General features: G+C 32.1%; 13 protein-coding genes across 17 annotated transcripts in view; 6 read left to right on the top strand and 7 right to left on the bottom strand.

Moving 5' to 3' along the window:
• Positions 1 to 19292: 19292 nt before the first annotated feature.
• Positions 19293 to 21066, top strand: LOC137820852 (dof zinc finger protein DOF3.6). 3 transcript variants are annotated; one of them, XM_068625262.2, is made up of 3 exons: positions 19295 to 19573; positions 19763 to 20606; positions 20727 to 21066. In XM_068625262.2, the coding sequence occupies exons 1-3, from the start codon at positions 19523 to 19525 to the stop codon at positions 20759 to 20761; spliced, it is 930 nt and encodes a 309-aa protein (XP_068481363.1). In that variant the 5' UTR covers positions 19295 to 19522; the 3' UTR covers positions 20762 to 21066. The 3 variants fall into 3 exon arrangements, with proteins under 3 accessions (XP_068481439.1, XP_068481363.1, XP_068481274.1); XM_068625338.2 differs by having other exon boundaries at positions 19293 to 19573; positions 19769 to 21066; XM_068625173.2 differs by having other exon boundaries at positions 19304 to 19573; positions 19763 to 21066.
• A 5166-nt stretch (positions 21067 to 26232) lies between these two features.
• Positions 26233 to 31138, bottom strand: LOC137820776 (U-box domain-containing protein 13). Of its 2 annotated transcripts, XM_068625054.2 has the most exons (5): positions 30549 to 31138; positions 29015 to 29131; positions 28218 to 28670; positions 26515 to 27659; positions 26233 to 26377 (listed from the first exon to the last, which is right to left on the bottom strand). In XM_068625054.2, exons 1-5 carry the CDS (start codon positions 30840 to 30842, stop codon positions 26332 to 26334), a joined length of 2055 nt encoding a protein of 684 aa, XP_068481155.2. In that variant the 5' UTR covers positions 30843 to 31138; the 3' UTR covers positions 26233 to 26331. The 2 variants fall into 2 exon arrangements, with proteins under 2 accessions (XP_068481155.2, XP_090153135.1); XM_090297009.1 differs by having other exon boundaries at positions 26352 to 27659.
• A 7617-nt stretch (positions 31139 to 38755) lies between these two features.
• On the top strand, positions 38756 to 42518 carry LOC137824493 (putative E3 ubiquitin-protein ligase XBAT31). The gene is made up of 8 exons (XM_068630155.2): positions 38756 to 39824; positions 39972 to 40031; positions 40113 to 40184; positions 40310 to 40431; positions 40533 to 40673; positions 40755 to 40862; positions 41275 to 41530; positions 41696 to 42518. Exons 1-8 carry the CDS (start codon positions 39645 to 39647, stop codon positions 42098 to 42100), a joined length of 1344 nt encoding a protein of 447 aa, XP_068486256.1. The 5' UTR covers positions 38756 to 39644; the 3' UTR covers positions 42101 to 42518.
• A 10414-nt stretch (positions 42519 to 52932) lies between these two features.
• On the top strand, positions 52933 to 55987 carry LOC137810997 (actin). The gene is made up of 5 exons (XM_068612537.2): positions 52933 to 53157; positions 54167 to 54241; positions 54394 to 54787; positions 55030 to 55643; positions 55734 to 55987. The coding sequence occupies exons 2-5, from the start codon at positions 54182 to 54184 to the stop codon at positions 55797 to 55799; spliced, it is 1134 nt and encodes a 377-aa protein (XP_068468638.1). The 5' UTR covers positions 52933 to 53157; positions 54167 to 54181; the 3' UTR covers positions 55800 to 55987.
• Positions 55988 to 57682: 1695 nt separating this feature from the next.
• LOC137819019 (U-box domain-containing protein 33) lies at positions 57683 to 64867 on the top strand. Its single transcript, XM_068622721.2, has 7 exons — positions 57683 to 58123; positions 58343 to 58461; positions 58771 to 58883; positions 59143 to 59653; positions 60142 to 60687; positions 63556 to 64278; positions 64523 to 64867. Exons 1-7 carry the CDS (start codon positions 57916 to 57918, stop codon positions 64703 to 64705), a joined length of 2403 nt encoding a protein of 800 aa, XP_068478822.2. The 5' UTR covers positions 57683 to 57915; the 3' UTR covers positions 64706 to 64867.
• Positions 64868 to 65270: 403 nt separating this feature from the next.
• LOC137819028 (epsin-3) lies at positions 65271 to 67306 on the bottom strand. The gene is made up of 4 exons (XM_068622734.2): positions 66717 to 67306; positions 66441 to 66557; positions 66191 to 66352; positions 65271 to 66075 (listed from the first exon to the last, which is right to left on the bottom strand). Exons 1-4 carry the CDS (start codon positions 66821 to 66823, stop codon positions 65475 to 65477), a joined length of 987 nt encoding a protein of 328 aa, XP_068478835.1. The 5' UTR covers positions 66824 to 67306; the 3' UTR covers positions 65271 to 65474.
• A 3280-nt stretch (positions 67307 to 70586) lies between these two features.
• Positions 70587 to 74104, bottom strand: LOC137810992 (putative protein phosphatase 2C 4). The gene is made up of 4 exons (XM_068612526.2): positions 71967 to 74104; positions 71764 to 71877; positions 71052 to 71316; positions 70587 to 70958 (listed from the first exon to the last, which is right to left on the bottom strand). The coding sequence occupies exons 1-4, from the start codon at positions 73608 to 73610 to the stop codon at positions 70843 to 70845; spliced, it is 2139 nt and encodes a 712-aa protein (XP_068468627.2). The 5' UTR covers positions 73611 to 74104; the 3' UTR covers positions 70587 to 70842.
• An 8723-nt stretch (positions 74105 to 82827) lies between these two features.
• On the bottom strand, positions 82828 to 83781 carry LOC137822894 (uncharacterized). Its single transcript, XM_068627920.2, has one exon. The coding sequence runs from the start codon at positions 83779 to 83781 to the stop codon at positions 82828 to 82830; it is 954 nt and encodes a 317-aa protein (XP_068484021.2).
• A 226-nt stretch (positions 83782 to 84007) lies between these two features.
• Positions 84008 to 85293, bottom strand: LOC137822870 (protein FAR1-RELATED SEQUENCE 5-like). Its single transcript, XM_090297265.1, has 2 exons — positions 85288 to 85293; positions 84008 to 85078 (listed from the first exon to the last, which is right to left on the bottom strand). The coding sequence occupies exons 1-2, from the start codon at positions 85291 to 85293 to the stop codon at positions 84008 to 84010; spliced, it is 1077 nt and encodes a 358-aa protein (XP_090153391.1).
• A 2154-nt stretch (positions 85294 to 87447) lies between these two features.
• On the top strand, positions 87448 to 88918 carry TIM9 (Tim10/DDP family zinc finger protein). The gene is made up of 2 exons (XM_068612514.2): positions 87448 to 87693; positions 88579 to 88918. Exons 1-2 carry the CDS (start codon positions 87599 to 87601, stop codon positions 88763 to 88765), a joined length of 282 nt encoding a protein of 93 aa, XP_068468615.1. The 5' UTR covers positions 87448 to 87598; the 3' UTR covers positions 88766 to 88918.
• A 5193-nt stretch (positions 88919 to 94111) lies between these two features.
• Positions 94112 to 97694, top strand: LOC137810962 (putative serine/threonine-protein kinase PBL9). Of its 2 annotated transcripts, XM_068612482.2 has the most exons (8): positions 94112 to 94563; positions 94705 to 94770; positions 95262 to 95620; positions 95743 to 95778; positions 96113 to 96248; positions 96327 to 96469; positions 96567 to 96690; positions 97031 to 97694. In XM_068612482.2, the coding sequence occupies exons 2-8, from the start codon at positions 94737 to 94739 to the stop codon at positions 97465 to 97467; spliced, it is 1269 nt and encodes a 422-aa protein (XP_068468583.2). In that variant the 5' UTR covers positions 94112 to 94563; positions 94705 to 94736; the 3' UTR covers positions 97468 to 97694. The 2 variants fall into 2 exon arrangements, with proteins under 2 accessions (XP_068468583.2, XP_068468590.2); XM_068612489.2 differs by lacking the exon at positions 95743 to 95778 and having other exon boundaries at positions 94179 to 94563.
• A 4420-nt stretch (positions 97695 to 102114) lies between these two features.
• LOC137823707 (Protein kinase superfamily protein) lies at positions 102115 to 104905 on the bottom strand. Its single transcript, XM_068628941.2, has 3 exons — positions 104082 to 104905; positions 103172 to 103294; positions 102115 to 102903 (listed from the first exon to the last, which is right to left on the bottom strand). Exons 1-3 carry the CDS (start codon positions 104703 to 104705, stop codon positions 102331 to 102333), a joined length of 1320 nt encoding a protein of 439 aa, XP_068485042.1. The 5' UTR covers positions 104706 to 104905; the 3' UTR covers positions 102115 to 102330.
• Positions 104906 to 113496: 8591 nt separating this feature from the next.
• LOC137810976 (expansin-A6) overlaps positions 113497 to 113760 on the bottom strand; it is a 2877-nt gene continuing 2613 nt past the window's right edge. Inside the window, exon 3 of the mRNA XM_068612501.2 lies at positions 113497 to 113760. This exon is cut by the window's right edge and continues 351 nt beyond it. The gene's annotated coding sequence lies outside the window, so the exon portion shown is untranslated.

Here is a 113760-nt window from a genome sequence, read left to right as displayed (position 1 = left end):
GATCAAGCCTAAAGATAAAGAAGTCTACAAACTCTCAAATAATAGGCTTCATATTAAATATCTCTCTTTATAGTTTCTTTTAAATTGTAAATAATATAGAATAATGTTTAGAAAGGTGCTTAGAGGGAAACATGAGACACCTCTTTTGTAAAAGCATCTTTAGGCTTTAGTTTAGCAAATTCTAGGAGCTTGGGGAGTGAGCTTAGTAAGGGGGGTGTGATCTTAGGAGTTTTTTGGGTAGCTTAGGGAATAAGCTATGTAAATGACCAGCCCTTACTCCTATAAAAGGAGGGCTTAGGTCCTTCACAATTCAGATTGGAATTTTATAGTAGAGAGACTATACTCAATTTGGGAGAGAATTTGTGAGTTTTGAGTCTTCCTCTTCTTTGCCTTATCTTGTGAGCTATGGTGAGCTTCAAGTGGTGGCACTCCATCACTTATCTTGGTTCAAGGTTCCAAGTGGCGTGAATGGCTTCTTCCAATTCTCAAAATCCAGCAAGCATCTTATTCTATAAGTGTTCTTCTTCCCTTTTCTTCAATTTTCCATTCGGTAGTTTTGATTCCTAGAGTTTACTTCTTTTTCTACCGTTTATTTTGTGTTTCCAGCATTGTGTTCTTAATTCTGTTTTGGTTCAGTAGCTATCATTTAAATTCTGTCCAGTTTTAATTCTTGTTCTTCTTTCCTTTTGTTTTGATTCAATTTGACAATACATGGACTTCAATATGAGTCTTGGTTGGTGCTTAGTTTTGGTGAGTTCTTGAATTTAGAACATTGATCCAATTCTAAAGTAGAGTGCCTTTTAAATCCAGCTCAAGTTGTTCCTAAGAATGTCAAGAATCAGGTGTTCTTGTAGTTACATTCACATCATGTGGTATCTAGAGTCTAGGCTTGTTTTTGCTTAATTCTTGAGTTGTATTGCACTTTACTTTCAAGAGCTCTTTAATTCAAGTTGTTTACCATTCTGTTTTAGGATTTATTTTGAGTTTTCTTGCTGTTTTCTTTTGTTACACCATGTGTTTGTGAAAAGGACTCTAGCACTCATTGTTCATATGAGTATGGCTGCTCTTTTGGAATGGCATTCTCCTTCCTAGAGCTGACCTTAAGCTTCCTTTCACTTGTGGTTATACCTTGTTATATGTCTTTTAATTTTGTAATCATGTCAAGTTTTGTCTTAGTCATGTTATTCCATAATTGTCATTACTTCTTGTAGTACTTTTATTGCTTTGATTGTTTCTTGCTTTGGTATTACTTTCTGTTTTTTAGTTTATTGCTTGATCCTTTGTGCATTTTCATTTTTAGATTTGAGTTCATGCTTGTATCTTCATTCTATACAAGTTCTTTTACACAAATTCCATTATGTCTTTGCTAGTTCATCTTACTGTTTTTCTTTCCTGAATAGGATACTCTGTTTTCTTACAAACGTGCTACTGTTTTCAATTTACTGCAATTAATTGGCTCACTGAAAATTTGTGAAAATTTGGATTTACATACTTCAAAGTGTTACAAAAGCATAGAAAAAAGAATCACTCAAAAATTCCAAGTACACAAAAAATGATAAATAAAATACGAAAAGTGTACAATACTGCCGAAAAGAATACGGTAATTGGGCAGCAATTTTAAAAAAATTATTTCTCTCAATTGGCTTACTGTTTTTACCTCATTCCAGTGCCATTTTTGAGTTAAGACATTGAAGTTTCTGTGGTTAATTTTTCACAGTCCAGTTCGCTTTCAATCGGTACAGTTAAATCTGTAAACATAGCACAGTTTGCTTTAAAAAAAAAAAACAATACATTTCCAGTAGCTGTTTTCTGTTTTCTTTAATCTACTCTAGCACTTTTCTTTAGGACTCTTTTTGTGTGCCTTCTTTATTCATTGAGTTCCTTATTTTTCTTGATTGTCTTTCATTCATATTCTTTCTAGTTTGTCATACATTACTCTCTGTTTTTGGTTTAGCTTTTATTGTTTACACCTTTTTCTTGCTTGTCTTTTTGTTCTTCTTAAAAGTTGTGTGGAGACTTGTTCTTAAGTAAGTTGGTTTGCTGTAACATATTTCACTTGAAGCTACTCCATTTCACAAGCAAGGCTTGGTTGAGGACAGAATTTTTTCTTGGAGTGGTTTGAGTGCTTTCTTGGGCATTTTTCCAGCAACCTATATCTCACTGTTTTTAATTGTTTAACAAGTTTCTTTCACTGTTTTGTTTTCTGTTTTTGTGTATTTTCTGCTCATGGCTCATTTCTCTAGTGGAGAGTCCTCCAAACCGTGCTCACCACAAAAGGCAGCCCTTTATGAGGACTTAAAGAATGCCAAGCAATCCAATGCTCACTATCTTGAGGTGATAAGGAAGATGGAAGCACGGCTCCAAAGTTTGGAGTTAAACCGAGAGGAAATGCATCAAAACCGTGAGAAAAGAACTCCTCCTCCTAGTCGGCATTCTTCAAGGCACTCCCATGGTTATTATGAAGACAATCCAAGGCCAAGACATCATCACCATGAAGAGAGGCGCCAACATGTGGCTGGCCCTTGTTCTCCAAATGTAAAACTTCCTAGTTTTAGTGGTGATAGTGATCCCAATGTATACTTAGGATGGGAGGCTAAGGTGGACCAAATTTTTGATGTAAATGGGGTTAGGGATGAGCATAGGGTTAAGTTAGCTTCTTTAGAATTTTTGGACTATGCCATGCAATGGTGGCATCAATACCTCATGGACATTGACCTACACAAGAGGCCGCCCGTGGTCTCTTGGAACGATTTGAAAGCATGTTTACGCGCTAGATTCGTACCCCCACACTTTAGGAAAGACCTTATGTTGAAACTCCAACGGTTTCATCAAGGCGCGCTAAGTGTGGATGATTACTTTAAACAACTAGACACGCTTTTAATTCGAGTTAATATGGATGAGAGTGAGGAGGCTAAGATAGCTAGGTTTGTGAGTGGACTTCGAAGGGATATTCAAGACGTGGTAGAGTTACAAGAATATTCTTCTTTGGAAAATGTGGTGCACCTTGCTAGCAAAATTGAAAATCAACTTGCAAGGAAAAATGCTTTCAAAAATTCTTCTAAGGATAACTACTACCACTCTTCTTGGAAAAATAAAAATAACTCTTTTTCAAATATCCCTTCTAAGGACTCTACTTTCAAACCTAGAGAGTCTAAGCCTTCCACTTCCAATTCTAGGCCTAAATCACCACCTAAAACGTCTAGTAAGAAGTGTTTTAAATGTTTAAGCTATGGACATATTGCTTCTAATTGCCCTTCTAAACGAGCTATGTATATGCATGATGGGGTAGATAGTAGTGAGCATAGGTCCGAATCTTCTAGACATTCCTCACCTTCTAGATCCCCAAGTGAGAGTGAAAGTGAAAGCCCACATGAGGGTGACCTATTAGTAATAAGACGCATGCTTGGACAAGTGTTAAAACCTTTTGATGAAACTCAAAGAGAAAATATATTTCATTCAAGGTGTCTTATTAGTGATAGAGTATGCTCTTTGATTGTAGATGGGGGGAGTTGTGCGAATGTGGCAAGCACAAGAGTGGTAGACAAACTTGGATTGCCTACCATCTCTCATGCCAAGCCCTACAAGTTACAATGGTTGAGTGAGGTGGGTGAGATAGTAGTGAACAAACAAGTCCTCATTACATTTTCCATTGGCAAATATAAAGATGAGGTCTTGTGTGATGTTGTTCCAATGGAAGCTACTCATATACTTTTAGGTAGGCCATGGCAATTTGATAGAAAAGTTTTTCATGATGGCTTTACCAACAAAATTTCTTTTCACTTCCATGGGCACAAAGTCACTCTTAAGTCTCTCTCTCCAAAGGAAGTACATGAGGACCAAGTTAAAATGAGAGAAAAAAGAGAGAAAGAAAATGATATAAAAAGTTCCAAGAGAAGCCTTCTCATGTCCACACAACAAGTTAAAAGGGTAATAGTTACTCAAAAGCCTATTTTTTTAGCTATTCCTAGGACTATTGACTGTGAGTCGGCTAAGGATAGTCCCACATGTTTGGACAATTTGGTAAAGGACTATGAAGATGTGATTCAAGATCCTCCTAAAGGCTTACCACCTCTAAGAGGGATTGAACACCAAATAGACTTAATGCCCAGGGTTTCTTTACCACATCGTCTAGCATATAGGACCAATCCCAAAGAAACTCAAAAAGAAAATGAAAAGGAAATTGAAGTACATGATAAACCGAGTCTTAATACCTTCTCAACTCAATCACTTTTGTTGACTCGTGCTACGCCTACAAGGTCGTCTTCTTCTTTGTCATTTTCATTACCTAAGGTTCCTACTTCCACACCATATTGGATAAAGAATGTTAAGGATGGTTTTTTCATATCTCCTATTTTACCAAATAATATCATTCCTAAACAATCTTTTCCAACATGGTCTGTGTATAGACCATCTTTTTTTGAACTCCCACCATTTCAAAGTGCTAAGTCATGTTTGCCCATTTCTTCTTGTCTTCTCTTATATAATAGCAAACTGACTTTGTTTTATGCAGGAGTACTGAATTCGTGGACAAATTCTCTCCAACTCGGGGAGTATGATGAATATCCACTAGGAGAGGATTTTATTAATGAAGGAAGAGGATTTTCACCTACACATTTGAAGTTCTTCCTTCTAGTCTTCTCACAAATTAAAAGAAGTCAAAGAGAAGATCAAGCCTAAAGATAAAGAAGTCTACAAACTCTCAAATAATAGGCTTCATATTAAATATCTCTCTTTATAGTTTCTTTTAAATTGTAAATAATATAGAATAATGTTTAGAAAGGTGCTTAGAGGGAAACATGAGACACCTCTTTTGTAAAAGCATCTTTAGGCTTTAGTTTAGCAAATTCTAGGAGCTTGGGGAGTGAGCTTAGTAAGGGGGGTGTGATCTTAGGAGTTTTTTGGGTAGCTTAGGGAATAAGCTATGTAAATGACCAGCCCTTACTCCTATAAAAGGAGGGCTTAGGTCCTTCACAATTCAGATTGGAATTTTATAGTAGAGAGACTATACTCAATTTGGGAGAGAATTTGTGAGTTTTGAGTCTTCCTCTTCTTTGCCTTATCTTGTGAGCTATGGTGAGCTTCAAGTGGTGGCACTCCATCACTTATCTTGGTTCAAGGTTCCAAGTGGCGTGAATGGCTTCTTCCAATTCTCAAAATCCAGCAAGCATCTTATTCTATAAGTGTTCTTCTTCCCTTTTCTTCAATTTTCCATTCGGTAGTTTTGATTCCTAGAGTTTACTTCTTTTTCTACCGTTTATTTTGTGTTTCCAGCATTGTGTTCTTAATTCTGTTTTGGTTCAGTAGCTATCATTTAAATTCTGTCCAGTTTTAATTCTTGTTCTTCTTTCCTTTTGTTTTGATTCAATTTGACAATACATGGACTTCAATATGAGTCTTGGTTGGTGCTTAGTTTTGGTGAGTTCTTGAATTTAGAACATTGATCCAATTCTAAAGTAGAGTGCCTTTTAAATCCAGCTCAAGTTGTTCCTAAGAATGTCAAGAATCAGGTGTTCTTGTAGTTACATTCACATCAGACAGTCAAGATTTTAAATTGAATTAAGCTAATAAGATAAATCTTATTGTTTATTAGCTTGAATCGAACCAAATTGAAAAAAATAGTTTTTTTATAAAAATTAAGAAATTTCTTCTTAAGTCAGTTCTAACGACTCAATTCATTTGTAACCCTACTAAGAGTTTTATTTGTTTTTATTGGATGGCAAGGGAAAAAATAAAATAGCCCACAAGTGAGAATTAAACATGTATTTTTTAGTAGTCATTCAATATAATAATGGGATAAACCTTTTGCTATTGCATAAAAGTTCTAGAATTTTCAATAGCCTTTTGCCAAGATGCATTCCTTTCACCACCAAAGACTATAGACTGCATGACACCATTCAGCAAATTTAGAACTAAGTTTGAGTGATATTATTATTTATTCTGAAATCCATCTTCATCACATCCTCTCCAATGTTTGTCCTTCTTGATGTTCGAGCCAAAAGGAAGCAGCAGAGAAATTTAATATACATATATACCTTAAGTATAATGATCTTTATGTAGTTCCTAGAAAAATTCTCTTGAATATATTAACGTGAAACTAAGATTTACACCTGGATTGATTAAAGATTTAACATAAAAACTTACATGTAGAAGTGGCGTGAATGAGTAGGAAATGTTGATGATGATAAGGTTATTTTATAATATATAAGTGGGTTGAAATTTTATTTTGTGAGTTGATTTTATAAGATTTAGTTAAATTTAAAAAATTTATTTTTTAATATGATATTAGAATTATTTATAATTTATTATATTGAGAGTTTGTTGAACCGAATCACGTGTTATATATATATATATAATTTTTATCATTCATAAATATATATACATCGACTAGAACACTACAAGAAAATCATGAAATAGAAACCAATTTTTAAAAACAAAAAATAATTAGTTGTTATAGTGACTAAATTAGAGATTAAAAAAATTTTGATTTCTAAATTAGTTTCTATTATTGTTAAATGGTTTCTAAATTGGTGTCTAATTAACAACCAAAGTTTTTGCTACCAAATTTAGAATCTAAATAATTGGTAGCAAAAATCTTGGTTCCTAATTAGACATCAATTTAGAAACCATTTAACAATAATAGAAACTAATTTTGGTGAAAAATTCATCTTATAAGTGAGTTGAAATCTTATTTTGTGAGTTTGTTCTATAAAATTTAATTAAACGGTTCATTTTTTAATATGATCTTAAAAATATTTATAATTATTATATCGGGAGTTTGTTGAGCTGGTCAGGTCACATATTATTCATATATAGTCTCGTGACAAGTTGACATTCATACCACTCTTAAATATATTCTTATGCCTGAGTTGACATATTTAAACATAGAAAGATACATTAAAGATCCTATATAGAGTAGAGATAAGATTTTGATGAAAAATTGATCTTATAAAGATTGTTTGAGGCGATATTATATATATAATTGAAATGATTGAGGGCAGATAGATGGAAGAGGTACGTAGTATAGTTTCCTTTGCAGCGTTTGTGTGGGGAAAGCACGTATGTTTGCTTTTTGACGCCCCCACTTGAGCCCTGATGACTCTGAAGCTAACAAGGTCCCACACTCATCTTCTTTTCTGATCTGTATTTCTCATGCACGTGCATGCCTCACTTTGTAGTTTCTACCATTATTTCTCTTTCTCTTTATGCGTGGCCTCCAGACATACACATATACAAATTTTCTATCAGATGAAGGATTAAGGCTGCAATTTGGTGGCTTTACAACTAAAAATAGGGGAAATTAAGTGGTAAGCTTTTGGCATGAAAATGAGGAAAAAAGCAGGAAGCTGTCAAAACAGATAGGGAATTAGATTCCAACACCACCAACCCTCTCATCCAATCAAACCTTTCTTTAACCCTTCAAAACTTAGATTCATTCGCGTTTAAGATACACATTATTTATACCAATTCACTTTCCCATCTTAAATCTCTCAACCGATAAACATCCACATCACTACCTTTCATCTTTCTTTATATCACATACAATTATATCTATATATTCATTTAAGCCTCAATTTCATAAAACTGGTTCAAAGTAATAATGTTTGTATTCACTTATATACAATGAAATGTCCTAATCTCTAGTTGATATGGAATCTCTAACACTTCCATCAAACTATATCATCTATTTATTTTTCAATTAAAACTTTGCTTTGAATATTTCACATGGCGTATCTAAGATTTTAATTCTTAAAAACAAAAATTACTTAAGAAATTTCAAACATTTTTTCAAGTAATGTTATAGACTTTCTTTTTAAAAAAAGCTACAATTTAAATTTATTATTGTTCCTCAAGAATATGAAATAATTTATTTTGGTATGCTGTATAATAAATTTCTTTTTATTATAAAAATTGACACTTGTAAAAATAATTTTCCTTTTTATTTTTTCCATGTTCCTTTCCTTAGACTAGCCCTACATAAGAGTAGATCTCTAAAGCACAACTCTAATCATGGTGTTTCCCTTAAAAAAAAGTTTTTTTGCCTTTCTTTTCATTGTATTTGTGGCATGTAATAGAGTTGAATCTTCAATAATAATAATAATAATAATAATAAAAATAATATAGATGGATAGATAGTTATGGTCAACATATATATCGTTTTCATTCACATTTTATTTTTAAAATAATGAGCTAAGAGTTTGTTTTCACAGAAAAGTGATAATAAGTTCACCTTTTCAAAAGAAGGACAAGTTGAATGCTTTACGTCTACTGAGCATTTTCGAGGAAAAAAAATTGAGTGGACGTAATTTCAAATCGATGAGGTGCGTCTATTTAAGGGTGTGTGTCGAATTGTAGTATTTTTGGAGTTTTAATATTTAGTACACACTTACTCAAGAACAACAAAAAATGGAACCTTAGTCTCTCGTCACAATCCTACACAAGTCAAATAATATAAAAACTGTCTACTGCATATGGTAAATAATATATATATTTTTTATGAATTGTTACACCTGCTACATTAAAAATAAATTAGCACTTTTTGGTTAGTTAAGAAAATCACTAGTTGAAAATAATTTAAATTCAACGCTAAAGTATTAAAATATCAATATTATGTTTTATTTATTAAATTAATAATTGATAAAGTACATATTAATAATAATAATAATAATAATATATGGTTGATAATAAATGAATCTAATAAATTGATGTTAAATATTAAAAGCTAAATTCGCGTTTTATTGTGCTGATTCTAATAAATATATATAGTTGCAGTTATCCATATTAATTGTTTTGATAAATAATATTTTTATTGCATCTGTTTCTATAGATCGGATATTTACTCTATCCAATATAAAGTATCTTCCAGACATATATATCAATAGGTCAAACGATTCTCCCTCCTTAACAAAGTAGTTGTCGACTGATATATAAATATGGATTAACACTGCATTATCTAGACAAAAATTGTTCATAAAAAAGGGTAAAAGCAAATCAAGATGCTTGATTTTTTTATTTATTTATCAGCATCAAGATGCTTATACGTCAAAACATTTCAAAAAAGTATTTAACTAAGAAGACCACACTTTAATTCATTTAAATAACTTTAATACTTAACAGACTGATTTTGTTGTATAAATCGTAATATATTAAATTTACATTATAAAATTTTTAAATTATATATTTGTTGGTATAAATACTAACTATGTAAGTTTTAAGTTTATATATAGTTTTTTTAAATAATTTAATAAGAGACCTTCTAGTATTTTTATTTTTCTTCTTTTCACTAGCATGATAATAATTTGTGTTAGAGATAAAATATTTTAATAAATATGTAAATTTTATTTTATAAATAAATTATATAAAGTTGAGTTAAAGTTACTTCTTAACCTAATATTAGACCTATTTAAAATCTTTATTAATAAAAATTTGATGAATTTATCTTGTCGTTTGGTGCTTTCTATTCACTACAAGAAAATCATGAAATAGAAACTAATTTTAGTGACAAAAATAATTAGTTGTTATAGTAACTAAATTATAAATTATTTTAGAAACTAAAAAAAAATTAATTTCTAAATTAGTTTATATTATTGTTACATGGTTTTTAAATTGGTATATAATTAGCTATTGAGGTTTTTCTACCAAATTTAGAATATAAATGATTGATAGTTTTTGCTACCAAATTTAGAATATAAATGATTGGTAGTTAAAACCTTGGTAGTTAATTAGATACCAATTTAAAAACTATTTAACAATAATAAAAATTAATTTAAAAATTAAAATTTTTTAGTATTTAAAATAATCTATAATTTAATCATTATAATAACTAATTATTTTTTATCACTAAAATTAATTTTAGAATTTTGTTACAGTCCTAGGTTGTTATACTAAAGATATAGTCAGAATAATCAATGCAAAATGCATCACGAAATTAATGATTGAGTGAATGGTAAGGTAAATTGAGTGGGACCTTTAGATTTAATCTGCTGAGTATTATCAGATTGAGAGTATCCTATGCTAATTAAACTAGCTTTTTGTCACTTCCCCTTAGAAACACTTTATGACATAATGCTTTAAAAGTAAAAGATTCAAGTGAATTTCATATTATAAAACCAAGTGAGCGAGTATTACACAATTCTAAACCAAGCAAACTCTACGAATACCATGAACTTGCCCTAAATATATTCTTCACTTTCTGAAAAACGGAAAGAACTCATCATTACATTATTTTCTTATTTTTATTTTTTTCTAAGAAACATGAATATCAGAAATTCATGACGTTCTTCCCCCCTTTCCTTATTTCGAATGGAACCACAACATCCTTTACCTAATAATGAACATCAGAAAAGCTAAAGAAATATATTTTGGAAGTAGAAAATCATGGAACAAAACATGTTTCATGGTTGATAGGAACGGAAAACAAAGAAAAGAAAAAGAAAAAAGGAACAAGATTGAAGACGAGCTACGTCCATATCGTGGAAGATGCATGGATACGATTTTTTTCTTTTTTTTTCTCTAATTTTTTGATCGCAACACTTTTGATTTTCAATTATCTCTGTTGTTTGTGTCCATGAAATTTGAGGAGGAAGAGCATATATTCCGTAGTAGGGAAATGTAAGGAAAATGGTGTAAGAGTGGGACCCGAGAATGGGTGACGTGGCAATAAGGATTCCCGTGCCGACCGTAAGCATCTCATGATAAAAATGATTGATGTTGATTCCTTACAATAGTGCATTATGGTACACAACAACGCGCCAATTTTGACCCCACCACATATTCCACTTTTTTTTATATAATAAATATATTATTATTTGCTCACTTTTATTAACTCATTTAAGATAATATGGTTAGTAGTGTTTTAGACTATTGACGATTTTCAACCTAGTAGTTAAGAATATCTGAATTCTTAATTAGTATGTAATGTGTTTTTTTTTTAAGTATTCTTTGACATATATACTATTTTTTCAATATTTAATTTTGTTATTGTCTTAATTCAATAATAAAAGTTGTCTCATATTTAAGATTGATTATTCAGAAATTCTTGATTTGTGTTGATACGATATTAATGTCTTAAATATAAATATTGGTGGATGATTGTTTATATGTAATATCAAGTTCGACTCATAGCGCTACACCCTCCTAACTTTATACATAAACCAATGAGATTAAAAAATCAAATTTACTCTAAGATGAGACTCGGACTATGACACTATAGTTAGAATTCTATTTTAAATTTTGTTGATTCCTTTCTAATGATATGATGTAGTAATAAAATGAGGAAGAACAAGGTCAAAGATGATTTTTAATGACTTATTATATTAAAATTCTTAGAATATAACAAGAATTTTTCAGTTGTACAGAGAAGAATTCACGAAATCTCTTTATGTTTAGTATATTGAATCTTCAAAACACAAAATTTTGTTATAAAATGACTTTTTTAACTTTTTATACGTTATCACTATGTTAGAAATGTAACGAATTGGTAACTTCTAAATTGATGGTAGTTGAGGGGGGTAAAATATCCAATTAAATCTATACACTAATATGTACTAGCACTAACATGATCTAAAAACAGACAGAAGATAAATAAATTTGTTAAATACTTTATATATCAGGAGTTTAATTTATGATTTTTTTTTCTAAAAACGAGATGAAATCCAGTATGAAAAGAAATATTAACATGTTATTATTATTAGAAATTATTGTTCATGAAGACCAATATCTATGGGTATGTGAAAGAAATCATAACTGTGTTCTCTTTTGTTTCAATTGTTTTGTTTATAAGGTATAGAATGAGGTTCCTAAAGAAAACTGCAATGAGACAAGAAAAAGTTGAATGTAAGATAAATCTTTATACTTTTGAATAATGATTGTCGTAACTCCCTATGATACGTCACACAATTGGAGCACTTTTCCATATATGATAAAACTTGATGAATATATGAAGTGTGAATTTTTTTATACACACACAAAAACTGAAACATCCTCAAAAAAGGTACAAACTCAAACATTGGTAGCTCTATCCCTCCCTTATTAAATTTTACTCACTTTTACAATTAATGGAATAATTTGCATGCACTAAAAGAGAGAGAAAAATTCCATATTTGTCTGAAAGGGAAATTTGGACTCAGACGAATCATAAGCAAGTCAACGTTTTTGTATTTATGTAATATAGATTCTCTCACATTTACATTCATTTTTTTAGAACAATTCCAAACTTCACTTCAATTTCTCTTTGCTGTGTAACACATGCTTCCTACTCTTACTGTTCATTTTGATTAAACTTACGAAATCGAGTCAATTCTCAACAACGTTCTCACATCAAAATAAAGTATCATTTTCAATGTTGAAAGTTTGAAATCCCACTCATTTTTACCAAATGAGAAAAATATAAGTTCTCTATTACTGTTTTCAATTCAGAGACTCCTTTATATCTTCAATTGTCTCACTAACCATTTTTTTCTTCTATTCATTTTCAGCGATTTTTTCGAAGAATTTTCCTCGGATTTTTACTTTATATTTTGCACAAATACAATTTTTTATGTGATTTTAAATAAAAAATTCAAAACGTATAAAAGTTTGAATAAAAATCATTCATAGAAAACTTATAACTTCTTATTGCATTTGTTTGTACAAAATAGTAATATTTAATTAAAAAATATATTGAATTAACCCTAATTTAAATTTTCTCTAATTAAAAAATATTATTAAAATAACAAAATAATATTATAATTAAAAAATATTCATGACTCGGGATGGAAGAGTTCATGTTTGGGTGATGGGGATTCTGGTTTCGTATGCCAGTGCCGTGAAAACTTCACCTTATAAACCAATTTTATAAGGTTGCGTTAAGCTTAAAGTTCACTTCGAGTAGTTTTGTTGCGCTTCTTTGTTTCCTTCTTTTCTTTCTTTGTTTTGTTTCTTTCTCCTTCCTTTTTTTCCTTGTTTTTTTCCTTCCAACATGTCTGAAGATCATATTCTTTATTTTCCTGCTCATAATTACATGTATCTACACCCTAGTGAGAATCCTGTCACTGCTCTTATATCTCCTCTTCTTGACTCTAATCATTATCATTCATGGAGTAGATCCATGATCACTTCCTTAAGTGCAAAGAATAAGCTTGAGTTTATTGATGGAACAATGATTGAACCAATGAATGATGATGTGTCTTACCATGCTTGGAAGCGGTGCAATAACATGGTGTTGTCTTAGATTTTGCATTTTGTATAGTCGAATATTCGACTGAGCATACTCTGGATGGAGAAAGGTGAAGAAATATGGTATAAGAATAATTTAAACCATATCTTAAAGAGATTTTGTTGGACTTATCAGACCAACTGCTATCGAACCACCCATAAATATATAGTTTCACGCACGAGTTGACAAGTCTTAGCGTGAGGGGAGTGTGCTGGAGATCTCACATCGACTAGAGATAAGGATATTTCTTAGTATATAAGTGGGTGCAAACCTCACCTTATGAACCGATTTAATAAAGTTGAGTTAGACTTAAAGTTCACTTCTTAACAAGTAAAGGTTGAGTGATGCAAAACTTTTGATTAAGACAGCTAAGTTGTGTCATTGGTTTTACAAATTTTTTAGAAGATGTAATATGAGAATACAAAGAAAATTATAATTAGGTATGTGTTGTGTTTAATAGTGTGCAACAAGGGAAAAAATGAAATGAATGAGTCTGGAATATAATATTGTGTTTAATGCATTATGAGTTTTGAGAATTAGTGTGCGATGTTATATCTAAATTTGAAATTATATATGGTTTTCAAAGTTAAGCTATATTGCTACATGAGTGTGGGATTGGTGTCCTAAATCAATAATTGTTAAAAAAACAAGTCAAATACACAAGAAAAAAGAGTTGAATTATGGATTTTTTTTAAATAGTTCACAAGAAGAGTGTATGATATAATGGTCATACAAAGTTTTAATTGACAGATTCACTATCAAGATATTTTTGCAACTATTGTTTAAAAAGAAATTCATTCTTTGTTAGATAATTTTTTGATAATATGTAATTTGTAAGAATTAAAAAGAGGAAGAAAGATTTACACTGTAAATTTTTATATTGGTTAGTCTATAATCGAGATTGCGTCTAGTTCCTCGTTGACATGATAAAGTTTCACTAAGCAAACTAATGTTGCAATATACAAACTAAGTAATTTTTAGATTTTAGTCACTCCTACCTAAACAACCCAATATTGTTTGAAACAACAACTATTTCTTAGTAAGACACTGGAACAATAATCATTATTGGCCAAAATACTTAATTATAAGACAAGTGATCAAAAGATCATAGAGTTGCTAACTAAAAGAGAATTAACGTTCTAAGACAAATACAATGTTTTAAGTTCACTCTTTTAGGTTGCTAAAGAACACTAAAGTGTTATATTTACAGGCTTGATTGCATGATTTTTTACTCAATATTTTTTTATCTTTATAACTTTGTCAGTTCATTCACGAGGGAAAAGAATATTCTATTCTTTAAGGTATCTTCTATTTATAAAGGTCTTGAAAGATATCTATTCTGATTGTGGGTCTTTGAGAAGCTCTCCAATCATCAAGATGCGTTTGATATTGTAGATGACGAGGGTTGCAATAAATGTTTTTCATGCAACATTTAATGCAAAATTCTTCTTAAAGAATATTTTGATACTCAACATATTTTATCAAGCCTATATAGTCCTTTCAGAGAGGTTGTTGACATAAAGCAACTTTAATACATTCTTCAAGAGATCTTTTTATGTTAACATTTCTCGCAAGATCCTCTCAGTGATCGGACAAAAGAGTATTATTTGCAAAATATAGTAAAAATACTATATTTCTTGCCACTCACACCAACAAGGGTGGTCGGATAGACATTCTCGTGAGACCTATGTAAGTTATTACTAATTTTCTAAATTTATTTTTAACATAATTTCCTAACATTTGTAACTCTCAATAATTATGTGGGAAACCTACCATCAATGGTAGAGGGTTATACAATCTGATAATTCTGAAAGTTCTAAAGGACCATCTTCTGTTGTCCACCAAATAAATATAGCAACAAAGCTTCAAAAAATGATGGAAAGATGTTACTGGAGGAAAAAGTAGTGGTAAAATACATGAGACTATGGAATTAGCTACTAACTTCCACCATGGAGTGTCATCCCTCACTCAACCCTCCTTGTTAGCTTCTACGGTTGATTACAGTGATCAATTAGTTAAGAATGAACAACTTCATAAGCAAGTCTAACAAGTAAATAAAAAGGTTAAGGCAACAATTGAAAGAGTTAACTTAGCACATCAAAAGACTATACATTTGGATAACACAATCAAGTTGATGCAACAATAATGAGCTATGATGATGGAACAACAACTTGGTGACACTTCAGCAGGTATGAGTTAGGTCAACTCTCACTATGCTAAAGATTTTGGTGAACAACCCCTCACTTGAAGTTCACCCACACTGTACGTTTAATTACTTGATATTTCTTTTAATGTAATAAGTGTTGTATTTATCCTAATCACTTCCATTTTTTTCACATGTAATTTCAATTTGATATTCAATATGACCATTATGTATAATGAGACGTTTTATTTTCTTAATCTTGTAATTGTGTTATTTTTAGTTTTCAAACATTCTTTATTCCAATTGTTCTATGGCATGTGTATTATACATTTTACTTCATTGTGGTTGATGTTGCTAGATTAGCGTATCTTTAAAATATTTTCTTTAGCTTTGATATTGTAATTAGATTTGATGTTGTAATTGATCCACCACTTTACAATTCATATTGGGTTGTGATATGGATTTACAACTAAATGGATTTTGATGTATGATTATAATTAAAATGATATCTTGGACTTGAATTTTTTTTATTACAAATAGAAGCTTATATTGAATTTGAATTTTTTATTATAATTAGAATAATATATGCAAGTTTTTTGAAATTGAAATCTGGTTAGAAATGCTTTTAATCTTAATTTTTGTTATCACACATAACCTACTTTATTTTCTAATAGTCTTTTTTTTTCTTTATAGCATGGGCTAGATCCAAGCAAAATCTTTAAATTTTTTTCCACTTAATTAGCATCGATTTGATCCTCTCAACATAATGTTTTTTTTTTTCCTTTATAGTGTGAGTTAAACCAACGCAAAAACATTCATATTTTTTCCACTTAAGTAGTGTCAATTTGACCCTCTATATGACTTTTTTTCCTATATAACGAGCACTACATCGATGCAAATGCTTTATTTTATTTTTTTTCTCTTGATTAGCATCAATCTAAACCTCTCTAAAATGTTATTTTTAAATAATAATTTTCCAATTTACGTTCATTTAAGTTGATGTTATTAACATCCTCTACATAAGTCGACACGAATAACTTCATATATAAAACGTGGATTTTTAGTCAATGTTGTCAATAATAACACTTTAGCATTAATTTTCATTTTTGACCGACTCCAAACCTTAATATTGTTGTAGAGTAAGGTGCAACCTTATTTCTTTCCTTCTAGTATTTCTCTAATATAAGAGTTTTGGATATCATCATTTATTTTCTTTGAAAAAATTAAAAGGCTCCAAACAAACGTATATTATGTTCTCCAACAATTTTCAACATTTTAAAAGTTGATTCTTAATTAATTAAATTATAATACATACCATATATATCGGTTTGTCTTTTGTTTGACAATTTTAGATTCTCCTTCCATTTCTTTGCTAACAAATGAATCTATTATTGTTTTTTTTTATGCACCATGAGATCTCAATTTTCTACTTCTTCCAAAATCACCATGATCTTTTTCTTCCCATGACTTTGACAAACATTTGGCTACAACCATATGTGAAAGATTTTGTGCAATCATTCACATTTTATTCCAACAAGATGATGTTTGATTCTCTTTTTTTATCAGCCATATGATGTTTGATTCTTGCAATCTATACAAACAAACTTGAGAACAAAATTTATATTTCATAAGATGTCTACGTTGAGAGAGAATTTTCATATTGTCTTTTATTAACTCTTTTAAAATCATAGAACGCAAATAAATGACAACCAAATAGTACACAGAAAGAATACATGAACCAAAAGTGAGTGATCTATCTTACCAGCAATATGATAACAGCCATCATGACATATTAATTATACTAAAAAAAGTATTATGATTTTTAACATTTTTTACATATTTTATAGATATGTTTATATGAACTCAATTAAAACATTTAAGTATGTCATATAATTTTAATACTTATTTATTTCAATTATATATATATATGAAAATATGGAAAGAAAAAGCTGTGGTTTAAATAGTTAATATTATTCCCGTTTTATAAAATTTTCATAAAATTTGGAGGCGGTTGACTTAAAAAAAAAATCTTTTATACTCTTAGAAATTTAAAACTAACCAAGAAACAAAGTTTCTTATAAAATAGTTTTGGAATTTTTTTAGATAATATCATTATTGTTTCTTTTAAATTTCAAAGTTGACACAATTATTTAAGAATTTAAATGCAGTTTTCCCTATACTCAACTAGAAAAAAAATTAAGAACATATGAATATTTGCGTAAATTTATTACTTTATAGTGAAAAATTACAAAAACGTTTCTTGTGAATTCGCGAATTTTTAAGAAAAAAATGATGTATGAAAAGGTTTATTGTGGATGGAAATGGAAATCCAGTGGGAAAGAAAAATTTGTTTAAGTTTTGCACAGCAGTGGATAGAAAATTGTAGAAGAAAAGGGCATAGGTGTTGGTGATTTGAAAATGGATGAAAATTTAGAAAAGCAGAAGAACAGTGATGTAACTGTGTATGCTAAGTTATCGAAAAAGGGCATGAGTGCATGATGAAGGTTAGTAGCAGAAAGAAAATTTCTTATCGATGAAGAAACGACATTGATATATACATTTCTCATCATGTCATTTTTGCATTTCATTCCCTACTCACTCACCCCAATCTGAGTGCGACTCAGGCCCACTTACAAAAAGAATGTGTTGTTTTTCACTCTAACCAAATTTGGGGTCTCTGCACCCATAAAAAAGGACCTCGTCATAGATAAAGCAAGGGAAAAATAGACAAAAGAAACACGTTAATTAATCAGCACCCCTCAAATCTGAAACTATTAATTATTGAACCATTAAAGCTAAGAGGCAACTAGAAGATTTTCTCTTGCGACTTAAAAAGATTTTCATGATAAAAAAGTTGGATAAACACAGCATTTCATGCATTCAACTCATAATGTTGGTGCTGTGCCCAAAAAGGATCTGACCACAACTTTAAACCTTCATTTTACTCTATTGTGCTCAGCTTATCAAAAAGTAAACCAATTAAAGAATAGCACCAATTATATATAACTAATGCATTATATATGACAATTTTGCAAACTTTCTTTCCCCTTTCATGCTTTCTTTCTCAATTACTTGTCTCATCTTTTCTTTAATTACTCCACTTGCCGCATCCTTTGCAAATTCTCATTCCAAAATATCTGACATATTAGTGGCTGACTCAATGGCTGTGTTTCATTAGCAGACGCAAAATGATGGGATCATGGGAGTGAAAATTCATGTATATCTAAACGCAATGCATTTTTGTTTGACTACTACTGTTTCTAAAACTATTCTTTAATTAAAAACTTATAAAATATCAGTAACTGATATCATAAATGCATACTAAATTTGCTGAAAAACTTCTCACTTCAATTATCTAATAAGTAAAGGTTTTGCTTTACAAATACTACTTTACTCGTTTAATTGCTGCTAGTTTTATGTAATCTGGGATCTTATTTTCAATTGTTTAAGCAAAGAACTCATTTTCAGGAAGCTAAACTTCAGAGAAAAGTGTCCAATGATTGAATGGCCTTCATTTTGTAGCATGCATTTAAAACTGCAAATGTATATTAACAGTGTAGGGTTGGTTTAACTTAACTTTATTAGGAGTAGTTCGTTTTTTATGAAGCATGCAGATGAGTAGAAAGCTTAGGATCTTGAAGCAATTAGGCTTTTTAAGTGTATTTGGTTATTATTCGAGCATTAAATTAAGTGATAAAGGTTTTGGAAGATGTGAATCTGTGAGGTAGATGGTTAAGCTTAAAAATGTGTTTGTTTGATTATGTAAGCGGATTCCACCATGAGGCAGGAATAGACAGTGATTAGCAATGTTGGCACACACACGCATAGGAACAGTATGATGAAAACTTTGTTTTTAAAATTTGCCTTCCATGCATGGGAGCCACTAAGCCCTTTTGATGAAGAAATTTACAGACCAAGCCATTAAAAAAAGAAGCTTATAGGTTAAGAAACTTCGTCCACTAAAAACCCTAAAAATAAATAAAACAAAAAGAGATGAGAATGAGGGAATAAGCGCAAAGTAAAGAAATTAAAGCCTCTTCATGCTTTCCTTCCTCCACCCTCCTCCTCTTTAATGCTCTTTTTCCCTTTCTTTCTCCTCTCTGGTATTCCCTTGGTGTGATTCTCCACCATCTCCCTAAAGAGCCATCAAACTTTATAAAAGAAAAACATAAAAGCATTTGAACACCATGGTTTTCTCCTCTATTCCAGTCTTTGTAGATCCTCCCAATTGGCAGCAGGTAAGGTTTTCCTCAATTTTCAGCCACAGCTTCTGAACCCTAAAAAGAAAGTAAAAAAATAATAATTGCAAAAGATAATTATTCCTATTCCCTGTAATATCTCCCTGAATATACCAGATTTTGTTTTCATCATACTATTTTCCCCTCTCCTCCTCCTTTTTAATTGCTTTTGTTGATCTGTTGTTGCAGCAACAGAACCATCCTCAAGCCAATGGCAGTGATAACACTCAGCTTCTTCCACCTTTGCCACCACAGCAGACTCATGTGGGAGGTTCCGTGGGATCAATCAGACCAGGTTCTATGGCTGATCGAGCTAGGCTAGCTAAGATACCTCCTCCTGAAGCAGCTCTCAAGTGTCCACGTTGTGAATCCACCAACACTAAATTTTGCTATTTCAACAACTATAGCCTCTCTCAACCACGCCACTTCTGCAAGACTTGTAGGCGTTATTGGACAAGAGGGGGTGCTCTAAGAAACGTTCCTGTGGGTGGAGGCTGCCGTAGGAACAAGAAGAACAAAAGGAGTCGCTCTAAGTCTCCGGCATCATCTGAGAAACAAACACTCTCTGCTTCTTCTGGTGCACTCCCTTCTGCTGGAAACACTCACGAGCTTATAAACCAGTTGCCACAACCACCGAACCTTCCCTTCATGGCATCCCTCCAGAACCTCAACCTCAACCGTTATGCTGTTGGAAACATGGGTCTCGGCTTGCGTGAGATTCACGGACAGAACGATCACATGGGGTTTCAAATTGGTGGCAGCGGTAATTCCTCTGCTGGTGGAGGAATGGATCAGTGGCGCTTGCAGCAGATTCCTTTCTTGAATGGTTTTGAATCAGCTTCAGCTGGTTCATACCATTTTCAAAACGAAAGTATTGAAACACCTTCTGGGTTGGTTGGAGATTTAGCAACGAATTCTAGGGTTTCTCAGATTCCATCGGTTAAAATGGAAGAAAGTGGAGCTTTAAATTTGTCAAGAACACCACTGAACGTCTCAGAAAATAACCACTACTATTCATGGACTGATATGTCAGGTCTTTCCTCTTCTTCTGCTAGTCATCTCTTGTAACTTTGACCATATGAGCATATATATATATACACATATATATGGTCAATAACCCCATCATCCCAATTGAACTTCTTTGCTTGAATAGTTAACTACTTCGAAACGATCTCACACCCTCCTTGATGGATCAGAGAAAATCTCAAACGATTTGGATGTTCCACTGAACACCTTGCCTTGACTTCATTCCAAGTTCCACTATCATCAGTTGACAGAAATTAACGCAGACATGGTAGAATTGATATCCTCTTCTTTGTAATTTCAATTCCGGTCATTGATTTATGTTTAAGTTTTTGTTTTGTTTTTCGTCCAGTCGAGTATTTTATGTACTATATACATGGGCTTGCTTTAATTGTATAACTGTGTGTGCATGTAATGTTTTATGTTTCTTTCTGCTATCTGACACGTTGTGACCTCATTTGCGTACAAAACTTTCTCTCAAGTAATTTACTTCACACCTTCTGCCAGCTACACATCGCGCTAGTTAGCTCACCACTTTCTTCTTTTTTATAAGCGCTAGTTAACTCAGCACCACCACACTAGTTTTCACCCACATAAGATTCGGCTAACAGGATCTAGCACACATATCAGAGAAGAAGAAAAGTGATTTTATAGTACTAAAGAATGTGCCACCCGCGTTAGCTTAAGCCAAACTAGTATATCTCGGGATGAATTTATTTAAATTTCATGCTAGAGCATGCTAGAGCTAGCACTTTATTTTGCTATCTTGCAGACTTTATACAAGTTTTTTTATTTTCTCAATTTGTGAAACATTCTTAACGCAAAGCAGTAGCATGCATACATATCCCATCCTGCATGCTAGTGTTTGTGATACGAATGTTCGTCATGCATCTTGGAATGGACATATAGCAGTAGCTTACACAAGTTGGATAATTGAAGGTAAAAGACCTAAGCTTCTGACACTATGTAGAGATGATTTATCGTAGGTAACTCTTTCCTTCTTACTCAGTTTTTTTTTTTCCTTTTCTTTTCTCTTTAGTCAATGAGTGTGAGCACTTTAGCAAGCTTTTGTCAGTGCCCAGAAGCTGGAGTTAAGTTCTACTCACCCTCACTCCTTCCACAGTGTCAAATTCTTGGAAACTTGAGTGCGACAGTTATTTAATGTCCACAGAGCTAGCCTTACTTTTCCTCAATCGTGGTAAATTTTGTTTCCGACAAAGCTCTTTGTGACGTACTTTTAGCATAATAGAATTGGGTAAAAAAATTCACTAAGATCCTTTTCGTGTTAATAATTAACGTGATGATACATGCCGCAAGAGCGAAAGATGTATATACAAGATCATTACAATAGAACTTTTAAGGCATTGTTTAAACAGGTTTTGGTTGATTTAATTTTTGTCTATTTCTTTCTTTATCGTGAGATTGTTATATCAATTACTAACGTGGAAGTGTTTAAGTCTTTTTTTTCCACATACACAACTTCTGTCCATTTCTGTCCTGGGATTCGACACTCTTAAGATAAATTTCTCATGTGTTAATTTTAAATTACAAGACATGAAAATACATAGGAATGAACTCAAACAAGTAATTTGGTTACATATAACAAGATGAACGTTTGTGAAGTGATTTTGTATACACTACACATGCATCAGTGAAGGATCAAACATAAGATGTTGTAATAATGGGATTATATTCATAAGATGGGACGTGCACGTTTGTTTTGATTTGAGGTTGAAAGTGGAAGCCAAATGTAAGGATTGTAAGAAGACGCCAAAATCTCACTCAAAATCATGCAATTCTATATTCGACCAAACTGGCCTGGGTGACTGTTCTAGAACTTCTTCGGCAGAATAATGCAAGATACATAACATTGATTGTTAATTATGAAACTCCTTTTGGGTCATGTTAATTATGCACTTGAATACGAAAGGAAAAGGAAAGAGATTGTTATGGTCAAAATAAGTGTGACCTTTTTCTACGTGTTGGGGTCACACTTCTCATTATCCTACATGACTCTTTGGAATTAAGTTGAACAAACACAGTCCATTCCAACAAAGATCTCCCTCCACTAATAATTACAAACTTTATTGTTCTTATCCCACCATGAATTAAATGAATTATCTACTAATAATAATAAAAAAGTGGCATCATTGTGGTGATGATAGCTTTTGTAAGGACCAATGCATGGTACCTTTCAAGAACCAAAAAAGCAACAAAAGACTAACACAGACAAAAGCTCTCACCGTGTCTTTGGACGTAGGCAGCAAATGGTCACCCAGATTCCAAAAATGTCGGTGCGTGTTGGTCTCAAAGAAGAAACATTTCGCGAGAGTTAAAGGGAAAGAAGGTAAGGGCAGTGTGGGCTAAATCTGCAGAGTTTCTCTGCTATGGTACGAATGAGGGGCTCAGAAATTGATGCATGCTTCATGAATGGTGTGGGAACTGCATGCCCCTCTGTGACTTTGTCTTTCAACAGTGTTTACAACCATAATTGCTCAAACTTTCAACCTTGATCCTTCGTAAACATACCTTATCTATATGTGTGCCAATCCTTCCTAATCATGCTTCCTTTGTCTTACTTTACTTTCCCTCTCTCTTCATTACCTTCTATCATTTGCATCTTCTTATTCCTTTTCCTCTTCGCCTTCGCCTTCTTCTGTTTCTGTGTTTTCTTCCCTTCCTTTTTCTTTTTACTCATGCGTGGGGACCTCTCCACTTATCCATGCCAGAGACCGTTACCAACTTTACTGAGTATATAAATATATATATATATATATATAATCAGCTCCTAAGTAAGAAAGAATTCAAAACTGAAGTGAAAGTTTATATACCATGTCTGCATCAATCTTGCAAACTTACCTAAATACCATATATAGTACGAAGGTATATCATATTTAAATATCTTGATGCATGCATTATTGAAATGTCGGTGTCAGAGGGAACAATGGAAGTAAATATGTTAGAATAAATTAATATTTTCTAATTGTTTTCTGAATAGAACATTTATGCTAGAAACACCAATGTTAATTCAAGATGTGCTTTTGCAGAGGTAAAATTTGTTTGTGAATACTTTCTTTTTTGGTTTAATATTGCAAAATACTTAGACCTTTGATCTTCTTAAGAAATATTTTGCGGATGCAGAGATGTGAATGAAAGTATTTTGATATATAATTAACATGGAAAACCATAAGATGTGAATGAAATGCAGAAGCATGCAGGAAGCAGCACTTTTGAGAGAAACAAAATGGGAGAGCATCAAATTTTATTCCTGAAGACGAATCCCTCAAAAGCCGAAAGCTGCACCAAACCTAAGGAAAACGACATGGAAATAATTGGGAAAGTAGAAGGTTCAATTTGGTGGATTTCAGAACTAAATTCATGGCTGCAAATGGTCAAAATGAAGCGTGACATTTTTATTACAAAAATTATCCATGGGAGTGAAGAATCAATTGGGGCAGTTGTAGTAATCCAAGTAAATCTAAGTGCTTGAATTGCGGAAATATATAAATATATATGAAAAATCCACACCTATTACTTCATTTTACATCCCACTAAATATTAATATTTTAATCATTTTCAATTTTTTTAATTTTAAAAATTATTTTAACATTTTATATTTTGTCTAATATTTTATTAAAGACATTTTTTATTTTTTATTTTTTAGTATGGATCTTCTCCTATGTGGGTAAGAAGTTATGAAAAAAAAATGTATGCGGAAGCAACTAATCAACTCCAAAAAATAATTTAAAGTGATTTGATCTCCAATATATAACTTATGTCCACGGACAACTAAATATATTTTCATTCTTTTTATTATAATTTTATTATACACACAAAGATCTCTTAGATACAAATTATAAAAGAAACACAATAATTAAGCTCACACACTAAAACATAGTGTCTAATCAGTCAAATATATCTAGTCAACCCAACCTAATTGGTCTTGACTTCACATTTAATAAGAAAGTTCTTGTAGATAAAATCAGGACCATACATTGGATTCTCTTTTCATCTTATAATTATACGACAAACATTAATGGACTGAGATTTTCCATGAGATAACAGTATGGTAACTTGGCTGAAGAATCCAAATTCAAAAAATATTGTGGTCTTGCCCATCACTAATCAAATATCAGAATCTGTTTGGGTGAGTATGGATTGGATTTTAAAGGTCCAAACCAAATCCAGCTCAAAAGGATTGGATTTTAAATCCAAATTTATATTAAAAAAAACAATTTAATCTTTTAAATAAGTTTTAGAAACCGGTTTTAAAATTGGTATTCTTATTATATAGTGAAATTTATGTAAGAATATTAAGCTGTCTAAATCATACATCAGGTTTGATTTAAGGAAAAGTGTGGGAAAATTTAATTAGATGCCTTCGAATGATAAGAAAAGAGAGAAGGAATACTAATATCGTGGCATCAGTAAATATAGATTATTTTAAAATATTTGAAAAATAAAAATCTAGAATATTAACAATTTTAATGGTTTGAAGCAGTCACATGATGTTATGAAATTGAAAATCGCAGCAGCTCACATAGACAACGTGTCAAAATGTGGTTGATAGTAAGTCCAATTCATACACTATGGATTTTTTTTGTAGAGCCTAACGATTTGCTTAGAATCTTATAACATTAGAATAATATTTAACAAGGAATGTGATATTTTATAATTGTTCTTTTCAGTTAACTTAAATATTATCTTAGTTCCCTTTATAAAATATTATTGGGTTAAATATGTATTTCATGAAATTAGTTTTGTCTGCATTCAAATACTTATAGTAGGAAAATAATTAACATACATCCTTTTTTTATGTGAAGTAATTATTAGTTTGATTACATACTTATAACTACTTCCAATCCAATGCGTTGATAAATAAAATCTCAAATTGAAACAATTTCATGTACCAAATAACATATTTCAAATATTTTCATACTACAAACATTTAAATAGTCTAAAATTGTTCTAAAATTTGGACCTGAAAAAAAAAACCAATTTCTGGTTAAACATATACCCTTAAGAGTATGTTCTTCCAAACACTAAAGATTTAAAACCTAACTTGTGCCAAAATTCAAACTACTTTATTATTAGCGATTATTTTATCCCAAACAAAAGATTGAATCCGATACATGACAAAGAAACATGTGCCCTTCAGGCTTTACCATATGGACAAGACATGCACGTGTCTGAGGGAACTTGCCACTTCCTGTTCATTAAAATTAGCATCTAAAATGTTTCGATGTCAGTAGCTAGGATGCCTGTGATAGGAACTAAAAAGAACCATTTTCATGGCAGGGGAAAAGCCTAATCGATGAAACCCTTCCTTTTAGAAGGCCCTTCCACAGGCCTCAAGGCCTCAACTGAATCCTCATGTCTAACCTGTCCCGATTCATATATATATATAATCTTACTTTTCTAATAAACAAAAAATACTCATAATTTAAATGTCTCATGAACACGTTCTGGTATCTTTTATTTCAACTTTTTTATTTAAAAGGAGTTGGAATGACAAGAATTCAATTTCAAAAGCACTTGGTCATAGTGACTACCATTTTCAAAAGCTTACATTGCTAGATAAAAAAAATACATGAATGACTTTGAGACTTTTATAACATCATTTGATGCAGTAGGAATAAACAAAACATCTCTTCATTAAAATCTGAGGATGATTAGAATATAGTACATGTTACAATTATACACTTTCCATGTCAGGCGCACCTTGCCCATTTGCTTCAATTTCTTCTTACGCCGCTTTCATAATCCTTTTGCATTACATCTCTGAATATCACACAAACAAACAAATAACTTATGGAGTAGGAAGTGATCTTCCACCCTTTCCTCCAAGCAGATGCTTTTTTCAACACTTTAAACAGAACAAAGGGACAAAATGAACGGAGTATAACAAGGCATCTTACGAATCATCTGGGTTAGTAATCAAAGGAAGTTGGGTTTCCTCGTTCAGAGCTTGAGTTTCAGTTTGTGTTGGAACTTCCTGCTGTTGCTCAAGTAACCTGCTCATACGCTCTAGTAATTGTGCAGCCTTTCTTTTGCCTCTGTCTGTACCATTTTGAGCCAACTCCAACAGTGGACCCATCACCCCCAGCTCTTGAGCCTGTGCAAGATATTGTTGATCTCCAGAACAAAGATGAACTAAAACAGCAGCTGCATTCTCTTTGTTCCTTGGGGAACCATTCCCAATAAACTCTACTAAAACTGGCACTGCCTCTGCAGCTCTAATGGTAGCCTTCCCGTCAGGATGGCTAGCCAGTATTGCCAAAATAGCTAATGCTTCATCTACCATTCCCCCACTAGGTTCAGTCAGCAGTCGCATCAGTGTGGGGATAACCCCAGCCCGCACTGCCTTCCCCTTGTTGCCCTGGTAAATGCACAAATTGAAGAGAGCTGTTGCAGCATCTTTCTTACCCCTTTGGGTACCCTCACTCAGCAGTATCACTAGTGGAGGTATGGCTCCTGAAGATCCAATAGTAACCTTGTTTTCATCTATAACTGAAAGGCTGAAAAGTGTTGCTGCAGCATTTTCCCGTGCTTCCATGCTTCCCTTCTTCAGCACATGAACTATACCTGGAACTGCTCCTGAAGAGACGATGCTTCCTTTGTTATTTTCATATATGGAAAGATTCAGAAGCGCTGTCACAGCATGTTCTTGAGTGCGAGAGTCAGGCACAGACAAGAGACCAACGAGGAGAGGAATTGCACCAGCTTCAGCAATGGCAACACGGTTATCTGCATTACGCTTTGCAAGAAGGCGGATCTCACCAGCAGCTGATCTCTGGTCTTCAGGACTGCCAGATGTGAGCTTTTGCAGAAGCCCGTCGATCTTACTTCGCTCAGCAGGTGAGTAGGCTGATGCTGATTTACTAGGTTGTGAACTGCTGGGTCGTTTTGGTGGCTCTATGCCATTGGCTTCACACCATTGTGCTATGAGACTTCGTAAGACATAGTTGGGTGTGAGAACGGTGCTAGTGAGAGTCTGCCGTGTTTTGGGGCATGTCCTATGCCCTGCTTGCAACCATTTCTCAATACAAGAACGCTCATAAGTCTGCAAATGAGAACTGGAATGTATGAGTGGGTAATGTAACATTATAAGTGAAACAACTCAATCGCAGGGGTAAAATGTCAATAGAGTTTAACAGGAATCAGCGTGTGGCAAATGTATTTCATGGATCAAGTAGAAGTGTGTGATCAAGAAAAGCTTTCAGTTTCTATAGCAAGTTTCGAAATTCAATCAAGATGCATTTTAAAAAAAAATCCATGAACATGTAAAACAATTGTACATGTTGCAATATGTCTGAAGCTCGATAGCCTCACAGAATTTTAAAATAACGTAGGGACAATGAATTTTTCTTTTCCGTCTTTCTTTCTCATAACATGACCCTCTCATGTTAGTGAACAAAATTAGACGACCCTCCTCCAGAAATAAATAGATATCTTAATAAAATTGTACTAGAACACGATTCCTTTTGTGACATTTTTACATTCAAGCACACCTAAAAGGATGATCCGATATTTTAGTTTGCCAAGTCAAGCAAGTATGATGATGGCCAACTATACAATATTTGCAACTTAGCTTCCACGGAGCATCATATAGTGCACATACCTGTCCGGTTGAAACGATGACAGGATCCTTCATTAATTCCAGGGAAATTGGACATCGAAAATCTTCAGGGATAACAGGAGCCTGATGACTCTTTTCATTTGTCCCGACTCCATAGACCTTTGCAAAAATGCCTTTTCCTCCTAAATTATCATCCTTAACTATATTTTCTGTTTGCACGTAATCCTTTATCTTCTTCAGTAACATCGCTATTTTCTCGATGCGTGCCCCAGGATCTCCACCGCTTGATACCATCTCATGCAAAGCAAGTGATTCTTGCGTAAGATCAGCTATTCCCATCAGTTGCAATTTTTCAGCTAATCGACTTAGAACAGATGGATCTGTAGCTGCATCACTGCTGTTGTCGTAGAGGGACAACATATCCTCATACAACCTAACATCTGGTTCGTCAACCCTCCCTTTAGCTCTTCTGAACTGGGCAAGAACCAGCTCAACCTGAAAGTATTGGGAAAATTAAACAAGAATGTGTAAATAGCAAAAGAAATATACATAAAGAAGCTCCACAGTGGTGCAGTATACATTCTAATCTCAAAAGCTAACTAGAAGAAAGGTTCAATAGATCAAATTTATCTTCTTGAAAAATGATAATGGTTGAGTAAGATCACTGTCAGGACTTTAGCACAAGAGGAGGGTCAAACCCAAAGACTAGTTCTTTAAGTGGAAGAGTCTCAAAGTTTAAGTATCACATCAAGTACCTTATCCTACTCAACGTGGGACTCCTAACAATCACTGTGTTGCATACATACAATAGATTATATATATTATTGAAATATTTATACCTGCTCTTTAACTTCATCTGATATATCAAGTTCATCATAGGAAATACCACCCAATGATTGTTCCAACCGAGCTGTCACCTCGTAGAATTTATTCATAATACCATCCCGCTCAAGGACCTGCAAAATAGGAGTAAAGACAACTGAATAAACATCTAAGGAGCCGAAGTCATTTCAATGGAAGCATGTTTCCATAATGCTTTCTTTCTCCAATCATATCATTCAACCCAAAAGTGTAGGAGGTCCCATTTACAAGAGAAGCAGGGCTGCCAGAGCAACCACAGGTAGCAACAAGAATACACAAATGCCTCCTATAAAACTGTAAGTGAACTACGGTGATCATTTAAACACAAAATTAATACAATACTAACAAATATTAAGTAAACATTATTATTTAGAATTTTAGATTTTTAAATAGAACTAATATTGTAAGTTGCTAATTTTTTTTCCTGTCGCATATAACCAAATTAGTTTGACTACTTCAAAGTCTCACAAACACAATATATAATAAAATCAGAAGCACGGAAAGTGTTTTTATGATAATTTATCTAAGAATTTTGTACAGTATAAAAAAAATACCCTTTGCCTACCACAGCCTTTTAACTTTTTTCTGTAAAGCTCAGCACAACAGATATAGGTTATCCAAACAAAATGGTCCAAATATTCGGATCATGTAGTAGTATTACCAAACGCTACAAACAAACCAAAGTAAAAGTCCGACTTCGAAATCCATGGTAATTTCAATAAAGAGGTTTTAAAGTATAAGTGCCTGCCGTACATAATCCGCAGTATATATTAGCTTCTTGTCTTGTCAGCCATAGAAATCAAACATCACCATTCAAATGTGTGGCACACTAAATCAACAAGTACAGCCGGCTCAAAAGAGGAATGCTCAAAGTTTGTGCAACCCTATATCTTTAAATTTCCCATGTAAGCTAGGAAAGTATCTCAACCATACGAAGAAAACGCATAAAAAAGTTATTCAAATTCATATTGAAAGCTTGTTTAACAATCGGAAATAAAAGGAATGGGATTCTTGTCGTTGACATCCACATCAAGGTGCAGCCACAAATCGAAAAACCTATCAGGAAACCAGCACTAAAAATTATCCAAGGTCTTGAACAGTTGTAGCCAAGATCCATCCGCCACAGCGATTTTAGCCGCATTAATCCGCAATTTCCAGCAATATCAAGAATCTCAAACCACGACCATGAATTAAAACCTTTGTTACAGGCTTGCAGTTTCAGGAAACAAAAAAAAAACAGTATACCAGCTATGAGCTTTCTTTGCTTAATTTTCACATACCATAGAATCAAACATCCTCAAAACTCAATTCACACAGAACCAGCACAATAGTGCGATAAAAAAAACATCACATAAAAGAGACACGATTAAAAAAAAGATTAAAAAACCAAAAAAAAATCAGACAAACTTAACATGAACTCAGTGTAGCTTGAAAATCGCTACTGCCAATACTACTCAACAGAAAGCAGAAACAGAAGAGTAATGAAACAACAATATAGAGCAAGAAACAAACCAAGTAAAGCTTGCTGCCTTCGCTTCCAAATCTGAGAAGTTCCCTGGCGGATTCAAGAGCTTCCTTGAAGGCGAGGACGGCTTTGGAAGTGTCCTTGGGGATCGGGTCTTTCATGTCCCTAATTTCCTCGAACATCGGGATCAGCAGCTTCAACCTCCGCGCCAAGTTGCAGTACTCCTTCTTCACCGGAGGCCTGTACTCCGAGATGCTCGCTACCTCGTTCACCAACTCAATCACCTTGCTCGCTACCTCGCTCACCAACTCAATCACCTTGCTCACGTTCTCGCCCTCCATGGCCGCGCGTCTCGGAGACAAGCAGATCCCGCTCTTCACCGCCGTTTAGTGGAAAACCCTCGCCGATTGCCGGAGATCGAAGTCGCAACTCATAGTCCCTCGTCAACGACACGAATTTCCCAGACACTGCAGTTTTAAGAGATAGAGAGAAAAACGCGTCATGACGCTCTTCTTCTTATCTCTCGCGGCGCGGCTCCAGCTGAGTGGACTGAATGACCATGTTCGGTATGGTAGTGGCTCGGCTCGGCTTGGGTAGTGCGCGCTGAACAAAACTTAAGGTTCTGTTAATTCAGTTTATCAAATTACGGTGTAACAGTGATTCTAAAATACCAGGATTTATACAACTACGACACCAGAACTAGTCTTTGACTGCGACGGTTGGTGACTGCTGGGTCAATTCTATGTTTTTACTCTCATTTCATTACACAAGTTGTACTTTTTTTAACTAAATAATAATGTAACTGTACCAAAATTATAATTTTTATTTTCATTTCGTTTTAATCTATTTTCTGGTATGGACGGGATCAAGATGACTGAGACTCGGTCTTTCTGACTGAGACTCCACGAACGGCTTGATCACACTTAACCATTAATGTTCAAATTAAGGTAAGTGAAACTAAATTATCATAAGTGTGATTCATTTCACTAATCAGACTTAATAAGGTAAGACTATTAAAATAATATAAATAGCGCACATTTTAAGAAGAAAGGTAGTACACACCCAAGTGTCGAAACCCTCTTTATGAAGTGTCGGAGTGTCTTTTGCAGGTATCTCCCCATTTGACATTCACTCGAGACTGGGAGCCGAAGGAGCAGCACAAAGACTAGAAGGATCACAGTGAAACCTTAGCAACCTATTCGAAAAAAGAAAGAATAAAAAGTCTTCAACCGTTCTCTATATCTCATATCCCTAACAGAAACAATCTATAATTCTTATTATTATTTAAAAAAATAACTTTGCTTACCCTAATTTTTATAATATTAGTTTTCAAATTTTAGAAGAGGTACAATTTTACTAATAAATTATGTTTATATATGTGAGAAATATTTATTTTGTGTGTCTTTAAAATGTCCTACTATTTTAATTGATGGCTCTCTTAACATGAGGTGCAGCTGCAGGAACAGCTAGCGTGATGGCTTAATGCGGCGCTTCTGAATGAGTAGCAGTCCAAGGATGAGGCTGTGACACTTAAACAACCCAATGTCAATGTCATCATCTATTTAGCTTAATTACATGCTATTTGTTAACAAATGTACACATTCTAAAACTAACATCTTACAGTCATTTCCAATTTCTACACTTTTATAGAAATTTTCCATCTCTGTTATATAATTTGTAACTTCCAAAAAAGCACAACCTTTTTATATTTTTTCCAATGATCTTTTTAATGTAAGATCCCATAATATTTAATTTTAAAATGATAAAGCACACAAACTTCATATTATTCATTTACTCTCATTTAATAAATATTACAATATATAACTGAGTATATATAAACAAAACATTATGACATAATAATTCCACAAGTTCTCTCTTAATACATGTGTTTTCTACAGTCATATTTATTATTGTGTGAAAATACAATTATAATATAAACAAAATAGAGAAGTGAGTTAACTTTTAATTAAACGTGTAAAAAATAATACTTTTTATGTAAAATCATATTTTAATGATAACAAAAGCATGTTCATCTCATCAAATAAATATATATATGTCTACATTATGATTAACTGTTTTTATAATATTAGTATTAAATTTGAATTCAGATACTGACTTTTATTATAATATTTGATTAGCTTAACAGTTTATTATATTCAAAATAGATTTTATAAAATATTCTACTAAATTATGATAATTTCTTACACATTAATTACTCTCACTCTTAATTTGATATCAAAATTTTATAGTAACTCTCGTTAATAAATATCTTTGGTGCATTAGATCCTCAAATTTAATATTCACATTATACATTATCAATTCAATAATATTTTTCTGGTTATTACATATATAGGTTACAATTCAATAATATTCACTACTCTAATTATTAATAAAATATCAAAGCATCTTACATCCAATACATGTTAAATTAGATGCATTATTCATCAATCACACAATCTAATATCAAGATTCTTTAATTAAATTATATCATAATTATGAACAACTCACTTAGATTTGTACAATTTTGAACATCGTCTTTATGTCTAAGCCATACAAATATGAAAAGATTAAATTAACTGATTTATTCCTTACTTTCAATGTTTAAATAGAATGTTATTCTATATTACTTAAACAATAAGATTAACGGTAGAGTAGGATTCTTACTAATATCATAAGCATCGAACAATTATTTAACATCACTAATTCTTCATTGCTTTAACAATAAAAGTATAGTTACAAAAATAATTATTTTAATATTTCTATGACTCAAATTTCAAACTATATTTTAAATAACAAATTTTATCATTTAAGTGATAACTACACTCAAGAATAATATTACTTTACACTCAAAAAAAATATTATTTTTGACACTGTTCCAGCAACTAACTCAATACTTAAATAATATTTATAAGATAAACAATAAAGTTAACTTTTATAAATAATTTCCAACTTTCATTCAACAATTCTATAATTGCAGCACCAATTTTATCAACTAAATCATTATATTGTTAACATCTAAGTCAAATCAAAGTAATACAGTTTGTCTGTTTTAAATAATTTTCAATTTTAACAATCTATAATCAACCTCAAATTTAATAAATTATGATTTTTTTTTTTAAAAATAATACCCCAATTTTTAAAAGAGAGAATATGGAGATAGTTGCTTTGAAAGAGTCTATCTACAATGTGATTAACATTAAACACGATAAAATAACATATTGCACAATTCACGAATTTGTAAGAGTGTTACTTTGTCAAATCCGACAAAACTCAGAGAGAAAAAAACATCCTAAGTCATTAGCAATAGTTTTTTACTAGCGGGCTTGTGAATGAACAGGTACAGAATGATGAAAAGTAGGAGAAAAGTCTTTCAAAGACGTGCTATATTTTTTATAATACTTTTATTATTTAATAAGTAAACCATCATTTTATTTTCTTAAATTATAAAAACTTCTTCAAATTGATCATTGTCATTTTATTTATTTTAAAAATGAATTTGAGTGATTCACGTAATTTCAAAAATTAATTTATTAATTAAATTTTTTTGTTTCTTATATATTATTATAATTTATTCTAACTTCAAATTTATTCAATTCGAAATTCTACATCAATTAAAAGTAACAATATTTTATATTATATATATAAATGCAAATTTCATCTTAAAAATTAATTTTATAAAGTTACGCAGGTTATTTATTATTATATTATTTATAAATATATAATGTAAATTTCATTTTAAAAATTAATTTTATATATTTATTATTATATTATTTATAAATATATAATTTTAAATAAAGAAATTTAAGAATAAAATTTACTTTATAAATTAATTTTATTAAATTATATTTAAAATTTATTTTTTAATAAATTTAAATTATACTTGAAGTATTGTACATTTCAAATCTAAAAAAAAAAAAATCGATTACAATTTTCTTATTAAAAATATGTTTCTTGCTAGCACTTCTCTTTATTGAAACTGTTTTAGATAAGAATGGGTTATAATTAATGGAAGGTAGCACATGGGGAAGGAAATTTGGTAGGGCGGCCAAACTCTGTGGGACCCAATAGAGGATGATTGAGTTAAGCTACAGAGAAAAAAAAAAAGTCAAAGTAGTTATTTGAATGAACTGTCAAAGATTTTGTGATTCCTTCTCAGACAATGTGGTACTCAAAATCACATTTAAACTTCTAACACCTTCACCAAACCACAATATCTAAATAATTACAAAAAATCAATCAATATTTTACATCGAAATTAGTAAATATATTAACTTTATATTTTTATTTTATGTGTATTTTTTAAGTTTTGACTGCTGATGTGGTGCTTATACATTAAAATAATATATAAATTTAATTATTTTCTCAATTTTGTTGTGGTAAAAAAACACTAAATATCAAATTTGAACATAAAATTAAAATTACAATCATTTACTCTTCGAAACCAAAGGACTAGTTTATCAAAATCAATTTTCTCTCTTAGTTTTTTAAAATGAATGATTAAGGATTAATTTCTTAGTAAACAAACATTATTGAATGTGACCATGCTTATTTTAGTTAAAAAAAATAGTATTGGATTTTGAATAGAAGGATATTTTTAATATAATTAAAATAAATAAAAATAAATAAGTTTGGTAAAATAAATTGGGGTCCACTTGACTTAAGGAGGGGATGAAATTGAGAGGTACTATAGTACAATACCTAATAATGCCAGGTACACTTCAAGGGTCTCTCCAAATTTTAAACACAATAAATAAATCACTTTTTTTTCATCAAATCAAATAATAACTTATTGATTTAATGATTTTTTTATATAAAATTTAATTTTATTAATGTTATATCAGTTGAAGCTGAAGTTCACATGAGATAAATCAAGTTTTCAAAGACTGATCCAAATGAATTAATTAATATATCACAGTTAAATATTTTATATACTATTTATAACATAAGAAAATAACTATTATTAATAGTTGGTTTGATAGAAGAATAATAAAAAGTATTTGAAGTTCCCTTTTAATATGTATCTATACATAATATGTTGATTCAATTTCATAAACTTTTCCATTGTTATTAACATTTTAGGAAAATATTTTTCATTTAAACTATAATTGGGTATAGTCTTATCTATCTATCTCATACATTTTTAAACTTTAACGAGAAAGGTGTTAAAATATAATTTTAACACTTTTTTAACTCTGCTTCTAATTATTTTTATTTATTTATTTATTTATTTTAATTGGCATGGACATTTCATTTTTATTTAATTATAATATTCTTATTTTTAACTTAATTTTTAATTATCTTTTATATGTTATAACAAGATAAAAGTTGTTTATATAAACTTAATTCAACCTAATTAGATTGATTTGACTTTTTTTCATATTAAAATTTAAAAACTCTTTCTAACATTGTACTAAATCCATTGTTTCCTGTGGAAAAAAGTGCTTAAGGGTTGAATAATTCAAAAACTAAATTCTTAAAAACAAACATCGTTTATGTAGTTGACGATTACTGGGCCGAAAGGGTTTCAAAATTTAAAACTCATGGGATACTTTTTTTTAATTAACCTTTTGTTTAAAAATGAAAATTTAACAAAACGAAATTTAAAATAGGAAAAAGACTAAAAAATGTAAAATTGAAAAAAAAGTCAGAAACTTCAAGGTAAAAGTATAATGTATCTAACTTAATTACGGAAAATTCATTACTAATATCTAAACCTGACTAACCCAACATTAACTCAGATAGTGGATTCAAACTATGACCACTACTATTCCTACCACCTCGTTTAATTGAGGTGCACCTAAATGCTATTTTTTATTTATTAAACCAACCCTAATGCTTTTGGTGAATTAAAGGTATAATATTGAATATAATATACTGCTGGTTAAGGTAAAAAGGAGAGGAAGGAAAAATTTCATATTATGCTGGGAGACATTGATTTTGCTAATTCGAAGTGAAAGGTGTTCTTGCCGGTTGAACTGGGTATTTCTTTCTGTACAAACTTACCCGTCTGCTAGGTCACCCCTTTCTGGTAATCTGCGAACACCTGCAAAAAAGTAAATAAATGGGCGCCCTAGCGGCCGTTTGCACTCCGACGCTCAAGTCAGCTAACAAGAAACACCAAAACTCTGCACCTTCGTATCGAAGCACCGTGAAAGACACTTCTGAAGGTGGTAAAGAACTGTATATTGTGTGTTGTTTTCTGGTCCTGGCAAACAATCCTTCTCTAGTCCCTCGTGCGTAGCCTTAGGGCTCGAGCAAACACCTAGAGTGTGTTCTGGGAAAAATTTGCCAAAGGTCCGATCAAAAACTCTGTTAATGCCACCCTGCATTAAACACGTCTTAAAGTGCATTTAAGGCGCTTTAAGGCGCATTCAACACGTTTCCTTAAAACTTTTAATGGAGACATTTAAAGTGTTTTTAAAGCGTTTGAAACGTTAACTGGAATAAAAACATACCTGATGGGGAATCATTAATGTCCCCTCATTTACTGCCTTTGCTAACTTCTCGCTGACTTGATTACTATCACACGTGGAGGGCCTCACGGCGCCGTATCCCAATCTTAGGGACATTCTGTCGCGTGAGTTCCCCCCTTCTCGAAGTGCCGCTGGCGCAGGGGGTGACATTCTGGGTGCCAACTCATGCTCCTCAGGTTTCAGCCACTCACCCTGGGAGTGTATCTACCTTCCTCTCGCACCATGCACCTGGTTCATCCCTGGGCATGACCCTCTCTTGGGTCGTAACTATCCCAAGTCAGGATACTCCCCACTGGTATTGGAACTATGGCCTTGAAGCCATCTTTCTCTCCCCTCTAACTTAGCTTCTGGCGATTTCGTCCCCTCCACAGTCTTTCCTACCCGTGGATATCGGGGGCGACGCCATCAGTGCCTTATATTGGCGACGCCATCAACGCCTTATCCTGGCGACACCCTTCTACTGTCGACGCCTCATCTTGGCGACGCCACATCCTCCTTCTTCGGGTCCCTCACAGGGTCCTGCCGTATCTTTGACTTTGACTTTAGTCAACGTCCGGGGACGGGACGGTACAAAAGGTGATATAAAATCGATCTATTTCTGGCATCATATCCATAGTTAGTCTCTTCATCATATTTAGAAGCTCCAACTCTATATCAAAATCACGGTCGATATCGTCATTATCATCAATATGGTCATTATCATAAATAAGAAAATCCTTAGGTTTGTTATCCAATAACTTGTTCAGAAATACTATAATGAAAGGAACATATGAGTTTTTCGCAATCTCTTATCAACGATAGAATAAGATCCATTTTGAATCCTATTTAAGGGATTCCTTGATTTGGACTGAAGAAGCAATGCCACTCGATCCTTATCAAACTGACTGCAATCTTTTTTTGTATGTGAGGATCCCACTAGAACGCCTTCTACTTCTAATAGGCTATGAACCTAAACTCTATTAAAAATTATTTTTGGAATCTTACATTATTAGACATACTTTTAATTATAATTAGATGATTAGACAAAAAAAAAAGTTTTCTGAATTGCTTTTTTTTATAAAAAAAGAAGAAGACTGAAACATCCTTATTTTACTGTATCTATTTTTTATTTATGAATTATTTATGTCATTCATATATATATATATATAATACTTGTTATATGATCAAACAATTTACAAAATTATGTTGAGAGAAAACTATTCGTACTGCGTGTGATTATATGCTCCTTGACAATGTTATTCATTGTTTTTATTTAAATAATCAGCATTAATACTATATTTAAAAAAAAAAGCAAAAGTATCTCATTTTCTATTATCATTTTACTCTTTTTTTTTAAATTTTCTTTTCCAAACCTGACATACCATAAATTTATTAAAGTGAGCACGTGGCTATATAGTTCAAGCTCGTGGATATTTTAAATGTTTCACATTCAATTTTGGGCCTCGATTATCATTATGTTTATACAAGGATTAGGGTTTTTCCCCCAATGCACCAATATCTTTTCAGTTAAGGATTAAATCTTTATTAATAGTGTATTCAAGAGAAAAACAAAATTATCTATTATTCATATAAGCATTTTTGTTTTGTTTTAAGAGAGAAAGACAGAAGACATTTGTTTTAGACTATTAGTCAGATTCGGTGCTGCCCATGTTTTTTTATCGTGGGCCTCCGTATTGGGCTTTTTATGGACCCCATAAGGCCCATACTTAAACACTATGTTCGTGCTTTATTTCGTGCAAAAAGATTAAAAAGCAAAACACTCTCCCCTTCTTTTCAAATTTGATTTTGGTAGCTTGATTTTGCCACCACTAAACTAAGAATGTTGTAGAAAAGTGTTCTTTTTCTTCTAAAAAATAAAGTGAAATTTGCTTTAGTTTCATTGTTGACGATAATTCGTTTGAAGAGTATTTGTTACTTCAAGCAATGTCTTTGTTGTAACGTGAAATCTCAGTTCAAACGAATTATTATAATTATTCTTAGCAGTTTAATTGAAAGAGATTTGACAATAAATATAGATTGAACGTGAGTATATGAATGTAAAAGAAGAAAGTAGAATGATTTACAGAAAGAGAAAGTAAAAAAAATGGTTGTAGATGAAATTGAAAGATTTACCGCAAACAGAGTAAGGAGTAATGATGGAGGAAAGAAGGTTACGGTTTTGACTGAAAGTAGATGATGGGATGAAGAATTTTGCCATTAGGAGCGAAGCATGGAATAGGAGTTGCAGTAAAAATAAAAATGGAGACTCGAAGTTCAAGGTGAGGTGTTTAGTGGTGAATAATAGTAAAGGAGAGTTACATTAGATTGAAAGAGATGAGTTATTAAGGAGTTTGTTTGTGAGAGTGTGTTTGAAGTTTGAACGTGAAGCGTTGGATTGGAGGAACAAAAGGTGGATATTGGTTTGAGAGTTTGGAGATGCTGGAGCCTACCCTTTTGCGGGAATCTGTCTGATGCCACAGCCAAGTCAGTCTCAGTAACTGCTCATCACTGACACACATAGCTACCCTTCTCTATCTCTTTCTCTTTCATTGTTTCACTACCTAGCCATTTTGCAAACTCCAACTCAATAAATGTGGGAACAAAGGTGGAATTGAAAACGTGGAGGAATCAATCAAGGTGGCGCAGTCAGGAAAGGGAGGAGAGGTGAGGTGAGGTGGTAGAGAGAAAGTGATGGGTCAGGGGCTGAGTTGCAGAGGGAGCCATGAGCATGGCCTATTTCGTGCTGTGCAGCATGGGGACCTAGACACTGTAGCAGCTTTGTTACACACACACCCTTCTCTCATGAACCACACCACTGTCTATGATCACCACTCCCCTCTTCATATTGCCGCTGCTAATGGCCAGATCCAGGTGCCCCTTTCTCCTTTTTCCATTTCTTCACACGCAATTTCCCAATTGGGTATTCGCTCAAAATTCCCTCCCCGTCTCCTCACCTAAAATACATCTCTCTATGCTTATCTTCTTTTCCTTTTTCTGCTTTTCTGCCAATTGCTGCAGGTTTTATCTTGGCTTTTGGATGGATCTGTGAATCCGGATGCGTTGAATCGCCAAAAGCAGGTAACTTGGCTTCTATTGAATCTGGGATTTTGTTTTTTAAATGCTGCTGTACTAATGTTCATTGGGTTTTGAACGATTCAGACACCGCTTATGTTGGCTGCAATGCACGGGAAGATCGCCTGTGTGGAAAAGCTCCTCGAAGCTGGTGCTAATGTATGGGAAGTTTCAAATTTGAAAAATTTCTTGTGATGCTTTTGTTTTGCCAATAGAATCCCGAGTACTTGTTCTATGACTAGAATGGATATATTTTATTGAAAACGAGTTTAAAAAAATTTCAGGTATTAATGTTTGATGCGTGTTATGGAAGGACCTGCTTGCACTATGCAGCTTACTATGGCCATTCTTCTTGCCTTAAGGCAATTCTCTCTGCTGCTCAATCTAGTCCTGTGGCTGCTTCTTGGTTGGTTCTTTTTTTCCTGATTTGGCACCCCTCCTGATTGATTGATTGATTATGTTGGTTTTTACAAATTTAAAAGAAGAAAGTAATAGAATTGATTGCAGGGGGTTTGCTCGGTTTGTGAATATTAGAGATGGAAGGGGTGCAACACCTTTGCACTTGGCAGCCCGTCAAAGACGGCCTGAATGTGTACATATTCTATTGTACAGTGGAGCTCTTGTTTCTGCTTCAACAGGGAGATATGGGTAAGTGGGGTTTGTGACAGGCTTCAATTTGATGTATTAATTATTCATTTGTTCTGTGGAATAATAAATTGCTATATGCAGCTGTCCTGGGAGCACTCCTCTTCATCTTGCAGCCAAAGGGGGGTCCTTGGATTGCATCAGGGAACTGTTGGCATGGGGTGCAGATCGCCTTCAACGTGATGCCTCTGGGTAAACTACTACTTTTAATCACTGCAATACAAACAAATTGATTCATCTTTCTCTTAATTTCACACTTGTCTTGGTGGGCCCTCGTCTTGTATTAATCCAATTTATTGTTTGAGTTTTCTCTTGATAACCATCCACCAATAATATAACACCAAAAGTAATTATGCAAAAGTCAACGATTCCTAATGCCATGGTATATTGGACTAGTTGGTAGTGGAAAAAACCTTTACTTACTAACTGTGTGTTTCAATTGAGTTCTTCTTCTTATGCCTATGATCCTGGGGAACTTTTCAGTTTAAACTACTTACCCCTCATCTTGCAACATGAGTTATTGATAAAAAATTTATTAGTGATATTTTAGATTATCGTATTAATTTCTGAATTTGCCTTAACACTCTATGTTGTGTTTAAGCAGGCGTATACCTTATGTAGTTGCTCTTAAACATAGACACAACGCATGTGCAGCATTGCTGAATCTTTCGTCTGCTGAGCCTCTTGTATGGCCATCATCTTTGAAGGTGATCAGTGAGCTTAATCCAGACGCCAAAGAATTATTAGAGCAGGCCCTGATGAACGCAAACAGGGAAAGGGAGAAAAACATATTGAAAGGGAGTGATTACTCTCTTCCATCTCCAGCACACTCTGATGGGACAGATGACAACATTTCTGAGGTAATTAGACACCCTTTGAATTCACACTAACTTTTTTGAGTTTGCTATTATTTTTTTACATGCGTCATTGGATTGATTTAGGGAAACATACGTATAGAAGTCTAATTATTTGGATTTTAGTTTTGTAAAATGTAGCAGCATTCTAAATTAATTTTGATATTTCAGGTTAGCGAGACGGAATTATGTTGCATCTGCTTTGAGCAAGTGTGCACAATTGAGGTGCAAGACTGTGGTCACCAGATGTGTGCACAATGCACACTAGCCCTGTGTTGTCACAACAAGCCTAACCCTTCTACTTCTCGTATTGTCCCACCAGTTTGTCCATTCTGCAGAAGCAGCATAGCAAGATTAGTGGTTGTGAAAAAAGAAAGCCTTCATGACATTGATCAAGATGGTGTTGACATTACTTTTTCCAAGCCTAGCAAGTCAAGGAAAACCCGAACCATGAACGAGGGTGGCAGCAGCAGCATCAAGGGATTATCAAGTGTGAACTCATTTGGAAAGATGGGTGGCCGCAGCTCCGGAAAAATTGCTGCTGAAAATGAGTGGGAAGATGATAAACAACAGTGATATGATGCTGTTCTTGGTATGATGTTTGTGCTTATCAAACAAAGAATCATTACTCCTTGGGAAGATATGGTAACAAGTTGCTTGACCAGCAAGGCAAAATAAAAAATATAAATAGTAAAGGAGAAAGGTTTCATTTTATTATCGGAAACTAAGTAAAGTGATTATGATTGAAGTTGAGGTTGGTTGGGTGAAGAAAAGCTGCATGTCATGTTGTAAATTGTAATATTATCATTGTTGTTACTTGAGAAAGAAGAAGCATCGCCAGCATCGATGGTTTTGGGCGTCGTGATTGAAATGAGATTTTTTTTTCTCAAAAAATAGGAGTCTAAGATCATATGAAAATGTAATGTGTATTTGCTTCTGATTTGTTTCTTTTATACCGAAATGGACAATAAAATACAGAAGGGCTTGGTGTTAATTGGTTGGCATGTGATTGTGTCTGCGGAGGCTGAATAATTTAATTGTGCACTCACTGCACAAGAGGAACCTTACATTTAATATAACACAATCCGGACAAGTTCATGTGTCAGGATCACTTGCACCTCATTGGCCTTTTAGATAACAAGTTGAGGGGCAGAATTAGCATCATTGGTGCAATAACTCTGAGCACTGATTAGCATCAACAACTGTGTTCTTCTAATAATTTTTGGACTGAAATAGACACGTACTGGCAGTTAGCAGAAAAGTAGGATGAGAAGTCCTGTCATGCATTCCCTTCACCATAATCAACATCTCAATCCCACCCCAGAGAAAATTATGTGATTGATGAAGAACTATTGGACAAAACTGTTTTAATACCAGTTCAGATCTTAAATACTGGAAGATACTTTTGTGTATGGAGTAAAAATTGATGAGTATATTTGAGTATTAACAAACTTTATATGCCAAATATATGAAACTAAGCTGAATTTAGTATCTTTTCATAATTATGTTACTTCATAGAATAAAGTACAAATAGTTTAATTTAACTGGATACGTCAGATTTTAGCACAGTTATTTTTATGTCTTAAACCTGTGTTATTGATTTGTTCTGAATATACGATGTGTTTTTAAACAATAATTATGTAAGAGTGGTATACTGTAATGTAGACATAAGCATTGGTTTCTGCTAAACTTGCACGAATAACTACAGTAATGGGTGACGATCACATGCACCATTGTTGTTTGGTTGCTTACAATAAGAAAAAGAAATAATTAAGAATCTCGTAATCTTCCCATTTGGATCGAAATCGACGGGGTTGCAAATTCACATGAATGTGAGTGGTGGAAACGTGACAGGTATGACATGAAAACCAATAATACTCAAAAGGGGAGCTGCGATGCGTTGATCGTATACAGCAATCAATATCCAAATTTCCAAAAAGTACGTTCAGCCATCACAAAAGCATAATAATCTAGACTTTTTCAATTTTCACTGTTTTGGAAATTTCTTATAGGATCACTTATTGGAGACAAATATACCTGCTCTTACTTATTGTTTCGTTACATTTATATCAGAAAAAGAAAATTTAATTTTTTAAAACAGTAAGATTTATTTGGTTGTTTTTTTTAATATTTTTCTTGATTTTATTTAGATCTATTATCTTTTGGGTGGATTGGTCCCAGCCTTCAACAGTACGTCATCGTACCAGTAATGACGTCTTACGTAACATATAAATGTTCCAAAATGATGTGATATACTAGGTCATTTGAATTTGTCTTTCTGTCACGGCACATCACACATCGACTTAAAATGTTATGATATTTTATGATATTAATTTTATAAAATTATATTACACTTAAAATTCATTTTTAATAATATTAATATTCAGCATTCTTAACAATATTATTAGTATCCAAGCAACTTTTTTCTATATTCTTTTGGTTTTAAGCTTTTTATCAAAGCAATAAAATTTCTAATATTCTTTCTGCATTAATTGAAACCTTGCCTATCAATGATATATTTATTTTTATTTAAAACAGATATACTTTGAGATCCCTAAAGTCTATACAATGTGATGGTTTTAGGAAAAAATATATATAATAAAAGAAAATTGTAATTAAATAATATAAAAAAGTTATTAAAATAATAGTAGTGTTGATGGTTAAGTGAATCTGGAAAAAAAAGTTGGATAGAAAAGTATAAGATCCGATTATTATATTTGATTCAGAATTTAAATAAGAAGTCTCGTGATTTAAGTAACAATAGAGTGTCAAGTAATAAAATATTTATTTATAAATTATTCTAACAATAGAGTGTCAAGTTTGATTCATTTTTTTCCAATCCATTTTGTTCTATTGTTCTATTACATTTCAATTTTATCACTAATCTAAATAGAGTCTAGGAAAAATTATCAAAAAGTCATGTTTAATACTTAAAACAACTTTAAAACGATGCCAAATTAGAAAAAAAAAATCACTTTAAAGATATTGGTGTTCCAACCTTTAACTTGAAAACTAAAAAGAGAATATTAAAATTTTGGATTTTCCGTTATATTCTTGGCGTTGTTACTTTACTATATTTTTGTTGTTGAATACTATACATCAATTAAAATTAAAATATAATTCACACCTTATAATAAAGTCAGCTAATCTGAAGTGAAACATTAATGTTACTTGTTAATGAAATACTGTAAAAAAGTAAAATATGTATAAAACTAATATTTGAAAAGACTTTATCTTTCCAATTCCTTGATGATAAAAAATAAGGAAAGCCTGTATCATGAACTAGTATGAGAAGAGTGAACGAAAGGAGGGTCATTGTCTTAGATTCTGTAAGATCCCAGAACATTGAACAGCAAACATTAAAAGTCGAAACCTCAGAACTGAGAACTCAGAACTGAGAACCAAACATGGCCTGAGTGAAGCACAAGAAGCTTGTCCACACAAACACATACATTTGCAAGGGAGTCAAACCATGTGTAGCCGTACCCTGATGCCTTGTATTCTCTGCCTGGAAGTGATGGACTGGTGAAATAGTGTCATTCACAACTCATCACTGTTGTTTCTTAATGGTTTCAGCTAATCAATGCAAGCTCATTAACTTGGCAGATAAGGGGGGGTTTTGTTCTTTCTATTTTCATTATAATCTATTCTTTCTAGTGCATCAAATTGACCAATGGATGGAGGATTGTTTCCAGCATCAGGAATACTACTACTACTATTTCAGTACAGAGATAATATGAATCATAATTAAGTGTCCTACACAATTCACTCCATTAAAATGCTAAAGCATGTAAAATCTGAGCTTCTTTGTTTTGTTTGTTAATCATAATATCTAGGAGTAGGTTGGAATTTTTCTAATTTGACTTAAGCTTGTTGTTTTTCTTCTAGCTAGGAAGCAACAAAGATTCATATATAGATAAGAGGAGTACTAAGTTTGATGAATTTCAATTATCATGGTTTTTAAATATGATGTTAGATTTTGTGTGCAATTGAAAGATGATGTTAATTTCAATTATTGTGGTTTTTAAATATGATGTTAGATTTTGTGTGGAATTGAAAGATAATGTTAAGATTTAGTTTTGATCGATATAGAATGTTGATTTAAGTTTAAAAGTTTTAAAATAGAAATAATGATTTTGGTTGAATTAGATTGAAACTATTGAATTGAAATGTATAACTCTAGTTGATAAAGTATGAGATATTTAATGGTAACTCTTTTGAATTTCTTCTTAAAGAATATGTCACTTAAGTGATATTATTTATTGAAATTTATGAGAAAAATTATGTTTATAGGACAAATTTTACGTGCATTAGATATGTATGGAGAAAAGATAAAAAATATATTGTTTTTTTATGATCTTTATGGGTGTGGTTGATGGTGAGATATCTTTGAAGATATTGGTCTATTGAGTGTTGATTATTAAGTATTAGATTTATTAAGAAAAAAAATCTTAAATTCATTGTTAATTTCATCAAGTTGATTAAAAAATTATGAGATAACGAGAAAATATATTTATAAAAAGTGAAGTGCTAATCTGTGTTGGAAGGTCCTTAAAATCATTATTTCAAAAATCAAAAGCATGAGTGTTAAAAAAAACATTAATGTTTGAAATTTTAGATGTGATTGCAAATTTGATTAATTTGAGTAATATATTAATATACATGTAATTAATATTGTTTAATTTTATAATATTAGTTAATCCTTAATTATATATATATATATATATATATATATATATATATATATACACGGAAGTATAAAATAATGCAGGTGTTAAGAGAAACACTAAAAACGTTTAGAAGATAATTATGTATATAAAAATAATTTATATGTGTAAATGTTTCCTTAGTACAATACATATGATTTTGTAGATATACATATTTTAAAATTTTAGAATGTTATAATAGTAGGGTGTTACAACTATCTTAATATATATTTTTAATTTCAATAATATTATATTAATGGAATAATTTTCATATTATGTTTTTTATTTAACTATGGTGAATACAAAAATTATTTTTATTTTTTTATCAGTTTAACATCGTTTTATTGCATTTTTTTTTTTCAAAGTGTTCATATTTGAAATTAAAAAATCATCAATGTTTTTTACTAAAAATATATTACATGTACTAATTGATAAGTATATAGGACGGATAAGGCGTGAGGTGAAAAAGGAAGGAAAGAAGGAGAAATAAATTGAAAATTTTTATTTGAATATATTTTCTAAAAACTTATTTCGTTCAATTGATATTTTAAAAGTTGTAGGTTAAATTTCTTAACCTTTTGACAACAGTCCGTTGCTAACCCATAAACTAAAAGTTGATAAATTGAAGAAAAGAAGTAAAATATGAAAGAAATATATCCTTTGTTGTATGTGTGAGATATAAGTAAATATCATTTATTTATTTATTATTTTAACTTTAAGAAAATATCAACTATTTTACTCCACTTTTAATTCATTTATATGTGATTTTCTTCATTTCAAAATAAGAAGAGTTAATAAAAAACACTTAATACTTATTTATTAAATTAAAGTTATATATTTATATATTTATTTATTTTATAATTGTTACATAAAAAGTTTACTAAGTAAAAAAAACTAATAATGAGTAAACAAGAGTGGCCAAAATTTATGCCAATGAAAATTAGAGTGGTTTCGCGAGCAATTAAGTTTTTAGACAATTAAATTGGTATATAAACAATTTAATTATATAATTTAAATTCTAGTAATTATTATGATTGAAAATTAATTACATTAAATAATAAGATTGTATCCTTTTGTGAAGAGAGTGATGTAAAAGGGTGAATAAACTATAATACATCTGGACATAATTAATTATGTAGATAACGTAATCAATTATACACCTGCGTCATTAATATAATTTCTTTTCACAATAAATGGAACAATCTTATTACCTTTAATATAAAATCATAAATAAACATTCAGATAATTTAGTTCTTGGATAAGGATTCGAACTCCGTGTCCTTTAATTTTTTATTTTTTTTTTGAGAAAAAAATAGAAAAATTTAGATAATTAAAATCTGTTTTTTCTTATATTCTTATTTAATATTTTCTTGAATTGAGAAAAAGAATATATTTTAAAACTTGTCTAAATTGGACAAATTGTACTTATTATATTCTACTTCAGTTTATAAACTGTTAGACTCAAATCGTACTTAAATTATATTTTACATGCATGATTTATTTAATTTTAAAATAAAATAAAAAATTACTCATTTCAATAAATATCAAATGAAAGTATACTATTTAAGAAAAAACCTTAAAATTTATTTTTACACCTTTAAAGGCAAAATTATAATCTACAAACTTTGATCTCTTTCCTCTTCATGAGTGAGGCCACAAGAAACACCTACCTTCTCTTACTTTTCTTCCACTCAACAATCATAGCAAATTTATACATTCAAACATCCACTTTCCATGCATCACCTTCCTCATTAACTTTGAATGTATTTCAAAAATATGTAATTAAAAAACAAGAATCTACACAAGAGATAGAAGATTTTCTTTTCTCCTTAAAGATCCATTTGGCTGAAAATTTTACATTAGAAAAAAAATAAATCCATTAAAGCTTGCCTCATATTTGGGTGGTTGTAACTTATTTTAAAATGTATTATTATTCATTTAAGGACTTCATATTTCTCAACAGATCTTTTTTTCTTGATCACATGTGTAAATATCAAGATTTTTATCCAATATAACAAACACACTACGTTATACTTTAACATTACATTCCATATTTCTTTCTCTCTTTTTATAAATTTGGGGCAAATTACTTTTTATTTATTTTAGTTATATGGTCCAAAACTTTTAAGACCACCTTCCTATTTTTTTTCCACTTTTGATGAGGAAATAAAGAAGAAATTGTTGTGGTAGTACTTGTTGAGAAGAGAGATTAAGTAAGAACTTTTAAAAATATTTGTTCTCCTGAAACATAATTATTAGCATCAAACATGCACTAGAGCTTTGTTACAGTAGATTCCTCCAGAAAATAATTAATTGGAAACTCTATTGTATGTCCTAAGAAGATGTTAAATGAATCACAGAAGCATAAAAGCATAAATTTGCGTTAATGGTCAAATTAAAAAGACGAAAAATGAAGGCATATTCTGTTCTAGTCATGTCAGTGTATCACATGACTTTTCTGAGTAATCGCTGCGTGCGGAGACAGAAAACAGGATCATTGGTACTGCTGTTCTGAAACCACAGACGCAGGCGCAGGTATATACCAAAACCTCAAAACAAAACAATAAAATAAATAAAAAAGTAGTGATCCTTTTCACCGACCTGTGTGTGTCTAGTTTGATGAATAATCAAATGGAAGATGTTGTTGGGGAACCAGAAAGTAACGTGATGAGTGATGTTGACCACAATCTCTGTTCCATTTTCTTCTCAATCCTCACATTCAGTGGCTCTAACCCCAGAGCACATCATCCATCCTTCAACCCATAACATCAATCAATAGATTGATTGAAGAAAACGAAAAAGGGTTTCAGAAAGCTCCAACCTTGTAGCGGACACCAGATGAAATGAATTGTATTTGTAAGAAACAATGGATATAGTGATTCACGCAGACCAGACCCACAACCTTTTCAATTATTGTGGGTGAAATAGAAAGGGGAAAAAAAATGGATATGATATAATAGAGCGATGACTTGAGGTGAAAATCCCAAAATTGAAGGCAGGTAAAAGAGTACCTGCGGATCCATGTTTGGCTCTGTTTTTCTCATATTGCTTTTCAAAATTATGTTCGAGTGAGAAGGGCACCTCAGTGTCAGATTCCATCATAGGAATCGTCATTTTCTCTTATATTTCTGCAGGGGACCCAAAGTTTGATTATCACAGCGGTCAAAAGGGTGACTTCATTTTATATTCACTGGTCTGGGAAAGAAACTATACCAAGAAGAAAGAGGATCTGTTAAAATAAGTTTCATAATTCAGAAAATGTCAAGCGAAGGAAGAAAGATGGTGACCGATTAAGAATTAAGAACCATGATTGTTGTATTTCTATGAAGTTTGATCATGACTACAATATATGAATCATTGTACTTTTTTAAGTTATTTTCAGAGCCTTACATTACATGTGACCTATGATTTTGTATAAGGTAGATAAAAAATATTGTGTTGTGTATAAATTAATTATAAAATATATAAGATTATATTATAACAATTATATAAATAAGTGATATATATTTTTTAATTTCTAAACTACTTTTTATAAACAAAATTATATTAATATGTTATCTCGAGGAATTTAAAGTTAGACTAATAAAAAAAATAATAATAATATATGAACAAAATTTATCTTATATAATAGTAATTATAAATTCTAGATAAAATTTGAATTCGAGCTTCCACAATTTTATTAATAACATTAATAAAAATAATAATATTATTTATAAAATATTGATTTATAGTTAGTTTGAATTACTTATACTCGTATGCATATGATTCATTTATAAATTTAATTCGTTATTTATACTTTATACATAAACAAATGTATATGCAAATAATTGGCTGAACTTAAAGAGTGCAACAGTAGTTCATTTTATCATCTTTCAGGATAAATGTGTATAGGTAATGTATATATTCATTTCTTTTTACAATACTAGCAGTCTTAATAGTAGGGTGAGAATGGGGGTAGTCTACTTCACATATGTCCGATCTGCATTTAGTTTACAAAATGTGATTTAGTTTACAAAATGTGAGTTAAAGTAGTCCATCTCACGTAAACACATAAAAAAGATGTGGGTTGATTTTATTAGTTTAAATATATATATATATATAATATTTTTTTAAATTAATAAAAAATAAATTTTTAAATTTAAATTTTGAATATTTTTTTATTAAATTATTTTTTTTTCTTATTTAGATGAATTAAATAAATTGTCTTACAATATTATTTTCACGATACATATCTAATATGTTATGATTTTCAATGAATCGTATTAATAAATTGATTAATAAATTATTTCATTAAATATATATACATTTTTATGATAATACATGTACACACATGATTATTATTCTAATTTGAAAAAAAATAAAATATATATATATATATATATATATATATATATAAAATAATAATACTATATTTACATTTTATTATAAAAAAATAAAGGTCTAACTAGTGCATTTAGCATCTGATGACTATTGAAATCTAAACAATTTATGCATTTCAAAAAAACCAAAAAACATTATTAAATATGAAAAATCCATTATCGAATTTTGTAGATGTGTTATGAATTAGGGATTGATGGTAGTTTCTTCCTACACTTTCATGTCTTTCTTCTTGCACCCGGTACTTCAAAAAATACTCAAACTACCCTTTGACATTTTTCAGTGAATGTTTTTTCTTTAATTCCAAAATATAGAATTCATATACTTTTCGGATTATAGATTATGGAAGTTAAAATTTGTGTTTTGAACTATACACTATTTCAGATGGTACAATCTTGAATTCAAATTTGTATTCCATATTGTAAAATTTAAAATGAATAATTTTAGAATTTTTTAGAATATAAGACTGCAAGAAGAAATTATGGAGGTGCAAAAATAAATTTCTAAATTATATAAATTTTACAGGCTGCAGGAACAAGCTAGTGAATTAAAACCGACCCTGTGTTTTTTCTTAGTGGACCATGAGATCCCACTTTATCAACCCTACTTTTTAACCATTTGTTAGTAATAGTATATATATAATTATTATTTAAGTGGGTGTTATAAACATATTGATAATCAATATTATTAAGCAATTAATTGATAATTATTCATTTAATTTATTAAAATATTATTAACTATTATATTATAAATGAATTGTCATTTAGTTATACATGTAACAATAGTTGTAAAAATATAAATATTCTATATATATATATATATATATAGAATTCAGCATGAATAAAACACAAGCAAAACCGAGAGGTGTTTGTTGGGTTCGTTTGAAAGAGTCCATCTCTATCAATCACCAAACATTGATCTTGGGCATTGGGCCGAAGAAATTTGGGCTTCTCTGAGTTGCGTGCTGTCTCTTTCTTCCTACACCTCCATACGTGTTCTTCTGTCACCCCATATAAAACGTGAAAATACATTTTTATTCTTCTTGTACCACTTTTATAGAGTAAATTCCGGATTATGTAATCTGAATATGTATTTGAAAAAAGACTTTCGGATTACATAATCTAGAAGCTAAAAAAGACATCCGGATTATGTAATCCAGAAACTAATCATCTATCTAAAAAAGACTTTTGGATTATGTAATTTGGAAGCTAATTACGAATTTAAAAAAAGTCTTTTGAATTACGTAATCCAGAATATTATGGAGGAATATTTTTGAAAATACGAAAATTTATGAAGATGGAAGAAGAAGAAATGGAGGTAAAAGAAGAAACATTCTTGTGTGCAATATACAGTTGTATTAGTTTTTGGCAGTAAACTTCTTAACAAATGTTGAGAAAAAATTGTATTTCATTAAATAATTTTATTTTATTTATGAAAAGTAATTTTGAATATTATAAAAGTATTCATATTAGGCTACGCATTAGTAAAAAAATCTCATGCTATATTTGTATCAAGATTCAAAAAGTGAGTTATATATAATTTATATGCATTTAATTACTATCAAAGTTAGAAAAAATTGATTTTATTAGAGTGGTTGAAAAGTACAATTAATAATCAGTACCTAATTTTTTTACCCGGTTCAATCTTTATGGTTCAAATCAAGCTTAGAATAAACACATTTTTGTAATAAAAAAAACTTATATAACTTTTTCTTATCCCAATTTCTGTTTTCAATGGACATAGTGTGACCACGACAATTTTCATTTTTTGTTATTTCGCAGTTAAAGATAAGTCTGTTTCTTGCACAGTTTCGTTAAACATGGTCGGAAAATAATAATAGATTAGGCACTTTAATTAAATATGAAAAGGTAATGAATTAAAAAAAGATACAAAGGTATAAATTAAATTAGGAACTCCATGCGACATACTTTAATTGAGGTTTTAGCGAAAAATTGTTCTATTTTAACTGTCAATTAAAAATATCAGTAAAATATTATGGCTATCCTTCTATATTTTTTTTTCTTTATCTCCTTCACAAATATGGTTATTGTGTAATACCCACACAAAAAAGATGTGATGATGAATATGAAACACAATTTAGGTTTTCTATTTTTTCGGTTCTAAAATAGGTTTGAGAGGTAAGGAACATTTAATCGAAAATTGATGCCCATAAAAAGAGTGTGTGACTGTGAAGAATGGAATTAAAGCCAAATTTGGGGCATGCGATGAAAAGCAGGGGAAGAGTGGGCCACATATGAAGTGTCACCGCATGTTTGATTTGGCGAAGAGGCAATAAAACAAAAGCTTTATAGACGGAGGAGCCACAGATCGAAGTGGACACGTGTCGTGTGGCAATTGAGTTGCGGAAATGGAAGGGACGGTGGTGATGCGTTACGGGTTTGTGGTGTGGGAGGGTGAAATCCGGGCTTTAAAAGCGCAAGTTCTCAGAGGGCATTACTTCCCTTCATAATTCAGTTTTGAACCCAAAGAGCGGGTCGCTGAGATCGGAGAATCCTTTCTTCCAAACGCCATCTCCATCTCCGTCTTCAGGTCACTCTCTCTTCTCTTTCATTCGCCGTTTACATTTGACTATCATCGTTATCTCGCATTATGCTTCTGTTTGCCTTGTTCACCGTTTCTGATGCTAGTTATTGTGGAATTCTGACTCGTATGCTCTTAGGATTATGCAATCTGTGTTCCGATTATGGAATTATTAGGATTTGTTGAGTTTCTTAGAGTAAGACCGCGTAACATAACCTGTTTGATAAGATCGCAATCTGCAAGTGTCAGAAATGGTTGTCTGATTGTGTTTAGGCAAGTTTCGTTAAAATCAGATCGAAAAATTAGCTGCTGATGAAGTTGCGGATTCTTGTAATCCGCTGGAAATTGCAGACAAATACAGCTGATGTTGCTGCATTGTCATGCACACTCGCAAGTTGATTTTAAAAATCTTGAATCTAATATGAAGATTCGAGTATTATGTTCTCTTCTTTGAATAAAATTAAATAAAATATTTAATAGTATTTGTAGAGAATTTAATTGTGATATGCAGTTAATGTGTATATTTTTAGTGTGAATAAGTAAAGTATTATTTACCATAAAAATGATTGTAATGATTCTCAACTCTGTTGAACTCTAGTTAAATTGAATATGGAAAAAAGTTATTTAAAGTATAAGGTCTAGTTTTTTAAGGAAACTTCTCATTAAACATTTTCAGAAAAGAATGGAATTAGTTTCTGTTTAAAAAATAATCTGACATATTTAGAACTGCACCTCTTGCAATTCAATCACCAACCGTAGGGTGTATCTAGATTCTTGGGAGATTTAAATATAAAAAATTTCGGATCACCCTGTGAAGTAAAGATATCAAACAAGAGAATGATTCCCGTGATTTAGGCCTCTTTAGGTTATATCATAAATTCTGCAAACGTTTTGTTGTAGCTAAGAGCTCAGGATCATCGTAGCCGATATTGCATGTGTAACATTTGTTTAGATTGTGTATGTGAAATGCCCTTGTTCTCAACGTGCTGAGCGGCTTTTTTTTTTTTTTTTTTCTCAGATCTTAAAATAGAAAATGGCAGATGGTGAGGATATTCAGCCACTCGTCTGCGATAATGGGACAGGAATGGTCAAAGTAAGATTCCTTGATGGTTATATTTCCAATTTTTTTTTCCTAAAGTGATTGGATTTACTAGTATTTTTGCTTTCTGTTTTTTGCATAAATGAGAATGGTACCTTTCACTCTCTATTGATTTACTGTGAGTCTACTGTATTCCAATGTTCTAGGCTGGATTTGCTGGGGATGATGCTCCAAGGGCCGTGTTTCCCAGCATTGTTGGTCGTCCCCGTCACACTGGAGTGATGGTTGGCATGGGCCAAAAAGATGCATATGTTGGGGATGAAGCTCAGTCCAAGAGAGGTATATTAACTCTTAAATATCCCATTGAGCACGGTATTGTGAGTAACTGGGATGACATGGAGAAGATCTGGCATCACACCTTCTACAATGAACTCCGTGTTGCTCCCGAGGAGCACCCAGTTCTGCTCACCGAGGCACCTCTCAACCCAAAAGCTAACCGTGAGAAAATGACCCAAATTATGTTTGAGACCTTCAATACCCCTGCCATGTATGTTGCCATCCAGGCTGTTCTATCCTTGTATGCCAGTGGCCGTACAACTGGTTAGTCACTTCTTCAAGAAAAATATTCTGTTCCATGTTTTAGCTATTCTCTAAAATTGTTAAGCTGGTTATTTTAAACCTTCAATGCTCTGAGAAGGCCCTTTTTGTTCTCCCTGTGACAATGTCATGCTTATGTTGTGGTGGAAGACTCTTTCTTCCTAAGCTGACTAGAAGTAGTAGAGCTGATTTATGAGGTTGTCTAACTTGGCTGTTCTTCATGCTTGTTGAATAAACTTGTGCAGGTATCGTTCTAGACTCTGGAGATGGTGTCAGCCATACTGTCCCCATTTATGAGGGCTATGCTCTTCCACATGCCATCCTCCGTCTTGACTTGGCAGGACGCGATCTCACTGATGCCTTGATGAAAATCCTTACAGAAAGAGGTTATTCCTTCACTACCACCGCTGAGCGTGAAATCGTAAGGGATGTAAAGGAAAAGCTGGCTTATATTGCCCTTGATTATGAGCAAGAGCTTGAAACATCAAAAACTAGCTCTTCTGTTGAGAAGAGCTATGAGTTGCCTGATGGACAGGTTATCACCATTGGGGCTGAGCGTTTCCGATGCCCAGAAGTTCTCTTCCAACCATCCATGATTGGAATGGAAGCTGCTGGCATTCATGAGACCACTTACAATTCGATCATGAAATGTGACGTTGATATTAGGAAGGACTTGTATGGCAACATCGTTCTCAGTGGTGGTTCTACCATGTTCCCTGGTATTGCGGACAGAATGAGCAAGGAAATCTCAGCTTTGGCCCCTAGTAGCATGAAGATTAAGGTGGTTGCTCCACCTGAGAGAAAGTACAGTGTCTGGATTGGTGGCTCTATCTTGGCTTCTCTCAGCACTTTCCAACAGGTAAAGAATTATTTAAAGACTACCAGTTATTTTAATTGAAATTGCGTAATGTGGCGATACTAATATAATGACATGATGTTTGAAATGCAGATGTGGATTGCAAAGTCTGAGTATGATGAGGCTGGTCCTTCAATTGTACACAGGAAATGCTTCTAGATGCTCCTTGGTGGGGTCGGCGATAGAAAATACGGCCTCCTCGTTTTATATTATAAAATTTTGGGTTGTTAAATCAGTTTACTGGGTTGATGGCGGAGTAAATTCTTTGATTTGATATTTTTTTATCATTGGCAGTTGTTGAACGGTTCATCTTTTTTCAAACGCCTCTCACCTTATACTTTGTTCTACATGATAAGGAATGGGTCCCTCAATATAACCGTTACTTTCATACCTTAATTATTATATGGGCTAACAAACTAAAACCTACAAATATGAATATGGCCTAAGACAATTTACACCACAACATACATTTTTTATCATTCAAATTTATCCAACGCATTAAATTCGAGGATGAAATATTTTTTATTTATTTTTAGAGAATTTATTATATTGGTTTTTGCACGCTTTTAATAAGAATTTAAAACACTTTACTCAATTCAATATATAAATATCTTTATTAAAAAAATATAAGAATTTCAAGTAAAAGATAAATTAATTGTAAAATTAAAATTGTTTAATTTAAAAGTTGAGTCACTTATAATCGAAAAAAAAAATACTTAGATCATTAGGGCTCGTTCATTGGACGCATAAGATAAAAGCATATGTGATATGCTAAAATAAGAATATGGTATGATAAAAATAAGATAATATAAAATCATATCAAATATGTCATACACAAAAAATTAAGTTTAAATGCTAGTTTTTTTAATTAACATTTCATATAATTTTTTAAAAGTTGACTTTTACTTCAACTTTATTTTTATGAATTATGAAAATTATTATAAATAAATAAAACTTAACCAACTTATAGAAATTTATATTTTATTTATCTAAATAGTTTTAATGTTATAAAGAAGTTATATAAGATTTAAAATTATAATTAGTATCTTAAAAATATTTAAATTAATATTTTAATAAAAAATATATTTTAAATTTATGTATCACAATAATTATAAATATAAATCCATATAAGATAATATGTTAAATAAAAAAATATGATATATTATCATATAAATTAATATTAAAAAAATTATATAAATTTTATTTTGTTTATATAGTTAACTTAAAACTATAAATAAGTTATATATTTTTGTAAAATTAATATTATAATATAAATATATTTTAAAATAAATTTGAATAATTAAAAATTTATTTTAATTATTAATATAAGTTAAATTTATGTATGAAAACTCACGTTTGACGTCCATTTCTGCCCCTATGAGTTATCCAGTCATATGTTTCGTAATAAAGACTGAAGTCAAAAGAAGAAAGGAGGAATTGGTGGTGCGATTTTGTATGATAAAATATATTAGCTTATAAAATATTAAGTAAAAATATAATGTTCTGAATTTTCCAAAAATGTGAAAAATCACATTCCTTTTAGATTCTGTTGACAAATGGTAGAAAATCACATTTCTTTTGTTAAACATAAAACTTAATAGAAACAAATATGATCTAAAATAAAAACAAATATAATGTAAAATAAAAATATATGTTTTTAGATAAATATTACCTACGTATATTTCATTGGATTGAAATCAATCTCAAATATGAACAATTCTCTAAGTAAGAAAACGATGAACCCGATTTTTTTAATGGTAAAGAACCAGTTCCCTAAAGTGCTTTGTAAAATACATTGCGATTCAACTTTGTTAGAACTGATTAGTTTATAATTAACATCTATAAGGAAATTAAAACTTTATAATAAATTATTATGCAAATTTTGTTCCTACTTATAAAGCTAAACAATTTTCTAGTCGTCGTCATTATAAATTGACATATTTATTTACTGAAGAAATAACTTTTATTGTAAGGTTACTTTTTCACAAGTCTTTAATAAAAAAGATTGATCTACCAAAAAGCTACCTAAGTTTTGTTTCCTTGAGACCACACAACACAAGCAAAAACGCACACACACGGCACACATTGAAGACAGAAGTGACATACCACGCGGCATCATGAAGTCAGTGCAAAAGTCAAGCCTTCCTCTTTGTAGTTTCAAGAGAAAATGATCACTGAAAAATAAATAAATCTCCATCAAACTCGCCCTTCATTTTTCCTTTTCCCATTGCCACTCTAACTTTCTCTTAAACTATGGAGCTTCATCTTCCTCTCCATGCCTTCTAACGCTCTACACTTCTCAACTCAACCACCCCACCTCATGGCCATGGATGACTATGAATGTGATGAGAAGGTCCACGTGGCAGTTGGGAAGTCCCTTAAGAAAGACACCACTTTGATTCAATGGTGTTTCACCCATTTCAGCAGTGCACATATATGCTTACTTCATGTTTATCGACCTTCTATTATGATCCCCACACTATGTAAGTCTTGGTCTTTCATATTCATGTTTCCGCACTTCTTTTGAATTTGGATTTTGGTTTTCCCCCTTTAAATTCTGCTGTCAATTTAGCTCCTTTTTTGTATTTTGGCACTTTGGCAGGCTCAAGGTTGATAATTGAAGTATATATAGTATATTGGTTATTGAGAATTTTTCATCATATCCCATGATTTGATTCGTGTAAAGTTGAAATCTTGTGCAGTAGGAAAATTGCCAGCATCCCAAGCTAGTCCTGAAGTCGTGTCTGCTTATAGAATAGAGGAAAGAGAAGACAGCAAGAGGCTTATGGAGAAGTACTTGAGCCTTTGCCGTGCAGCTAAGGTATGCAGGCATCTCTTTGCGTATTTATAGTCACAACAAATAGGAGATTATAGGCTATAATTTTAATGCTGATTTCCGCTTGTTCATCTGCACTATGGTTAAATTTTTGTTATATTCATTTATGATGGAAGAAGTTACTTATTTTTTAATTTTATTTTATGGCCTTTGGAAATGTTTACTGGTAAAGCTCTGAGTCGTTATAACTGAAATTTTGATTTTTTTAAACTATCTCATTATGTACTATATGTAATGCAAGTTGTGGGAAGACCGCAATTATTAATGGTCTTTGTTAAAGTAATTTGTTTTCAGGTTAAGGTAACTAGTATCATTGGTGAAGCTGATCAAGTTCAGAAAGGGATTGTAGATTTGGTTACTGTGCATAATATCAGGAAGCTTGTTATTGGAGCAATAACCCCAGAAAAGTAAGTAATGCATTGATCACCAACAAATTCTGTCAGACAGAGGGAATTTTTCTAGCTTGCAATAAACAGCTTATTCACTTCTTTAACCCCTTCTAGTTCAGAAATGTTAATGTTATTCTCTTATCTCTCCATGTTTATCTTTTCTGTAGACTGAGACTGACATATCTATGACTTCCTCTGCTTTTATAACTTGAACCATTAAATATACTCCAGTCATTTTCTTACCTTTCCTTTTTACAAAAATAATGGAAAAATGCAGTTGCATGAAACTCAAAAGGAATTCCAGTAAAGCAAACTTTGCTGTTAAAAATGTTCCTCCATTCTGTGAAATATGGTTTGTCTATAAAGGTAAACACATTTGGACAAGAGAAGCTTCTGAAACTCCTTGTTTTGTGTCTTCCCATGCTCAACCTGAGACTACAACGGCAGAGAGCTTGAGTTGTAGATCATTTCAATATGGTACAAATGAATTATTCCATTCAGAATGTCTTCAATCAAATTCTACAAGGACTACACGAAGTACAGTTCCCAATGAAATCATTGAAGCAGAAGCCACTTTTTCATCCAAATCATCCAGTTGCAATAGTTATTGTTCTCCCCAACATTCAGCTAGTCCGCATATAGATACTCATTCAGAGCCTGAGGAAGAAAAAATAGATAGTCAACTTATTGAAGCCAAAGCAGAAGCTAATGCTGCAACAGACAAGGCCCTTGTGGAGCTGTTCAAGTGCAAAAGGTTGGAATTCAAAGCCATTGAGGCCATTAATAAGGTAAGCATGACCTAATCTAGAAGTTTTGAAGTGTCCTTGTAAAGAAGCCTTTGCACCTTGTTCCTTATAAGGAATGCTGCCAGGCAAATTATTACTTGCGATGAGGGATCAAGTATACTTTCTTGCATAACTAAGTAACAATGATATAGTATTAATGCATGAAGATTCAAGAAAAAGGCCATCTGAAAGATACTAGGATTCTGTAAATAAATTTTCTGAAACATAGATGTTTAGTAAAAATTGTAGAACAGACCAGGAAGTAGTAGCAAGAGCCGGTTTTCCCAAATTCATTGAAGTGCCCAAGTTTATTGTTGAGAAATTTCATGGATGCAACGCAATGCAATTTCACTACATATCTCCAAATTAATGACTTGTGGTGATATTTAGTATATATATATATATATATATATATATATATATATATATATAGTTTTTTCTGATATTTCACAGGGCTTCTGTTCCAACACGAGTTATTAATCTTTCATCAGGTGAACTTTTTTGAATCTGCCCATGCACATGAAGTAAAGCTCAGAAAAGAGGTTGGGGATGCAGTGAGCGCTACAATACAGGAGCAACGGATGTTCTTGGAGGAGAAAGAAGAAATTTCTAGAGAACTGGAAAGGACCACAAGAAGTATTTCCCTTCTAGAAAATTGTGCACATGAAATCAACAGTAAGCTAGATGAAGCTACAAATGAACTATCACTAATTCAAGCATCCTCCTCAAACCTGCAGCATGAAAAGCAGGAAATCAGACGACAGAAAATGGAAGCCCTACACTGGCTTGAGCGGTGGAAAAGTTGTGGACATGTTGGAGCAGATCACTGCATCATTGGGTTTTCCGAAGAATTTCCGGAATTGGCAGAATTTTCATTATCAGATCTTCAAAACGCAACGTGCAATTTTTCTGAGAGTTTCAAAGCTATGGAGGGTGGATATGGTTCTATTTATAAGGGAGAAATGTTGGGTAGAACAGTTGCTATAAGGAAGCTCCATTCACACAACATGCAAGGATCAGCAGAGTTTCATCAAGAGGTCAGTTTTCCCAGCCTTTCTGCTTTGAGATATTTATCTTTTAGAGCATGAGAGGATCATTGGAAAAATGTTATGCTTCAGAAATTGGCAAGTTTCACTCAACTGAACACACTAACTTTCAATTCTTATGAAATTGTAGAGGATATAGAAAACTAGAAGACTTCTCATTATCTTCTAAAAAACAAAACAAAGGTTCTATAAATAATTCTGGCTCCCAACAAAATTTGTTTTCCTAAGCCAGAATTAGATAAGCGTCAACTAATAGAATTTTAATTCTGTTCACAAATTGTTATTACAAATTCCCCCCTACAAAACAGGACTTGTCCCCAAGTCCTTTACACTGCTCTCCACTCAAAATCTGGATATTGAGTTTGCAATTCAGGTAATTCTTTCCATGTTGCATCCTCGGATTGGTCTGTTCCCATTGAACTAATACTTCAATAATGGGCCTGTTGTTCTTTTTCATCCTTCTATCCAAAATCGCCATAGGTTTGACGACTAAGTCTCCATCTTCATTGAATGTGGACAGTTGTTGTGAAACGACATGGCTGCCATGATACTTCTTCAATAGGAACACATGAATGCATTATGAATTCTGGTGTCCTCTGGAAGATCCAATCTGTATGCCACTTTCCCAATTCTTTCAATAATTTTGTAGGGTCCATATACCTTGCTGATAACTTATGAAAAGATGTGTTTGCCAAAGAATGTTGCTTGTATGGTTGAATCTTTAGATACACAAAATCACCACAATTAAATTCTTTGTCTATCCACTTTCTGTCAGCATACATCTGCATCCTTTCATGAGCTTTACAAAGGTTCTCCTTCAACATTCTTCCAATCTGATCCCTTGTCTGCATAGTGTAGTCTAATGCCTCAATTAAAATTTCTCCATTATCTACCAAACTAGGAATTGTAGGAGCATATCCATATAAAGCTTCAAACGGTGTCATTTATGTGGTGGTATGAAACTTTGTATTATGTATTATACGAGAGTTCTCCTTTAGCTAAATGATTTGTTCCTCTTTAGGCATTCTCCCTGTAGCACATCTCAAATAAACCTCTATGGACTTGTTGAGGTTCTCCGTTTGTGGTCCATCGGTCTGAGGACTGAAAGTTATGAATCTTAACAATCTAACACCATGTGATTGCATTAATCCATTCCAGAAAGTACTCATGACAAATTCTATCTCGGTCATGAATGATTTCCTCTAGCCAACTATGGAACCGGACCACTGTATTCATGAATAATTCTGCTACTTTTGCTGCACTAAAAGGGTGAGCTAAGGCTATGAAATGAGCATATTTAGTGAGTCTATCAATGTCTATAATATTGCGCTCATCAAGTGTGGGATTTAGGCAAACCTGTGATGAAGTCCATAGAAATATACTTCCATGCTCTATTAGGAATCGACAGAGGTTGAAGAAGCCTGCAGGTAGTTGATTTACAGATTTGAACCGGTGACAGATGACACATTCCCTAATCCATCTCTTCACATCCCTTTGTAGTCCCTTCCCATAAAACTGCTCCTTATCTTCTATAAGTGAGACAGAACCAAAATGACCACCAATGAAAGAAAGACTCATGAAAATGACTCAGAACTTATGTCTTATGTCTTGTTGATCACTAATGACAACCTTGCCTTTTCTTTTCAATACAATATCATCAAAAGTGTAGTGCTTATAAGGCTGTTGTGCAAGTCTGATCTTGTCCACCAATTTCTGTATATCCTCATCAATTTTATGTATATCCTCATCATGTGTAGTTTTTCCATTTTAAGCATACTGTTTATATCATGTGTAGTTTTTCCATTTTAAGCATACTGTTTATATCATGTGTAGTCTTTCTATTTTAAGCATACTGTTTATATCATGTGTAGTCCCTTAACAAGCCCTCGAGCCTCCTTTGAGCCGCCTTCTTAATAGAAGCCGTTGGGTGACCTCGAAAAGAAGAAAAGAAAGATCGAAATAGAGTAGAGGTAATGGTGGAACGAATGGTAGTCAAAAGCAGCTGAACTCAATCCCAATGGCTACCAGTGTCAGCTTCTAGGGATAGTAGGAGCTCCAGTTGCTCTAACCATTCTAGTGAACCGGTCAAGACCAGCAACTATGAATACCCCAGTAACTAAGCTTTGAATATGCGTTGGTTCCAATCCAGATCTCGTTGTTTGGGTCTCGAGATGATATTTAGTATGACGTCTTCATCAATTTTTCATCGTTTTGTAATATTGATATGAACTCCATGTATGGTAGCATAGCCGCTCCCAGGTAGAGGAGGGATGTGTTAGGCCATCGACATCCCAAGTAAACCAATTGATATTCCAAACATGCAACACTAACAGAAATTATAAGATGACTTTAAACACTTCCAAAGCATTGAGGATTTCCTCAAGTACTTTTCCCTTTTCAAACTGCAAGAACACACATTAATACATGGGAACAAGACCCTGACCATGTCTTAGGCTTTTTCTTATCCTTTAATTTTAGCTGAGAAAGTGTCATATATTAATTTCAAGTTTCTCCAACAAAACCATCAGAATATTATTGTTCTTTATTTCAGCATTTAGAATTGTTATATGAATGAAAACAAATCAATGGATTCTCCTTCTCAAACACCATTATAATGTGTTAAAACATTGTCATTTTTCGTAATTGGTTTTAGTTACAAAAATACATGAATTCTATGATCTGTGAAAATGGAATTTCTGTCTTCTTATGTTATCCTAACCTGTAATTTCCCCTAGCATAGATATTGAGTTTTTAAGAAGAAAATACGTATAGCATCTATTTCTTTCTTGGCTTGACTGTCTACCGTATGGATTTAGCATGCGTGTTTGATGCAACCAATGTTTATGCTTGTGTGACCAGGTTCGAGTTCTTGGTAGTATCCAGCACCCTAATCTGGTTACTTTGCTTGGTGTATGCCCTGAAGCCTGGTCATTTGTATATGAATACTATCCCAATGGAAGTCTTCAAGATTATCTATCCCGAAAAGGAAGTCTTCTCCCTTTGACATGGACTATCCGAGTACGATGGATTTCTGAAATTGCTAGAGCTCTCTGCTTCCTACATTCTTCCAGACCTGAAACTATTATTCACGGTGGTCTGACGCTTGAAACTGTCCTTCTTGACACTGGACTTAGTTGCAAGATATGTGATTTTGGGTTCAGCAGGCTGGTGAAAGAGGAGTCACTTTCTCTTCCTTGTTTTCACTTAAGCACTGAGCCAAAGGGTTCTTTTTCGTATATAGATCCTGAGCTTCAGAGAACTGGAGTACTAACACCTAAGTCTGATGTATACTCTTTTGGACTCATCATTCTGCAACTCCTCACTGGTAGGACTCCAGTTGGATTAGCTGGTGAAGTGCGCAGAGCAATTTCATGTGGAAAATTGTCTTCAATTTTGGATTCTTCAGCTGGAGAATGGAATTCCACAGGGGCAACACGATTGGCTGAACTGGGATTGCAATGCTGCCAACTGAACAGTAGAGACAGACCAGAGTTAACACCCTCTCTAGTGAGGGAATTGAAGCAGTTGTACGTTTCAGAAGAGCGACCAGTGCCACCTTTTTTCTTGTGTCCAATCTTTCAGGTAATTCCTTTTTGTTATTTATAGAACTAGATTTAGTAGTAATATTCATGCAATGACTCAAATGAAATACATAGTATTGCCGATGATTCTACCAGTGATTGTTTCTTAACATTCTTAATTTCATGAATTTAATTTAAGCATGAGACTTGGGCATGGGGCATGTGGCATGAGTTGTAGAGAAAATTTACTAGATCATCACAGTCTTTGTATTTATGTGGGTCATGTTTATTTGGTGTTTCTTCAGGAAATAATGCATGATCCTCAAGTTGCAGCAGATGGATTTACTTATGAAAGGAAGGCCATAAGAGAATGGCTGGAAAATGGGCACGAAACTTCTCCTATGACTAATTTAAAATTGAGTTACCTGCATCTCACTCACAATAATGCACTTCGATTTGCTATTCAAGACTGGCTTTGCAAATCTTGAAGTTCCATTAATTCATTTATCATTGTTGTAAATATCTACATTTTTTTTTTGCATGATTGTATTGCCTTTTTTTATTGCTTTCTAACTCATATCAATCATCCTTAAGGCTTTAATGATAAGAGACACCAAATCGGGATGGAATAACATTTTTAGTCTCTTCTACTTATTGACTGTAATTGAGGAATATATAAAAGTAGTAAGTTTCTAGATTTATCGGATTTGAGACATTAATTAATCTTTTAAAAACTCAGTAAGATCTTATGAAATTGCTTTAATCTATCTTGAACTTACTCAAATCATTAACACATACAAAATAAACAAGATGCCATTTTCCCCTGATTAGTGAATGGCTGTCTATGCCCAACTTCAACAGGCTATGTGATTCCGTTAAAGTAGCTATAGAAGGTTGAATGCCTGCACAGATTATGGTCTCCCATGTGTTTAAGGATAACAAATTTGTTTTCTTTTCTAAGTGAAAATTAATTGATCACTCCAATTTTGGAGGAGTGAAACGAGAGAATTTTATTAAAGGTTAAAACCAGTTAACTCATCATATTTTTTCTACTAGTATGAAAATTTATCTCAATAGATTCAAAATATGGAGAAATGTATTACATAATGGCAAACACTGTCATCTTTGTTCAGTAGCAAACCGTGATATTGAGGGGAAGTTCTGGCAGTAACACGATAGTTACCAATATTCAGGAATGGAAAATGCAATTTGCAGACAACTGGAACTTGTTGGCTTCATTTAAATCTTCAAATTGTTTCAACACCCTTGTAGTATTCCCTCTCTAGCAGAAAGCAAGGAGGCAGTGCCATGCAATTCAGTAGAATTAAAGGGGTGATCATCTTCTGTTTTGATGATTCCAAGCCTGGAATCTTCTTCGCCACTATCCAAAAGGGATTTGGACTCCCCTTTCATGTTCCATAGATGGAACTCCTCCTTACTAGGGTCCTTATTTTCTTTAGCATTTGCTTCAGATTTCTGAAGCATTTGACTGTTGCCTAGATCATTCTGGTATCCCTTGGCTTCCACACTATCCAAGGACTCGAAAGTTCCACCTTGATGGCCAGGAGATTTCACAGCTACTGTGTCCACATCCACACCATTGTTAGAACAAGAGGACTTGTTTTCCTGATCTTCATGGTTATTCAAGTCCGAGTCATATCTCCTGAGTGTGATTGGCATTGATTTCTCACGTAGAATACCTTGTGCTGGAGTTGACCGATGGGAAAAACTTCCAAAACCTTCAATTCCTCTAGATAACCTTCTAGCTTGTTTTCTCTCTTCCTTTAGAACAGTTACTTCCTCCAGCAGATTCACTATCCTCTCTGATTTCTTTCTGACAGTTAGCCCCCAATTAAACCTACAAACATCAAAATGCACTCATTTTGTTTTGCAGGACCCGTGTCAAGAGGAAGAAAATTAACAAGCATATATTTTTAGGCAAGAGATGCAAAAATAAGAACATACCCACTTACCCAGTGTCATCAATATACTGAAAACTTCTCATCTGGCTGATAACATTTTTGTCACTCTTAAATTCCTCTGCAACACTCTCTGGTCCATGAGTCAACAGGTGCTCAAGCACGATCAGGGAATTGTAAGAGACCCTCCAATTCTTCTTTTCAAATTTCAGGAACCTGTTTTGGATTTGTAAGTCATTCATCCATGATGGGTTAATTGACACAGGAAACATGCTAAGGCAAAAAAAAGGGTCCCCGGAAACACCTTTTATGCAGAATCTCCACAATCCTCCAATAATCATCTAACTCAAAAGCAGCCCTTGAAATTGATCGGAGAGTTCTGGAATCTAGAGGATTTCCACTAGTTGCCTCTTCTGTCATCCTGCAAATGGTAAAACACATCCACACAGGAAAAAAAGAGAGAGGATGTATTAGAAATCCTAGAACTAGTATTGGTTATGAAACAAATTAAAGGGTGATCATTGATCAAAATAACAAATCAAAATCTCATCGATGATCTCATAAAAAGAATTAGACTTACAGTTCTGCAGGGGTGACATCTGTTAGAGCTAATCTAGCAGTTTTGATTTTTTCCTTGAGGTAGAAAGAAGCTTGCTTTTTGAATTCATGGAACAAGGGCGTGCTCATTTTGCTGCTGCTAGTTTTGTTCAACGATACTGGACATATCTAAACTTAATTCATTTGTGATGGAACATTGTGAAGAAAAAGGTGAGAAGAGAAAGTGGTATTGGTTTGAGTTGGGACAAGTAAAACAAGCGAGTTATTACAAGTTACAACTAATCCTACCATACACCAAATTCAACACTATTAATTATCAAAATGACGTGAAACTGCGGCAATATTGATGCTCTGAGGAAAAAATAATGGATTTAAACCGTACACTGATTTATGAAAACAAAGTGTGAGTGACTTTGGTGCTTGGACTTTGCATAGAGAAATTTTATAAATTTTCGCACATGCTTTGTCAAGTTGCAATTACTTTAGGTTTTGATTTTCTTTTCCAGTATTTGAAATCACAATCGCGTACGTGAGAAAAAGTCAAGATCTTGGGGGTCATCACTTGGAGGGTTTGAATTTTTGAGTTTGATTATTGTGAATAAGTCATAGTTTAAAGTTTCTCCCTCCTTCCAGAAGGGTTATAAGTACGTGCGTGAAGGTTTATATGTCAAAATCATGACACTGTGGACCACAATACCTTCTCCATTTTCATCTTTCTTAATTATAATATATGCTTTCTATTCATGTCATTTTGGTAATCTTTTTTAATATGTTACGAGTTTAAGCCCATCAACACAGTATCGTACTTTATATGCTAAAAGGGGGTGAGCCCAGGTTACGTCCAAAGAACCATGCTTCATGAGACTTTCTGAGTTTTCTATACATATATATAGTCTAATGTATTGTAACTTTGATATGAAAGAAAAGTGTGATAAAAAATTCATTATAGATAAATTTAGACTTCACATTAAAAATCTAGTTTTATAAAGTTTAATTAAGTTTAGAATATCTTCATATACACACATTTTGAAATGTAGATACGTGAGAGGAAATCAAATATACTTTATTCTGAGGAGCCATTAGGGCATTGGAAATTTCGCCCGAATTGATTGAAGAATGATTTTAGTTGTGGCACGTTCCTCTTAACTTTTTAGCCCCAAAGACCGTCTTCTACCAAAATTTTCAGTTTTCAGTTGTTGAATTGAGCAGATTGTGAGTTTTGGAACAAAATACAGAAATTTCTTGTGAAACAACAAAAACATAATTGATCGAATGGGATATATACATAATCAGCACTTTGCACTAAGCACCAATTGATGTAATTGCGTTACATTCAATGGGTTATTATATTCCTTTCGTCTTATGTTTTTGTTATTTAGTGACGTGTATTTTAAAAAATAATAATTACATGTATAGAGAAATTAAAGTTATATTAATATACACGACGGATATACGTATAATCTTTAGGAAACGGGATATATATATATATATATATAAATAAATTGATAATAAAATTTATGTATGTTTTAAGTTTGTTTTTGGAGAATAAATATGTTTTCTTATGACTGGTTAAAAAAATTTGTTTTATTTTTATAATCATAATAAAAATTTATACAATTAATATATTTTTTCTTTTTAAAATTGTGTTAGAACCATACTATAATTGTCAAAAATTTCACAAATATTTTTTGAGTTAGACACTTCACTGTTCTGCAAGTGTTATACAAGTGTCAGTGTTCGATACGAGTATTTGACACCGACACGTCATTTAAGAGGAGTGTCCGAGACGCTATCAAATATTACACTTGCTTAGATTTTTTTTTTAAAAAAAGTCACTGTTGCATTGAAAATAATTCGTTTTTAAAATATATTAACATGTGAATTGTTTGATCACTTAATTATTATTTTTCAATTTTAATAAAACTTAACATGAATAATTATAATCATTGCGATATAAAATTGTATTTAACAATTAAATTGGCAAATAACACAACACAATTTTTATTAAACATTACATACATTAATAAATTTATATAAAAGAGTGACTTTTATCAATCTAACAATTAAACTAAATTATAATTTTATATCATCATCTAAAATTGAATAACAGCTTTTTAGTCATCAAATTAGTCTTATCTTAATATATTTTGAAAAATATATATTATATTAATTTTGATTCACATAAAATGAGGTATCAAATAATTTTAATATGAAAGAAATTCTCTCTCTCTCTCTATATATATATATATAAATTAAAAAACTTTATTGAGATGAAGAAATTAAGCTGGACATAGTCTAAGATTGATTGATACAAACATGAAACTTTATATATTTTTGTTATCTAAATATGGAACTAACTATGTTGGATAAAAAAAGAAATAAAGTAAAAAGGAGTTTGTTTATTAAATTAATATGATGAGGTTGTTTATTTATTGTATGGTGAGGGAGAGAGAATGAGTAAACACTAGATTTAATGCATCAAAATGAGTGCATAAGGAACAGTGCATGAAATTTAATGACAGTTATAAGGTGACAGATAGTATTCATTTAATTCTCCATAAATGGTAGCTACCAGTTTCTACAATTTTTAATTAATTAATTTCCGATTTCCATAGTATAAGTAGTAGAAGAAATAACACACCCACGTGTCTTTACAAGGATTACCAGTATTAATTCTCAATTTCAACTATTTCAAAAATCAATAAATGAGTAGGAAAAAAATGAAAGGGAAATTTTCATTTTTATTTGTTAAAATTAAATGCAAAAAAAACTTTTCCAGATTGATTAAATTAATCAGATGAGAGAAAATATATATCATATTTAATTATTATCATTTTACCCTTGAAAAAAAAATTAAAATATTTTTCGTGGAAAGTGTACAAATTGACCAGGTTATGTTATTGTTCGCAACCGTGTATTTTTAATTTAAATATTAATCAGTTTGATGAAATTACAGTAATTTTAAATTATTATTGTGAGATAAAAAAATATTGAATACGTCCATGCTTATTGAATATTCTTATGTTTTTGAATTTTTTAATAAGTATATTTTCAGTATATACTTAAATTTTTTCAGTATAAAAAATGATATAATTAATATCTAAAATAGTAAGAGGCAGATATGAACACGAGTATATATATATAAAACATATGAATAAATATTTAATAAGAAACTCAAAGTCACGTCCATCATATTATCTTCCCTAATTTAAATAAAAAAAACGATTATTTTGTATATAAATTCTATATAGCGTCATAACGCCTTAGAAACATAGCATTCAACCTTTTGTTTATGCTCTTTTATAAATTATTTGGTCAAAGATTGATTTTAAATAGACTTACGTTACGTATGGTGGGAACTGCATAAAATGGACTGATGCTTAAATTGGTGGGGATTGCTTACTTTCGATTCATTGTTCATTGAACCCTTTCGTATGCAATTTGTAAGTGTCGTCAACCCTTAAATGGTGGAAAAACAATTAAGGTCAAAATCTAAAATTCAAAGTTGATGCTGATAAGCACCGTGCCTAATACGAAATCGCACCACATGTTTTTTTTTATTAGAAATTGGCATCAAGAGAACAAAAGCATCATCTGGTTAAAATTCGAGACACGTAAGAGAAGGAGAAAAAAAAGACCATTTGGCTGAACGAATATAGCAACACAAAAAAGAATGCCTGCCACATTGCAAATAGTGCTTCATCCACATCAAATTCAAAAGGCAACACAAAACCTGCATGAAGCTTGGGCCATGTTGTAGGCATTTTGGAATATGTTGCATTTTTTTTAATGGAAAAAGATGCTGATGCACAGATGACTAGCCCCCCCATTTACCAACCATAGTTGCAGAAAGTGATGGAGGGTGCTAGTGCATTCTGCACGACCAAAAGATTATTAAGGAATGACTTTTATTACAAAAATTACAATTTTATGTGAGTTATAATCAACAAAATCATCCAGCTTTTACAACTTTACAGTCCTCACCACCCACTTAATTGCACAACTAAGCTCTGTGCTTAGTTGGTGTTTCACAAAAAAGGTGAGTAGGGAGGGGGAAAACAGCAAAAAGGATGCCTCATATATATCTCATATCTTCTCCCTCCTTTTTTTTGGTATATGATAATATATATGCTTTTCAGTATACTTATTTATACACATGATCTCCATATCCTTCCCTCCAAAGAAATAACAATGATGGAAACATCATCATGGTAACGGCGCCTATCACCCTGTGGAATTTCGAGCAACTCGTGAAACACCAACCCTGAAAATGAACATGCCAAAAACATCAGTTTGTAAAATGCAGTTGTGAGATCTTTTAAGTGAAATTGCTTTTGCTGGTTGTTGTTATCAGTACCAGCTTTCTTTGCAGCACGAAATAACACTTCTTCAACCAAATGCTGAGCCGGGTCTCCCTCAGGTTGTAATGTGATGAAATGCTCAACTTCAGCCACTGCCTCTTCGTTTGACAAGTACTGATAGAGCCCATCGGAGCATAGAATCAAAAATTTGTCCTTTGGACCTAATCTGTGGTGTTTTAGATATGGTAGGCAGCTGATGTAAGGAGAGTTTCCTACGTAGTCTATTCTAAACATCTCCAGAAGTGCGTTGTTCCACTTGGGCTGCAAAAGATTACCACTAGAAATAAGAAAATGCAGAATATTGTCCATTTAGAGCATAGATAGAACATGCTGCATAGATTTCTAAAGATGCGCTGATAATTCATGGTTCAATTTTCCATTTTCTGATAAGAACCACGTTACCAATATGTGACTAATTTTGCACTCCACAATAATGATATCTAATTTGAGCATCACAACAAATACCAACAATAACAATTTTTGAAATCCTTATATTCCTAGGATCAGGCTAGTTATTGGATCTAAAGAACCTTATGTGGCAACAAAAAGAAATGTGGAAGAGAGTATATCTTGTTATTGCAAAATATGAAAACCATTGAATTATCCCATACGTTGTTGATTGATTCCCTTGCCGTTCATGTTAAAGACTGTAAAGTAGGATGAATAATTGAATACATTTGGATATATCAGTAAACAATAGATACCAACCTGTTTGAGAAATCCGGCACCAAATGCTCGGGTAACCTTGAGAGAACCCTTAACACGGTCATTTACAACAGCACAAGGATCATCCGGGTGCTCCTTTTTAATTCTCTGGATTTCCTGAAATAGAAACCAGATACTCCCAATAAAGACATGCACAAAACAAAAACCTGCCAAAAAAAGTAATCAAACAGAGGCAAAGAACTTACTTCTTCAACACTAGTACTATGATCTTTAGTAAGCTGAATCGCACTAAGATTTTGAACCAAGTTGGAGCTATCAACATCCCAAGATTCAAGATCATTCATGGTTTCCTCATTGATCCTCTCCAAGTCCTGCTTGATCTTGCCGAGCCAATAATCAGGCTCAGCCTTCTGAGCCAGCACAGCGCGACTATCCCCCACATTCATCACGTAAACATCCTCCCCCTTCATCAACATTACAAGAACACAAGAACCCATCAAGGCAAGTTCAGGATTCTCCATCACCATCTTATCCGCAACATCAAGGTAAGACTCCTCAGTCTTCCTCAGAGCCCGAGAAAGAGCTTCCAAAACATCCGCGTGATTAATCGAACTTACTGCTCCACCAGACCCAGATCGGCTTAAATTCAGTTGCTCCTTCAATCTCCGATCAAGCTCTAACCTCTCCCTGTCCCACTCACACTTCCACCTCCGTTGATTCTCCTCCCACTTATTCGCAGCACCTTTGTACTTGTTCCTCGAATTCCTAACTTTCTTATTAGTACTCTTATAACAGTCGTTATTTTCTTGCTCAACACAGTGAAAACAGGCATCTACATCTTTAACACCTGCAACGTTTGTGACACCTCGCAATACGTCCTCTTTAGGCATCGAATTTTCCGGTGCAGACCCATCATCCCACAGCAACCCTTTCAGCTCCTTGTGCACCGCAGTGTAGAGATTCGAGAGAAGGTAATCAGGGGCATCGGGTCCATTGAAACCGTCATAGATCCCCACGAAAACCCAACCGTGTTCCTCAGACACAACAACATGGACACGATCTTCCCCTGCTTTCCCCTGAGCCCATTGAAGATTCTGACTCTCCATAGAATCATCGTCCTCCAAGCTCCCCTCACTACTCAAATTCACGCTCAGATTCTCATTGTGCTTCTCCGCCGCCGCCACCATCCACTCCGGCTCCTTTACCACTACCCCTTTGATCGGAGCCACAATCGAGTTCTGCCCCCGAGAGAGAGTCTTCGAAATCGCCCTCCGCAAAACACGAATCCACCGACCCTTCCTCGTTCTCACTCTCAAACCTAATCCCAAACCTAAACCCAACCCTCCGTGCGAGAAGCTTCTCGGGAAATGATCCGATCCGTTTCCCTCCCGCTCCATCGGCCCCGAAAAAAGCCCACGATCGATGGGCCCCGACATGAACCCGCGCTCGATGGGCCCCGACATGAAACCCCTCTCCAGCGGGCCTGAGCTCGGAAACCCACCACCGCCCAGGTTCCCCGAGAAGGGCCCTGAGTTCAGCAGGTTCCTCGGAATCGGTTGCAGTGGAAGCGACGCGAACAACGTTGAACTCTCGAACGCCGCCGCTCGGTCGATGCAACCGTAGGAGTACAAGTCCACGAAAGCCGTCGATAACGGCGTCGATGTGTTCGCGCTCACCGACGCCCCCGAGATTGCTCTGAACGTCGTCGTTTCCTCCGAGTGCACCTTCGATGACGATATCCGGGTCGGGTCCGGTCTAACGTAGCAGAACGAGTGACCCAAACCCTCGTCCAGAGGCTCTGTTATTAAAATGGATATATCGTGCTTCCGACGACCCCCACCGTTATTTCCGGTGAAGCACACCGTCAACTTCCCTATGCCGTTTCCCATCGGAACACAAAAACCACCAAAAAAGAAAAAAAAAATTAGACAAGCTTCAACGTTTCTCTCGCGGTTATTCGCTAAAGGACTCTGTTCATGGTGGATTGGTGGAGAAGATGAAGAACTTGAGAGAGAGAAGATGTGAGAAGAAAGAGAAGTTGAAGTTGAAGTTGAGATGAGATGAAGAGAGTTAGAGAGAGATGGCGTTGACTTTTAAATAACGTTTTTAAAAAAATAAGAAAATGCACTTGCTTTTTTGCTTGGTGATTTTATGTACAAAAATTGGGGGATTTTTTTGGAGTGAGGCGTTGACTATGTTGAAGATAAAGTAAAACTCAAAGGTTTATGTCCGGTTTTGATATCTTGTTCAATGTTCGGGTACGTTTTGTGTGGAGCGTGGAGTGCACGGGCGGAGGCAAGTGGACGAGATTCGAGTGGGAGGGTCACGGATGGGAGCGATGAATGATTCTGATGGTGAGAGCGTTGTCGTGTTTGTTTGTTGTGTCTTGGGACAAAAAATGGAAGGTGAAATTTAAATGACCCTCATAAATTCTCGTTTTCAATACAAAAGTCAACACGCCAAAAAATATTTTTAAACCTGTTTTTTTTTTATGGTATTGTAAAGCGTGCCACGGCCGCCGTTGGATCAAGCGGAGGGTGCCCAACACATGAAGGTTGACTCTCCACGTGTCGCTCTTTGATTGCTCTCCACGATGATTTGTCAACTTTAATTTTCCCCTCCTAATATATTTATTTATTTGGAAGTAAGAAAAAAAAAATAGAAAGAAAAAAATGTCAATAATTTCGGCTTTTTGTTTTAATTGAAATGAGAAAAGGGTAATGTAGAGAGAGAAGGAAAAGTTGGGTATTCTTAATTGAATGTGTTGGTGGGGTGGTTCGATATTAGTAATGCTGCCATCACTGCATAGCCTGAATATTTAGGTAATTTGACTAATGTTCATTTAAATGTATCCCATTACTCCATTGACTTTTTTTGTAATTACAGATTCAATTCAATGTTCACATTTATTTGTTTATGTAAACTTGCATTATAATTTTATGAATTTTTTAATCTTTGATATTAGAATCTGATTAAATGGATTATTGACATAGTTTTAAAAAGATTTTGTAAGAGTGGACTTTGTTAGTACATAATGTAAACATTTTTAGCTGCTTCCACGTCAATAATTAAATTCTGTAATCTAATTAAGTCATATAAGAAGAAAAAATGCACTTGACTTTTGTAATCTGTCAGAACATGGTTCTGAACAATTTTCTTACTTTCAAAGTCACATAGTTTATTTTTTTTTATTATTATTATTACTGATGATGAAAAGGAAAAAGTGAAGGGTCTGAAATCGATTAATAGAGGGGTAGTTTTGTTTTGATATTATAACCAAAACCGCGTGCCATCATTAGATTTTGCAGAAGTAATAGTAGCTGCATCATATTGAAGAGATAATAATTCGAATGATTTTCTTTTAATTCCCAGAAAATGAAGCTGGAAATACTGAAAATCTGATGCTTCCAGAAGGTCAAGAAATAAATATTTTTATATTTATTTATTTCTAGTAAAACTATATTTTCAGGTTTTATATATATTTTTATTATTTCTGTGAGAAGAATGCTTTTAATATTTTCTGTATAAAATGTAGTAAGAAACATATTATTGAAACCAATGTAAAAAGTTTATAATTAACAAATAAAAACATAGATAGAAATTTCTCTTTAATTTTTGAAAATTTAATTTTATAAAGTGGATTAAATATGTTTTTTTATAGGTATGTTTACGCGAAATTAATTTCCATTTATAGTCTAAACTTTAATTTTTTTAATATTTATTTAAAGAAACTATTAAAATAAATTACGAAAAAGAATTATTGATATTTTTTAATGACAAAAACAGATTTTCAGTATATGTTAATTCATTACTGATATGAATTAATATAAATATTATAATATTATAATTACTTAAGAAAATATCGATAAAAATTTATTTTAATAGTTTTCTTATTATAAATATAAAAATTTAAAATTTATACTATGAATTGAAAACTATTTTTTTTTATTATAATATAAATATATATATATATATATATTTAACTTACAAAAACTACATTCTATATCATTAAAATATTTAATATTGACTCATCACTTATATGAATATCATAACATTATAATATTATTTAAAAAATGATAAAAATTTATTTTAATAATCTTTTTTATATAAATATAAAAAAAAATATTAAAAAACAATTTCCGTATTATAATATAAAAATGATAACCGATTCCACAATATATCCTTACCTGCATTATTTATTGTGTTAACTAAACACACTATTTTTAAATAACAAAACTAAATATGTTTTAATTATTAATTATAGAAACGTAAAAAAATATTTACAAATGTTAATGGCTAACCAAATATTTTCTTTTTAAATATCTGGAATGTTAATTTCATCACATAATTTTGGAAATAACATTTAAAGAAAAAGTGACTTGAAACAAATACCTTATAATTAATTAAGTTTCTCCTCTCTTTTGAAAGAACATTTTTTTCATCTAACCTCCAACTATCATACAGAGTCAAGTGAGTTAATTAATTTTTGGACCTTTAAACTTTATCATGTCTTTTAAATCTTATTCATTTCAAACTATTAATATACTGTATATGTTCCACATCCTTTACTAAAAAGTTAGTTCTAACTTTCCCTTCCCAAAACACTTTTCAGTAAGTTCTGAAATAATAGTATCAAGACATGAACACATGTTATGTTTTCTTCAAATCAAAATCCATTTATCTTGAAGATCATAAAGGAAAAGTTAGAATCATATAAAGTTTTGTTATAGAAGATTATTAAGGGGAGTTTTAATTCTAATTCAACTTTATAAAATTATATTTACATTCATTTATATATTATAAAATATCTTATTTTTTTTTTAACGTAGGATCTAATACATTCTTTTATGTTGAATTTTTCAATTCATGCGTAAAATTATATAATGAATGGTTTGATAATAAATAATTTGATCAACTCAACAAATATTCGTTAAAATAGACTATAATTGACTCTAATATTATATTAAGAAGTAAATTTTAAGTCTAACTTAATCTTATAAAATTAACTTGTAAATATTTATACTATGAAATATCTTATACATTGTAAGAAAAACATGAAATAAAAACCAAAAAAATAAATTGGTATAATAACTAAATTAGATACCATTTTATAAACTAAAAAAAATGGTTTCTAAATTAGTTTTTGTTATTGTTAAATGATTTTTAAATTGATATCTAATTAGCTATCAAAGTTTTAACTACCAATTATTTAGTTTCTAAATTTAGTAGTAAAAACCTTGGTTGTTAATTATATATGAATTTAAAAACTATTTAACAATAATATAAACTAATTTAGAAATAAAAAGAATTCAATCTCTAAAATATTTCTAATTTAATTATTATAACAACTAATTTTTTTTTTTTTAAAATTGGTTTTTATTTAATTAATTTTATGATAGAGTTGATTGCTACCCGTTTACTTTTGGCATGAATGAATCTAGATTTGAAAACCATGATGAACATGAAGTGCTATGTGCAGAGATTATTTACAAAGCATCTACTGTTAATGGTAGAATCAGAATAGATTACTTTGTGCCTTTGAATAAATCTGCAACTTACTAGAAAGTCTGATTTCGCTGATAATCTTCCCAAAATATACCAATTTGCTTGTAGATGAAACATATAAAATTCAGACACTTGTCAACTCATTAAAATCACTGTGTCTTATTACCAGACAAATCAAATAGACAAATAGTTTTAGGTGAGTGATTGCTTCCTAACTCCAATACTAAATCTTTTTTAAATGTAGGGTGCCAAATTCTCCCACGTATCTTATAATAGCAACAAACTGTTCTCTGGAATAAAATGTTTCATATTTTTAAAAAACTATCAAACAGTGGAGAAATCAACTGTTAAATTTATACATATATTGAAATTCAATGCCACCATCATTCATTATTTGCAAGTGGCAAGACCTTTCCATGCCACCTTCTCCACAATCCCTCTGCATGACCCACCTAACCTTTTGCTCTTTTGTCTTTTTATTAACAGTTGCAGAAACATTGCTGATTCAAAAAAAAATCTGAAACTGTACTGTGGTAACATAGATAAGGTGAATGTACAGTAAGTGTCTGTGTATGTTGATGAAGATGTTAAAAATCATTTTGAGGGAGTCAAAACTTTTAGATTTCACTAACAGGTGAAGTGGTAGTTTCATATTCATCTTGATAATGATATCACAATCCTTATACATGAGTATTTAATTTGAATGCCAGATATTATATGCCCCAAAAAACTGAACAAGTTGCGCATGCAAACGATGTTTAATTGGAAGAACAATAGCAATTGGAGTTTTTTAAAGTTCTTTGGAAGAAACACTATGGTGTAAGACATTGAGTCAGCTGCTTGGTGAAAGGAATGTTAATAATTATAATAATCTAGCTTTGGATCCTTAAACTTGACTTCAATTTAATATTATTATATGCAATTAAAAATGGTTCCACTTGAGAGAATTTCAGACTTCAACCATTGCTGTCATTCTGCCTTTTTTTTTTCAGAAAAAAATAAGAACATAATTAGGGTTAGTGCGATGTCTCTTATTACATGGTGGACCTTTTTGGTTCTCTTCTACCCAAAACACTTTGGTTTGCATCCTAATGCTCTCCACTTCAACCATTATGTCTAATATGGATTCATGCTTAATTATTTTTTACATTGCTTTGCAAATGCAAGTCAATATTTGCTTTTATAACAGCACTAAAACATGATTACCCTTGCTAAAACCCTCAGGTAATTTAAATAGTTCATGATGATTTGCTCAGAACTCAAAGAGATTTTTTTTTTATATTTTTCTTAAGCATTAAAAGGCAATTCATTAATGCGTTGAACACAATTCGATAATAAGCACTTTTTAGGGGCTTATCCACTTGTCATTAGTCAAATTATCTTCATTGTCATTGCTCCCATACAATTCAATTCTCTCACCTTCGTTCCATCTATAGCTTGGTCTACTTAGGATTTTTGCTTAGAAGCCAAAATCTCCAAGAATCATGGACTTAAATTAGCTGTAAAATAATGTTAGATGTATAAACTTCAATTTGAAGATTTCTTTAGAACACAAATTTTTGTTTTTACTTTAAGTTTAGAAAACACCGTTTGTCTTGCAGAAAATCATTGTCTCCTGCATGAGTATAATGTTTATAACTACATCATTTATATAGATTTTATATTGGTGTACAAATTTTGTATTGTTTGTTGCGTTTAATAAATGTTATATCTTACTAGAATTATGATCTATTACAAATATATCTGTCCCAATAATGAAGTGACTACATTAGAAAAAATTGAGCCAAGTTATTACTCCTAGAGTGGGAAATCAAATAAAAAAAGAAACAACCTCAGTGATAAACATTAAATTATCATTAGGAGTTTCACACAAAATATTTAAGTGATCCATGTCATTCACATAATATACCGATAAATTATTAAGAGGTAAATTTTAAATATAATTTGGTTTTATAAATTTTAAATATTATTATTTTCTATGCCTTTTATCATCTAAATATATATCAAACTTTAAGTTTAAATATACTTTTATTCTACTTCAAGCTATAGAAAATAATTTATGCGCTTGCAAAAAAAGTTTTAAAAAACTTTAGAAACAATTTACTCTTTCACTTTTGTTTCTCTTTTTAGACAACTCCCACTTTGATCCCACTAGGAGAGGTGGTTAAGAGAAAATTACTAAATGGTTTAAATTTGTTCAAAAGTCATTTACTTAACCTAGTATCAATTATTTTGGAAAGGGTTGGCGCGTGGAGGCGGAGGCATTCTGCATTGGCTATGACTCGAACCCAAGCCATAGGACTCGAAACAAAATCCCAAAGGGGAAAGCATTAACCAATAGACCAAATAAGTTCTTTGGTCATATTATCATTTTTATTATACTTATACATATTAATAGATAATATAATAAATTATGTTTAGATTCAAATAGATTATAGATAAATTAAATGTGATTCATATGTTAATATTGTTAGTATTATTAATATTGTTACTATTGTTACTATTGTTAGTATTGTTAGTATTGTTAATATTGTTCATATTGTTAATATTGTTCATATTGTTAGTATTATTATAATAATTAGTATAATAAAAATTATATTAAAACTAAAGAATTTGTTTGGTGTAGTGGTTAAATTTTCTTTGGTTACTGAAGGGTTGCTGAAGGAATCTAGTTTCAAATCCCATTTATTGCTAATTTTATTTTATGGTACTCTGCAACAATGAAAAGCTTAGTGACAGCGGCTATGGAGTTGCAAGCGGCGCTTATTGTAAAAGAAGAGTGCGGTGGTGCAAAAAAGAGTGAATAGGATTTTTTTTATTTATATTTTTCACTCAAATTAAAAAAAAATATAGAATTGTTTGTACTTTTTGTTACGCCTATTTTCTGTTAAATATTGTTATTCTTAGTCATTATTTAGGATTTTTCTTCGTGCATTGGAGTGATATGCTTATTAAAAAAAATCCATTTTTATTTACTATTAGTAACTTGGACTTTTTCCAAAGGGATTCTGAAAGTTTTTTAAGTTCTTTTTGTGAACACACATTGGGAATTGTATTTGATTATGCAGTGCAAGTTGTTGAATGGGCAAAGGGAATGTCTGAGTCAAATATTTCAAAGTCAAAAAAACTGTGTGATGTGCCAAACAAAAGAAAAAGCAAGAAGTCGACTAGAAATAGAAACACTGGGAAGAATGAAGGTTGAGAGAAAAAGATGAAAGAGGAAGAAGAAGTATAACTGAGAAAGAGATATATTTTATTATTAGAATGCCAGCCATTGAGCATACACAATCCATGAGATTTGACCATTTTAGGCAATAGATAGCCACCATGGTCATTGTCAATCTCAATCTCATTAGCCTCAAGCCAAGCACAATTACGCGTTTTGTTTCTCATTTCATTCTATCCAAGCCATCAACAACTTTGACATTGCTAAATATACAAGCACAAAAGTTCCTTTCTTTTTTACATTCTTAAATTTTTATGTTATGGAATTAATCCTTAAAATTGTTATATACATTCAATTAATCAACTAAATAAATCAAGTTATTTTTTATTATTATTGAGAAGGTGGAAATGGAGATGAGATATGTGGGAGCTGTAAGAAATTTGATACATGTAGAGAGTATTCAGAAGTTTTCTTCTCATATTATATAAATAATTATTAAACTAAATGAAACAAGTTAGTTTTGACCAAGAACTAATTTTCTAACCATGATATGACAAAAATAGTATATTCAGTGCTACAAGGATGGTCAAAAGCAGAGGAGTTGATTTAATAATATTATAAATTAATTTCATTTTCTATCAAAATAAAAGGAATTGCAAAATGTAAAACAATATAGTGTTGTAAATGGAAATATAGGAAAATAAATTATGAGAATATGAGAAGTGTCTCCTGATATAGTTTTCTTGCACAGGTGGAATTCTGCTTCTAATATTTTCTTCTGATTGATTACTAATATATAAATACAATTAGTTTTTTTACTAAAATAATTAAGAGCAAACAAAATTGATTGTATATACTCATTGATTTATATTTGTCTCTCATAATAAGTAATTAATTGTGTCGGGCCTAAACGGGCTTTTTGTCCATGTTTTTGGGCTTTAAAAAATAGTATTGCCCAAAAACACTTTGAAGTTGGAGTGCTTCTTCCTGCACCTCCATCCCTTCTTCAGCCATCCCCATAGTAAACGTGATTTTACTATTATGCCCCTCAGTAAAATAATATTAAAAATGTAAAACTAAACCTAATTTTACCCCAACCCACTTTACTATCTCTTTGCTTCCTTTCACAGCAGCAGAAGGTGTGGCGGCACCCACCCCTCCCATTCACCTCCTTTTCTTCAAACGTCCAGCAACCTCCATTCTCGCCCAACAGCTCCATCCTCGTCACCATTCACTTCCATTGTAACTCCAAGCATTGAGCCTCTTCATCCAAGGTTAGTTCTGGATTTTTTTTTAAAGGAATTGTTTTAAAGCATGCACTGTTTTGTTCCGCATCACAGAGATCTCTAAAATCCGGTAGTGTTTTTCAATAGTTCCAAATCCGATAGTCTTTTTTGAATAGTTCCGGATTACATAGGTTTCGGATTAAATAATCCGGTAGTCTTTTTGAATAGTTCCGGATTACATAAGTTTTCGGATTAAATAATCCGGTAGTGATTAATTAGTTATATAATCCGGTATGTGTTTTTTAATTGTTGGTTTCGAATTAGATAATTCGGTATGTATTTTTTAATTGTTGGTTTCGGATTAGATAATCCGGTATGTGTTTTTTAATTGTTGGTTTCGGATTAGATAATCCGGTAGTATTAATTTTAGGCTAATCCGGTAATGACTTTTTTTGGAGTTTCACTTATGCAATCTTGTTTAGTTTATTTTGTTTCCAGTTGAAAAACTTTTTTTTAGATTATGTGCCATGGTTCACCTATCACAGATATGGCTAAAACAAGAGGTGGTGGATCTCAAGGTCATGATCGAACAAGACCAACGGCATCCGTCCGTAGAAGAGATCGAGGTGTTGTGGAGGAAAGAATTGGTGATGTTAATATTGATAATGACAATCAACAAGAATTATATGATGATAGGCAAATGGACCAGGGAGAAGGGTTTCCTGGAGGACCTTCTGATATGTCTTTGCTGGTAAATTTTGCTGACCATGTTGCTGTTAAGCTTTGGGATGGTGAGGTAAGAACGAAAAAACCTTCAATTAAATTGTTTTTGTTAATTATTGTTTAAATTAATTTAATTATATTAAATACATACAAATTTTGTATTAGGATCGGGGAGAACTTAAATTGGTATCCCACGGTAGGAAATTACGTAAATTTGGGATGCCTCATGCTGAGATCGAAGTTCTCATACAAAATTCTGGATTATTTAGTCTGTGCAATATAAGCTATGAGGTGGGGGACAGGGGGTTGATTTCAGCCTTTGTTGAAAGGTGGCATGCTGAGACAAACTCCTTCCACCTTCCCATAGGTGAGATGACCATCACACTTGATGATGTGTCATCTCTTTTACACCTCCCCATTTTGGGTTAATTCCCTACGTATGTGCCCTTAGAGTACAACGAAGTTGCAACTATTTTAACTGAGTTATTAGGGGTGGAGGAGGCTCGTGGGAAGGCTGAGATGAGGTAGTGTCGAGGCGTCCACGTACGATTGAGTTGGCTTCGAGATATATATGCGGAATGTTGCGCTCAAGAGGCTTCGAGATATTTCTTTGAATAAATCCATTCTGATAAGTGGCCATGACTCTTCACCCATCCCCAACAAGGAGGCAATAGCACGAAACCCACAATGTCCATCTGCTTTAACATCTATTACATCCAAAATATAAGGGTGATATTTCGGATGAAATTGATTAAGCATGGGAATTGCATTGGTGTTGGCCATCACCTTAACCTTTCCCTTAGGAGTCTTCAAAGATGATGAGCTATCATTTACAATATGGATGCGATCTACATGCTCAAAATATGAAGGGATGCGTTTTGTAGACCTCTGAAATTTGTTTGTTTGACTCTTTTGGGATCCTTTTGTCTTGACTACATTAAGTGGTGCACATAATGTTGTCATGTCTGGGTAGGCAATTTCACGCAACTTGTTTTTAATTGTCACTTTGCCACACATGTCAACCTGTTTGAACCGGGATAGAAAGACATCCCATTCTTGTTGAATTGACAACTCAGATGATGAATCACATTCAGATAAATCTAAAAAGCTTAGTCTCGTCCACATAACATGAACTTCACTAAGAGGAATGACACCCATAGCATATCGGGCTAATTGACAAGCACATGGTAATCCGTGAGTCTGTCTAAGTACACATCCACAACATTCACTATCAAACCCCACATCATTGACCCGATCAAACTCTTCAGCAATGAGAATCAAAGCATGTTTAGATACAAAGCCAACCAACATCTTGTACAACTGCACATTGAATGTGTGTCCTATCACATGTAGACTCATTTCAAAGGATGCCTTGATTTCATTATGTTGAAGTATAATAACATGCTTGATAGCATCCCAACATGAGCACAAGTCTCCCATGCTATTTTGTAATATTCATTTCAAAGACCAATGAGCTGATTCAACCCTGTATAAGTATAAAACATAAAACAATTAGACGTTATAATGAATTAAACAAAGTAAAGGCATTGATATACCTGCTTGATGTTGTATTTCCCAAATGCATTAATGAATCTGTCCAACACTTTACAAATTTTTCTTTGTGCGAAATAATCCATGTGTTCTTCACACATTCAACAAGTAATGGTCACGGTGAACAAATAGTTTCAAAACTTTTAACAAACTCATCAAATTGAGCAATATCTGTACAATCAATGATAGTCCTCCATGAATCCATCACAACTTCCCAAGCCTTGACAGAATCAACCAACATTTTACACTTTGCTTTAACATTCTTATTGATATGAAACCGACAAAGAAGGTTTCTTGCTTTATGAAACACAATATTGATGGCATTCATCAAAGCAAGATCTCTATTACAAACAATGACTTCAGGCCCCACATGCGATGTCAAAAGTGACCCTTTAAATTTTTGTAGTGTCCATATGAAGTTCTTTTCCTTCTCGCTAGATAAGAATGCAAAACCAGCAGAAAAGGACAAACTTGTACAAGTCACACCAACAATCTCAAGCAAAGGCAGTCGATACTTGTTTGTTTTGTAAGTCGTATCCATCAAGAATACAATGTTAAATGCATTCAAAAGTTTCACAGCATCAGGATGAGTCCAAAAAATATCACTAACAATATTGGAAGACTCATGACACGTACTCCAGTGAAGATAGTTGTCACGGTCTAACAACATCATTAATTGTTGTAATTCAGTTCGTGGTCCTCTAACTGATCTTTTGTATGAGTATCTTGCATTGTATACTTGCTTTATTGTTGTCATATTATCCTCATTATTCTCCTTCAAAGTACGTAGTATGCTACTCGGTTTAACCATGCTTTTAGTCATATCAACAAGCATGGAATGTTCATTCGCTTTTAATCTGCCCGCATATAGATGACCAACTAATGTATCATACAAATCATGATTATGAGTACCACATATTACCTTAAGTACCCAACCTTGACCCTTTCCAATAGGTTTACCTCGCAATATAAAGGGACATTGACATTTTCGAGTACCAGTTACAGTAACCTCCAAACCATCCTTATACTTTTTGTAACTACCCCCCCTTTCACAACCTAACAAGACATATGTTTTTCTCCCTTGCTTCCCATTTGCTATGTCAGACCTAATAATGACAATAACAAAACCAAGTCTATAAGCAACCCTATGGACCCATTCAAGTAAGTCTTCTCGCGAAGGAAAAACCTACACAAAGTTATTCCAACAATATTACAAAAACACTTCTTCAAATTATAAAGCAATAAACATAAATAAAATGAAATTTTATTCATCTCATCTATTGTAAAATGAGTACCATAATCCTTTTCAACTAATTCATGTTGATGCACATAATTCATTAATTCTTCCATATATATCATTTCTACTTCATCCGATCTTTTTGTAATCAACACAACCTCCATGTCCATACTTACACCTTCATTCATAAAACATAAATTTCTATTTTATTCTAATTTTCATAAATTCAAACAAGTATGCAAAATAAAAACAACATTCAATTACCCTTCCGGATAGTGTAATCCATAAGTAAAATAGTACATTCCAGATTAGATAATCCGTAATGCATTTCACAACTTCAAAGTGACTTCCGGATTGTTTAATCCATAAGTCAAATTAAAACAGCAAATTGCATTCCGGATTACATAATCCGTAAGTCATATTTAAAGTTCTAAAATGACTTCCGGATTACGTAATCCATAGTTTATTTTAATGTACCGGATTACACAATTTGGAAAAGTGAATATATTTGTTCCGGATCCGGTTTACCCCAACTTTAACTAATCCAGAACACTTTAATGTTGTCTTACGGATTGTGAAAACATTCCGGATTATAGGGGTGAATAACATGAAGTTCATTGCATGGATTATACAATCTGGTGATCTAGCGGATTAACCCAATCCGGAGAAATGTGTTTAAAGCACGAAGACTTACCTACGAACGGACGAGCGCAGTGAAGGCCACCCACCACAACAACAACACCACCTCCACGGTTACCACCACAAGCACCACTATCACCACCGGCAAGCACCAAGCACCAAACACCAAGACCAAACACCTTCGTTCTTCGTATTCACTATGAGTAGAAAGTAAAACAAATTTTCTATTTTTATCTTTTTTTACTGAAGGACAAATTTGGAATTTTAAAAGTATATGGGGGTGGCTGAAGAAGGGATGGAGGTGCAGGAAGAAGCACTCTTGAAGTTGAATATGCGGGTTCAATAGATGCATACTCCCACAATTTTGTAAATCCTGAAATTGACCCTCACCTTTTATTTGAAATAGGAATCTGTGAGTGTGCTTTCATCAATTCGGAAGTGAATTATGTTGCTTTTTTAATGAAAAGGTATTTTGGAAGCAAAGTTTGCATAAATTGTTGATTTTCGAATTTTCGAATCCAGAAGTCTAATTTCTATTCCGGATTGGTGGATCCATAATAGAATGATTTTTTTCAATTATGGATTTTTGAATCCATAATACATATTTTGAATTACGGATTGACTAATTCAACATGATTTTTTTAATTATGGATCTATTCATGTACTACCAGAAGCACCAATCCAGGAGGTTACTAGACAGGCCAATCTAAAATTTTAATGGAAGTGTCAATTTGAAAATTTACCGAATTTTGTAATCCATACATAATGCATAAAAATAAATGTACAGTTTTTATATAAGAGCGGTTTTGTCTTTGCACAACATTGTGAAGGTGCAGGAAGAAAAATGTAGGGGTGGAGGAAGAAAATATCCTTATGTTATTGTCCTGTTTGTTTACTTTCGAATCTCAAAAAAACTAAAAAAAAAACAAAACAATTTTCGTTTTAAAACTTGAGAATTATAAATTTGAATTTCTGAATAACATAATTTGCAGATTTATAAACTTGAAAATTAGTAGGTATCGAAATAACTGGTAAATTCGCAGAATAAATATTTATTTTATATAGTTAAAATTCATAACAAAAAAATTTATGAATATATAATTATTATATGATAATTAACATACAAAATTGTCTTATATTTATGATAAAATAATTATAACGTGATATAGTTTTATTTTATTATTGATAGCCTTTTTTAAGTACCAAATTCAATTTTAAATGGTTGATATTAAAATATATGCCAGATTAAAAAAAATCCTAAAAATATTCTCAGGAATAAAAAATCAACCTTTTCAACAAAAAAATTGTTACCAAAAAATATTTTCATTCAAGAGTATCGGTCGTATTTATCAATTAATTTAGACTAAAAAATATTCTTAAATTAAGTAACTAGTATTTTTTTTAATATTTTTTGTATTTGTGTGTGTATATATATATAAATAAATTAAAGTAAATTTATTGGAAGCATATTTAAATATTATTATTATCAAATGAAAAGTATTTTAATTTTGAAAAAAAAAATATTTGTGTTTTTTAAGTAAAAAAAGGTAACCGTATTTTATTAGCTTTTTTACTTTTATTTGAAAAAAAAAACAAAAAGACAGAGATATACGTGGAACGATGCGTTTTAGTTCAAAGCTGAAACCCTGAGTAATTTTAGGTTAAGTGGAAACTGGTGGTGTGACCTATATATACCTTCTTCTTCGTCTTCTTCCTCTTCTTCATGTTCTACCGCGTTAGGGTTTTGTCTCGACCGCAGAACAGAATCGCAATTTCTTCCATAATTTATTGTAAAACCCTCGACGGCGGTGACTAATCGGTGGATCAAGTATGGACAAAAACATGTTGGCGGATATGGAATCGCTCCCTGAGGCAGATAGGCAAAGAATGTCTGCCATGATGGAGCAGCTCCAAATCCGTGACAGGTTTAATTACCTTTTGCTTCTTATCATCTTCAATTTGTTACATTTATTCGTTTTCCGTTTTTCAAGACTTGGAATTTATGTACCGTATATTGTATGAGCTTGTGGTTGATGACTCCGTTTAAGATCTGGGGGCTTCATGCTAATTTGTCAGTGACGGGCACCACTATTTTTCCAATCTGTGTGTGCCTTTTTCATGAAGCCCAGACTGAAGTTCTCCTTAAAACCAGCGCAACTCGCGAATGTTGCTTCTGGACGTTTTGGGAACGACATTTGTTAAAAGTGGCCTAGATGGTTTGAAATGAGTACCATTCAATCAAATTTAACCCCTTTATTAGTCTTCATTTTGTAATTGCGGGAACTTCCTGCTGCGGTGACTGTAAAAATCTTGACATTCTGCTGAATTTGTGGTGGCTGGCTGTGTTTTTGAAAAGATTGAGCCATCAATTTGGCATCCTAAGTATCAATTTCCTTTCGAAACATCCCTATAGTAATAAAACTAATTAGATGATGTCTTTATGTTTGATATATTGACTAGCATGGGTTAATCATGGAGGGTTTTTCAATACTGAAAGGACTACTTACAATGGTTTATAACATTTGAAGAGTTACCTATGTAGTTTATTACTTTAGGAGCCCTTTAGGAGATATGTTAATTCTATAAAGAATGAATTTAATAGTTTATTACATTTTAAAATTATGTCTGAATCTTTTAGTTTGGGACATTTTTGATAGTTTATTTCATTTGTGAATGGTAAATGTTTGAATACATAAACAACTTTCTGTTTTGGAATGACATTGTCAATGATGTCATATCAATTGCTCGTTTAGTTGATCTTTTGCTTGTAGAAGGTGGGATTCCTGATTAAGATTTATGTTTCATTGCAGTCTGAGAATGTATAATTCACTGGTTGAGAGATGCTTTACTGATTGTGTTGACACATTTAAGCATAAATCCCTACAAAAGCAAGAGGAAACCTGTGTTCGAAGATGTGCAGAGAAATTTCTGAAGCATTCTATGCGGGTTGGCATGAGGTTTGCCGAGCTCAACCAAGGAGCTGCAACACAAGATTGATATCTGTTGACTTATTTAAATGGAAAACTGTTTATTATTATTATGCATGCACTTCTCTTACATTTTTGGTCTGTAGAGAATACTAATTTGCAATTAGTACGCAACAATCCTTGTTAAATAAATTTGTGGTGATACAATCACAGTGCTTTGGAATCCTGATACTTGTTTGATTTGGTTTTTTCCCTAACTAACTATTTTTTTTATCCATTGTGAAGAAGATCTAAGGATTAAATCCTAAACCCTAAGGACTTACCTTCTCACATTCCATAAGGTCTATTTCACGCATAACTGGTTCAATACTATGCAGAAAGCCTATGCCACTAACTGCTTTTGTACATTCAATAGTATTTAACACTAGGTAAAATATGCCCCATTGATTTCTGATTGATATGTAATTGGTTTGCAAATTGAGCAGCCTAAACTGAGTTGTTGCTTCCAACGATTCTTTTTTATTGAAATGTTTTTTAAGGTTTCACTTGGCCAGATTATGGTTTTGGTTTTTTTTGTTAAAAGACATGCTTTTGATGCTAATAATTGAGTTGTGCTATCATTTTCATGATATTTATTTGGGTTCTCCATTTTTTTGTATATTTATTTGGACTCCTAAGTTTCTTGTTATTTATTTGGGCCTAGGGAAATAGTATTTTCTTGGGCCCAAAATGAATTTTGAATATCTAAGAAGGGTGTTTCTTCCTGCATCACTACTTTTTTTCTTCTTGCACTCCTAAATTCTTCAAAGTACTAAAATTATCCTTCAGTGATCTTGAAATAGGGATTTCGTAAGTGATTTTGAAATAGGGATTTCGTAAGCAATGTTTCTCTCATTTTGATTTTTGGATTGGTAAATCCCGAATTTATAAAATATATTCTGGAAATATTCTAAAAAAATAATTTATAAAAAAGATAAAACAGTCTTCACCGAAAATGATGCCCGCAGGAAGAGAGATTGATGTAAAAGGGCTACTTCACTTTTGTAATGGAGTACACGTTCTTGTAATTCCAGGAATAATGCTCCATCTAGAGAATTGTTTTTGCTTCATGTTCATGCATAATTAATTTTGATATAAAGGAAAATATCTAGTTTTATTCTTAAAATTAGTTAAATGACGTAATAAGAATAGTTCATTTACTTCAATCACTTCATAGATTATTTGCTTGCTGCACAGCAATAGGCGACAAAGAAAACCTTTCCTATGTTGCGTAATGAAACGAGAATGCAACTGCATAATTGTAATAATTTGTTTGAAAAAATACTAATTAAAATGAACTATTAAATTTAAAAATTAGAAATATGAAAATTATTAAATAGAATTGTAAAAAATATTACGTAATATTGGTACACATAGTTGCTATTGTATTTTTTAAGACGTAATTCATCTCTTATGTTGTTGCTGATGCTACTTGCCTACGGAAAACCCATCATTCTTGCAGTGAAAAGTGTCGATATCTGAGCATGTAAACAAAAATGGATTGTGTTATTTGTAAAAGGAAAAAAAGCCATTTGTGGTAATATTTTTTAACCTAAAAGATGAAGTTGGTGTCAACAATAACCAACCATTTGTCCAAATTTTAAAATATGACATGTTTATGTGTACCTGTCTCTATATTTTATTAGCAATCAATGTCCTTGCTAACTATAATTCTATTTGAAGCTAAATTATGAAATTTGGAAAATGTTGTTTTGGCATAAAAGTTGGGACATGAAAGGTTGTACCTCTGCTAATGCTCGAGAGGTAACCTTAGCATAACTACATATATTTTTTCGTAATTTACTACATAAAAGCTGTTTTTTTTTATCCAAATAAAATTAATTATATTAAAAATATTTTCCACCTAATTTATTCAAATAAAAAATTATTATGACTGTAATTTTATTCAAGTAGTAAAAAAATCATATCTCAATCGCACTCTAAATATGTAAAAATGGATCATTGAATGTTCTGCATCTGTTTAAATATTTAAATAATTTTTTTTTTTGTTTTTTTTTAACTATGGCTACAGGGCTTTTGACAAAGGCAAAGTGTAATGGACATCAATAGAATAAAGATAGTCCAAAAGGTTAAAAAGGGAAAAATAGAAAAAAAATATTTAATATAATATCACTTAAAAATTGAGATTTAAGATAATTTATATACCTTTTATTAAAAAGAAATTTAAAGAAAAATCGTGACGAATAACAGAGAAAATATTTTTTTAATTAAAAAGATTAAAATTGTCTACGGAGTTCTATATACTTTGCTTTTTCATCCCAGAAAAATATATTTTTTAGTCTTTTTAAAATTTTACAAATTTGGATTACACTTCATATGTTAAATAAGAGTTGACTCAGTATTCAGAAGAATTTTTTTTTTATCAGTAACTTCGTGATATTTTGTTACTGTTTATGAGCACTGTAGACTAGGAGACAAATATCAAACCTTTATTATAGTTGACTTTATTGGACTACACATTCATTAATGAACAAGAAATTAGTTAGATTATTAAGACAACTGATTAAGTTTTAAATTCTTGAATATAATATCTTATGAAATGACTAATAATCTATAGATATTTTAACAGATAACTTTTTATATTGTTCTATATTTGATATATATAACCTATCAGAAATTTTATCACAGAAAATATAACCTATCAGAATTCTAAAGCAGACCAGAAAACAACATTTAATGAGTCATCCAAACCGTCCCAAAAATAGTATCCACAATTATTTTAAATTATTGTTGTCAATTTTGTGACTAATTCGAGTCCTTCCATGGATTAGAAATATAGAAGAATCTTAGTTTAAGAGCATCACACCAAAATCTCTGTTATTTTTTCCTATCTTGATGCATACTCGTTTTTTTATATGAAAACTAATTATCTTAATACATTTCAACAAACTTAGACAAACAAAAACTAATTGAAAATTAAGTATAATTTTTGTGGACATGGATAGAGCCTTTTTGAATATGATTTTTCTTTCAGATACTACAATGACTAAATGACAATGGATGAATACATATTCATCTATCTTTATTGAGAAATATGCATAATGTACTTGGGGTCCAATGAATGGTGTCATAAGTTTTCAGAATGGGATATTATTGGCCAACATTTTGGAAAGATATTCATGCTTTTATGGAAAAATATCAAAATATTAGAAGTATGACCCCCTTCACACGTTACCTATGATGGAATTGCACATGATAACATCACCATGACCATTCACAACAATGGAATTGCACATGATAACATCACCATGACCATTCACAACATGAGGAATGAATATACTTGATCCATTTCCCATCGTCAAATGACAGGTAAAATTCTTATAGTTATCATTGATTACTTTACTAAGTAGATAGAGGTTGAACCATTGACAACCATTATGACTTAACAGGTAAATAAATTATTTTGAAAAATGTGATGTGTAGACATGATTTACCATATTCCATTCTCAAATACAACAAACAAAAATTTATAGAGAAGAGATTTAAGCAATTCTTACAACATCTCGGTATAAAATATTGAATATCATCCGTGAAACACACTTGAACTAGCTAAAATTTTTTTACTTTAAGATCAATTTTCTTCTAACGAATTTGCTCGAGCTCCTCTTGAAGGCAGTTGCTTTATTCAACAACCTCTTTTAATTTCTCTTTTAATTCACTGACATCTACAAGATTCGTTTTCAAAATCCTCAACTGAACTTCTAAATTCTTTATGTTTCCTTGACCCTGAGTAATTTCCAAAGATTGGGTTGAAATGATCATATAAAAACAACAACAACCCCTAAATAGTTATCACCACTTAAATAGATGATAGTCATGCACCTTGCCACAATTATATCACCACTTAAATAGTTACTACTTAGGCCAATGTGTCATGAGAAGGTTGAGTATTAACTGTCAAAATGATTAAACATCTTGAAAAAAGAAAAAACCTCATCATTACTAATAAACTCCCATCATTAATGCATTTGAAAATCGTTCAAAAATCCAATATTATGAGTCATGCCATACCGACTAAAAATTCAACTAGACCATACAAGAGTTGTGCAAAATCCAACTTCAACGATTATCTCTGAAAACCTAAACATGTTAAAACTACAAACTCGTTCATCCCTCAAATCAATCCATTCACACCTCCTTTTAGATTTCGAGCTTTGGAGGCTCATGTACCTACCTATATCCAAAATGCATGTATATGCATAATAATATAAAAACTCAATCAAATCAAGTGCAGTCTAATAAGATTTGACATAATTCAATCAAATTAGATACTCCAAAGTAATAATTTATATAGTAATAATTGATTGAATAACATATTTTCAAATATCTCTTATTTATTTAAATATATTTTCAACACCGCAACTCAAACCCAAAAGGATCTATAACTACAAGGAGTACTCACTTAATTATGATACACTTATATACTTATAAATCTTTATTCTCGTAATGACTTGAGCATCATAAAATCTTTTGCAGATAAGTTTATCTGTTAGGAATTCCTCCTTAATTTAATGGAGAACATGACCAACGAATCTTAATAATTGATCCATTAAATATATCCAATGATGGTCATTCCAAAGTTTTGAAATTATATCTCTCTTGAAAATGGTATTTTCAAGGGATCTTGAAAATGTGACAAGCATTAATTGTCCATTATCTCTTTGTGAAGAAATTTTTCTCTCATTATCTAAATAAAAAGTACTTGTGAGGAAGAAAAATTCAAGCAAGTAAGAAGAGCAACATAGAAAGTAAATGAGAGAATAGATATTCATCATAGTGTGAGATTAGAAATCTTAGTGAAATGTTAGAGAAACTTTGTATTTCATCTTTCTTATGTGAGATTAAGTGGTCTACAGAGTAGAGACATTTTGTAGACTATGGATTGAAAATGTTTTCTCAAGTGAAAAAATTCTCAATGTTATTATCTCTTCTATTTTCGGAGTCACAACTCCCACCCACTTTCTTCGAGAACAATAATAATATTTAATTATGCACAGTTAATTATTAAAATAATCTAAATTATATTTTTGACGTTTGGGAATCAGAATAGAAAGTTAGGAAATGACACGAGGGTATTATAAAATTAGGATATTCCGATATGGGACATGGATGACGAGTAGTGAGCGTGTTGAGCTCACTTGCGTGAAGTGTGGTCAACATTAAAACAGCAAGTGGCAAAAGCTGAAGTGGTCCATGCCATGCTACAAAACAACCAAGGTTTCTTCCAACTTGATGCAAGACCCTACCCTCCAAACCATCCACACTCAAACAGAACAGAACAAAAGCCAAACCAGGAAACATTCTATCACCTTATCAGATATCATAAATCAATGCCAACCAAATAAAATAATAATCCACCCCATTCACAATAAGCTTTTCTATGGTTTCAGTACAAAGTTAAATAACTAACCAAGATTATACTCTTCCACAAAAAAAAACAAAAATTGGTTATGGAGTATAATCTGGAGTAAAAGGAGTCCCTTACATTACATCAAGCCATGCAATGCTACTTGAATGGCCATACATACCCACCTTCCTTAGTCACTTCAACCTCCCTATTATCTCTTTGTCTTTACTAATCCTTCCAATCTTTTATCTGAAACTTTGGTCAACTTGTTCTTTAACTTTTGAATGGTCTTTCTGTTTTCTCTCTCTAGGGGCCACACACAAGTTAACACTAATATTAATGCCTCCCTAACAAGTCAGCAAACTTGTGTCTTTCGCTTCCTGCATCTCCCTGTAGGCTACCTGTACTTCCTTCTATTCTCCTTTTTCCTATAACCCCTGATTCAGCTTTACTTCAAACAGGTTTTCTTGGCCTTTTCTTTTCTTCTTCTTTCCATTTTTTTTATCACATCTTTCTTTTTTCATTTTTTCCTTCTTTACAATTCATGATCATGGTTTCTGCTGGACCTGATGTGGATGAACTTGCTTTGTTGTGATCTACAGGCAACAAGGCTGAAGGAAGTATTCCTTCTATCATGGGAGTTTGTTTGAGCACCAAACCTAAAACTGGTATATATTCCAATTTTTTCTTTACCTTTGTTTTAGCACCCTAGCTACATGCTTTTGAAACGAGTTTGGATCCATGTGCTTTGTGTTGATTGGTTTTGGTGTTCTCCACTTTTATCTTACTCAACTTCAGCTCCTTCTCATCCCCTGTGGTTTTATAAGACTGCATGGAAATTTTAATTAGCCATAACTAAGCCCGGCTTCCTTGCTAGCCCTTGTTTAATGAGTTTGGTTTGTCAACAACACTCTTTCAGTTATTCTTTGAGGCCAAATATCTCGTTTCAATATATTGAAACTACTCAATCAATTATTTCATCTGGTCTTAACCTTGGGAATTTGACTGTTTTCTTCAAAATGTACTCATATAATTCTTAAGAATAACTTTGTCTAACTAACATCAAGTTTTTTTAGCTGAATGAATGTGCCATATGTTTGATATATGCCATGTAGTTTATGAAAGTTGAACTTGGACTATATCCATGATATCATCTCAGGGTTAAACTCAAAGCATGTGAGTGCCGAGGCCAAAGATCTCAGCAGTCCAAGTAGTAAAATTACGAAAGATCTCAGTAGCACAATTAGTAAGGTCTCTGAGGTTTCGGTGCCTCATACCCTTCAGAGTGGAGGTGAGATCTTGTATTCATCCAATCTGAAGAGCTTTAGTTTGACAGAACTTACAGCTGCCACAAGAAATTTCCGTAAGGACAGTGTGTTAGGAGAGAATGGTTTTGGATCAGTTTTTAAGGGCTGGATTGACGATCACTCACTTTCTGCAACCAAACCTGGCACGGGGGTTGTTGTTGCTGTGAAAAGACTTAGCCAGGATAGCTTCCAAGGTCACGGGGAGTGGTTGGTGAGTTTAATCTATTTCTTTAAACATTAAACACTTTGATTTGATTTACTTCTAAGAAGCAAACACTGCCTCTATTAAATGCTTAACTATGAATTCATGTTTGAGAATATTTGTCTTTATAGGCAAGGCATGGTATGACTCATGAAGCAGGTCTCGAGGTGCCTTATCTTATCCATGTTTCTCTTCTAAACTAAACTCAACTTTTTAACATGACTACATATCAAGCGTGTAGTGATTTGTATGGTGTAAACAATGAACATATAATATATGCACTCATGCAGTGAAAAAGTTGTTTGTAGTGACATTCAATTACAACTTTTTTTCATGCATGATAAGTTTATTATTTTCTACTAAAAATGATTTCTGATTTATTGGTAATATAAAAACATTCACACTCAAACAATAATGTTATGAAAACTTGGAAAACAAGGAGGATTAAGTGCTTCCCTTACATGGGTTTGCCTTACAGTGTTTAAATTTATTCTGTGTTAGGATGAAGTAAACTATCTAGGACAGCTTTCTCATCCTCATCTAGTGAAATTAATTGGATATTGCTTTGAAGATAGAGACCGTCTTCTGGTCTATGAATTTATGCCTCGTGGTAGCTTGGAGAATCACTTGTTCATGAGTGAGTTCTTCATGTCCTATCTTTTCAAATTGTTGGCCTTGTGAAGTGTGCCTAACATCAGCAACATTGTTGCAACAGGAGGCTCATATTTCCAACCTCTTTCTTGGGGCCTGCGTTTGAAAGTCGCTCTTGGTGCTGCCAAAGGGCTTGCATTTCTTCACAGTGCTGAAACAAAAGTGATATATCGAGATTTCAAGACCTCAAATGTCTTGCTGGATTCAGTATGTGCCCTTTACAGACCCATGGTTATCAGGTTTCATAATTAGAGAAAATTGTTTAGATATCATATCTGAAGATTCCCTTGCTGGTTTGCTTCAGAATTATAATGCAAAGCTTGCTGATTTGGGGCTCTTAAAGGACGCACCTACACGTGACAAAAGTCATGTCTCCACCAGAGTAATGGGAACCTATGGATATGCAGCTCCAGAATATCTAGCCACAGGTATTGTGCGTTTAAATATTTATATTTATACACTCTTCAAAATTGGCACTATTACTTAATTTGGTTCTTGACATTTAGAAAAACATCAGTACTTTGGCAACTATTCTTATGCATATTAGGTACATAAGCTTATCAGGATTCAACTTATCATTTATTCAGGTTTAGATAAGATCTTCAATTCAAATCTGATTCTGTCATTGTAGAAAAGAAAATTAAAACTAATTATTTATTGTGTTTCCATATTGACAACTTTATGTTTTGGTTTCTACATTAGCACATACACTTCTGAACTCATTTTAAATATGATTTTGGTGATTGACTAAAATATATGTTGGTGAAGGTCATGTGAGTGGTAAGAGTGATGTCTTCAGTTTTGGAGTTGTGCTGCTAGAACTGTTATCTGGCAGGAGGGCTGTGGACAAGAACAGACCATCAGGACAGAACAATTTGGTGGAATGGGCAAAGCCATACATGGCAAACAAGAGAAAGCTTTTGAGTGTGTTAGATAACCGTCTTGAAGGCCAATATGATATAGATGAGGCTTTTAAGGTAGCTACCCTCTCTATGCGATGCCTTGCAACAGAATCTAAGTTGAGACCAAACATGCAAGAAGTTGTCACAGATTTGGAGCAGCTGCAGGTTCCCCATGTACATCATATTCGTTCTGTGAATACTTCTCGTAGTCGTAGAAAAAGTGCTGATGATTTAATCCATGGTAGAAGCGTTACAACTTCAGTTTCCCCTCTCTCACATGACATTGCAAATACACGTCCTTGAAAATTGCATGTTACCACATAAACTTGAACACGTTCATATCACACATGTTTATGTAATAGGCTTTACATATCTTAGTATTATTGCATGTACATATTTTAGGTTCTGTTTGTAACATTAGTCAAAATATCTGGAACTGCAGATACTTTCTTGTGTAGCTCTGGTTAGCTCAATTTTGTTGTTTTTCAATATTGGTAAGCAGTGTTCCTTCTCTATGTTGTTAAACTTAATTGCAATGTGCATTTTCACATAGAACTTGTAGCGAAACTTATCTGTGATTTCTTTCTTGTAAATATGGGCATAATTTTGGACAAAGTGAAATCAGTGAGAGTTTGAGATATGAATTGATATCCTGGAAGGATTTTTTTTCCATCATGGTGAAAGAATACAGGGTAGATTTTGTTGTGCAATATGAATATAATACCACAGTGAATGGTTCACATCAAAAACAGCTCACTATAGATAAAAAAGAAGTATCAAATAAAAGTGTCTTACCGGAACTACAATGTAGATTACTGCAAGTTGGAAAACCATGGGTCCATTGAGTGAAAAGTCACATGTGTCTGTTTATAGATTATTGTTAGGATTAGCTAAACAAATAGGGCATACTCAAAGAATAGTTGAAAAGAAACAAGAGGCTTTCTCATTCACATAAATAATACGTCACTACGACTATTTATAAAATTAGTGTAGGAGTATTCCCTTATAAGTGTGCACAATTTCAAGACCTAGGAAATAATTGAGAGTTCCCAAGTCAATCATTTCAAATTCTGATTTCATTTTCACCTTAAATTGCTTAATCTCAAGCTGCACACTTCCTATGACAATTAAATCATGCACTTCACAAAGCCCTCCTTGGATATGAAAGTATCAATCAACTTATTCCAAGCTCGAGAGGCTTGCTTAAGGCCATACAAGACTTTCTTTTCCCTTGATTTCAAATCTTGGTGGCTGCAAAATACATACATCTTCCTCTAAAGGGCTAGTGAGGAAGATTGACTTAACATCAAACTGACACACAATCCAACTTTTAGAACTAGCAATAGCAGTCACAAGTCGAACTGTTTTCATCCTTGCAACTGAAGCATATATTCTCTTATTTTGAATGTGTCTATAACATAGTGACCCAAAGATCCTGTACAACAAGCTTATCTCCATACCAAGCTTCCTTAGGTGTAACTGTTTTAAATCTCTTTGTGTATCATCTATTTAGTACATAAGTAGCAGTAATCTCACCCCAATAGCAATGAGGCAACCCCTTTCCTTTCAGCATGCATCTGACCATGTCTAGCAAGGTCCTAGTTCTCCTTTCAGTTAGACCATTGTGTTGAGGCGTGTAAGGTGTTGTCATTTTATCTTCAATACCTTTTGCAAGTTCTCCTTTCAGTTAGACCATTGTGTTGAGGCGTGAAAGGTGTTGTCATTTTATCTTCAATACCTTTTGCAGCACAAAATTCATTTAATTCCCTAGAATTATGCTCATCATCACCATCTGTTCTGAGTAACCTCAATTTCAAATCAATTTGTCTTGTAACTAACGTACAAAATTTCAAAAATAGGGAGAACACTTCAACTTTTTCTTTCAATAAGTATATCCAAATCTTTCTAGTCATTTCATCAACTAAGGTCAGAATATACTTGTTACCCCCACAAGAGTAGTGTCAAGAGGGCCACGTACATCTAAATGGAGAACACTAAAAGGTTACTTAGCACTTTGAGGTGTAGCAGTCTTGAAAACTTTCCTTGGTTGCTTGCCTATCACACATGTTTTATGTGGGGAGTAAACCAGTGGCAAACCACACTATTTTTTTACAGCTGAGTTGTTTTAAAGTTTAAATGAACATGTCTATTAGGCCATAGCCAACTTTCTTCCTCAGTGTTGATGGTGGATAAGCATTGAATTGCATTAGCATCTAAGTTGATTTTGAAGGTTCTATTCTTGGATAGGGGCGCCTTGAGTACCAGCATTTGCTTGGAATCATAGATTTCAATGTGATTTTGTTGCTTTGCCATGGTGAAGCCCTTTTCAAACAGTTGCCCCAGACTAAGTAAACTATTCTTCATTGTTAGGACATACACTACATCATGCATATATGCTATCTTTCCATCCTTGTGTGTGATCATCATCTTCCATATTCCTTTTGCAGAAATTGTGTTGTTGTCAGCAAACCTCAATTTGTTTTTAACATTTGGATTGAGATCTATCAACCAGTCCCTATTTCCTGTCATGTGGTTTGAGCACCCAGTATGAAGATACCAAAAAAAGCAATCCTCATCACTGTTTGTGGTCACCAGTAACAGCACTTGATCTGAATCAGATCCATGATCATCTTGTGCTAGAAGAGTCTCATCATCTTTCTTGCATTTTCTGTTAGCATTACTACCCTACCATCACTCATAAGAGTAGTGGCCAAATTTTTCACAGTCATAACACTTCACCCTTCTTTTATCAAGATTCTTTTTACCACCTCTCCCTCTATATTGATTGCCTCCTCTAGAGTTTGAATTTTCTCCCTGCTCATTGCTACAGCCAACATAAGAATGATCTTGAGAAGTGGAGCCATTTGAATCTCCACTTCTGCCTCCTCTTGATCTTCCTCTACCTCGTTTATTTCGGCCACCACGACCTCTATTCTTCTGACTGGTTCTGGCTTGCAAAGCCTGTTCTGCAAACCTCTCATTACTTTTCCTCTCAATCACTCTGTGCTCATGTCTCTCAATCCACCATCTCACCACAAGCTCACATCGTATTTGGCAAAACTTGGATTCTGTTGAAATATTCCGCAATGCTCTCTTGCTCAGTCATGGAAAGAAGTTCATATTGCCTTCGAAGAGATTGTAACTTTACCTTCTTTGTTTTTCCAAAATTTCCGTACCCTTGTTTTAGAGCATCCCATGCTTGTTTTGAAATTGTAGACTTGGAAAAATTTTGGAAAACCATTGTGGAAACACACGAATGCAGCAAAACTCGAGCCTTGGAATCCAACCTCTTGCTCTCTTTATATGCATGCTTCTGTTCTTCTGAGACATTCTTTGGAGATTCTTGAAACTTAAGAATGGTATCTATCTTCACACACCAATAATCATAGCCTTCCCCATCAAATATACGGAGGTTCCTAGGTAGGGTACTCGCAGCAGCCATGGAAACTTACTCGCAGCAATGCTTCAACTCACTAACAATGGTGCTCTCTCACTCTCACAGGTCCCTTTCCTAAACAAGCTCTAATACCAACTTGTTAGGATTAGCTAAACAAATGGGCCACACTCACAAAATAGTTGGAGAATAACAAAAGGCCTTCTCATTCACAGTGTAAAGAATACACGAGTGTAATTATTTATATGAAATCTCTGTAAGTGTATTTTCCTGTTTACATCTCAACATAATTATCTAACTCTAATTTTTGGATTATTAAACAACAATTATCCTCTAGTGTGTATTGTACTAAGTTGGAACCTTTGCAAATTCTCGGTGTTATTTTCGGGGTTCCCAAGGTGGGAATTGTGGAAAATTCGTTGTATTCAAATCGAAATCACTAGGACCGTTTGTCCTGATTCACATTGAACAATGACTTCATGCAAGATTCACGATCAATCAGACAAGTTTTGGACACGCTCTGGAAGATTCAACGATGTTTGTATCCGACTTATGATTTTCACGGAACAACCATAAAGAAAAATCGGTGATAAATGAAGTTGAGTACCTACATAAGTTTCTTCAAACTGATGTGAAGATGTTTTTATTTTATTCTCTCAGGTTCTTCTGAATGCCAAAATTGTCACAAATTTTTGCTAATAATAAAATATGACAAATGTTGAATGTTGACCTAAAGATACTCCTTATAAAGACCCTAATAAATTAACTCCTCCATCAATTGAATGTAAATTTATTGCAGGACACCCTTAACTAGTGCGTGTAAACTTCTATTTTGAAGTTTTCATTAAATGTAAATTTATTTCATTCAACCATTTTGCGTGTGAACTTCCAAATCCAATCTTGAAATTTTGAAAACGAACAAACCACGGAACTTCGTTTTTTTTAAGGAACTAAAAAAGTCATTTACCAAACAAATCTTATTAATAGTTAGATGTATACAATGTATCTAACATTATTGAAAAATATCTATTAATCTGTTATTTTAAAACTTCTAGTATTTAAAGTGGATCTGATTGTATGTTCTGAAAAAGGAAAAAAAAAATCTTATTTATTATACGCATAAAAAGGAGAGAAGTTATATATACAGCATCAAATATATAAACAAATAAATAAAAGATAAAAAAAATATTAAAATATTACAAATAATCTTAATATAAATGAGGAAATTAATATATTTTTTCCTTAATTTGAATACTATTACATTTAAAGATAGAATAGAGTTATATAAAGAACCTTGTTTACATAAAGGCTAGCATTTATAAAGAACAAATATTTCACACAGAAGCCCAAAAGAAACCTAATTGCATATTTACATTAAATGAAACATACAGAAGTGAAACCAATGCGCTATAAGCTGACCTTGTTTTATTGATAAAATATTTCCAGTAACTTTTTTTATTTATAAAAAAACATGATAAATGCTAGTTTGCAAGGCTCAAAGAAGTACAGATGAAACATTTAATTCCAGTTATTGCTAAAATATTGATTTGCATGACTAAATTCGTTGTTAGTATGCGAAGGCAAAATCATTAATAAATTATAAGTTTCCTTAAAATTAAGCTGTACATAACATTATTAATTGGTACAAAATTGGGTATATACCAGCTGTTAACGGTGTGCCTGACAATGTTGATTTCACTGACTGAAAACTATGTGATCAACAAACATTGCGGATTTGCGATTTGCAGGTGACTGACTGTGAGGTCACTTAGTCACCAACTTCTTACTAGTCCAGGCGCCCAACTTTTCCAATCCAACCTTCCAATAGACTTGTTTCTTAAGCTGACCATGTCTTTGAATTCAAAAACCTTCTTCAGGTAATTGTTCCCTTGTTTAGCTGGTTCAGGTTCAGTTTCCTCTACAGATATCTTCTCTTCTTTTTCTTCTCGGGCGGCTACAGCAGCTTGAGGGAAGCATTCATCCCGAGTATCTGTCTCAATAATAATGCTTCCAAGAGAGTCAACCACCTCACTCATTTTTGGGCGAGACTTTGGCTGTTTCATGAGGCACTTGTTTGCTAGGATTGCAATTTTATGAGCTGATTTGATGCAGTATTGTCCCTTAAGTCGAGGGTCTACAATATGATGGAACTTCCTAGGATCAGAAACATAAGGTCTAACCCACTCTAAAAGCTTTTGTTCAGTTTTAGGTAGGTTTCTCTCTACAGCTCTCCTCCCAGTGATAAGCTCGTAAAGAACTACACCAAAGCTCCACACATCACTCTTAGCAGTTAGCTTACCAGTCTGAACATACTCTGGTGCAGCATAACCTATGGTACCAACAACCTTTGCAAAGAAATAAGTCATTTATTTTGCATAGCAGCAAAATATCAGGATCAAAAACAAATATTCAGACTTCAGATCATCATTGGCTTTTCATAAATTGGACTTGTTCACATAGAAAAATGGTAAAATATAGTTTAATTTGCTGAAAATAAGAAGCCAGAAGACACATTGATCTGATTTAATAATGCAAATCTTTTAATTTCCAAACAATGTTATGTATAGTTGTAGAATATAATGAATTTTCCCCAGAGTACAGACAAATTCTTACAGCTGTTGAAACATAGCCAGACCCTTCTGAAGGTCCTTGCCTAGCCAGTCCAAAATCAGAAAGCTTTGCATTGAAGTTCTCATCCAGCAGGATGTTGGACGCCTTAAAATCCCGAAATATTAGCTGCACCAGTAATAGTGGCAATAATCAATAGTGTGTTTCAACAAAAGTTCTCTATGGTTTTTAGCAGATGTAAAATGCTGTAAAAGATATCTATCCACACTACAAACCATCCACAAACATAAAAAATAATTAAGTCGTGCCAAAATCTGGTGGGGCTTGTAAACCACTGTTAATGCTAAAAATGCCAAAGATGAATGTCCAAGTCATAAAACTCTTCAATCTTCACAACTCTTCTATATTTCTACTTCACTCTAAATCCTAAACAAAAGAAAAAAGAAATCAATTCTCAACATTTGCTTCACTAACAAAAATTTCATATAAAAGAGCACTTAAAAAGTCATTAATTGCACGAATCCAGATCAACGATTTCCTGCTCAGTTTGGTTGTTCATTTGGTACACCCATATGCAAATCTGCCCACCTAATAATTCTAATTTCCCTCGTGTTACATTCTCTTTTACTTCTAAATAATCCTCATCTCTCAAACTTGATTCCACACCAAAACTAAACCCATTGGTATGAAGCAACATGCATTCACTTTACCAATCCATGACAAAAATTCTATACCAAGTATCATATTCCTTAAAAGATATCCATCCATCCGCCACATATATACCACTTCAATGTTATCCAAAATGAATGAATTCAGTAAAATCAATAAACACAGCCAACATCAAGTACGCAATTTTTCCAATTTAACCACAAAGACCCACATGTTCGTTTTGAAAGAAAATCACACAAATGACGACACGACAAAGCAAAGTCACAATCCATCACACTTAGAGTACCTGAAAATCCATTTCTTCATGAAGATAAGCCAAACCCCGAGCCGCATCTTGCGCAATTCTCAACCTGGTCCCCCAAGGCAGCACCGTGGAAGGGACTCGCGCCAAGAGATGCTCCTCCAGGCTCTTATTCGGCATAAACTCGTAAACCAGAAGCCTCTGAATCCCTCTTTCATCGTCCTCAGCACAGTACCCTACCAACCGCACCAGATTAGGATGCTTCACCACTCCCAACAAATTCACCTCGTTGATCCACTCCTTGTGGCCCTGCTGCCCGTTGCGGTTCAGCTGCTTGATCGCCACCTCCTTTTCCTCCACCACGCCGCGGTACACGGACCCGAACCCCCCCTCGCCTACGAGGAGGGCGCGGCTGAACCCGCGCGTGGCACACTTCAGCGCTGAGAAGGGGAAGAGGCGCAGGTCGTTGGCACGGCGCTGGACCAGGAAGTGATGGAAGTCCACCGTGTCGGAGAATTCCGTGGAGTCGGAGTCGAAGTTGGAGCGGCTGCGCGTGTCCATGAGACTGAGCGAACGCGCCCACGACACGCGCGAAGTGGAACAGCGCGAACTCGGTGCCGCTGCCACGCAATCGTCGTCGTCAACGTTGGAGAAGTAGAAGCACTTCATTTGCAGAAACCAATGAACAAACCCAAAATCATTCCAATTCGCTCTCTCTTCCGTTTCAACGTTTCATTGTTTTCAGACTCAGAATGATGAAGTGAAACATGAAGAAGATCAAGACTAATACTACTAATAGGGATAAAATTAAATGTTTTTTTCCTCTATCATTTAATGTTTTATTACTCTATCATTCAATTTTACTTAATTTATTATGCCAATTGCATCAATATAAAAACTGTCACAAATGCCTCATTAAATATATTTATTAATTATATTGTCATATTTAATGTATTAGTTTAAAAAAAACTGACAAATATTCAGTTCAGTGTAGAAGAAGCGTTTTAAAAAAACCGAAACTTTCCATTAGTTTGAAATGATAAATACCTAAATATATTTTAACCTAATAAATTGTAATTACAGTCCGGCTAAAATTGGATTTAGATTATTTAAAGATCTCAAGTTCTATAAATGAAAATTATATAGCTCAAAAGAAAGTAAACAAAATTTTGTAAAAAATTATTCACAATTCCTTTGATGATCTGTTTTGTTTTTTTATTTGTGATTTTTAAATTTCAAAATAGATATCTACTTTTTCCAATTATACTCCTAATTTAATTGATATAAAGTAAGAAACTTATATGTATATAATGAAACAGAAAAATTAAAATATGTATAATAGATAAACATTTAAAAATAAAAAAGTTAAATGGTTGTCTTGATTTTGGTAAAAAAAAGAGTTTAAAACGACTATTTCTACAAAGTAACGTAATTAACAAGACTAGTAAAAATGCTTTTTCTCAGACTGAACTTATGACATTGTACATATTATTCAAAGAGTCAAATTCTTCTGTTAAGTCAAGCTAGTTTATTCAAAAGTAATAAATATTTATATTGAAAAATAATAAAACCTTTGTACACCTAACATTGTGGAAATATAATTTAATATGTTTTTTTAAAGAGAAAGATGAATTATGTGTTATTATTTTATCATGAGTGATGAAATAAAATATATAGATTAAATTATGTTATTGAAATATTTTATATCTTAGTTATTAAGAAATGTAGTTGTTAATTGGTAATACTATATTTATGGATCATAGTGATATGATAGTGGAGATTTTAAGTTTAATTTTATTTTATTAAATTAACTTATAAGTGAGTTTGCATTCATTTATATTATATGAAATATCATAATTTTTAATTGATTAAGATTTCCAACATTATTTCTAAAAAAATTGTACAAATAACTATATATGCAAATAACTATATTGTACAAAGGGAAGTTATTCTATCAATTTGCATTAGAGGAATTTAGCTTATTTGTAAAGAAAGAATCGGGAGGGGAGAGGGGGAAAACAATTTTTTTACTCAAATCCATTCAATTTTTACTCATTTTCTCTACATTCAAACAATACAATTTTTCACTCTCTTTCTCCTCATATCTCTCCATTTTCATTCCCACACTCTCCCAAATAAAGCCTAAGTTATTTCTAAAGTGGAAGGATAATATTGGCTTTTTGGTAGAATGAGAAAGAAAATAAAATTACAACAAAAGGAAAGTATATTATAATAGAACGTGTAGTTTTTGTATTTGTTTTCTTTCATTCCTTAGGACCAAGTCTTTAAAGTTATTTACTGAAAATTTTCCCCCACTTTCATACCTTTTCTTACATCTCCATATTAATGATAAAAAGTCAGTTTAAAACCTTTTTAAATAATTTTAAATAATATCAGTTGCACCTTGCACCCCTACCTTTCTTCCAGTTATAACACTTCCATTTTCTTCAATCATGACGTTTGAGAGAACAATTTCATCTTTTGAACGTGTGTGAGAGGATTAACTAGAAAATTTGTTGTATTTGATGTTCCCCAATTTGAAGATAATTTGTTTTTAATTTTATACTCTATTTTTACACCTCACTAATATATATATTTTTATTTTGTGACTCTAAAAAAAGTAAAGGAACTAAAACACAACCACAACACTAAAAAAGTAATACAAAGGGTATCTCATCCCTAGTCACCACAAACCATTATCACTTATAAATAAAGAATAAGACATCACACTCTCTACCATACTTAAAATAATATTATAAAAAATAAAAAAAATATGAAAATGCAATAAATATATGGAAGTGCGGGGGAAATTTGTCTACTTTAATATATATTAAATTTAAATTATAAGATTGTAAATGCATGTTTTTTCAATATTTAAATTCATAATTTTTAACCTGTGCTTAATCTTCCAAAACTTGGTTATTTCAAGTCTTTAATCATATTTTAATGAGGTGAATAATGCTTCATAAAATTGTAGACAAGAACAAAGAATTTATAAAATTAAGACTAAAGGTTTAGTTTTATAAAGTTATACCAACATTAATTTACAGACAAAATTTAAATTCCGATACTGTCGAAATAAATTCTATTAAACGAATAGAATTTATATTACATGTGCTCATAATTTTTAATTTAATGGTGTTAGTTATTGTCGCGATATTAAATAATATATACCAAAACTATAATTAGAAAAATCATAAAGTTAGAGTATTTATAGGAGGAAATCTTCTCTTTATTAAAGTTCCAACAACTATGAGATGTTTTTGATAAAGTACACTATCAACTATAATACATAAAATAATAATTGTAGATATTTATTTACTCATAAATCATTATACATTGCTGCTTTATTGTAATTATTTAAAAATTTATATGACTTATAAAAAAATTATTATTTATTTTCTCCTTTGCATGTTTCCGGAACATGGAACAAAAGAGTTAGAATTTTATGGTTACCGTTGATCATTGTGGCTGCTGTTCATGCGATGCCATTGGTGTGCGACTTGGGAGCCGCCGAATCAGAATTCATCATCGCATTCACCGGCCACCATTGTGGGGCCCATTTCATGGAGTAGCTGAAACCAAAGTGTGCTGTGAAATTTTGCACACATTTTGCTTTTCTTTTTGGACAGTCTTCTCTTATCTATTAAGTCCTTCAAATCACATCATCATTTCTTCAAATATTACCTAGTCTACTATTTCCACTATTTCTACTATTTCCACTATTTCTACTATTTCCACTATTTTATCCTTAAAAAAATATCTAAAAAGTTTTTTAAAAGTAAAGAAAATATTATTTTTTTTCAGTAATATTTATCGGTTGAACAATTGAATCTTCTCCTTTGATTGCTTTCGTTCTCTTTCTTCCGTTGTTTAGATTTTCTGTTTTCGATCGGGAAAACAATACAAAAGATTCTCTAACGTTCAAGTAAGTGTTCGGTATTCTTAAAAAAAACTAAAAGTATTTTTTAAAAAGTAAAGAAAATAAATTTGTTTTTGTTTCTTTTGAGAAAGTAGTATTCATCTGTTCAACAATTGAATATCCTTCTTCGATCGCTCTCGTCCTCCTTCATCAGTCGTTCGGGCTTTCAATTCTCAATCAAGAAGACAATGTAAGAGGTTCTCTGACTCTCAAGTAAATGTTCGGTATTCGTATACAATAAATGTTATAATAATGACTTAACTCTGTTTTTGTTGTAACATTTATTTATAGGATCTGATGGACCATTTCATGATTGAACCTTTCTTAAGACGTATGTTGCAATTACTACTTATATTACCGAATTTCTATATCATTTAATTACCATTAATACACACTTTAATAAATATACTTAACCTTGTGTCATTCAATCGATACCGACTAACAACACATGTTCTGGACGACACAAAAGCATATGCTAACAAATAAGTATTTTTTATTCAAATAAAAAATATAAATACAATTACCGAATTGACTTTTCAAAGGAAAATAGAAAAGTGCAAGACTACCATGGTCACAAAGTAATATAAAAATATAAGCCGCCATGAAGTAGGCAAAAGTCTTAATACCTTGTTCTACTAAAAAAAAAATTCATGGAGCACAATTGCACATTCCAGTATTTATTTAGTAAAAGTTAATGATATTATGTTTGGTTTCATGATGTAGGGACAGAAGGTCATTATATAAAAAATGAAGGTAATTAAGTGTGATTAGCATTGACGCCAATATAATTATGGACATGACTTAAACTTCAAGTGTACTTTTGCTTAATCATCATCACTATAAATAAGACAGAGTGATGCTAATTGATAACTACGCATGCAAGGTTGTGTTGTTTTTTCTTAAGTAAAATTCCTTCTTTCATATAATAAATTATGCTCATTGTGTCAAATGTTTCATGTTTGTATAAATTCTTACTCTGAAGTTTCCTAATGTTATAGTTTTTACGATTAAATATGTGTTTTGTATTATAGCTATTGGATTAAGAAAATTATTCTAATGAGTTCTTATTCGATTTTTTCACCTAACGAAGAGAGTCTCATTATATTATGAAATTATAACATGATGAATAAACATAAAATATTTTAACATCTTAGTATAAATAAGAGATTTGTTTATCACTTAAAAAAACAACAATGACTCATTTCAATAGTTTCTTTATTACAAATATTCGTAAGATCTAGAGTTTAGACTAAAATTAATAATTTTACGTAAAAGTAGAGAAAAAAAACATATTTAACCTAATTTTTATGTATTTTAAAAGGTAAAATTTTTAGATTGTTTAGTTTATTTTTTTAAATAATTTATGTATCTAATATATTTTTTAAGTGGATAAAAAAGGTTTTAGGATTCCCACGTGAAATAAAGCTTTTCTTTAAGTTTTTTTGGATAGTTGAAACTCCTACTGTTTATTATGAGATTTTCTTGTTGATCTGTATGAATATATATATATATATATATATATATATATATATATATATATATATATATATATATATATATATATATGTGTGTGTGTGTGTGTGTATTGCATGAGTGGGTTGTGATGATGGATACTTGATTTTCATAGTATTTGATAGGTATTAGGTTCTGTAGATTGTTTTCAGGGAATTTAGGGTTTCATTGTCTGGGCATTGTTGAAGGCCCAAATCTAACTGCTATTCGGAAATGACTCTTTCTTCCTACACCTCCATACCTTCTTGTGCCACCCCCATACTAAATATGAAAATACCATTTTACCTTTTTTTTTCACCCCTTGGATTTGAAATAATAAACCTATGGATTATGTAATCCGGATAAATTCTGGATTACATAATCCGGAAGTCAATTTCATATTTAGAAAAGACTTTTGGGATTATGTAATCTGAAAGCTAATAACACATCTGAAAAAAGACTTTCGGATTACATAATCCGGAAGCTAATCTTATGTATAGAAAAGACTTCTGGATTATGTAATCCGGAAGCTAATCACAAAAGACTTCCGGATTACATAATCCGGAAGCTAATTTTGAATCTAGAAAAAGACTTCCGGATTATGTAATCCGGAATATTAAAAAGGGTATTTTTGGAATAAGAAAAATTTATGGGGGTGGCACAAGAAGGTATGGAGGTGCAGGAAGAAGCAGCCTCGGAAATGATAAAAGTAAATTTATAGTTTGATTCTTTCAGGCCCAACAAACATAATTTAAAAAAAAAAAAACTAGATTCTCTCTAGATGCTTTTTTTTAAGTCTTGAAAAATAATGTTTCATTCATAAGTGTTTAAAAGACTCCATAAAAGAATTTAAAAATGTCTTAAAATTATAATTTTCTAATTGATATTATTTCGTTGTTCCTTCATCACTGACTTCTTCTTTGCTAGATATTTCTTATGTGTTGATTAACATATTTAAAATACTTTCTTTTAATTTTTATATACTTATAACTCGTTTCTCTTTTAGTTGCACGTTACTGGTTTACTTTAAAAATTATAAAAATATTACAAATCCGTTTTATTATTATATACATCTAAAACAATGTATATATACATTTATATTCCTATTTTATTTTTAATTATATTTTAAAATTATAAATAACTATATCAATATATAAAATAAATTCTCCAATTTGGTATGTATATTATAAATAACTATCTTATATCGTATTTATGGTTTGGGTACCATTAACGTTGGTCTATGATTAACAAAGAGGTTTGTTATTGGTTACAGGTTGTGAGTTAGATTTTGGTATATTGAAAGGTAAGTTTTGATTTTTGTTTTATCTCTTGTGGTGGGTTTTGAACCGGTTTTACAAATACCGAACATGTTGGCAGGCAGGTAAGGGTACTTTAGGTATTGAAGAAGGTTCTTTTTGGCATGGTGTTGTGGGTCTGGTTATGGGTGAGAGATTTTGATTTGTATTGTGATTTGTAACCGTGTTTTTAGTCTTTTGGTTGTAGTAGGGTTATTTTATGTGTATTGTTTAGACTAAAGACTGGTTGTATGAACTCGGATAGGGTAGTACAAGGTGTCTTTTGGTGTGGTTTGTCATTCCTTTCATTTGAGGTTTGGTTTGTAGGTTTGTATAGCCTAAAAGATAGGTGTTGAATAGGTTGACTTTGGTTATTTTGTGTATAAGGATTGAGACATCCCTGAAATGTCTCATTTTATTTTATTCATTATTTGTTGATAAAAAATGTATATTTTAATTTTTATTTAATCCTTAATTATATTTTGAAAAAAAATAGAAGGATGATAGATTTATTAAATTATTTTTAGAAACCTACTAGATTTCAATAATTAAATTATCTTAAAGAACTTTTACAACTTAATATTTATAAGATAAGGATGATAGATTTATTAAGTTTTTTAGTTTAGTCTATATATTAATTGTAATTGGATTATCTTAAAAAATGTCGAGGAATTAGCATATTTAATGGATTGCAATCAAATTAGTCATATTTAAGTTAAAGGAAAATAAATTAAAAAAGTCACGCAGTTTAAAAATACTAATATTTAACCGTCTCAAGTTCATGCCTCAGTCAAATTATATATTTTAATCAATTAGAAATATGAATACTAATTATAATATTATTAATATATAAAATAAAATGTTTAAATCGGTTTGAGGTTGGAGGCTGTGAATTATTTCAAATGTAGAGGACTACGCATAAGATTGAGAAACGATTTATACCATAGTTGGGAGGACGAATAATTTGAAATGATTTATTATAATTATCTTAATATAATCAGAAAATTGAATATTTTTAATAACATGATGTGATACTCACTTTTAAAAATACTAAATATAAAAAGAATAATCTTAAATAATAAAAAAATAATGAAAGAATAAAAATAACACATCTAAACTACAAGAAGGACAAATACACTACTATAAAAAGACAAAAAAAAAAAATCGATAAAAATGAAAGAGAATAAACAAGAGGGACAGAATCTACAAATTACTGACCTAGAGCCCCAAAAATACACAGACGAGATAAATAATGTAATTATAATTTATCCATTAATATTGACTGGGTTAAAAATTTATAAATTTAAATTCACTCTACTCTGAATTCTTTCCGCTGCCATTAACGAGGAACACTTTAAAGAAAAAAGAAAAATTTAAATTAATTTTCACTTCCTATCTATATACTACGGACACGGATATTGATACAATACTGATACGAATATGGAGATACGTGAAATCTCTAAAATGTAGGAAACGGGAACACAAATCTATATGTTATATAATTATGAATTATATAAATTGACAATACAGATTTATGTGCACAAATATGTTTCAGATTATTTTCTGAAACCGAAAGATGTTTTTCATGACTGATTTTTTAAAATTGTGTTATAACCGTACTAGAATTGTTAGAAACCTAATAAATACTTTTTGAATTGGACATTTGTGCCGGTGTCATATGAGTGTCGGTATTCAAGTTTCATAGGTTCTATAACTTGGTGAATATATATGTAATTTTGATTTTTATAGATTTTAATTATAATTGTATTATAATAATAGTCTAAAACTAAATAATATTAGTTCACTATTAATATTTATAAGTGATTATAATATTAATTTATTATTTATATAGAAAAACCAATAATAAGATTAATATTGAATCTTTCATGCGTATTACTTTATTACATACGTCAACAGTTTCTATTAATAATTAAATTGTATATTAATAGGGAATTAAATTTACTTCATTTTAAAGATAATAGTATGTGTGATAAAATAATTCATATTTCTTTTAACTAAATTGACATAATATTTTAACCACACACAAATCTCATATACAAAATAAGTAATTATATTTTATTTAAAATGAATTTTGTTTCACTTTCTACTTTTTCATCTCTGAATCCAGTGAGCATTAGAGAGTAAGTAAATAGGTATGAAAGTTGTTGGAAAGGCGAAGTAGGGTGTTGGATGGCATTTAAGAATCAACCCCACCCATGTGCTTCTCCTACCTATCATCTCACCCACTCACTCCACTCCTTCCATCAAATTAACTTCATTCTTATTCAAACTACTCAAATTCAACTAACTATGAAAAAACTCAAATGGTTTATGGAAATACTCTACTTTAAAAAGTTAACAAACACTTGGTATCATCATTCCATATGGGCAGAGGAGTGGAGCACATGCCTTCTTTAATTCAAATTCATATCCACAATGTCACCCATACCTCAACAATTTCCTCCACTCACCCCTTCAATTTAACTAATTCAAACCTTTCATTTATTATTTTCCAACAACTTCTTAGTTAAAGTATTTTTTTTACTGTGAATATTCACATCGATTAAAGATTAAAGTTTTTTTTGTGTATATAAATAAGTGTAAACTTCACCTCATTAAACTGATTTTATATAAATAAATGTAAACCTTCCCTCATTAAACCAATTTTATGAGATTTAGTTAGGCTAAGTCTAGTCCACTTCTTAATATTTTCCTTTTCAAATGAATTCCGGAAGATAATGATGGAGAGAAATTGACAGAAAAAAAATTAGATTGAAATAAGAATATATAACAAATTAGCTGCGGGCTACCATTTTGATTAAAGCCACTTCAGCAATATTCCCTACACTCTCTCTCATGTTACACCATTTGGTCTACCATACAAATTCAAGACACAACATCACGCACCCCAATACGAACTAAAAACAAACATCTACCCACAATTAAAAACTTGTCACTCACTATTTCACTCACCAACGTTGTCACCATCAATCCAGTTAAAAAGATTATGATAAAA

The sequence above is a fragment of the Phaseolus vulgaris genome, chromosome 11 (assembly GCF_051622355.1).
Source record: "Phaseolus vulgaris cultivar YP4 chromosome 11, ASM5162235v1, whole genome shotgun sequence".
Classification (NCBI taxonomy): Eukaryota; Viridiplantae; Streptophyta; class Magnoliopsida; order Fabales; family Fabaceae; genus Phaseolus; species Phaseolus vulgaris.
Note: the sequence above shows the minus strand (reverse complement) of the source record. Positions and strands in the feature narration are given on the sequence as shown.

What these genes read in the sequence shown, in the direction of transcription:
- LOC137820852 (XM_068625262.2), top strand. Translation starts at nt 19,523, where the DNA reads ATGGTTTTCTCCTCTATTCCAGTCTTTGTAGATCCTCCCAATTGGCAG. An exon ending in ATCCTCCCAATTGGCAGCAG is followed by an intron (nt 19,574 to 19,762) that starts GTAAGGTTTTCC and finishes CTGTTGTTGCAG; the next exon opens with CAACAGAACCATCCTCAAGC. An exon ending in TTCATGGACTGATATGTCAG is followed by an intron (nt 20,607 to 20,726) that starts GTCTTTCCTCTT and finishes TTGCTTGAATAG; the next exon opens with TTAACTACTTCGAAACGATC.
- LOC137820776 (XM_068625054.2), bottom strand. Translation starts at nt 30,842, where the DNA reads ATGGAGGGCGAGAACGTGAGCAAGGTGATTGAGTTGGTGAGCGAGGTA. An exon ending in CAGATGAAGTTAAAGAGCAG is followed by an intron (nt 28,671 to 29,014) that starts GTATAAATATTT and finishes CAATACTTTCAG; the next exon opens with GTTGAGCTGGTTCTTGCCCA. An exon ending in TCATCGTTTCAACCGGACAG is followed by an intron (nt 27,660 to 28,217) that starts GTATGTGCACTA and finishes TCTCATTTGCAG; the next exon opens with ACTTATGAGCGTTCTTGTAT.
- LOC137824493 (XM_068630155.2), top strand. Translation starts at nt 39,645, where the DNA reads ATGGGTCAGGGGCTGAGTTGCAGAGGGAGCCATGAGCATGGCCTATTT. An exon ending in CGTTGAATCGCCAAAAGCAG is followed by an intron (nt 40,032 to 40,112) that starts GTAACTTGGCTT and finishes TGAACGATTCAG; the next exon opens with ACACCGCTTATGTTGGCTGC. An exon ending in TCCTCGAAGCTGGTGCTAAT is followed by an intron (nt 40,185 to 40,309) that starts GTATGGGAAGTT and finishes AAAAAATTTCAG; the next exon opens with GTATTAATGTTTGATGCGTG.
- LOC137810997 (XM_068612537.2), top strand. Translation starts at nt 54,182, where the DNA reads ATGGCAGATGGTGAGGATATTCAGCCACTCGTCTGCGATAATGGGACA. An exon ending in ATGGGACAGGAATGGTCAAA is followed by an intron (nt 54,242 to 54,393) that starts GTAAGATTCCTT and finishes CCAATGTTCTAG; the next exon opens with GCTGGATTTGCTGGGGATGA. An exon ending in TGCCAGTGGCCGTACAACTG is followed by an intron (nt 54,788 to 55,029) that starts GTTAGTCACTTC and finishes AAACTTGTGCAG; the next exon opens with GTATCGTTCTAGACTCTGGA.
- LOC137819019 (XM_068622721.2), top strand. Translation starts at nt 57,916, where the DNA reads ATGCCTTCTAACGCTCTACACTTCTCAACTCAACCACCCCACCTCATG. An exon ending in TATTATGATCCCCACACTAT is followed by an intron (nt 58,124 to 58,342) that starts GTAAGTCTTGGT and finishes AATCTTGTGCAG; the next exon opens with TAGGAAAATTGCCAGCATCC. An exon ending in GCCTTTGCCGTGCAGCTAAG is followed by an intron (nt 58,462 to 58,770) that starts GTATGCAGGCAT and finishes ATTTGTTTTCAG; the next exon opens with GTTAAGGTAACTAGTATCAT.
- LOC137819028 (XM_068622734.2), bottom strand. Translation starts at nt 66,823, where the DNA reads ATGAGCACGCCCTTGTTCCATGAATTCAAAAAGCAAGCTTCTTTCTAC. An exon ending in GATGTCACCCCTGCAGAACT is followed by an intron (nt 66,558 to 66,716) that starts GTAAGTCTAATT and finishes TACCATTTGCAG; the next exon opens with GATGACAGAAGAGGCAACTA. An exon ending in CAGTATATTGATGACACTGG is followed by an intron (nt 66,076 to 66,190) that starts GTAAGTGGGTAT and finishes TGATGTTTGTAG; the next exon opens with GTTTAATTGGGGGCTAACTG.
- LOC137810992 (XM_068612526.2), bottom strand. Translation starts at nt 73,610, where the DNA reads ATGGGAAACGGCATAGGGAAGTTGACGGTGTGCTTCACCGGAAATAAC. An exon ending in ATAGTACTAGTGTTGAAGAA is followed by an intron (nt 71,878 to 71,966) that starts GTAAGTTCTTTG and finishes TTTCTATTTCAG; the next exon opens with GAAATCCAGAGAATTAAAAA. An exon ending in GTGCCGGATTTCTCAAACAG is followed by an intron (nt 71,317 to 71,763) that starts GTTGGTATCTAT and finishes AATCTTTTGCAG; the next exon opens with CCCAAGTGGAACAACGCACT.
- LOC137822894 (XM_068627920.2), bottom strand. Translation starts at nt 83,781, where the DNA reads ATGGGAGACTTGTGCTCATGTTGGGATGCTATCAAGCATGTTATTATA.
- TIM9 (XM_068612514.2), top strand. Translation starts at nt 87,599, where the DNA reads ATGGACAAAAACATGTTGGCGGATATGGAATCGCTCCCTGAGGCAGAT. An exon ending in CAGCTCCAAATCCGTGACAG is followed by an intron (nt 87,694 to 88,578) that starts GTTTAATTACCT and finishes GTTTCATTGCAG; the next exon opens with TCTGAGAATGTATAATTCAC.
- LOC137810962 (XM_068612482.2), top strand. Translation starts at nt 94,737, where the DNA reads ATGGGAGTTTGTTTGAGCACCAAACCTAAAACTG. An exon ending in CTCATGAAGCAGGTCTCGAG is followed by an intron (nt 95,779 to 96,112) that starts GTGCCTTATCTT and finishes ATTCTGTGTTAG; the next exon opens with GATGAAGTAAACTATCTAGG. An exon ending in CAAATGTCTTGCTGGATTCA is followed by an intron (nt 96,470 to 96,566) that starts GTATGTGCCCTT and finishes GGTTTGCTTCAG; the next exon opens with AATTATAATGCAAAGCTTGC.
- LOC137823707 (XM_068628941.2), bottom strand. Translation starts at nt 104,705, where the DNA reads ATGAAGTGCTTCTACTTCTCCAACGTTGACGACGACGATTGCGTGGCA. An exon ending in ATGAAGAAATGGATTTTCAG is followed by an intron (nt 103,295 to 104,081) that starts GTACTCTAAGTG and finishes TTACTGGTGCAG; the next exon opens with CTAATATTTCGGGATTTTAA. An exon ending in CTGGCTATGTTTCAACAGCT is followed by an intron (nt 102,904 to 103,171) that starts GTAAGAATTTGT and finishes TTCTTTGCAAAG; the next exon opens with GTTGTTGGTACCATAGGTTA.